This window comes from Notechis scutatus, chromosome 3 (genome assembly GCF_049901735.1).
Source record: "Notechis scutatus isolate UNSWTSFEM ecotype Mainland chromosome 3, rNotScu1.2, whole genome shotgun sequence".
Lineage (NCBI taxonomy): Eukaryota > Metazoa > Chordata > Lepidosauria > Squamata > Elapidae > Notechis > Notechis scutatus.
Genome location: NC_142011.1, coordinates 209,548,065 through 209,666,997, shown reverse-complemented (window position 1 = coordinate 209,666,997; position 118,933 = coordinate 209,548,065). Strand labels below are relative to the sequence as shown.

Sequence of the window (118,933 nt, the reverse complement as noted above, 5' to 3'; positions counted from 1 at the left end):
CTACCCTTCAAAAAGACCTCCACTATGTATCAGAACTGTCAAACAAATGGCAACTTCAAATCTCAACAAATAAATGCTCTGTCTTACATATTGGCAAAAAAAATCAGAAAATAAAATACAAGCTGAATAGTCAAGATCTTGTTGATGATCCAAGCTCTGTCAAGGACCTTGGAATACTCACCTCTAATGATCTAAGTGCTAGAGCCCACTGCAACTACATAGCCAAAAAGGCGTTAAGAGTTGTTAACCTAATCCTACGTAGCTTTTTCTCTGGTAATACCACACTACTAACTAGAGCATACAAAACATTTGCTAGACCAATACTTGAATACAGCTCATCAGTCTGGAACCCACATTACGTATCTGATATTAGCACAGCAGTTGAGAAAGTCCAGAAATATTTCACAAGAAGAGTCCTCCACTCCTCTACTCGTTGCAGAATACCTTATGCCACCAGACTTGAAATTCTAGACCTAGAAAACCTAGAACTATGGCGCCTTTGGTCCGATCAAAGTATGGTATATAAAATCATACATTGCAATGTCCTACCTGTCAATGAATACTTCAACTTCAACCATAACAACACAAGAGCACACAATAGATACAAACTCAAGGTTAACCGCACCAAACTCGATTGCAGGAAATACGACTTCAGCAATAGAGTGGTCAATGTCTGGAATCCTCTTCCTGACTCTGTGGTTTCTTCCCCAAACCCCAAAAACTTTAACCTTCCTAAGAGGTCTGCAGGGGGCGTGCATAAGCGCACCAACGTGCCTACCGTCCCTGTCCTATTGTTTCTTTTATTTTTCTTATATGTAACCATTTCATGTATTCATAACTATGTTTATACTTATACCTATTATCTTGTAAGCAATTGACAAATAAATAAAAATCATCTACTTATCTCCATCCAATCTGTCAATCTATCTTGTCAATCATCTGTTGATCTATCATGTCAATCTAACTTTTGTGCCTTTCTATTGTCAATCTACCTGTCAATCATGTTGAACTATCATCTATGTATCTATATCTATTATCTATGTATCTATTATCTGTGTATCTGTGTATTCTGTCTCGCCTTTCCTCTTTCCCAAAAGATGAAAGAGTACAAACTCGCACAAACACAGGCAGGCAAGCTGGCTCGGACTTCAGAGTTAATTCTTTGGAACTGATAATATTCTTGGCATTCCAACACATCCTGCCTGCCAAGTCCGAACTGATAACAAATAAAGTTTTACTCACAGAAAATCACAAGGCAGTCCACAAAAATAATCATTCACGAAGAAAATCTGAAGTAAGGTTAAACTTTGTCCCGTACAAAGTTCCAGCCGACAACACACCCACTTTTGTCCCCTGTGGGGTGTGGCTCAATGACTCAGCTCACTCTCTGACCCTCCCACGCCGCTGCTCACGTTTCTCCCTACAACGCTGCTTAGGATCTGCTGCTTAGGATCGAGCCAACACTCTTCCTCTTTACTCCCTGTCAGGGGCTGCTTCGACATGCCTTCCTCCTGATTAATCTCAGGCTGTTCCGCTCGGTTGTCTGATGGAACCTGAGGCATTACGAGGGACCAGGGGAGGAAGGTCCTGGGGAGGAAGGCATTCCCAGTTCCTCCTCCTCATCTTCCAGGTCCTCTTCCACCGACAGCATAGGCTCGGGAATCGGGGCCACGACATCTATGTATCTATCTCCTATCTGTCAATCTATCATTGCTCTATCTAGCTATCCATCTATATCGCTGTCAAACTATGTCAATCCCTCCCTTCCGTGGGATCTAGAGACAAGACAAAATTAAATTTTTAAACATTAAAGTTTATTAAAAAATGTTTACAGAGAACATAAAAACAAACACCAAGTAATGCAAAGTGGAAGGAAAGAAATAATCCCAATGTGCGAACAGAAAGAATAATAATAATTTAAACAAATACAAAGAAGAGCTTCCAGTGGCAGATAAGTACAATTACAAAAAGATTTTTCACCAAATGATTATAAAAAAGCTCCACTTTTTTCTATTTTCTATTATTATTATTTTTAATAATCAAAACTCAATTGTGTTTCTAAGTGCAGGACCACCTTACACATTCTAGAGAATTTCTCTGGTAACAAATATCAACAATACATCCTTTTATAAAAAAATATTTTTACGGTTAGAACATAATGTACATTTTAATCCTTTCAACCATGTATTTTCCCATTGTTCCCTTTGTATATTGTAACCAAGTTTTTAGTGCATTTTATCATGCATTCTTTCATTCGTTCTTCTGTTTCAAGTTTTAATAGAAGTTTATACATTTTAAAAATAACATACTCATCATTAGTACATAATTTTGCTTCCAACGTATGTTGCTCAAAACCCTAAAATATGTTATCCACCTTAAGTTTTTCTAACAATTTGACATTAAAAAAAAAAAACTACTGACAAGAATATCCTTCTAGTGTTAAACCTTCTCTACATTTTATTTTACAGCCCACTTGAGAAAATTCAAGTACATCAGGATAAATTAGCCAATATATGTTTACTTATCATTTCTCTCGTCCATAAAATACTTCTCGAATTAAAAGGCGTAAAAGGTGTTTTGGGGCAAGAACCTTTATTTCTATTTATTCTACACTCTTAAAAATAGCCCCATCTCTCATAACCATTTTTAAAATCTACGTTGGCTTTGTCATACTGCAGGTTACAAAAATGACCCACCCAAATCTCCATTCATGACCTTCTAAACCCAGTAACTTTCTATTTCATAACTCAGGGACAAAAATAAATTTGATTTGGTATTTCGGTGCAACTCAAAATGATTATAACCAATATATATAACCTTGTCATCTATTTAGTAGTTTCCTCTTCCTGCCATGTTAAAAAAAAATGACAATTCAGGAGGAACTTTTAGGAGCAACCAGCCAGCCTCTTGGTTTCATTGCAAATCGAATATTGTTGGGACAAAGAAACGTGCAATCACGGGTGCTCCCAATTTTTAAAACAGGAAATGCAACCAATGGAAGTGTTTGCCTTCGGAAGTTGTGGGAGCTTCATCACGTGGAAGACTTTCCAGAAGAGACTGGACTGCCATCTGTCAGAAATGGTGTAGGGTCTCCTGCTTGGGTGGGGAGTTGGACTAGATGACCTTCAAGGTCCCTTCCAACTCTGTAAATCTGTAAAATATGTGCTGTTTTATCAGGTACCCAGGAAACAAAACCCTAATTTATGAACTACCAAGGAGAAAGCCACATCTCCATCAACACTGTCCTGGAAATCTACTATATATATAAAAGGGAGCAACCTAACCCCCCCCTTCCTTCTAGCACTGATGAGGTTCCCTAGCTGGGTTATGAAATGTCCACAAAAAAAAAACCCCGCCAAGCTCAGAGGGCACCAAGGACCCCACAGTCTAACCCTGAGCTACAAATATTCTATTGAACCATGGCTAATTTGTAAGGCGGCATCAACCTTTTGGCACGATTTTACTCAGCTGTAAGACGCCGTTTCGGATCGAAGCGATGCTCATATCGACAGTTGTGTGTGTGTGTCTGTGTGTGTGTGTGTTGAAGGATAGCAGAGGATGCTCCTGGAACCCGACGAGGCGTCCGACGCAAGGCAAAGGGAACCGATGGCGTGACCTAGTTCGGTCATGAAACGTCTAACAGGAAAACTACCAAGCTCAGACAGCACCGAGGGCCCCGCAAGAGAATAATGGCGCTTTCAAATCCCTGGGGCTGCTTCAGACAACTTTTGCCTCTTCCGGGCAGGTGGACAGGTGGGCACCTGTGTAGAAGAGGGAGGAGGGAAGGGGCGTTAGCGAACCAGGCAGGCAACCCGCTTGTATATAGGATGTAAGTAAGGTGAGAAAAGGCAGGCAGCACTTCTGCAGATCCTGGGCAGGTCAGGCCCAATGGCTGACGTCCAACATCATGCGACGCTTGGTGAGGGTTTACACCGAGTGGCAGAGCAGGTGGCGTAGACCTGGGAGTCCCTTTGCCCAGGGCAGCTGGCACACTCCAAGCCTTCGCTTCCCGCTCTGGCATTCAGTCACCGGGTCTCTAGCTAGTTCCCACTGCATCAGGGCACCTTTGCGCTTCTGGAAATGAGCGATCAGCACTTATCGCTTTTTCTCTCTCTTCATCCATCTATCCGTTCATCCATCCATCCATCCTTAACTCTCTCATCCTCTATCAATCCTTCCCTCTTTCCTCTTTTCTCCATCCATCCTTTCTCTCCTCCATTTTTCTCTCTCCATCTTTCCATCCTGTCTTTCTCATCCATTTCTTTATCCATCCATCCATCTACCCATCCATCATTATCTCTCTTACATCTCTATCAATCCTTCCCTCCCTCCCTCTCTCCATTCATCCCTTCTCTCATCCATTTTCTCTCTCCATCCATCCATCCTCTATCTTTTTCATTCTTTTTTTTCCCCTTGAGCCATCCGCTATCTCTTTCTCTTGTCCATTTCTCTTTCTCTCTATTCATCCATCTATTCGTCCATCCATCCTTTCTCTCATCCATTTTTTCTCTCCATCTTTCCATCCTTTCTCTCATCCATTTCTTTATCCATCTGTCTACCCATCCATCATTATCTCTCTCACCATCTCTATCAATCCTTCCCTTCCCTCCCCTCTCCATCCATCCCTTCTCTCATCCATTTTCTCTCTCCATCCATCCATCCATCCTCCACCTTTTTCCTTCATTTTTTCTCTCTCTTGAGCCATCTGCTCTCTTTCTCTCTATTCATCCATCTATTCATCCATCATTTCTCTCATCCTCTATCAATCCTTCCTTCTTTCCTCTTTTCTCCATCCATCCATCCATCCATCCATCCATCCATCCATTCATCCATTTTTCTCTCCATCTTTCCATCCTGTCTTTCTCTCATCCATTATTTTATCCATCTGTCTACCCATCCATCATTATCTCTCTCTCACCATCTCTATCAATCCTTCCCTCCTTCCCTCTCCCTTCTCCTCTATGTCCTTCCTTTTCTCCCTTATTTCTCTATCCATCCATCCTTTTTCTCTCATCCATTTTTTCCTCTCTCCATCCATCCATCCTCCACCTTTTTCCTTCATTTTTTCTCTCTCTTGATCCATCTGCTATCTCTTTCTCTCTCGTCCATTTCTGTTTCTCGCTATTCATCCATCTATTCACCCATCACGATTTCTCTCTCATCATCTCTTATCAATCCTTCCCTCCCTCCCTCCTTTCTCTCTCTTCTTTCTCTATCCGTCCTCTATCTCATCCTGCTTTCCAATCTCTCTCTCTCTCTCTCTTTTTTGTGGGGGAGGGATGGGCGAGTGGGTAGAACACTGTCCCTCTTCGTCTTCCTCACCTTGTTTGGACGTTTCTGGACCGGGAAGAAATCCTTCATGGTCTTGGCTGCCTTCCTTGGTCTGCCCTTGGCCTTGGTGTCGGACTCCCGGAGCTTCTGGCGGGCAGCCCGCCACTTCTCCAGGCGGCCCCGAACACGGCTCTCTCTGCGGAAGTTAGTTTGCTCTACTTTATTGTCACTGCACCTCGTACAGTGAAATCGAACACCATCTTCAGTGCACATCATGACCATGAAAATAAACACAAACCCACATCCTTCACACTCCACACATTGAATTGAAAACCCCTGATACTGCATTAATATTGCACTATACAGCAGAATTCAAAAGAGCTCCTGCCCTGGGATAGAAGCTGTTTTTCAGCCTATTTGTCCTTATTTTTATTATCCTGTACCGGCTGCCAGATGGTAATAGTTCAAAAAAAGGGAGCCCAGGATGAGATGGATCTTTGAGGATGTTTTGAACTTTCTTAAGGCAGCAGGACCTCTAAAGCTCTTCCAAAGAGGGGAGAGGGCAACCCAGGATCCTCTGGGCAATGACATTCACCCTTTGGAGTGCTTTCCTATCTGCCCCTATTCCTAAAACCCCACTCCTTTCCAGCATTGATGACGTTCCCTAGTTGGGTCACGAAACGTCTGCAAGGAAACAGCCCAGCTCGGAGAGCACCCAGGACCCGCTGAGTTCCCATCCTGCTGAGGGTGGGAAGGAGCCTGGCACCCACGGCGTCTTCCTGACCGCCTCCTCGCCCAAATTTCCGACCCCAGAGGACTCCTCCCCAGAGCCACAAAGCAGATGCCGACACGCTAAGACCAGTGGTGGCATTCTACTGGTTCGGCCCGGTGGTTCACTTGAACCGGTAGTAAAAAAAAATAAAAAATGAAAATGCTAGCTGGTCAGCCGAACCAGTATTTCCGATGAGCAACTGGCCGATGATCAGCTGTGCTGCGCGATTTAGACTAGCTGGAAAGCAGGAAATCGTTGGATTTCTTGCTTTCTAGCTTATCTAAATTGCGCGGCACAGCTGATTCCCTCCCCCACTTCAAAATGCTTTTTTTTCTTTCAATGCTTCCCTGAGGCCCACTAGGCCAAAAACAGGGCGCGCAAGGTGTGTGTGTGTGTGTGTGTGTGGGAGAAAGGAAGAGAAAAAGAAAAAAAGGAAAAGAAAGAAAGAAAGGGAGAGAGGGGAGAAAGAAAGAAAGAAAAAGAAAGGAAGGGAAGGGAGAAAGAAAAAGAACGAAAGGGAGGGAGGGGAGAAAGAAAGAAAGAAAAAGAAAAGAAAGGGAAAGAAAAAAGTAAAAGAAAAAGGGAGAGAAGGGAGAAAGAGAAAGAAAAAGAAAAAGAAAGGAAGGGAGAGGAGAAAGAAAAAGAATGAAAGAGAGGGAGGAGAGAAAGAAAGAAAGAAAAAGAAAGAAAGGGAAAGAAAAAGTAAAAGAAAAAGAAAGGGAGAGAGGGGAGAAAGAGAAAGAAAAAGAAAAAGAAAGGAAGGAGAGGAGAAAGAAAAAGAATGAAAGAGAGGGAGGAGAGAAAGAAAGAAAGAAAAAGAAAGAAAGGGAAAGAAAAAGTAAAAGAAAAAGAAAGGGAGAGAGGGGAGAAAGAGAAAGAAAAAGAAAAAGAAAGGAAGGGAGAGAAGAAAGAAAAAGAATGAAAGGGAGGGAGGGGAGAAAGAAAGAAAGAAAGAAAAAGAAAAAGAAAGGGAAAGAAAAAGTAAAAGAAAAAGGGAGAGGGGAGAAAGAGAAAGAAAAAGAAAAAGAAAGGAAGGGAGAGGGAGAGGAGAAAGAAAAAGAATGAAAGGGAGGGAGGGAGGGGAGAAAGAAAGAAAGAAAAAGAAAGAAAGGGAAAGAAAAAAGTAAAAGAAAAAGGGAGAGAAGGGAGAAAGAGAAAGAAAAAAGAAAAAGAAAGGAAGGGAGAGGAGAAAGAAAAAGAATGAAAGGGAGGGAGGAGAGAAAGAAAGAAAGAAAAAGAAAGAAAGGGAAAGAAAAAAGTAAAAGAAAAAGAAAGGGAGAGAGGGGAGAAAGAGGAAAAAAAAAAGAAAAAGGGAGGGAGGGAGGGAGGGAAAAAGGAGAGGAAGGAAGGACCACAAACCTTGGCACTAGATGCAGCTTCAGAGCACAGCAATCCAGGGCTAGAAGGTACCTGGAGGTCATCCAATCCAACCCCGTTCCAGAAAGTGAGTTTCTGTCTTTTGACACCCCCCCCCCAGTCACATGACCATCAAGCCACGCGCACAGAACCGTTAAAAAAATTTTTTTTTGAATCCCACCACTGGCTAAGACCCAGGGCCACACCCTCTTGGGGGGAGGGGAGACGGTGTCTCAAGGGGCCCACTCACTTCATGCACTTCTGGTGCGCCAGGAAGTTCACCAAGCCCTCCTCGTCCAGCTCCTTCCACTCCAGCAACGCCTGGCTCGGATCCGCCACTTCCGGCTGCAGAAAGAGCCGCCGCGTCTCCTCCAGGCACCAGCCGTCCGGCACGGGATGGCTCTGCAAGGAGAGAAGTCCTGAGCACCAGCCGCCATCTCTGCCCCGTTGCTTTAATGGGCCCTGGACCCCTGAGCTTGGAGGGTGCCCCGCCAAGGCCTTGCCCACATTCCTTGCGGGGCCTTTTCCAGGCCACGCCCCCCACCCCCCCATTAGGACCCTTCAACGGGGAAAGTTCCAATAGAGGGAGCCCTCACTTGTTAAGTGACCCTTCAATGTCACGGAAGAAAGGACTGTCAGGATTCCAGCAATCGCCCTAATCAAATCATGATCCTTGAGACAAACTCAAGGGCGACATGCTGGCCCTGACCTGGATGAAGCCAACTCTGGCCTACGTCATTTACAGTCCCCTGACACCCTGTTTCCCCCCTGGCTGTGTCATAAATCAGATTCTCCAACTGAGCCCATTTACATCATTCATGCTCTTCAATTAAATATATTCCCGGGCAAAAGCTCTGGTAGTTTAGTTACAGTCTTTTAAAGAGAAGAGTTGAAATGTACTTTTATTTCCAAACTGCTGCACAGCTCTTCCAGATTTCCTTCCTCTCCCCTCCTCCTGTTTTTATGGCAACTACTAAAACAGGCCCTGGGAACCTTTTATGAGTTGACAGACTGTTTTTCCACACTTCTGACCGCTGCAGCCTTCTCGTGGTCATGGGATCAAAATTCAGATGCTTGGCAACTGGCATGGACTGATGACAGTTGCAGGGGCCTGGGGTCATGTGCTGCAGCACCTCCAGGCACCCAGAAAATATTCCCTTGCTTCTTTAGACTCAACTCCAGAGAGGGCCAAATCCTCTAAGACAGGGGTGGGCAACTATGGCCCTTTTATGAATTATGGACTTCAACTCCCAGAATTCCTGAGCAAGCCATGCTTGCTCAGGAATTCTGGGAGTTGAAGTCCATAATTCATAAAAGGGCCATAGTTGCCCACCCTGCTCTAAGAGGTGTTGCTTGCACCTCTGCCTTGGGCTGGACCTGGTGCTCTCTGAGCTGGGTGGTTTTCTTGCAGACGTTGCATGACCCAACTAGGTAAAGCCATCAGGGCTAGAAGGGGAGGGGGTTTACAGAGAGGAGGAGGAGGAAAAGAAAAGGAGGGAGGAGGAAGGGGGGGTAAGATCCTTGGTGCTCCGAGCTTGGTTGTTTTCTTGCAGATGTTTCATTAAGCAAACTAGGTAACCCCATCCGTGCTAGGTACAACCACCAACTATCCCTGAAAAGGTTACCTAGTTGGGGTAAGGAAACATCTACAAGAAAACCATCCGCCTCAGAGAGGACCGAGGACCAAGAGGAGCCAGGACAAACAAGAGGCGGTCAAGCTATTCTCCAAAGCCCCCGAAGGCAGGACAAGAAGCAACGGATGGAAGCAACTCATCCAGGAGAGAAGCAAGCAACCCGGAATTAAGGAGAAACTTCTCGACAGTGAGAAGAATTAACCGGTGGAACTCCTTGCCACTAGAAGTTGTGGGTGTTCCATCAGTGGAGGTGTTCAAGAAGAGACTGGACAGGCATTTGTCTGAAATGGTGCGTATGATCTTCTGCCTAAGCAGGGGGGCTGGGCTAGAAGACCTCCAAGCCCCCTTCCAGCTCTTATGCTGATTCTGACCTCTCATTTTCAACCCTGAAGCTACCAATATTCTCCTTGGATTTGTTCGTGGTCAGAGTGGCATCACCGGGGTTTGTGGCGAATTCGGAGGAGCAGCTGTAAGGCCCGGCTGGGCATGGAGAGGCATTTGCAGGAGGGGTATTTTGTGTGCATATTGTGTGCAAATAAATCAAAGGAAGGAGAAACCCCAAAAGAGAGACCCTCCCTGCACCCCCTTTCCCCAACCCCCTTATCCTAGACCTCCCCTCTATCCCCTAATCCCATCAGAGCTTGGCATTTTGGGAGGCGTCCAGAGATAAAAACCACATTTACAAGCCATTCAAGAGACTATAAAAACGTGAAGGGAGCCAGACAAAAGCAGAACCACCCACTCCTGCAGCCAACACCCAGATAAGCAAGGGATTAGCACTGATGGTGTTACCTGGTCAGGTAACACAAGGAACTTATCCAAGAGTTCTCCACTCTTCTACTCGTTGTACAATACCTTATGCCACCAGACTTGAAATTCTAGAACTAGAAAACCTTGAATTACGCCGTCTTCGGTCTGACTTAAGCATGGTATATAAAATCATACATTGCAATGTCCTACCTGTCAATGAATACTTCAGCTTCAACCATAACAACACAAGAGCACACAATAGATACAAACTCAAGGTTAACCGCACCAAACTTGATTGCAGGAAATACGACTTCAGCAACAGAGTGGTCAATGTCTGGAATCCTCTACCTGACTCTGTAGTTTCTTCCCCAAACCCCAAAAACTTTAACCTTAGACTGTCTCCTATTGACCTCACCCCTTTCCTAAGAGGTCTGTAGGGACGTGCGTAAGCGCACCAACGTGCCTACCGTCCCTGTCCTATTGTTTCTCTTATTCTTCTTTTATTTTTCTTATATGTACCCATTTCATGTATTCACAACTATGTATACACTTATACTTATTATCTTGTAAACAATTGGCAAATCAAATAAATAAAAATAAAAAATAAATAAACTTTGAAAGTTCCAAGGACTCTCTGCCTTTGGATCACAGAGCCCTAACCAGGCGTTTCCCCCTTCCAGCAAGCTTTGTGGCTTTCCCCAAGGGTCACAAACACTCTATTTACACCTAGGAGGATCTGCTTAGCAGCCCCTCTAAACTGCAAAACAAATAGACCCTGGGTTTTTTTCCCACCCTCCCCTTCCACGTCCAGGTTCCCCCAGCTCTTGGTAGCATCCTTGTTCTTGTAAAAGTGGGGATCCTACCACCACCACCCTTTTGGATCTTTCTCCTCTGAGTCTACGCCAGGGGTCTCCAACCTTGGCAACTTGGAAGACCTGTGGACTTCAACTCCCAGCATAGCTGGCTGAGGAATTCTGGGAGTTGAAGTCCACAAGTCTATTGTTTTTTTAATGGTTAGAGGAAATTTATTCAATGCAGGTTGGGGTGGTAAGCCCAGAATTATTTCTCCAGGGAATCATTCAAGACAAAATACCCCAAAAAGATCCGATATCTGATTATACACAATATCTATGAAATATATGATTGACACTTCTTCTATTATAGAAATTTTTGTAATTTTTTTTTTTAATATTTTGAATTTTGGTAAACTTTTAAATATTTTGAACTTCAATAAAATGTTTTTAAAATTAAAAGAAAAATACAAAGTCCGCAAGTCTTAAAGTGGCCAAGGTTGGAGACCCCCTGGTCTACGCCATCCTTTCAAGACCACCCTTGGCCAGGGGTTTAGGGGGTGTGTGGAAGGCCAGTGGGCAATGCTCGTATTGAGCTGTGGGGCAGCCTTAACATTTCTCCCTAAGGAGAAACTTCCTAACAGTGAGGACAAGGAACCAGTGGAACTGCTTGTCTCCAGAAGTTGTGGATGCTTCATTGCTGGAGGCTTTTGAGACTGGAAGGCCCCTTGTCTGAAATGGTCTAGGGCAGGGGGTCTCCGACCTTGGCAGCTTTAAGACTTGTGGACTTCAACTCCCGGAATTCTTTCTCCAGTCGTGTTAGCTCAGGAATTCTGGGAGTTGAAGTCCACAAGTCTTAAAGCTGCCAAGTTTGAAGACCCTTGGCACAGGGCTTCCTGCCTGAACAGGAGGTTGAACTAGATGCAGGGGTTGCCAACCTTTTGGACCTCAGGGACCCCCCAAACTCATCCTTTTAAATCCCGCGGACCAAAGACCCCAGGAAAATCCCCCAAAAATGTCTTCAGGAAAATCCCCCACCCCATTTTCCTACCGATCAATCGTTCTTTATTTGGGATCGCAGGATGTTGTCTCCAGCTCCGTTCTCAGGGGGAAAGAGAGAGAGAGAGAAGGAGAGACTTTTGGCTTCATGCAAGGAAAGCAGCAGAAGCCGCAGAAGTCTTTCTTTCTCTCCCCAAGCTCTGCCAGAAATGGTTTTTTTGTGCCGGCGCAGCCTCTTGGAGCAGGAGGCCTTGCAGGGTCCCAAAGACTCATTTCTGGCAGAGTTTGGGGGAGAGAAAGAAAGACTTCTGCTGCTTTCTTGTGTGCAGCCAAAAGCAAAAGAAAGAAGCAGAAAGAAGCAGCCTGGTGGCCAGGCCAGGCGCATGGGGGGCGAGTGGAGCAAGTTCCCCCTTCCACCCTTTCCCCCTCTACCCTTTCCCCCTCCCCTCACTCTCGTGTTGTTCACAATGCAAGCGATGCAAGCCTTGTGTTCCCACGCAGCCTGGATTAATTGCTTGGGGGGGGGGGAAACATTTCTCTGCGGACCACCAAAATTTTCTCGCGAACCACCAGTGGTCCCCAGCCCACTGGTTGGTGACCACTGGACTAGATGACCTCCAAGGTCCCTTCCAGCCATATGATTCCAAGATTATGATTGGACACAAATGGCATGGCTGAGATGCACACAAGCCGGACACGCAAGGCAACACACTGCCAGCTTCTCTTGCTGATCACACTGCTCTGCTTTGAACAGGGCCTTCACAGAAACCTAAATCTCTCTGGAGGTTCTCCACCATCCAGGTCAGGGTTGTCCCAAAGGGGCTTTATTTCCCCCAAAGGTCAACCGGACTTTCCTTGAAAACATTTTCGCTTCTCATCCAAGAAGCTTCTTCAGTTCTGGCTGAATGATGGCGGCTGGTGAATGGAAGGAGTATTCATTCTCAGAGAGAGTGCTAACAACCCGAGGACTGCATATGAATCCTTCCACTCACCCACGTCCCATTCAGAACCGAAGAAGCTTCCTGGATGAAAGCAAAACATTTTCAGGAAGAAAACCAAGAAAGTCCAGTTGCCTTTTTTTTTTGGGGGAAAGCACCTTCACAGCTGTTGTCAGGAACAGCTGGCTCTACTGCCTGGCAACAGATTGGTGCCTTCGTTGACAAACAGAGTAGAATAACAGAGTTGGAAGGGACCCTGGAGGTCTTCTAGTCCAACCCCTTGCCTAGGCAGGAAACCCTATACCTTTTTAGACAAATGGTTATCCAATCTCTTCCTAAACAATTCCAGCGATATGAAGCATCCACCACCTCTGGAGGCAAAGCTGTTCCACCGATTAATTGTTCTCACTGTCAGGAAATTTCTCCTTAGTTCTAGGTTGCTTCTCTCCTTGGTTAGTTTCCACCCGTTGCTTCTTCTCCTGCCTTCTGGTGCTTTGGAAAATAGCTTGACTCCCTCTTCTTTGGGGGCAGGCCCTGAGAGATTGGAAGACTGCTGTCATGTCTCCCCTAGTCCTTCTTTTCATCAGACTAGACATACCCAAATCCTGCAACCGTTCTTCGTATGTTTTAGCCTCCAGTCCCCTAATCTTCTTTGTTGCTCTTCTCTGCACTCTTTCTAGAGTCTCCACATCCTTTTTTACATCGTGGCGACCAAAACTGGATGCAGGATTCCAGGTGTGGCCTCACCGAGGCCCTTATAAAGTGGTATTCACACTTCATGTGATCTTGATTCTCTCTCTCTCTGTTAACGCAACCTAGGATTGTGTTGGCTTTTTTGGCAGCTGCAGGACATGGCTGGCTCATATTTAAATGGTCCCTCTCACAGTTACTAATATTGAGCCAGGTACCACCTAAGTTATACCTGTGCATTTGGTTTTCCTTGCCTAAATGCAAAACCTGACTTTTTTTCACCCTTGAATTTCATTTCGTAAGATAGCGCCCGATGTGCAAGTCTGTCCAGATCCTTCTGGATCTTAAGCAGCTGGCGCTGGGTGCAGGGAAGAGCCTGTCTGTCTGCATAGGGCCGAAGGTGGGATGGAGGGCGGGGGCAAGACGCGCCGGTCAGGTACCTTGCGGCTGGTGTTCCTCAGGACTTCCTCGATGCTTCCGTGCAGCTGCAGCAGCTTCAGCGCCTTCTTGGGGCCCAATCCTCGGATTTTGTGGCCGTAGTCGCAGCCCAGCAGAATGCAGAGATCCACAAACTGGATCCGGCCGAGAGAGAGAGAGAGAGAGAGAGAAGAGAGAGAGAGGTGGGGGAAGAGAGAGAAAGAAGGGGAGAGAGAGGAAGCAGAGAGAGAGAGAAGAGAGAGAGAAAGAGAAAGAGAGAGAAAGCAGAGAGAGAGAATGCAGAGGGGAGAGAAAAAGAGAGAGAGAGAAAGAGAGAGGTGGGGGAAGAGAGAGAAAGGGGAGAGAGAGGAAGCAGAGAGAGAGAGAGAGAGAGAGAGAGAAAGAGAGAGAGAAAGCAGAGAGAGAGAAAGAGAAAAAGCAGAGAGAGAGAGAATGCAGAGGGGGAGGGGGAAGAGAGAGAAAAAGAGAAGAGAGAGAGAAGAGAGAGGTGGGGGAAGAGAGAGAAAGGGGAGAGAGACAGAGAAAGAGAGAGAAAGAGACAGAGAAAAAGAGAGAAAGCAGAGAGAGAGAATGAAGAGAGAGGGGGAGGGGGAAGAGAGAGAGAGAAAGAGAGAGGTGGGGGGGAGAGAAAGGGGAGAGAGAGGAAGCAGAGAAAGAGACAGAAAAAGCAGAGAGAGAGAGAAAGAGAGAAAACAGAGAGAGAGAGAGAGAGAGAGAGAGAGAGAGAGAGAGAGGACACACATCACTTGATAAGAGGCAGAGGTCCCTCCATTGAGGTTCCCCTGCATTCCTTCAGAAGGACTTTGGCACCGCCTTCTTCCAGTTTCATAGAACCCTAAGGCTGGAAGGGACCTTGGAGGTCTTCTAGTCCAACCCCCCAGCCCAAGGCAAGAGGCCTTATACTAGCCCAGACAAATTGTTATCCGGTATAGTTTTGAAAACCTCCACTCAGGGAGCATCCACGATTCTGGGAGACAAACTAACCCAGATTAAACCGCAGCCCAGTGTCTGGAGGGTGTGTGTGTGTGTGTGTGTGTGTGTGTGTTTCTGTCCCTAAGGAGCCCCAGTTCTGCTGGGCGTCCAAATCCAGGCAAGGATGGAGGGCAAATGCTGAAATGCTGGAGGCCAAATCAAGGCCAGCTGCCCATACCTGGCACTGCCCCCCTTACCTGCTCCTGTGTCATCCCCAGCTTTTGCAGGACGGTGGGCAAGGAGATCTCTTCCAGATGCCTGGGGGGGAAAGAAGAACCAATGGGGGTCAAATAATTAATCTAACTCATTGATTTAAAAAAAACTAATTAACTTATAAAACTATAAACAGCATTCCATGGGCTTTGGCATATAGCTATGCCAACCACTGTGAATCGGAGTTGAACAGCGCCCCCCCTAGAGTTAGATTTCAGTGGAAATTTCAGGGGAAAATTTACCTTTAAAAAAATAATAATAATAATTTACCTTTAAAAAAATAATTTACCTTTAAAAAAATAATAATAATAATAAACAGATTTAAGCGTCCAGGTAAATTTGAAACAAAATTTTGCAATTAATTATAAAGAATCTCTCTGGTAGGAAAGTTGACCTGCTTGGGGGTGTTTTCCCCTAAAAAGAGAGGAACAGTTTTTAAAAACTAGAGGGAAACGACAGTTTTTAATGAAAAATAGAAAACCCCCAATTTAACAGGTATAGCAGAGGTCTCCAAACTTGGCAACTTTAAGGCTTGTGGACTTCAACTCCCAGCTGGCTGGAGAGTTCTGGGAGTTGAAGTCCACAAGCCTTAAAGTTGCCAAGTTTGGAGACCTCTGATACTATAAGAGTGACACAAGATATTCTAACATTGGAAATATTGAGGGATGCTTTTGAAAAATAGAATCACAAGTTCATATCAACAATGTCAATAGTGATCTTTGCTTCTTTGGATAGATTTATATCCGAAAGATATTTTGGAAGAAATAACAGAAGAGGAACAAGTTTTATCCGGAAAAAAAAAAAACAACCATTGCAGAGCTGACACCACCAAAAGTAGATTTACAAAGGACAGGCTGCAAGAATGACACGTTTCGTTGGACATACACAAGAGATCAGTGAATGCTTTAATAATCAAGAGAATTAAATAATAAACTAAGAGAGTGACGGGACAATTCCTTTATATTAAATTGACAAAAGCAGTTCGTTAAAACTTGGTTTAGTCTCATGAGAAGAAAATAGAAAGAAATCTCTTACTTGATTGGATTAAAAAAAACTACGTTAAGACTTTTTTGGAAGTTAAAAGAAGGAATATAAAGCTGGTTATTTGATCAAGGTTAAAATAGATATATTGTTGTTTCAGGCAACCCTTTTGCTAACACCAGGACTGGTGCTTTATGGATATTGTTTGTACGTAAGAGATGGGACGAAAAGATAATTGGCTATAGACGTAGGTATAAAGTTACTATAATTATTTACGCATATAGTCACCTCTTTATATATTTATTTTCTTTTTATTTACTACATTCTTGCCTTTTTAAAAGCCTTTTCTCTACTGCTTTTTTCCTTTGAATTCCTTTTTTTAGCTTGCATTAATTCTTAGTATTGCCATGATAACCTTTAGTAATACTTTATTTTTAAAGAGGTTTTTTTTTCCCCACATTTTCCCAAAGGGGCAGAGCATCTGTTAGGAACTGCTATTCGGCTCTTGATCAATCCTAGATTGGAGGGCCAAGACAAGGTTAGCACATAGGGTTGGAAGGGGCCTCCGAGGTCATCTAATCCAACCCGTGTTCAAGGTAGATGCCTTTTTTCTTCCTCCAGGGTGTCGGCTGTGATTGTGCAGCAATCAGATTTTCTGGTTGTTGCTTTCAATTTGCCTCTGTCAAGTCAGGTCAGAAAGATACTTTACACAAGGGGTGTGCAACCTTGGCCACTTGAAGAACTGTGGACTTCAACTCCCAGAATTCCTCAGCCTGGCTGAGGAATTCTGGGTGTTGAAGTCCACCAGCAGTTCTACATTTACAGAGACTATATTACCTTATGCTCTAGGGCAGGGGTCTCCAACCTTGGCCGCTTTAAGACTTGTGGACTTCAACTCCCAGAATTCCTCCTCCTCCAGTCATGTTAGCTCAGGAATTCTGGGAGTTGAAGTCCACGAGTCTTAAACTGGCCAAGTTTGAAGACCCTTGTGTTAGAGTAATACAAGAACAGGAAACGCATCACAGGAACAATAGAGATGAAACCTGGAGGGGCAATGCGATACAGGAAACCACTACAATAGAGGGGAATGATAGAGCTGCATATAAGATAGAACAGGAGTCTTCAAGCTTGACAGCTTTAGGACTTGTGGACTTCAACTCCCAGAATTCCTCCTCCTCCGGTCATGTTAGCTCAGGAATTCTGGGAGTTGAAGTCCACGAGTCTTAAACTGGCCAAGTTTGAAGACCCTTGGCCTTAGGGCTAAGCTCACGCCCCTTAACACTCACCTCTTCCTCACGCCAAGATGCCGCAGGAGGCGCACGGCCCCAAAGGGCAGGGCGTCCATGTCTTCCGTGGCTGCACACCAGGCGTGCCCAGATTTCACCAGGGCAGCACAGGTGGCTTCTGCCTCTGCAGGAGCCTAAATCACCCACCCAGGGGAAGAAGGGAAACGTCCTGTCAGGTGGAGGTCGAAACAATGGCCTCAGATCAAGAAAGCAAGCCTGCGGCCGGGGAGGGGGGGCGTTCTGGTTCCAGTGCAGACGTTTCATGACCCAAATAGGTAACATCATCAGGGCTAGAAGGCGGCAGGGAGGGGTATGCTCTCTTTGTATACTGTTGGTGGGAGTGAGTCCTGCAAGCCACCTGTAATCATACCAGAAGGCAAACCACGCCTTTGCAGCCCCGATGATGTTACCTAGCTGGGTCTTGAAACGTCTGCAAGAAAACCCCCAAGCTCAGAGCACCAGGGACCCCATAGTCCTCCCCCCACCTCCTCTTCTTCTTCCTTCTCCTTCCTCCTCCTCCCTTCCAGGACTGATGATGTTACCTAGCTGGGTCTTGAAACGTCTGCAAGAAAACTCCCAAGCTCAGAGCACCAGGGACCCCATAGTCCTCCCCCCCTCCTCCTCTTCTTCTTCCTTCTCCTTCCTCCTCCTCCTCCTCCCTTCCAGGACTGATGATGTTACCTAGCTGGGTCTTGAAACGTCTGCAAGAAAAACCCCAAGCTCAGAGAGCACCAAGGACCCCACAGTCTTCTTCCTCCTCCTCCTCCTCTTTCTCCTCCTGCTGTCCAAAATATAACACTGATTATGTTACCTAGCTGGGTCATGAAATGTCTATCCTCTTCCCTCTCCTCAAATCCCACTCCCCTTCTAGCACTGATGATGTTGCCTAGCTGGGTCTTGAAACACCCGTCCTCCTTCCTGCTCCCAGCTTCAACTGGGGGAGGGGAGGCCAAAACAGCGTCCCACCCCCTCCCCCCAAAGCAAGGCTGTGCTCCCTTCGACGTCTACGAATGAGAGGCCAGCCAGGCTGTTACCTGGATGTAAGGAACTCCCAGGAGGGTCAAGAGCGTCTCCGAGTCTCGTCTTGGGGGCCACGCTGGGACATCAGACTCTGGAAGGAAGGAAGACCCAGGTGAGAGCTGGAATCCTGGAGATCCAACAGCCCCCCCCTCCCCAGCAGGAAGGGAGTCTTGTCTTTACCTGCAGTGCCCCTCCTGGCTCCAGAGAGGGAGGCCCGTTTGGCTAGCTGGAAGGGAAAAGCGGGACCGAGTGATTTCCTAATAAAGGAGGACATTGGAAGCCCAGGATTTGAACTGGGGGGACCCTTCACGCTCTCTGAGCTGGTTTTTCCAGCTCCCCGGCAGATGTTTCATGAGCTAACTATGTAATACCATCAGGGCTAGAAGGGAGGAGGCTTTGGAGAGAGGAGAAAGGAGGAGGAGGAGGAGGACTGTGGGGTCCTTGGTGCTCTCGACTTTGGTTTCCCCCTCTTGCAGATGTTTCACTACCCAACTAGGTAGCATCATCAGTGCTAAAAGGGAGTGGGGTTTGTGGAGAGGAGGAGGAGGAGAAGAAGCAGAAGAAGAGGAGGAGGAGGAGGAGGAGAAGAGGAAGAGGAGGAAGGAGGAGGAGGAGGAGGAGGAGGAGAAGAGGAGGAGGAGGAGGAGGAGGAGAAGAGGAAGAGGAAGAAGGAGAAGAGGAGGAGGAGGAGGAGGAGGAGGAGGAGGAGGAGGAGGAGAAGGAGAAGGAGAAGAAGAAGAAGAAGAAGAAGAAGAAGAAGAAGAAGAAGAAGAAGAAGAAGAAGAAGAAGAAGAAGAAGAAGAAGAAGAAGAAGAAGAAGAAGAAGAAGAAGAAGAAGAAGAAGAAGAAGAAGAAGAAGAAGAAGAAGAAGAAGAAGAAGAAGAAGAAGATGAGGGGTCCTTGGTGTTCTCTGAGCTTGGTGGTTTTTTTGCAGACGTTTCATGACCCAACTAGGGAACCTCATCAGTGCTAGAAGGGTGTTGGGTTTGTGAAGAGGAGGAGGAACAGGAGGAGGGAATGACAGTGGAATCCTGAGCTCCGTTGCTTCCTTGCAGACCCAAACTAGGTAACATCCTCTGTGGGAGCGACTTCCTTTGTCCGGCTTCCTGAACTCGGTCCCTAGGAGGGGGGCTTTGGGGGGCTACCTGGCTTCCACCCAAGGCCAGGAGTTTCCCCAAAGAGCTGGCTCTCTTCCCACAGAGTTTATCTGGGCACCCCCCCCCCAACATCAGAATCCTACACACCACCGGCTGCTTCAGCTCGGGGGGCTTCCCTTCGAAGACGAAGAGCGGCTTCAGGCCGTTTTCCAACAGGTGCAGCGTCCGGAAGAAGAGTCCCTGCAAGGAACTGGGAGGGAAGGGAAGAGGGTGAGTCCTTGACTTACGACCACCACTGAGCCCAACATTGCTAAGTGGAACGTGTGTTAAGTGAGTTTTGTCCCATTTTATGGGCTTTTCTTGCCGTCATAAATATGAGGATTGCACAACCACAGGGTGAGAAAAGGAAAACTTGGGCTTTGAATTATCTAGGCCTCAGAATGACAGCAAATAAAATGCTACATATTAAAGCAAGCCTCCCCCACCCACCCAAAAAAAAACACCTTTGGCATAGCTGGCTGAGGAATTCTGGGAGTTGAAGTCCACAAGTCTTAAAAGTTGCCAAGTTTGGAGACCTCTGTATTAAAGCAGAAGTCAGCTAGAATGATTTTCTAAGGATAACGAAACGTTTTATCATCCTGCGGAGCTGTTGCTATGAAATGTGATTGTGCAAAGTATGCAGACTTGAAAACCGCAAGAAATAAGGAACTGAAAGCAGCAGAGGGAGAGAGGTTTGAGATGTCCAGGGGTGTGTGTGGAGACGGTCTGTCTGAAGGAAAGACAAGGAAGTTTAAGTTGTGAAACTGCATGCAGAAAAGTATCAAAATAATGTCTTGGGCTGAGTTCAGGACCACCAGCTATGTAGCTATTCCTTGCTGGACTCAGCTATGTCACGGACCACCTCGTGGCAATGGGGTATTGATAGACGTTGTGTTACGATGGCTCGTTTATGCTCCAAATTGCTCATGAAATAAAACCTCTGAATCTTAACGTAAGAATTAGCAATAGCAACGGCACTTCTATACCGCTTCACAGTGCTTTTACAGCCCCTCTCTAAGCGGTTTCCAGAGTCAGCCTCCGGCCCCCAACAATCTGGCTCCTCATTACTGTTTTTTTGGGGTGTCTGTGTTCTTCTTTATTGGGGTATTTTTATGACAATGTGGATGCTGCAACTGCCAAAGGTGTGAAAAACGGTCCTAAGTTACCTTTTTCAGGGGTGCTGTAACTTAGGTCACTAAACGAACCATTGCAAGTCGAGGACACCTATCCGTGTGAGCCAGGCCACGAAAGGACCAGGCAGGGTCCCAGGTCAGCCAGCACATCCCAGGCAGAACCCCCCCACTCCCACTGCTCCCAAGCTAGAGGAGGAGGAGGAGCGACGCCTTTCCCCCTCTCGCTCACCTGATGTTTTGCCCGTGGCGGTTGATCATCTGGGGCATCGCTGTGCGGAACTGATAAACGGCCACGGAGGCGTCCAGAGCGACCACCCGGTCTGAGCCACAGAGGAGGAAGAGGAGGAGGAAGGCTGAGCAGGCTGGAGGGGAAGGGATCCTGCTGCCCACCCACCCTCTTCACCCGATCGGGCTCCACTGGCACCAGCGCCCACCAGCCTACTAGCAGAGTCGCCCCTCCCCTCCCAAGCCACCCTGGACTCTTGAGGGGACCCCAAAGCACCCAAAGAGGCTTAGCAGCCCCAGAGTGATGCTAGGGCTCCCCTGGCGCTCTGTGCATGCTCATGGACTGAGGGCAGATGGGCCTTCTTTGCATGCCCGGGGACAGAGCACTTTTGCACTCTCTGCATGCTCGGGGACCCAGGGGAGAGAGAAAGAGAGAGGCCACTTTTGCACTCTGTACAAGCTCAGGAATCAAAGGTGGATGGCCCCTCCCTTTGCACTCTGTGCATGCTCAGGGACTGAGGGCAGACAGGTCATTTTTGCACTCCGTGCATGCTCAGGGATTGAGGGTGGATGACCCCTTTCTTTGCACTCTGTGCATGCTCAGGGACTGAGGGCAGACAGGTCATTTTTGCACTCCGTGCATGCTCAGGGACTGAGGGTGGATGGCCCCTTTCTTTGCACTCTGTGCATGTTCAGGGACTGAGGGGAGACAGGTCATTTTTGCACTCCGTGCATGCTCAGGGATTGAGGGTGGATGGCCCCTTTCTTTGCATTCTGTGCATGTTCTAAGACCCAGGGCACACTCCCCCCTCTTTACACTCTGTGCATGCTCAGAGACCGAGGGAGGACTGGTACTCTTTGCCCTCTGTGCATGCTCAGTGACTGCGGACAGGCAGGTCACTTTTGCACTCCGTGCATGCTCAGAAACCGAGGTCAGGTGGGCCTTTTTGCATGCTCGGGGAACGAGAGCAGATCGGTATTCTTTGCACTCCGTGCATGCTGGGACGGAGAGCAGGTGGGGCTTCTCTGCATGCTCAGGGACCGAGGGCGGATCGGTACTCTTTGCACTCTGTGCATGCTCAGGGACCGGGGGGGGCGGAGCGGTGCTCACCGCGGTACTCCTGGAGGGTGACTGGGCGCACGGCGTCCGGAGCCTCTTCTTTGATCAGCTCGGCCAACTTGACGATCCCCATCGCGGCGGGCGAGGGCGCCTCTGAGCACGTGCAAAGCGCCTCGGCAGATCCGTCCTTGCCGGGCTCTGCCCCGAGAGCCGAGCGGAGGAACCAAGTGCCCCGCAGGAGGTTTGGGGCAACGGGCTCACCTCCCCGTCTGGAGCGGGGCCGCTGGTGGAAATGAGGGGGCAACCACGCTCATCAACCGCGGCCAGCCGTGGAGGAGGCGCGATCCGCCAGCCCGAACACCCGGCATCGGGACAGGCGGAAGGGTTGCAAAACTACGCATGCGCCGATGGGTCGATTTTTTTTTTTTTAACTCGTTCGCGAAACTCTATGGTTCCGCCCTGCCTCTCTGGCCGGATGGCCGAGCTCTTCTCCCTCGATAGTGCCGCTCTAGCCTAGAAGAACTCTATGCGGGGCGCTCGGCGGACTCTTGGCTAGCTGAGGCGCTTCTGCTGGGTAAGGACTACGGGGGGCCGGGGGAGCGGGCGCCGCTTGCCCGGGCGCAGGGGAGGGCCTCTCCGTTGCTCCGGGACCCCGATCGAATCCGGGACGTCAATTGCCTTGCAGGAAGCGGGGCCCTCGAGGAAGGGGTCCACAGAGGCCATCCATCCCACCCCACCCCTGCTTTGCCCCAGCGTTGCAGACAGAGGACTCCTCCGGCTGAGCCCACCCAGGGAAGAGAGAGGCAAGGCGTCTCTTCCACCGTCCGGCCGCGCTCCCACGGAGGAAGGCTTGCCTGCAGGAAGCGGATCCCCCAGGGGTCATCCATCCCACCCCTGCTTCGCGCAGCACTGCGGACAGAGGACTCCGGCTGAGCCCACCCGGTGAAAAGGGGCGGGGGGCGGTCTCTCCCACTGTCCGGCCGTGCTCCCACGGAGGAAGGCTTGCTTGCAGGAAGGGGGTCCTCACCTCGAGGAAGGAGCACCCAGAGACCATCCATCCCACCTCTGCTTTACGGATAGAGGACTCCGGCTGAGCCCACCTGGTAAAGAAGGACACACGGGGGTCTCTTCCATCCTCTGGCCGCTCTCTCACGGAGAAAAGCTTGCTTGTAGGAAGGGTGCCCCCTCAGGCCATCCTTCCCACCCCTGTTTTGCACGGCGTTGCACGCTGAGCCCATGCGGTGAAGAGGGGCAGGGGGGGTCTATTCCACCGTCTGCAGCCCCCAACCTTCTCCCAAGCCTGTCCGCTGGGCCTTCCCTGCAAGCCTGGGGCAGGCTGCATGCCCTCTCCTGCTCCTGCAGCCGCGCCTCCTCCCGGCTTGTCTAGAGGGCAGCTGGAGCATTGAAGTGGGGCCCAAATAACCCCCTTCTCTCTTGCAGAAGCTGCATCCTGATGCCCACCTGGCCAGAGCAGGGCCTGGCCGCCTTCCTTGCCAACCTCCTGCTGCCCGCTGTCTGTCTGTACTCGGCCATTCGGACCTTCCAGGTAGGAAAGGGGCTAGTTGGCTGGGGAGGCAGCCGAGCCCCTGCCAAAGGTTTCCTGGTGGCTGCCAAGACCCCCAGCTGGGGGAGTGGAGCAGGCTCGCTATCATTAGTGGCCAATCTGCCCTCAGTCCACCCTGCAGGTCTGAAGCCCCCTTTGCTCTCTCTATCTGCAGATCAACCGGGGATCTGCCGCCGGGTTTTTCCTCCAAGCCCTCGGGCCTCTCCTGGAAACCATCCCCTTTGGGCCCCGCTGGCAAGGGGCCCGGCCCCCAGACCACAGCTGGCCCTGCACGGTGGTGGGGCTGCCGCTGCTGGCCTTTGGCTTCCACTGGCTGAATGGGGACTGCTTCACGGCCAACGTCCTCCTGGGAGGCGCCCTGATGCTGGCTGGCGGCTGGGGCTACTTCACCGAAGACGGCAAGGCCATGGTGGTCCATTCGGTCATCTCTGTGGTCACCATCACCATCTTCATCGTCTCCGTCTTCACCGGAAGCACCGACGGGGTGGTGGGCAGCCTCCTGCTGGCGGCGGCCGGCCTGCTGCCAGGAAGTGGGCTGTGGCCTCTGCCGGCCCCGAAGGAGACCGATGCCCTCCTCCGCGGTCTCATGGCAGCCGCCAATCTGGCCCTGTGCCGGGCTCTCCAACTGCAGCATCTGGAACTGGGCAACAGCTATAGGGAGTGGTTGCCTATAGTAGCTTCTTGATGGGGAGGCCTGGGTCCTGGGGGGGGTGGGGGGGTGGGGACCAATCTAAGGGGCCCCAAGAGTCCAGTTGGATCAATAGGAAGTGCAGGGCAGAACTCCAAAGACTCCCATTTCCAGAATTGCAAGGGATTAACAGATCAACAGAGTTAGAAGGGACCTTGGAGGTCATCTAGTTCAACCCCCTGCTCTGGCAAAAAACCCTATATACCATTTCTGACAGATGGCAGTCCAGATTCTTCTTGAAAGCCTCCAGGGATGAAGCTCCCACAACTTCCAAAGGCAACTTCTGTTCCAGGGGTTGATGGTTCTCCCTGTCAGAAAGTTTCTCCTTATTTCCAGGTTGAATCTCTCCTTGTTCAGTTTCCATCCATTCTTCCTTGTCTGGCCTTCGGGTGCCTTGGAGAATAGCTTGACTCCCTTCCTCCTATCTGTGGCAGCCCCTCAGATATTGGAAGATGCTCTCCTGCCTCCCCTGGTCCTTCTCTTCCCTAGACTAGCCAGGCCCAGTTCCTGCAACCGTTCATCGTACGTTTTAGCCTCCAGTCCCCTCATCATCCTGGTTGCACTTCTCTGCACTTTTTCTAGAGTCTCAACCTCTTTTTTATAATGTGGTGACCAAAACTGGATGCAGGACTCTAGGTGTGGTCTTACTAAGGCTTTATAGAGCGGTATTAGTACCTCACTTGTTTTTGATTGAATCGCTCTGTTAATGCAGCTTAGGATTGCATTGACTTTTTTGGCTGCCACCACATACTTTTGGCTCATGTTTAGTTGGTTGTCCACTAAGACTCCGAGATCCCTCTCCCAGTTCCTGATATTGAACCTGGTTTCACCCAGTCTATATGTGTAGTTTTGGTTTTTCTTGCCTAAGTGGACGACTTTACTTTTCTCTACGTTGAATTTCTACATTGATTCTTGTAGTCAGCCAGAGGAATCTGCTCTCGCTCCAATGGTTGCCTGAACCATTCCCATGGAGGCACTTCGATGGCGGCAGTTCTGCATGTGACCACATGCCAGGCATAGTGACTAACATGCCAGGCCTGCATTTTCCACCCAGGAGCCCCTTCAAAACAGGAAGTGAGCAGCCCAAGATCTCTCTGTCTCTCCCCCCCCCCAGCTCTGCCCACCAATGAAAAGCTGCCCCCTCACCCTTCCAGGGCGCTTGCCAAGGGAATCCGATATACCTGGAATCTAAAGGCATCTTTTCTCAACTCCAAAATAAGACTGGGATGTGTTGTGGCTCCAGAGTGCAACAAACTATGCTTAAATATGTACCATAATAAATTTGATACCCCAGGTGGTGTGAAGTTCTGGGGGTAGAGTCCTCTGTAGTTGACTTTTTGCTTTCATTGGTGGCCAGGAAGCTGGGCTGGGTAGTGGAAGTGGTTGGCCTACATTTTTCGGTGTTTGTGTCCTGCCTTTATTATTTATAATTGACTCAAGGAGGCTGAGCCTAGCATTTCCTTCCTCCCATTTTCCCCACAACAACCCTTGGAGAGAGAGAGAGAGAAAGAGAGGGGGACTGGCCCACAATCACTCAGCTGGCTTTCATGGCTAGGAACGGGACTAGAATTCACGTCTCCTGGGTTTGTAACCTGGGACCTCCACAACTAGACCTGAATGACTACCTCATACTCAAGTGACTGATTTATTTCCTGAGTTGTAAGCACAGAGTGACCTGATTTCTGCTTTCCATCGTACATGCCAATTATGGAGTTCACTGTCACCAGGTGTGGAGATAACCAGCAATCTGTAAGGAAGCAGCAGCTGTCAAACCAAGGGAAGATTTCAGTACTGGAGTAGAAATAACAAGAAAGAAAAGGACAGGATACTCCTCTGACAACCATAGATTTCAAAGTGGACTCATTTATTTGCTTAACACGTTTCTGTACCACCACAGTCAAGGGTTGTCTTACACATAACAGATAGAAATTAAAACCTCTGTGATGGGAATAAAATAACCACAAATGCAATAAACAACATACTATTAAACTCCCTTTGCTGGTTGGGGAATTCTGGGAGTCGAAATTCACGTGCCTTAGTTGCCACTGTTGGGAAATCCTAACTTTAATTAAAGACCAGATATGGTGGCAAACATTTAGCCATTCCATTACCAGAACCAAGCCTAATAGATGGCCACAGATTATTTTAATTATTCCCCTCTCTCGTGGCTGCTTTTACAACAGATCCCTAATCAGATCTCTTCAGGATATTAAGTTAACCTATCTTCTGTCTTGCCACAATACGCCCATCCTTAAACTCATCCATGCCAAGAGATTGTGCAAGCTGAACATCCTGTGATGTAAATTGTTTTCAAACCTTTTCTGGCCTCCGATGAAGCACGTGGTGTAAACAGAGACCTTGTTTTGGTTTTATAGGAGGCGGTTTCCTTGTTTATTTTTCTGTTTTTAATCAAGCCTGGCTTTGGTCTGGCCTCCCTAAGGAAGAGTATAAAAACAAACACAGAAATAATTTGGCCAGATCGGTCTTTCCAGAATGACTGTCTACATGAAGGAAGATACAAAGCCACCCATTGCTACGCAGTGGGTTTTGCTGATTAGATAAGTTTGTCATTACAGAAATAGCAAGTATGGTCAGCTGGTGCTCCATTCAAAATCCAAGAAAGAAATACTTAGACTCTTTTAATTAGAGAAAAGATATCTTTTACTGGAAGTCAAGTGGTAGCAACAAAAGAATTCTGAATCTGAGAAAATGGGCGCGTAAATCACATATACAAAGTGATGGCAATGTTCCCACCCCCAATAGTTCAAATGGTTCTTCCAATTAAAAGTTCTGAATGTCATCATGTGGACATCTTCAGGTGGTGATGTCTGTTGACCTTGGCAGACTTTGATAAAGGTTTGCAGCTGCGCAGAGAAGAGAAAGCTAAGCAAGAAATAGAAACCTAAGCAAGAATGTACTCTACCCCCTCCTCAGTTTATATAGTAGTAGTTTGCAACACCTCCAGCTCACTTCCCATACGTTTCCCCACTCCTCCCCGTTACTTATGACAGCCGAAAGATGCAAAGCAAAGGAAGAAAATCTTGAAGGCTGACAAAGTATATGACTAAGAACAGATAAATCCTCGATTTAACAACCATTCATTTAGTGAAGTTAACAACGGCACTGAAAAAAAGTTACAGTTTTTTCACATGAGCATTGCAGCCTCCCCATGGTGAAGTGACCAGAATGTGGAGGCCTGGCAACTGGGATCATGTGATCCACTTTTGTACCTTCTGACAAGCCAACTCAATGGAGAAGTAGATTCACATAATAACCATGCTATTAAACAACTAATGATTCACTTAACCACTGTAGCAAAAATGGTTGTCAAATGGGATGAAACTCAACAACTGCCTTGCTTAGCAACTGAGGTTCTGAGCTCAGTCATGGTTGAGGACTACCTAGTTGAGAGGCTGTAATGTTATCCCTTTTATTTTACTCTGCTGAGAAAGAGTTGGAAGTTTAATGCTTTCTTTTTCTTTGTTTACCCTTTCTCCCACATTTTTCTCTTTTCCCTTTTCCCCTTCCCTCCTGCCTTTATTTTCACTTGCATTTTAAGTTGGGTAAGTTTAATTATATACAGAGAGAGACAAAAGGGGCCCTACGGATCAGCAGGTAAAACCAGCTATGCTACTCGAGGTTTACTCACCCTGGCACAGCCGCACCCGCTCGCTCGCTCGGGCCTCTCCTGGGGGTGGGAGGCCAAAGCCCTCAAAACACCTGGCTGTTTGCCTGGTTCCACTGCAATGCTAGGAACTTTTTCGAGGAAACTTGAGAAGCCCGAGAAAAACACCAAACACCCTGGAATAAAAGTAAATAGCTTGTTTTAGGTCAGCGTCCCTTTGAAGTGGAAGCTGCCCTCAAGGCAGGTGTTGTTGCCGAGGGACGCTGACCTCAGCAGTCCCTTTGCAGGGCGTGGTTGAAGGAATATAACTCTGGGCTGCTAAGGCAGCTGCCCCACTTCAGGGCTGGGGGCAAGAGTTTGTTTCCTTGAAACCTTCCGTTGTTTTAATTTTACTATTAAGAGGGAGGGGAATTGGCAAAGGAGAAAACAGCCCTTCCTTCCATGAAAAGAAGGGCTAAAGCCAACCAAAGGGTCAGAAACTTTGGGGGCAAGACTGGCTATGCGTGTCTAGCAGGAGGGAGCAGCTGAAAATCTATCAGTAGTAAGGGAGGCATTCAGCAGACGTATGCCTTGGTCAAAGCCCCTGACTCAGGAACGGCTCAAGAATTGTGAAAGTGAATCAGAATAGAGCTGGAAGGGACCTTGGAGGTCTTCTAGTCCAGCCCCCCCTGCTCAAGCAGGAGATCCTATACAATTTCAGACAAATGACTCTTCTTTAAAAACCTCCAGTGATGGGAGTTGATTAAAAATAGGATCACCAATGTCCGATGATGGATATGGCATAAGTAGTGAAAGAGCACCCACAGCTTCTGGTGGCAGGCTGTTCCACTGGTTCGTTTTCCTCACTGTTAGGAACTTCCTCCTTAATTCCAGGTTGCTTCTCTCCTGGATTAGCTCCCACCCATTGCTTCTTCTCCTGCCTTTCAGGGGCTTTGGGGATCAGGAATTAACCAGTAGAACAGCTTGCCTTTAGAAGTTGTGGGTGCTGGAGAGTTTTCAGAATCAGAATAGAGAGAGAAGGGACCTTGGAGGCCTTCTAGTCCAGCCCCCTGCTAGACAAGGGACTATCCAGTCTCTTCTTAAAAACCTCCAGTGTTGGAGCATCCACAACTTCTGGAGGCAACTTCCGTTCCACTGGTTAATTGTCCTCCCAGTCAGGAAATTTGTCCCTATTTCTAGGTTGCTGCTCTCCTTGGTCAGTTTCCATACGGCGTTTCTTGTCCTGTCCTGCCACAGATCCCAAAATTGCCCAGCTCTGATCTATGCATAGGTAGTCCTCAATTACGACCACCATTGAGCCCAACATTTCCACTGCTAAGCAAGACTGTCGTTAAGTGAATTTAACCCCATGGTACAACTTTTCGTGCCACAGTTGTTAATGCCAGTCACTAACATGGTTAAAGTGAATCTGGCTTTCTCGTTTTGTGTTTCCTTGTCAGAAGGTCGCAAAATGGGACCCCCAGGACAATGCAGACCGGCATAAGTTCATGCCAGTTGTCAAGCGTGTGAATTTTGATCCCGTGATCTTGGAGAATGCTGCAATGGTCTCTAGTGTCCCTAGTCCCATTTTTCAGTGCTGTTGTAACTCGGAACGGTCACTAAATGAAATGGTTGTAAGTCGGGGAAAGACCTGTAATTGCTAAGCAGTTAAACTTAATGGCAGCGCATAATCATTGCTCTCAAATGGCCACCTGTGCTACCTGGCCAGCGGGAACGACTAGGCAGCCTCAATCAGCCCCAGGTGAGGCGCGCTCTCATTCGCCTCGATCCGGCAGGACGGCCGAGAAGAGCGGGCGCCCCAGGGTTGGAATTACCTGGCGGGCGCCCGGTTGGGCATCGCCGCTGGGCGGCCACCTGGCCTCACCTGCGCCCCTCCCTCCGAGGCGGCCTCGCCCCCCGCCGCGGATAGGCTGCCGCTGCTTTGGGCGTGCCCCGCCATTCGTCTCCCTCCTCCTCCTCCTCCTCCCGCCCCGGGCCCCGCCCTCGAAGAGCGCTAATAGGCGGGTCCTTAAAAGGGTAAATGCTGAGCAGCCGCGCGCCCTGTCCGTTTCCGGCTGCGCGTAGCGATTGGAAGAGGAGGCTGTTTGTCTCGCTGGCTCACGCGTTGCCGTGCGTGGTGCTATTGACGGAGTGGGGGCGGGTAGGAGCGTCGGGCGTGAGCGGCCGGCGGGGATTGGCTGAGCGAGGCGGGAGAGGGCGTGGCCCGACGGCACCCGCCCGCCGCCTGCCTGGGGAAAGGAGCCAAACCAAGATGGCGGCGCCTGAGGCGGCCGGACCGGGGCTGACCACCGCGGGCTGAAGCAGCGCCCGAGCCAGAGCATGATGTCGGGGCCGGACGAGCGGGAGCCCGGCAACGGGTGGTGGCGGCGGCCGGCGTGGCGGCAGCCGCGGGGCCGCTGGTGCTGGGGACGCGGTGGCGGCCGCGGCGGGCCCGGGCCCTGAGGGGGGCCCCGCTCGGGGGCGGCGGGGCGGGCGGGGGGGCGGCGGCGGCCGGCAGGGGCCAGCCCGAGCCCGGCGGCGACCGAGACTCCGACGGGCCTCCTAAGAAGCGGCTCAAGCTGCCCGGCGGGGCCGAGGGCGGCGCGAGCGGCGGCGGCGTGAAGCTGGAGGAGCGGCTCTACTCGGTGCTGTGCTGCACGGTGTGCCTCGACCTGCCCAAGGCCTCCGTCTACCAGGTGCGGGCCGCCTCTCCCTGGGGTGGGTCAGAGAGGAGGAGGGTCTTCCCGCTGCAGATTTGGGGGCGGGGGCGGCGGCCCAGTCCCGGAGGGAAGGGAGGGCGAGCTCTTCAACCCCCTCCCCCCAAAAATTGGGACGACCCTCACACACACACACACCCCTCACCTGGGCTGCATGGCTGGGAATGATGGGCAGGTAAGCCTTTTTTGGGGGAGGGGCCTCTGTAAGGAATGGGGGGGGTCTCTGCAAGGAAAGTCTGTCATGCATGTCCCCCCAAAAAATTGTAAGAGCCTGAAGGGATACCTGGAAAAGGTGCTTTCCTGCCCTAGGGTCTCCAACCAAGAACTTTAAGACTTGGGGACTTCAACTCCCAGCATTCCCCCGCCAGCAAAGCTGGCGGGGGAATGCTGGGAGTTGAAGTCCTCAAGTCTTAAAGTTGTCAAGTTTGGAGGCGCCTGCTCTATGAAATAGCATCCTATACATACATGGACCTGTAGATATCCCCAATCTTCCAAATCATGCTTGTCCCAAAGGTGCTTATTTCAAGAGGCAACTGGACTTTCTGGTTTTTTTTTTTTCTTTTCTTGACGTTTCATTTCTCATACAAGAATCTTCTTCAGCTGTGACCTCTTACTGGATAGTGGTAGGGAATGGAAGGATTTATATTCCTTGCAGACAGCTGGTCACTTGCATCCTTTTTTTTTAGAGAGAGTTGAGGCCCCTTGGAGGTTTATCTGGGTCCTCAGAGTCACCTGAGTGGTGCTAATGGTTCCTGTGGTCTGCAATTTTTTTTCTTCTGGAAATCTGTTCCTACTCCCACACCATTCGAAGGCTGTTCATCCCAAATTGCATAGCTGAAACTCCAGAGGGAAAATGGCAGACTACAGGAACCATTTGCACCACTCTGGGGACACCGAGGACACATATAAACCTCCAAGTGGCCTCAACTACTCTCAGAAAGGATGCAAATGACCAGCTGCCTGCAAGGGGTATCAGTCCTTTTGTTCCCCACCATCCAGTCACAGCTGAAGAAGCTTCTGGGACAAGAAGCAAAAGGTCTTCAAAGAGAAAATGAAGTCCAGTTTCTTTCTGAAAAAGCACCTGTGGGATGCCCCATAGATGGCTGTTTTTAGAAATAATGGAGCAATTGCAGGAATGAGTCTCTTACTTTTTTTTTTTTCTTGGGGTGGAGGGTTGCAGTCACTTGTGTGATAAAGGTAAGTTAATGCTGGCTTTTTGAACTGAAAGCAAGGAAAGAGAAGGATAGGGATACCTTTTTTGGGCTGGGAGGGAAGGTTTGCAGTAACCAATGTGATAAAGGTAAGTGAAGAATGGTAGGGTGTGCTGCCTTTTTGAACAAGTAAGCAAGAAAGAGGATAGGGTTGCTGGGAGATGTATTAAAGGTGTCCCTTTCGCCCTAGGGTGACTCACTTATGTTTTTTACAGGTATATGTATACAATATGCTGTCCTTTGCATAAAGGTGAAAAACAAATTTTCTAGGTTGTCTCTTGCCCCTCCCACCTTCTGTTAGTCTTCCCCTTTGTCTGCTCATCAGGTGTGGTTCTTATCTTAACATCTCCCTGTTGGGTCTTTTCCTCAGTTTTTGTAGCACAGCCCTATAAGGTTTTCCTGATGGAGCCTTATTTTGAAAGACTGCTGTGGGGAAAGAAATGATTCTGGGGGTTTCTTTTTCCTTCTATCCATATTTAAAATTGTAAGAAGGCGGCTTTCCATAATAAATAAGAATAAGCTACTGCACGTGTTGGTGTTCTGTAGTGGGATTTAGGCATGTTATTTATTGCTTTTATAAAAATGGGGTTCAAATCCATCCTTTATAATTGGATAGCAGACTTAGACCATCCAGTGCATTTACTGTTCTTAGGAGTCACTGGGGCATTACCTTTTCTGCTTTTTCTTTTTATAATTGTCCATAAGAATGTTTTACATATTGATGTCTCTGCATAAAGATGTAAACTGTAACCAGGCACCTTAATTATTACAGGAAAGTATTGGTTCTGAGGGAAGGATGGAGGTGCAGGAAAGAAAGGAGGAACTTACGTAGCCAGTACATTGATAGGTTGGGTTCACAAAGATTACTTGTTGTTGGCAAACATTTGTTGAACAGGTATGCTTCTCTCCCTGTTAATTAAGGTGTTCTTAATAATACTTTGCTGTTAATTTTTTTAACAACTAAATGTTCAGATAAAACTGGACTGGAACACAGGAGTTTGAACCTTTTGCTCCCAGTCCAATTTATTTCTTTTACTAAATGTAAATGTTAAGACTTTTGGGTTTGGAATTTGCACAATCATTACAAAAATGAACAGGGAGAAGTCTGAAGTTGCTTTCTAGTATGAAACGAAGAGAGGCCACAAAGAAGTACAGACCTCTTTTAACATTCAGAGTCTATGACAGGGCAAGCAAGCATTTTTCCAATTCGTAGTAAATCTCCAGACTTAAAAAAGCATGTTTTAGTTTTTCCAGGCTATCGGATGAATCAAAATGGTTGGCATCCGGTGGATAGTCAGTTTTTGTCTCTGTTCTGGCATGAAAGAGTTCTGCAAGGTGTAGCATAAGGTGGGTCGGTCAAGCTGCGTCCCCTTCTTACTCTTCCAGATTGTTCTTTTGAGCAGTCTTTCTTGCTTTTGTTTTTGGCTTGAGTGGGAGCACTAAGTCCTTGTGTGTCCGATCGCACTTGGCCAATAAAGAATGCTATTCTATTTCTCTTTCCAGTTCCTGTGATCATTTTAGGCCAAAGAAGCCCCCCCCAAAAAGGCTCTTTGGACAAGGCAGCCAAGCAAGCAAGCCAACAGTTAAATGGACTTTTGTCTGGTTATGCTTTAATGATTCCTTTCCTGGGAGAGGGAAGAATGGACATCTGTTTTCTCTTCCTCCTCAGTCCCAGCTTTAAATGTTTGTTTACATTGATATATAAGGGAGGGAGGGGTGCTGAATTCAACCAAGTTGTGTGACCATGTCACAGTGCCACATAATCTGTGCTGGTTAAATCTCTATATGTGAAGGTCATGGCCATGGTTGTGTGGCATCTGAAACCTCCATGTATTTTCTGTCTGTTGCATAGAATTGTGCCATCATCATGAAGCGATAGTGAAGTACACAGATAATTAAACGGTGGGCTAATGAAATTATTTGCAGTAATAAAACCTCTGCCCTTGGAATTTGGTGATGCCTGCCCTCTTGCCTAAGACCACGTAGAAGGACTCCAAAGCAAGGGGGTCCCCAAACGAGGCAACTTTTATGACTTCTGAACTTCAGTTCCCAGAATTCCCCAGCTAGCCATCCTTGAAAGATCTTAAAATTGCCAAGTTTGGAGAGTCCTGCTCTAAAGTAACAGGCTTAACGGTTCCATGGTTGTGCACGCTTCTACCTTCTGTGGTATTTCCAGGTGCAAGGTCCTGTTCATATAGAAGTCAACCAGGATTGGAGTCCCAAACAATAGATCCTGCTTGCCCTTTTCTTTTTCTTTGCCTGGATAGGAGGAGCCTAACAAACCTGGTTAGCGTGGCCAGTAAGGAGATGTGGCATATTTGTGGCATCGAGGCTTGTTAGTTTTCACTTTTTTTTTTCCCTCCTGGGGATTCCAATTATCCTACTGATTAAAAAAAAATGCGTTGAACTGTTTGGAAAAACATAGTATGTCTTCATTATAGAGCAGAGGTCTCCAAACTTGGCAACTTTTAAGACGTGTGGAGTTCAACTCCCAGAATTCTCTAGCCAGCATAGCTATCTACTTGAAGCCTTGAGGACTTCCAGAATTCCTCAGCCAGCTGTGATGGGAGTTGAACTCCACCTGTCCTAAAAGCTGCCAAGTTTGGAGGTTCTCTGGTGCCACAAAGTTCCACAGAGAGGAAGGCCCCATTTGATGGAGCTGCCATACAGGCCCTTAATGGAACACTATGGTTTCCAGGGGGTTGCATGGAGAATTTTTAGAATGGATGGCAAGGCAAAGTTTGCCCCAAAGGCCTTAACCGTCTGCTGAAATAGTAGCTTTGCTTTGGATACAATTGCCGCCTTCGCTGACTTTCCCATCAGAATAATGACCAGCTGAAAGATGCTTTAAGACCCTTCTTGCAAAGATTAAGAGAGGAGGGGGTTCAGTTTTCTGCAGGGCCCCAGAGAACAAAGCAAACGCAAGGGATGCCTAAAGCGCCAGTGGCATAGGATAAACCTGATCAGTAACCGCTAAGACCTCTGCCATGGCAATAAGGCAAAATATCACGATTTCTCCAGATTTTTTCTGTGGATAAATTGCGGTCCAGTGACTCTTTTCAAAATAATCTATACCCCACTGGACAAAGATGGGCAGGAAGACCCTTTAGGGCAGGGGTCTCCAACCTAGTTACACACAACGAGCCCTGGGACACCTACTCATGAGGCCACCAGTGCAAGATATCCGGCTTTACTGGGCAACCGGGCAGCATCGTTTGTGAGTTGCAGTCAGGGCTTGGGGTTTGGAGATCTCTTTTCTGCTATCTCTTCAAGTGAGGGAATTGCCTGTGTGTGTGTGTGTGTGTGTGTGTGTGTGTGCCCCCTCCCCCTTGTCTCCAACCTTGGCCAGCTTTGCTGGCTGGGGAATTGTGGGAGTTGAAGTCCTCCAGGCTTAAAGTTGTCAAGATTGGAGACCCCTGATCGGGGTTTTCCAGACCCCTTGAGCAGAAACACGTAGGGCTTGACACCTGCTGGGCAGGGGATCAGATGGTCCTGGCTCCATCCTGTAACGTTGTTTGGGGTGCCTTGGATCTTGTGGGGCTTGAGGAAGTTTCCTGATTGGTGACGGCCTGGTGGGGGTAGGGAGGCAATGAAAAGAAGTAGATCCAAGCAGTGGCAAATGTGTTTTTTAGGAAGGGTATGTAACCCCTTCTTTGCAAGTGGCGGGTGAGGCACCCTTTTCTCAAGAAGCCATTACTTAACCCAGTTGTACTAGACAATCGTGAACCTGTCTCTAACCTCCCCTTTTGGTTGTGGAGAAAGTTAGTTAGGCTGCAATTGCAGACAACCTTGGAGGAAAAGTTAATCCGTTAAGCCATGCAAGCAGGCCTTTTCAGCCACTTAATCCTCCCCTCCTTCTGCAAAAGCGTACCCCTGGTATGTCATTCACACCTTCCTTTCTGGCTTTTAGGAAGCCGGTGAAAACCTTATTCCCACCAAGCCAAGGGTTGTGAGTTTGGATTCCCTTTTATTATTGTTAACGTTATTATTTAGGACTTCCGATTCCATAGGAGTATTTTCCAGTTGCTGTTTTTAACCGATTGTTTGGTTTTTAATTTCAAATGTACAGGGGGGAGGCGGCGAATTGTACACTGCTTAGAATTGCAGACTGGAGCCGCTTATTTACCCAATAAATAATTGCTTTAATTGTTTAAAGTGCTCACTGCTTTCCTTGTTGGGACTCAGAAGTGATTTTTCAGAACTTTAGTAAAATTAGTTGATCTTGGTTTAAAATCTGTAGAACTGAAGAAGTGAGAGTGATTTTCTCTTCAATGCTTTAGGAATAGAAATTTGAACAGATCAAGGGTTGGTATAAATTGAGCCATTGTTCTACTTGCTGTTTTTGCTACTCAATAAATAGGATAAGTATGATCAGGAAAAGCCTTGGTGGAAAAAGACTTTTGCTGGCTGTTGGTCATGAAGAAGATGGACCTACAGCACAACAGAATGTAAGGTGACTTCTGCTTTTTCTGTGGCCACAAGTTTTCTCAAAACTACAAAAAAGCATAGTGCGTTTTTCTTATCAAGAAATGTGGCTGCCCCTTTGGAAATAATTGTTAAATAAACACGGAAAAGAGACTGTATTCTGTATCCAGGCGGAAAAGACCACACCATAAGTCTGTCTGGATCTTTCTTAACAACTTGCGATATTTCCTTATCTCTGAAAACATCCTGGGGAGAAAACAGAAGCCTGACCTCTTCCTCTTTTTCCCTCCGTAGTATTAAAATACTATGGCTTGATAAAGGCTAGTTTTATGAATTAATAATTCTTAACCTGAAATTTCAGGGATCTAGAAAACGTGATCTGCAGCATCGTTGAAACAGTTTGATTCTGGACTCCCTCTGGAAAATGGCTGATCTCGAGTCCAGCTGTGCTCTGGCTCCTAATAGCAACAGCACTTAGACTTATATATGGCTTTACAGTGTTTTACAGCCTCTCTAAGTCGTTTACAGAGTTGATAAGAATAACATAAGAATTTATTTGTCATTACACTCGCAAGCGGGTGCAACGAAATGAGGTGCTGGATAACCTTTTGTAGGCAGTGACAACCAGTTAATTTGGTGAGTCTGGATGGGTAACGGAATAACAGTTGGAAAGGGGCCTTGGGGTTCCCAACCCCCTGCCCAAGGCAGAAGCCCCAATACCATTTCAGACCAATGGTTGTTTAATCTCTTCTTAAAACCCTCCAGTGCTGGAGCACCCACAACTTCCAGAGGCAAGCCGTTCCCCTGATTAATATGTTCTAGCTGTCGGGAAAATTCCTCCTTATTTCTAGGTTGGCTCTCTCTCCTTGGTAGGTTTCTGTCCACCGTTTCTTGTCCTGCCTTCAGGTGCTTGTAATGCCAGCGACCATTTCATTAGCGACCATTTCATTAATTGGACAAACTCCCCTGAAGTGACAGCTGGGTGAACAAACATTTCATATAACCAGAGGCTGGCAATGATTATACCGAGCCATGCTTTTGAGGCTTGAAAATCTCCCACAAGAAATTTTATCTACTTATTTTTCCCAGGGGGTTTCAACATCTGTTGGCAATAATGAGCAGGACCTTCCCCTGCGGGTGTCCCTCCTATCTTGGGTGGAGGTGAAGTTGTTTGAATTTGAAAGCCACAAAGCAAAGCAGTGTGATAATTGGGTAGAGAAGGGAGTTATCTTACGGATCTGGGAGCTATCAAGAGTACAGATAAGGGGGCGTTTAAAACAGCAGCTGCTTTGATTGTAGAATTGGGGGGAGTTTCAGGGGAAACGGAGGGAGGGGTCTGAGTTTCCTTGGAGTTGCAGTCGGTTATTATTTTTAAACTCTGACCTACAATGAAAGGGATTATATCTTTATTATGCAACCGGGATTTAAAAAAAGCGGTAGTGCAGTACGGCTCATCCTCTGCTTGCAACCACAACTGAGCCCAAAGTTTATGCTGCTAAGTGAGACATTTGTGGAGTGATTTTTGTCCCACTTCGCAGCCTTTCTTGCCACCGTTGTTAAGTGAATCACCGCAGTTTAGTAACATGGTGGTTAAGTGAATCTGGCTTTCCTATTGAGTTTGCTTGCCAGAAGTTCGCTAAAGGGGATCGCGGGACACTGCGGCCGTCATAAGTATGAACCAGTTACCAAGTGTCTGAATTTTGATCATGTGACCGTGGGGTGGGGTGGGGTGCTGCAACAGTCATAAGTATGGAAAATGGCCAGAAGTCACCTTTTTTCGTGCCGGTTTCGACCACTAAATGAACTTTTGTAAATCAAGGACCGCCTGTAATATAAGGAGATGAATGGCAGGCGGGCCAAAAAGTCTGAAATGCCATAAACATCCAGGAAAGGCTGCCCGTTCTAAAGAGCTGGGAATCCTAAATAGCCTTGTTTGCAGCAGATGGAAATCAAGATGGGGATCAAGATGTTCCACTCTGGAAGTTGAAAATCTTTCCGGTGGGGTGAATCTCTTCCACGACACCCCCAAGAACGTGCGTGGATGTTGGCTTTAACTTGAGGGTGACTTTAGAAAAAAAGCAAGGATGGATCGTTTTGGGTAGCCAAAGAAGCACACATTGTACCCTATTCAGCCGGATCAAGCAGAACAGAGCTGGAAGGGACCTTGGAGGTCTTCTAGTCCAGCCCCCCTGCTCAAGCAGGAGACCATTTCAGACAAGTGGCTGTGTCCAATCTCTTCTCAAAAGCCTCCCTGGTGGCAAGCTGTTCCACTGGCTGATTGTCCTCACTGTCATCAAATTCGTTCTCAATTCCAGGTTGCTTCTCCCCTTGATTAGTTTCCATCCATTGTTTCTCTTGTCTTGCGTTCTGGTGCTTTGGAAAATAAGTTGACCCCCCCCCCCCCGCCCCTCCACTTTGTGGCAGCCCCTCAAATACTGGAACACTGCTATCATGTCTCCCTTAATGACTTCTTTTCTCTAGTCTAGCCATCTAGCCATACAGGATCATCTGTAGTTATTCGTATACCTGGGTAGGGAGCATTTACAATATTAGTATAGTCTATAATATTCAGGGTCTCCAACCTTGGCAACTTTAAGCCTGGAGGACTTCAACTCCCAGAATTCCCCAGCCAGCAAAGCTGGCTGGGGCATTCTGGGAGTTGAAGTCCTCCAGGCTTAAAGTTGCCAAGGTTGGAGACCCCTGGTCGATATATCAGGGTGGGCCACAGTGGCCCCTTTACAACCTGTGGACCTCAACTCCCAGAATTCCTGAGCCAGCCATGCATGCCTGGCTGAGAAATTCTGGGAGCTGAAGTCCACAGGTTGTAAACGGGCCACCGTTGCCCACCCCAGGTCTATGCTCGTCTTTCAGCCAAAATGTACAACTCGGACTACACTGTTGGAAGAGCCTTGAAACCCCACTGAAACACAAGTGAGAGAAGGAGAAGCTAAAACCGTGCTTGGATGTGCCTTTATTTTACTCTCCCACGGTGTAATGGGGTGACGTACCTGGGATCCCCACAGGGATCCGTGCAACTCTGACCTGGAAACAAATGCCATGGTGGTGGAGAGTTCTCTTGAGACTAACTGGTCCCCCAAATGTTTCTTTTCAATCTTTTAATTTCTATAGGGCTGCCCCAAATTGCCCAGGACGAGGGACAAAACTGCGTTTGCATGGCCTCCTTTTGTCACAGTAGGTTCTCCTGCTTGAGAGAGGGGGGCTGGACTAGAAGGCCTCGCAAGATCCCTTCCATCTTAGTGATTCCGTTATCCAGTTGGGGGCTAAAAGTTTAAAACAATAAGTTACTGGAGGGTTTTTAGAAGAAATTGGACAACCTTTTGTCTGAAATACAGAGTTTCCTGCTTCAGCAGGGGCTTGGACGAGGATTGATGGATTAATTACTCAAGATCCTACTGTTTGCTGAGATCAATTATGAACTCACTAAAATGAAAACGAGGAACTCCCATTTCTTAGTCCCTCCCCCTGAAGAAAACGACCCATTTAGTCTTTCTGTTTCTTTTTTGTTTTCAACTAGTTAGTTGGCTTTAACTATTGCGTCCGACATTTGGCAACTTTCTAGGCAAGGCCTCCCCGTGCTACCTGTCAATCGCTGCTTCTTTCAGTGGTTGGCTTTGTATCAGATTTGATGGTATGAAGCCAGCGTGTGCGTTGCTTGCACCACCTTCTTCTTTCACTAACCATTCCTAGCATCGTTGCCTTGTCCAGTGAATTTGCACGCATAACGTGGCCAAAGTAAACCAGACGTGGTCTTACGGTGTTAGCTTCTAACGATATGTCTGGTTTTATACCGTTGAACACCTCCCTGTTGGTTGTTTTGGCTGCCCGTGGTATAGGCAGTAATTTACACCAACGCTCCAGTTCAAAGGCATCAATTCATTCTTCTTCAATCAGGCCGACATCATTATAGGGAAGACTGTTGCTCTAACTCAGGGTGTCCAACCTTGGCAACTTTAAGACTTGTGGACTTCAACTCCCAGAATTCCTCAGCCATTCTGGGAGTTGAAGTCCACAAGTCTTAAAGTTGCCAAGGTTGGACACCCCTGCTCTAACTAGTCTGCTTTTGTATTTTTTTTTAAACCAGTTAGTAATCCTTAAAAGTACAGGTCAAACCGTTTGGAAAAATCCATGCATGTTGTGCTGAGGGTGCCAATTCCCTCCATTTGCCGATTTGACACTTTTCTTCTGCCTTGCTACAGGCAGCTCAGTTCGTACCCTATGTAAAGCTGGAAGGTTTCTCCCCCCCACCCCACCCCCAGTGCTCATGACTTTCGTATTTAAACAGCAGGATATAAGTGATTTTGGCTGCTCTTGAAAAACGGATACTTAAATGGAAGACCCAGCAGAGCTATAGGCTAGAAAGGGAGGCTGGAAAAGCATCGTAGAAGAAGACATTAGCAAATCATTTCAATATTGTCCACCAGAAGGCTACCTGGATGTATCCATGAAGCCAGGAGTTGGGCTTGATTCAAAAGATAATAGATCTGTCTTTGAAGCCTTCCCTGGGTAATTTTAATTAATTTTCACCTGTTGAGTCACAGTAACTCAGAGATTGGATGCCTTTCCTTGACATTTCCCTACCTTGAAAGTGACCAGTGTTTTCATCATATAAGGCAGAGGTCTCCATCCGTGGCAACTTTAAGACTTGTGGACTTCAACTCCCAGAGTTCCTCAGCCAGCAAAGCTACAGCAAAACCTGGCTGAGGAACTCTGGGACTTGAAGTCCACAAGTCTTAAAAGTTGCCAAGGTTGGAGGCCCCTGGTATAAGGGCCTCAAAATAATGTTCCATCGTCATCTGTCCTGTGTATGACTTGTAAAAAAAAATCTCTCCCCCTTCTTCAGTTCCTGGAGAGGCTGAGCAAAGGCCTTCAGAGTTGATATAGTGCTGCTCTAGTGCCCGTTTTTTTGGAAACGCCGGATTCTGACCTCTTGAGTTTACATGGGCTCTGGGATTGAAAGCAAGAATGTGGAATGTGATCAGTAAATGCCTAGGCAGAGGTGGGCAGAATTGTCAATTATTTCTCTGTTCGTGCTGTTTCTTACTGGAAGAGGCGCCACCTTCTTTTTGTAACTCTCTTCAGAGGTGTAATAAGGCCATTATCAAACAAATGCAGCTTTAAAATGCCAGCACCTGAGAGGTCTTTGGTGGTCTCTGAGCTTGGGGGCTTTCTTGCAGAAGCTTCATTACCCAAACTAGGGACCATAGTCACCGATGATTGACCTAATTCAGCCACGAAACATCTGCAAGAAAACCACCAAGGACCCCTCATGTCGACCCTGAGCTACAAATCTTCTCCTTCATCAATACCAGCACCTGCCTGAGAATCCTGTGGGGGGGCAGGGATGAACCGTTTGAAGGTAGAGAAAACGCAGGTGTGTTTCCGTGCTGTCTGTTGGAGAAGACCTCTGAGGTTCTGCTTTTCCTCCCCCCCCCCCACAGTGTACAAATGGTCACCTGATGTGTGCGGGATGTTTCATCCACCTGCTGGCCGATGCCCGGCTGAAGGAGGAGCAGGCTACCTGTCCCAACTGCCGCTGCGAGATCAGCAAGAGCCTTTGCTGCCGAAACCTGGCGGTGGAAAAAGCAGTGAGCGAGCTACCCTCGGAGTGTGGCTTCTGCATGAGGCAGTTCCCTCGTTCTCTTCTGGAGAGACACCAGAAAGAAGAATGTCAGGACAGGTAAATGGCACAGGTCGCTTTTTACAATGGTGCAAAAAAAAAAAAAAGAGGGGGAGGGAGGGAGAGAGAGAGAGAGAGAGAACGAGAACTACTCAAGCTGCCTTTGCCATTCTGCTATGGTGGAAGAATGCAGCTCCTGGGATTCCCAGCTGGTCTGGGGGGTGACCCTGCCCCTTGGGATTCTGGGAAAGTGGAGCTCTGCCCTTTTAAGAGAGCCTCTCGCCTTGACTTCCTGGAATAATAGGAAGATCCTGGAGTACTGGTGGAAAGGACATCCATGCCGAGGGAGCTGTTCAGAGGTGAACCGTAGGGCGGGTTGCCGGATGTGGTGTGTTTGATAAAGAAAGAGATCAAGATAGTTAAATTGAGATAGAGCATAATTAAAATTAAAATCTTCCCATATTATACTCGTAATACAGGGGTCTCCAAATATGGCAGAGCCCTGTATTATGGCTGAGGAATTCTGGGAGTTGAAGTCTAAAAATCTTGCCAAGTTTGGGCCCCTGTTCTAATAGAATCTTTCTTGATTATATAAATAAGGGGAGCAGCCATGGGCTAATCAAAGGTTTCCTGCAAGTTTTTCCTAATTACGCTAGTGAATGTGTCAACTGTTACCCTTCACCTCGTTAGAAAAGAATTTGAAAATTCTTCCGTCCCTATGGTCGCACCCCATGAAGGCTCTGAAAAGAGAGGGCAAAGTTGGGCAGCTCTTTTGCTGATGGTTCTTTTAAATGTGGAGCCTAAGAGGTTTCCAACAGCAGTCTTAGTTGATGCTGGAGGCCACCCATCGAAACCGGCAACGGGTTCAGGACAGACGAGAGAGAGAGATTGGCTTTGTGTAACGTATACCAGATTGAAAGGAGAAGGTGCACGTAGGAATGTAGTGGTCCTGGATTTAGAGGCTTCTACGAATAAAATCAGATTCGTTCTATTCCACAGCGACAAATACTCTCTTCCTTTCTTGGTCCCTTCTGTTTAGTTTAAACGAACGTTTGGCTCTTATCCGTGGTAGGATTAGACGGCCATGTCGTTTCTTTCATGGAACAAATTTTCTCCCGGGCAAACGATGGAAGTCTCTGGTGTTTGTGCCTCCGGGCATTGCCCTGTCCCAGTTCTGGCCCCCTGCGTTCTCCATCGTGCGGCCTTTTCTTCCCGCTCATCGTAGGCCTGCCCCGCTTTCCATCTGCAGGGTGACTCAGTGCAAGTACAAGCGGATTGGGTGCCCGTGGCAGGGCCCTTACCACGAACTCACCGTCCACGAAGCGGAGTGCACCCACCCCAGCAAGACAGGGAACGAGCTAATGGAGATCCTGGATGAAATGGACCAAACACATAAAAGGGAAATGCAGCTCTACAACAGCATCTTCGGCCTGCTCAGCTTCGAGAAGATCGGTTACACAGGTAATGACTGGGGACGCAAGCCCTGATGGGGGTGACTCTTGTGCTTTCGGTTTTTCTCCTCCCGCCTCATTTCGGTGGTATCTGTGGATTAACTTATTTCTCTTACCTAACATGCAGCAACTGTGGTTCAGAAGCTGGTCAGACAGGGCTGCTACCCCAAATGTTGATTCCTGGAGATTTCCCTCTGGTTGGCTTGAGAATCCCAATTTTTAGGGGTTGCACATATTTAACTGCACATATTACACCAAGAGGCCAGGAGGGAGTTGTGGAGGTGGGGGGAGGGAATAGCAAATTCTGTGTGTGTCCGATTGAGGCCACTCAAGGAGAACCAGGCGGACCTTGGGTGTTTTTCCTTCTGCTGATCACGCCCCTGCAGCACCGGTGAGACGGGGAGGAAGGATCGTTCCTAAATGCAGGTAAGATGTGGCAGTCAGAGATGGCCGACAGAAGAAGAAGAAGAAAAACCACAGACTTAACGATGAAAATCAACGTGGGTTCTGCTCCTTTCTCTCTTTCTGTGCCTACTAAATAACTGAGTTTTCTCTCGTTTGGAATTCTGCCGTTTTTAATAGTGTGCATCCGATAGCTTTGTGCAAAAAGCATTTTTCTTTTGGGGTGAAAATATTTTAGCATTCCTAGCTTCATTCAGTCGGTTGTGTGTTCTGTAGGCATTCTGAAAGTTTGCAGTGGCCTGTCTCATTTCCTGGTATGAAAAAAAAATGTTTCTGGTTCTCATGACCCAGCCCACAAAGCTCTGCATGCGTTTCGTGTCAGAAATGTACATGCACCACCAGGTGGGGAAGGAGGAAGCCATGTCGGTTTAATTTGCCTCCACAGGTAAGCTTGGGACTCTCCTCCTCCGAATCTCCAAGGAGGCTCAACGCAGGTTCCGGAGACTTGCATGGAAAAGGCTCTGTAAATGGCTGCGGGGTTTCTTGAGGAAAATAGATGCTGAAATCTCCTTCCCTTTCCCTGTAAATAGTCACGTTTTCTACAGAAAGAGTCTCCTCGGATATAATCCGCTCTCGGACCCAAGCAAGGCTGGAGCCTCAGAGACCCCCCCGAGGGTGTTTCTTAGCCAAGTTAAAGGTGCTTAGAGCTTAGAAAAGAAACAAAATGGAGTCCAGGGGAAACGGGAAGAAAGGTGACCAGCTCTCTCTCTCTCTCTCTCTCTCTCTCTCTCTCTTTCTGCTGAAACCTACTTGATCCTAGAGCTGGAACTGGTTTTTTGGGGTGGGTGGGTGGGTGTGGGGGTAGGTGGGAAGCGATCCAAGGAGGACATCCTGGTGCTGACCAGATTTGGACTCCCCGAGGACCTGGCTCTCCTGCAGCGCCCAGCAGCGCCCATGGGGTAGCGCTGAGGGGCCGGGGAGGGTTGGTGGAGCAGGGTGCAGCCTGCCCAGGTTGAAAGTCGGAAGCAGGGGGTTGGCAATCCCACCCCCCGGGGGGATGTCCCCAAACCCTGCGGCCCCTCTGCCTGTGAGAGAAGAGAGAGGCGCAGACCCTCCTCTGCTTAGCAAAGAGACAGCCTCTAGCTGGCCAGGTGGTGCTGCTGCTGCTGCTGCTGCTTTAACACGGAGAGAACAAAAGTGCTGATTGTGTGGCTTGAATAACTCCCATCGCCTCCTTTGTCCAGGTTTCGCTGCCGTGCCCTCCTAACGGTCCTCTGGAAACACCGACGAAGCCAAAGTTGCCCACAGAGGTGCCCCCCCCGTCCCTGAGTTTGTGTGGCTGGGAGAGAACTCCATTGGTTTGGGACGCCAAAGACTTTTAAAAATTACCGGGCCAACAATCTTGATTATAAACTCGAATCGCGCAAAACGCTCGGTGGACTCTCGGGGGGTTTTAAGAGACTGACTTGACACTGGACTTGGGCTAAACCGATTTTTTTTTATTTATTTTTTACTTTTGGGGAGGGGGGGGGCGGGCGGGGGGGGTCTAAAACTTGAGTCTTCGAAATGATTTGGTGTACTGTTCTTTGTCTTCCTGTATCCCACCCCAGGCTGTTCTGCCCTCCTGTTTAAAATACACACACACACACACAAAGACCACAAAAACCCACCTAGTTTGGTTTTGCCTGTTGACGATGCCTAACTCTGCCTTCTCAACTGTGTATTGTGAATAGCATAATAAAATAAAGGTGCCACCTTCCCTGACTTGTCTGATTTGGTTTTTCTGCATCACCTCACTTGGTCTGGGATATCCATTAAGGGCTCCAGAGCCGTCCGCCCTGTTCCCTCGAGGGAGCCATCCCCTCGGCTGCCCTTGGCTCTCCCAAGAAACCTCGCATGGACGCTGGAAGAGGCATCCGAGCGGCTCTCCCGGAAGGCCTGGCCCTGGCTGTGGCGTCACGGGCCGTGGCAAACCTGCTGGCGGCTGGTGGCTGTGGAGGCCGGCCACCTAGGTAACCCCAAGGCTGCAGCCCCTTGGATGCAAAGAGCCGGATGAGGCCGGAAGACCGAAGAGAGCTTCTGCCCGTCTGCACTTGGACCTCACCTGTCCCCCGAGTCTCGGGTTGGCTTCTTGTCACGTGGCCAAGGGCGTTCTTCTGTGGCGGAGGCCCCGTGGCTGCTTTCCTCTGCCGTGGTTGGATTGACCATCTCCGAGCTTCCCTGTGGCTCCTCTCTTCCCCCCAGTCTTGAGCCACGATGAAACTTGTTGTTGCTGTTGTTGTTGTGGGTTTTGCCGTGATAAGACCTATTGATTTTTATCTGCTTTTCTCCTCCTCCTCCTCCTCCTCCCCCCACCAGCCAAATTGCTCCTGCCCCTCACTAGCTCTGAATGGCCACCCTCACCCTTGTCTCCTGCCCAAGAAGGCCACGCGCGCAGTAGCCACACAGGTAACTTGAGCTTTGTTTCTTCCTGCTTCCAGTTCCTCTGGTGTAATTGTGCTTCTCCTTTTTGTTTTTTTCTGTCTCTCTTCCCTCCCACCTCCTCCCCAAATGCCCCCCCCCCTTTCTCGCTGTCTTGCAGAAGTCCAGTTTCGTCCGTACCGGACCGACGACTTCATCACTCGCCTTTACTACGAAACGCCGAGGTTTACGGTGCTGAACCAGACGTGGGTCTTGAAGGCCCGGGTGAACGACTCGGAGCGCAACCCCAACCTGTCGTGCAAGCGCACCCTCTCCTTCCAGCTCATCCTGAAGAGCAAAGTCAGCGCGCCCATGGAGTGCTCCTTCCTGCTGCTCAAGGGTCCCTACGACGACGTGAAGATCAACCCCGTCATCTATCACTTCGCCTTCTCCAACGAGAACAACGAGACGGAGTACATGCCGCTCCCCATCATAGACTCTGTGGAGTGTAACAAACTCCTGGCCGCCAAGAACATCAACCTGCGTCTGTTTATATTCCAGATACAGAAGTAAGCATGTAAGCTAACCTGGGAGAGTGACCGAGAGAGAGAGAGAGAAAGAGAAAGCGAGAGAGAAAGAGAGAGAGAGAGAAAGAGAGAGGAAAGGGGAGGCAGAGATGCACGCACCACTGAACCAGAGTTACCTCGCACGGCTGCCTCGGCCGCGTTCCACTTCCACGATTATCCGATTATTTTAGCAAAAAGAGGACGTTTTTGCATGTGGGGCAGGCGACAGTAGTCGCTGCCTTCTTTGACGCTCCCCGTTTGTGCCCCCTCCCCCCCCCCAAAAAAGGCAACCGGGGAGTTAGCTTGATGCAGGGTACATAGGAGGCCTGGTTGGGGGGGGGGGTGTCTCAAGGGGATCTACTAGTCAATACATTGTGAAAAGGCCACATCTGTCTCATGGTTGTGTGTGATCTCCATGATGGGGTGTCCCTGTTTGGGGAGGGGGTGGGGGCGAAGGAGGCCTCCTGTCCTTCCCCTATCCTTCCATCCTGGTTGGGTGTCCTTCGACCCAAGTATTACGTAGTGTCTGGAAATGCTGGTCAGGTCTCGTTGCATCTGGAGTGCGTGGGGAGGGGGAATTCTCCAGTTAGATAGCTTCAGGGACCCCCCCTAAGAACAGGGAGGAGAGGGGTGTGTGTGTGTGTGTTGCCAGCCAGGCTCTTAACTCGGAGTGCATGCCACTTGCCATGGAATGCCAGGCTCTGCCCAAGCGGCGGGGAGAACAAGCAGAGCAAAGCACCCCAAATGTCCACGAATGTATCAGTCTCCCCCTCGCCCCCTCCCCAGCTTTTCCCCCTGTGGCTGAGCTGCTGACTGCTTCACATAAAGTCTGGTTTCTGGGAGGCCGGCGAGCGAGTGAGAGAGAGACGGGGAGGGGGGCTGCTCAACGGTTGGTCCCTTCTGGCAGGAAGCAGCCCCCTCCCAGTGGCTTGAATTGCACTTCACAAAAGCCCCCAGAGACCCCTTTCCGGGGGTGTTTCCGGACACTGTCCTCTTTCGCTTAGCTCCCAAGCCCCCCCAGCCCAGCGACACCCCCTCCTCCTCCCCCCCAGGCGAAGAAGTGGCATCTTTAACCGACCCAAATCATTTCTTCTCGGAATGCAGGGTGATGATTTCTTTTGTCCGTTTTTGGGGAGCTTTCCCAGTATTTTGAAACAACCCGTGTGCAAAATGAGTTCACAGGCTCTTCTAGTAATTATGCAATTTTACAGTGTGATTTTATGTACCTTTAAAGAAAAAAACTATATATAAATATATAAATATATATATATATATATTGCAAGTTTATGGATGAGGACAGTGGGAGACATTCACCAAATTTCAGTGAGATCTACAGGGATGTTTGCTTCTTGCTCTTAAAAGCCCATTTTGACATGGGAACCGGTGGTGGATGACCGTCTAAGTAGTTAATGTATCATGAGAAATACGTTGATCGTGCTATCAATCTTCTTTCTTTTTCCTTCCGAACCCTTAACCCGGCATACCCACCTCACGTTTTTGTTTTGTTTTAAAGGAAGCTTGTGACCGCAGTTAACACTTTGTATGAAACTAATTGGATCAGGTATGTTGTACGCACACGTGAAACGTGTGCGTGTGCGGGGGCTGTCCTCCCTGCAACTAGCAGAGAATAAGGACGCACGGTTTTTCTCTTCTCATCCGTTCCTCTTCCTCCTTTCTCCTCCTACCTCCTGGCCGCCATCTGATTTTATTTAGAAAAGCCCACAACAGCCTTCGAATCCTGGGCAACTCCCGGTTGTGTAACCGGCCCTGCCCACTTCTAGGCTGGCTCTTTTTGTTTGTTTGTTTTTGCGAAAGCTGGTTTGGCTGACCTACACAACTTCTGAATTCATCATGGCTAGTCAGACATCCTGCCCTGGTGTGGGGCTCGCTTGATTTGGTTGGGCTGGAGACAAGCGTGAATCCAGTGGTAATACGACAAGAATAAGCATGTTTTATGGCTTCTGGACTTCAACTCCCAGAATTCCTGAGCCAGCCGGCACGGCTGACTCAGGAATTCTGGGAATTGAAGCCCAGAGGTTGTAAAAAGGGCGATCGCTACCCTACCCTGTGATGGAAAGTTGGGGAGGTCTTCACCAGAATGCCTCTGGGGGGATGTTCCAGTTAATAGTTCTGCCCACAGCTGGGCTTGGGGGTAAAAATCCTTGTTTTGAAAAGTGGGTGAATAAGCCCAGCTGGAATCGGCAGAGGAAGAACTGTCAGTTGTAAGACATTATTGTTCCCGTTTGTGAAGGTTCCCAGGCAGGAATTCCCAAAGCCCCCCCAGATCTATTGGCCTCAGGCCGCTCTCGCTCTTAAGGTGCGGTGGTGACCTTTGACCAGGAACCACCTCTTGACCTCTGCAGGAGGTTTCTGAAGGACTTCCCCCTTCCTCCAGCTGGCACGTCCAGGGTTCCTTAGCCTCTTGGCCAAGATCGAGGGGAAATACCTATTCTGCCTCGGGACCGGCACTTCTTGACTGCCCGCAGGCTGCAGGATCACTCTTCGAAGAGCAGCGCGCTTAAGTTATCTCGATGGCACACCTGTGGGCTCTGTGGCAGCCGGGGAAGCCTTCTTCTTCCCTCAAACCTTTCTGTGTTGGAGCCAAGATAAGGGCGGTGGGTTTTTTGCCCCTGCACGCCTAGTTGTGAGGGCAGGCAGCTGCAATCCTGGAGGAGGTTCTTCGAGGAGCAGAGCCCCCCCAATTCCCAGACTTTATTTCATTAGCTCCCAGGATTAGCATCTCCCTCACCTTTGAAGGTAGGGCAAGGAAGAGCTGTCCTCTCCACGCTGGTACAATCTGAAGCAGGGGTGTCCAACCTTGGCAACTTTAAGCCTGGAGGACTTCAACTCCCAGAATTCCCCAGCCAGCAAAGCTGGCTGGGGAATTCTGGGAGTTGAAGTCCTCCAGGCTTAAAGTTGCCAAGGTTGGACACCCCTGATCTAAAGGCTCCCCACCCACAAAAAGCCCATTTGACACTTGGGGGGTGTGTGTGTAAAAGAAAGTTCCAGAGCCCGCCTTCCAGGGCCCAATCTGCCTTGTTTTTTGCAGCCAGTCCAAGGGATTTAAAAAAAAAGAGGAATTCATTTAAGACAAGGAGCTGGCTGTGTTTTTCCCAGGAACAAAAGAGTTCTCTCGAAGTTTCCCCTATGGGAGCCGAAGTTAAGATTCCTGTCCAGCAACCTGTCGGATCTTGCTGGGTCTGCACATCCCTCCTTCCCGTTGAGAAAGTACAGGGCGGAGGAGGAGGAAGAGGAGGAAGAAGAAGCTACCTCGAGGAAATGCTAGTGGGATGCAGCCGTCTCCAAGGCCAGACCTAGGTTTAGAAAGGACATAATCCAGAGTTGGACTTAAGTGGCAGACTTTCCAGAGGAAAAAAGGAGCGGGACTTTAAATTTAGAGCAGGGGTATGCAGTTATGGCAACTTTTAAGACTTGGGGACTTCAACTCCCAGAATTCCTGAGCCAGCCAAGCCAAAGTTGCCATAAGTGCATTCTGGAAGTCCCCAGGTCGTAAAGTTGTCACAGTTAGCCACAGCCCTGGCTAAGAGCATGTGAGAAGAAGGTGCTGTTGGTATCTTTGGAAGTAAGCAACGTTTCAACTTGCATTCTAGGAGTCATTTGCAGGAATCCAGCCTGCAACGGTCATCTTATTTTATTTTCCTTCTTCTTTTTGCCTTTCCCGACTTTCTGAATACATCAGGGAGTCTGAAAGTGTTTCAGCCACTGATCCCTTTCGTGGTCCAGGCCCACATGTGTTTTAGACCGTGTCAGCCCTCCTTGGAAATGGCTTAGTCCAAGGGCCTTCAAACTTGGCAGTTTTTAAGACTGGTGGACTTCAACTCCCAGAATTCCTGAGCTAACATGACTGGAGGAGGAGGAATTCTGGGAGTTGGAAGTCCACAGATCCTAAACCTTGCCTAGTTTGAAGACCCCTGGCTTAGTCTGTATTCCCAAGTAGTCGGGCGTAGGCTTTATCCTGGCCCATTCAACCTTCTTGGCCCCAGCCTGGTGAGAATGGCAGTCCAGTGTCTTCGGCAGGTGCCAGGTTGGAGCAAAGTATTAGCAGAGGTTTGTGAGTGTGTAGCCCCCTGGATGGGAGTTAGGTGTGTGCATCTCACCTCACTACTGTCACCTCTGTTGTCTTTCCCATCCTGCTGTGTGCAGGGCTACAAGACTTCTGGCTTTAAAAATGTCCTTTAATCCCTAGCAGATTTTTGGCAGCAGGGATGGGGGGGGTTGTAATTATTTCAGTGCAGCCAGTCCTGTTTTTTTGGGGGGAAAACCTAGCACTGATGTGCTTTCCTTTTCTGCAGTGTCGCGTCATTGTTGGGGGCGTACAGGTGTGTGTGGGGGTTTACAGGTGACTCTTATCCTTTGCAGCTTCTCTTTCATTATCACTTTTTGTTCTTCTCAAGATCAGTGCTAGCTAAAGCCCTCGGCCCAACTCCCAAAGACCTGAAGAATCCTTGCTTGGGCTCTAGACCAAGGAGTTTTCCAACTTGGCAACTTTTAAGACTGGTGGACTTCCAACTCCCAGAATTCCTGAGCTAACCTGACTGGAGGAGGAGGAATTCCGGGAGTTGAAGTCCATAAAGTCTTAAAGCCACCAAGGTTGGCCGCCCTGGCTTAGAAAGAGAAGAACAAGCCACTTTAAAGGCACAATAGACACCTCGGAGGAACCAGAACTCACAAAGCCTTGTCGGAAGTGGGCGCCCGGGGAATCCCCGTCCAGCTAAAGGTTATCACTGCCAACATTTTTGTTTTGTTTTAAAACCTTCATTCTCATCCCTCTCTCCTTCCGACGTCTCCCTTCTCTGGGACTCTGTCCGACTTCTGCTTTTGGTAGCTGAGCCTTACCTGTCTAGTTCTGGCTAGACGTCGAAAAGATTGTAGCCTGCTTCTCCCCCCCACCCCACCCCCCGCCGGGCACCAAGACGTCCGTGGAGGGCCACACAAAAAGAAAAGGAAAAAAAAACGGGGGAAAAAACCCCCCACACACATCCTCCTTTACAGTATTCACTGTGGGTAATTTATTTAACTAGTGAATGTAGCGTTTGAACTAATTTAAAACTAACGGCTTGTTTGCAAGGTTGTCTGTCCTTCGTGCTCGGCTCAGATTCCACAATTTGTGTTCCTGGTTTGGGGGTGTGCAAGGCAGGGGGGGGAATCTTCGGGGTTCAGAACCCAGCTAGGGGCTCCATGCTTGGAGAAGGAGAGAAGTCGTTTTTTTCTATCGTAGGGCTGGCTGTCGGCCCCCCACCCCCCACCTCCAGGACGCTAAGGAGAGATGGGGCCAGAATAGCAGAGGGAGGGGCGCAGCCTTCACCCCCCCCTTCCCCTTGGGAGCCTCACCATCACTTCTCCTGCTTCCTTCTGTCTGCCATGTGTCCTATCCCCCCCCTCCCCGCCCCCCAAATCCTTGTGAGCACTATACCTAAATGGCTCTTTAAAAATGAGGAATGGTTTTAATGTCGTTTGGGAATGAGTTCTTTTGTTCTTTTGTGGTCTGCGTTTCAAGTTTCTGTATGTAATGTAGTTAAAGAAAATAATAATTGCCAAACCACACTGTCTCTGTGTGTGTGTGAGAGAGAGAAAGAGAGAGAGAGAGAGAGTGACTGGTCAACAACATGCAGGGCCTTTCCAAGGTGGGCTGTCGGAGAACCATCTCCTCAAGAGGGAAAAGCCCCTTTCCTTTTTTTTTAATAAAATAAAAATCCCCTTCCTGTTTACCCCTGGTGACGTCCCCTAGTTGGGTCACGAAACGTCTGCAGGGAAGACAACCAAGATCAGAGAGCGCCCAGGACCCCACAGTGCTCCTCCTCTCCCTTCTAGCACGGATGACGTTCCCTAGTTGGGTCATGAAGCGTTTGCAAGAAAACCACCAAGCTCAGAGAGCACCAAGGACCCCACAGTCTGTTCTGACCCCCGCCCTTTTCCAATCAATCAAACACAATCCAAAAGGAACAGAAACCTTGCAATGCTTTTACAAAAGAATTAGCTGTGATAAGCACAAGCCTTGCCAAACTGAGCGAGGCTTGCCAAAAGATAACAGACAAGAAATAATTTGCAATACAAGAATCTTCAGGATACTGGAATGTCCACGAGGCTGGAGTTTCAAAACGTCTTTGCCTTCTGCAAAGAAGGTTAGTTTCACAGCTGGCTTTTATCTTCTTGAAGGAGGGGCCATTACACTTCCATGCTGCTGCAGCTGCTCTTTCCTACAAGCAGCCCTGCCCACACGCACAGGCTCCTCGGGAAGCTCCTCATCGCTGCTGCCAGCCCCCACTGTCTCTGAAGGCAGCAGTCCACTCCCTGATGGTCCTGGCCCCTCATCTGAGTCCTCGCTCTCCTCAGCCGTCCGCACCTGCTGCCGGCTAACCACAACACAGTCCTCCTCTTCCTCTCCCTTCTAGAACAGATGATGTTCCCTAGTTGGGTCACAAAACATCTGTCAGAACAACCCCCAAGAGCACCAAGGACCCCACATTCCTTCCTCCTCCTCTGCAAACCCCTCCTCCTTTCTACCACTGAGGATGTTACTTACCTGGGTCACGAAACGTCTGCAAGGAAGCAACCAAGCACTGAAAGCATCCACAGTGGAAGATGGTGCTCCCAGAGTCTTGTGTGGCTCCTTCGCTCCCCGTTTCAGGAAAGCGCTTAAAACTGGATGCCCGGTTGGGGTGTTTTCCAATCGTGTCCAGTTTGGCAACTTTAAGACTTGTGGACTTCAGCTCCCAGAATTCTGGGAGTTGAAGTCCACAGGTTTTAAAGTCAGATTGGATACCCCTGACCCAAACAGCCCAATACAAAACCTGTGCCCCAGTGTTTCCCTGACCCCCATCCATTTTCCTCAATCCTCCCCCACAAGACATGCTTTTAAGACCTTCAGCATTTTGCCCCAATATTTCTACTGCTCTGCCTGGGGTTTTCCGGGAGGGGAAGGACCCACCTGGAAAGCGACCCCCTTCATTGGGATATGAAGCCCACCTGGCCATCCCCTCTTCATCCCATCCTGCCTTTTGCTTGAAGAAGTCCCTCGCAGAGCCTGGGAAAGGAAGGCTTTGGCTCTGCCATTTCCATGCAGCCGACCTTCTCTTCAGAGCCATGGGTTATCATCTGCCTAAAAGGGGTTTTTTTTGGGGGCAATGCAGTAACCCCTAAACTTGGTTCAGGCTGCTGCTGGCCCCAAGGACCCCATTGGTGGGGGGCCCACCTGACAGGCCCCCGCTTAGTGGCCGGGCACGCCACCAAGGAGACTTTATCAGAAGCCCCTGCCATTGCTTGAAATGGTGCCTTGCCAGGAGGTTTGTGGGCATTGAAATGAGTCTGGGGGGAATCCAACAAAAGAGAAATGTCTTCACAGGCAGTCCTCGACTTAACAACGGCTGTTTTAGTGACCGTCCAAAGTTACAATGTCCCTGAAAAAAAAGGGAATTATCATTTTTCACACTTACAACCATAGCAACCTCCCTGTGGTCACCTGATCAAAATCCAAAGGCTTGGCAGCTGGCATGTACTGACAACAGTTGCAGATCCCGTTTTGCGACCTTCCAACAAGCAAAGTCAACGGGGAAGCCAGATTCACTTTAACGACCGGGTTACTCGCTTAGCAGCTGCAAGGACTCACTTAAACAACTGTGGCGAGAAAAGTCATCAAAGGGGGCAAAACTCACATAACCAACATCTCGCTTAACAACAGACATTTGGGGCGTAAGTTGAGGACTATCTGTACCTTGGGATTTTTTCCTTCTCTTTTTTCCATAATTTTTATTTTGTTCAACAGATTAAAATCCAAAACGAGACAAAACCCAAACAAAACTTTAAAATGGGGATTTAAAAGAAAGACCCCATTTTATCCCCCCCCCAAGTTGAACACTGGCAAATCTACTGCAACAATAGCTCCATCCCCGCCTTGCAAAACAGGTCCAAAATGTATAAGCCTCTTTCTACTTTGAGATTCTGACTCTGGTTTAGAGAGCAGCCCTATAAGTAAAAAAACAACAACCAAACAATCTTCCTTAAATAAATTTGAAATGAAAGAAATGCCACCAGGTGGAAACAACCCCTAACCCCAGTGTGGATCTTTCTCTCTCTCTGAAGAAAACCTGTGATGATCCTTCCTCTCCACCCCCCCACCCCATATGCCTACCTTCCCAATGAGGATTCTGGCAGGGAGACAGATCACCTGAGGTTTTTGATCCCCCTGGGAAGAGGGTACCTATGAGAAAAGGTCCCCAGAGTTCCTTCTGCAGCCGTTTCCAACCTGGATTAGTTTCACACAACATCGGGTGCTGGCTTAAAGCAGGGGTCTCCAAACTTGGAGTTGAAGTCCACCACTTAAAAGTGGCCAAGTTTGGAGACCTCTGGCTTAAAGGAAACGGCAGGCGATGGGTGAACATCAGCCCCATGGAGCCTCCAGGGTTAATAACAGAATAATAGAGTTGGAAGGGACTTTGTAGGTCATCTAGTCCAACCCCCTGCTCAAGCTGGTGACCTTATATCATTCTGGACAAGTGGCTATCCAGTCTCCTCTTGAAAGCTTCCCCTGTTGAAATGTTCACAACTTCTATCCACCTGTCTATCGTTTATATCATCTCTCATCTTTCTACCATCTACCTATCTTGGAGAGCACACTATAAACAACTGGTTGCAACCAGGCGGGCCACTGGATATGCTCAGAAAGGGTTGTAAAGCAACACCGTGCGTATAAATCCTGCAAACTGGGATTCCTCCATGTCGCGTGGAAAAAAACCCACCTTTTGTTGCCAATGAGATGCGCTTGTACATTTGGCTCCCTTTTTCATGGCAAGCGTGTGCCTCGTTCTTTCTCCCTTACTGAAATAAAGGGGTCCAGGGTGGTTGGAAGAGAAGGGGGTGGGGGAAGAGCAGGAACTTTATGACCTGAGCTCCTGGGAATTCTGGGAGTTGGAGTCCAAAAGATTGTAAAGCTGCCCACCCGTGGCCTAGAAACCGGTTGGACTAGGAAATAAATGGCTTGTTTATAGAATTCCTATTTCTGGAACGGAAAATGAAATTTCTAAATATTTCTCGGTTCAAACCTCTCCCGTGCCCTGATGATCACACTTGCATTGCGGCAAACCTTGAACAGCAAAATGTACTGGATAGACAATTGGAACAGAGCTGGAAGGGACCTCGGAGGTCTTCTAGTCCAACCCCCTGCTCAAGCAGGAGACCCTAAGCCATTTCAGACAAGTTTTTTTTTTCTTTAAAAAAACCTTTCACTGGAGGCTTTTAAGAAGAGGCCAGAGAGCCATTTTTCTGAAATGGTACAGGGTGTCCTGCTTGAGCAACGGGTTGGGCTAGAAGACCTCTGAGGTCCCTTCCAACTCTGGAGGTATTCTAGATTGCATAAAGAGGAGCCAAGCTTAATTGGAGATGGACTGCCTAAGACTTTCCCGCTCTCATCTGAACCACAGCACTGGGCTGCTCTACCCATTTCTCTGCAGGGTTGGGATGCCCACACAACCCCTGTGGCCGAAGCATCGAGACCTCCAATCAGAATAGAGCTGGAAGAGACCACATACACACAACTACACAACCCCAAACAATTTGAGACAAATGGCTGTCCCAGTCTATTCTTGAAAGTTGTGGAGCACCCACAACTTTCTGGAGGCAAGATGTTCTGTCAGGAAATTTCTCTTAAATCCCAGGTTGGATTGAGTCATAGAATAACAGGGTTGGAAGGGGCCTTGGAGGTCATCTAGTTCATCCCCCTGCTCGAGAAGGAAAGTCTAGACCAAATATTACCCTCTACCTAGGATCAAACTCACAGCCTCCTGATTGTGAGGAGAGAGCTCCAACTCTAGGCCACCGGAGCTGATCTCTATAATGATACTCCACCCTACTGCTCTAGAATAAAATAACAGAACAGAGTTGGAAGGGACCTTGAAGGTCCTCTAGTCCAACCCCCTGCTCTGGCAGGAGATGCTATATTATTTCAGAGAAATGGCTCTCCAGTCTCTTCTTAAAAAAAACCCCCAGTGATGAAGAAGCACCCACAACTTCTGGTGGCAAGCTGTTCCACTGGTTAATTGTCCTCACTGTTTGCAAGGTTGCTTCTCTCCTTGATGACTTTCCATCAGCTGCTTTGAGTCCTGCCTTCTGGGGCTTAGGAGAATAAGTTGACTCCCCTCTTCTTTGGGGCAGCCCCTCAAATCTTGGAAGACTGCTGTCATGTCACCCCTGGCCCTTCTTTTCATTAGACTAGGCCCAGTTCCTCCACGCCAGATGCTCCTCTGTGGGGGGAGATATAGCTGGGAGGGGGTTTAAAGAAGCGGCGTGCCTCCCCAGATTTGGAACGGGGTTGGCAAGACCCTCTGGTGCAATGCAGAGCCCCTCCCCTCTGAAATAGTATATGGGTGTTCCTGCTTGAGCAGGGGGCTGGACTAGAGGACCTCCAGAGGTCCCTTCTAGCTCAGTCATTCTATTCTATTCCCTCCCACGTCCTGCCCACAGGGGCATTTGCAGGAGAAAGGGGCACCAGAGCAGGCGGACTTCCCCGGGGAGTTAGCCAAATGTTTGTCAATCTGGCCACTTTTTAAGATGGGTGGACTTCAACTCCCAGAATCCCCCAGCCAGCAAAGCTGGCTGGGGAATTCTGGGAATTGAAGTCCACGCCACTGGCCGACTCTGCCGCGCTCTCTTTTCACTCCTACGGCCCTCCCCTCCGGGAGAGGGGCGTGACCCCCGTCGAGGCGGAGTCCTCTCGCGATTGGGCGACCTCCAGCCAATGATGAACGGACGCCCTCTTCCGGGCGGCCAATCGGGGGGCGAGCGGGAATTTGGCGCGCGGCGGGCGACGCAAGAGCGCCGGAATGGGCGACCGGGAAGTGAGGCGTGAGTAGTTCTTGGGGGGTGGGTGGGGAGGGGGGGTTTACTACAAATCCCATCCTCCGCGGCCGTCACCCACCCCGATTCCCTCACTTCTCCCGGCCGCGCGGGACCCATCCTCCACGGCCAGCGGGGCGCCCCGGATGATGGGAGCTGGAGTCCCTGGCCGCTGCAGGGTCGGGTGAGAAGCGGGGGACCAACCCTCGCAAAAGGGCGCCCCCCCTTTTTTTTGGTCCTTGGGAAGGAGGAAGGTTCCACGGGGGGGATCCTTCCCCCCAGAGGTCCTCTAGTCGGGTCCCCGCAGGTAGATTTCACCCCCCGCCCCTTTTCCCGGGAGGCTGGGGTCGCCTTCGAGGGCGGAGCGGGGACGGGGTGGTGAAGAAAGGAGCCAGAAAAGAGCTGCGGATGGCGGGGCTGTTGCAGGGATCAAAGCGGGTGGGGGCACCAGTGGGGGGAGCGGCTGGACTGGGGAAGGCTGGACGGGGGGGCAGGGGCGGGGGCCTGGACTGGGGTGCTGGACGGGGGCCCAAACTGGAGGGGCTGGACTGGGAAGGGCGGGTAGACTGGGAGGCTGGACTGGGGCGGCGGGGGCTGGTTGGACTGGGGGGCTGGACAGAGGCCCAAACTGGGGGGCTGTACTGTGGGGAGCGGGGTGGTGGTTGGACTGGGGGGCTGGACGGGGGTCCAAACTGGAGGGGCTGGACTGGGGAAGGCAGCTGGACTGGGAGGCTGGACTGGGGCGGCTGGGGGCTGGTTGGACTGGGGGGCTGGACAGGGGCCCAAACTGGGACGGCTGTACTGTGGGGGAGCGGGGGTGGTTGGACTGGGGGGCTGGACGGGGGTCCAAACTGGGGGGCTGTACTGTGGGGGAGCGGGGGTGGTGGTTGGACTGGGGGGCTGGACGGGGTCCAAACTGGAGGGGCTGGACTGGGGAAGGCAGCTGGACTGGGAGGCTGGACTGGGGCGGCTGGGGGCTGGTTGGACTGGGGGGCTGGACAGGGGCCCAAACTGGGACGGCTGTACTGTGGGGAGCGGGGGTGGTTGGACTGGGGGGCTGGACAGGGGCCCAAACTGGGACGGCTGTACTGTGGGGGAGCGGGGGTGGTTGGACTGGGGGCTGGACGGGGGTCCAAACTGGGGGGCTGGACTGGGGAGGAGGGGCTGGACGGTGGGGTGGTGGATCTTGGGAGGGCTGGCCTCGGTGGGGACTGGACTGAGGGGGCTGGACTGCTGGTGGACTGCAGCCCCTGGACACCCCTCAGCCCCTGGGGGTGGGTCTCGGTGGCAGCCCCCAGTCTTTTCTGCCTTCTTCCCAGGAGGTTGGGTGGCTAATAGATCCGCCCAGTGCTTGAATGTAAAACGTGCCCCAGATTAAAACATTTATTTAGCCGATACATGGATAGCAGTAGTCAAATACAAAAGATATAATAAAATATAAAAGAGCCGTCATTCTATAACTGAAGGCCACAAACATATCCGCCTCCTATTTTCCTCACAACAACAACCCTGTGAGGGGGTTTGAGCTGAGAGAAAGTGCTTGGCTTTCATGCCTAGGCTGGGTTTTGGCTCATAGTAATCCTTGCAATTGGCCCAAAGTCACCTAGCTTTCATTGCTAAGGCGGGACTAGAACTCACTGTCTCCTGGTGATTGGCCCAAAGTCACCTAGCTTTCATTGTTAAGGTGGGACTAGCACTCCCCATCTCCTGGTGATTGGCCCAAAGTCACCTAGCTTTCATGGCTAAGGCAGGACTAGAACTCCCTGTCTCCTGATGATTGGCCCAAAGTCACCCAGTAAGCTTTTGTGCCTAAGGCAGGACTAGAACTCACTGTCTCCTGGTGATTGGCCCAAAGTCACCCAGTCCACTTTCCTGACTAAGGCGGGATTTGATCTCGGGATCTCCTGCTTTCTTGCCTGCCTCATCCTTTAAATCCCGTGCTGAGATTCACGCTTCTCCTCTCCGTATCCTTCAGAGATCCAGAAGAGCAAGGAGAAGGCGCAGCGGAAGGGGGATCAGAAGGAAGAAGCCGCTCTCTGCAACCAGCTTGGAGAGATTTTAGCCCGTCATGGTGAGCGTCCCAGGGGGGGGGGGGGGAGTCCGCAGCTCAAGTGCGCCATGGAAGCCACAAAAAGTGGTTACAGATAGTCCTCAACTTACAACCGTTCACTTAGAGACCGTTCAAAGTTACAACGGCACTGAAAATAGTCATTTCTGACCGTTTTTTACACTTATGACCATTCCAGCATCCCCATGGTCACATTGCTACATTCAGATGCTTGACAACTGACTCACATTTATGACGATTCCAGTGTCCCCAGGTGGTGCGAGCCCCTTCTTTGGTCTCCTGACAAGTCAATAGAGAAACATGATCCACTTAATAACCTCGTTACTAATCACTGCTGTGGTTCCCTTGACAACTATAGCAAGGAAGGTTGTTAAATGGGGCAAAGCTCAACTGTCTCACTTAGTGGACTCCATTGTGGTCGTCAGTTGAGGATTGCCTGTACTTTGAACAGCATCACTGGTACAGGAGGAAGTGGGAGAACAGTTGTGATGACCCAGGGTGGGATACAAAATAAACAGAGTCACAAAAACAGGTGAAGCCCCTTTTATTTCTTCACTTTGCTTCCAAACTCCAAATATCCTTGACTGGAGACAAAAAACTCCCCCACAAACAGTTATGAGGAAATGCCGTTTAAACTAAAAATGCCTATAAACGATAAAGAGTAAAAACAACACAAACCACACTGAAGCAATTAAGGGAACCAGGCAAGATAAGGGCTTGAAGACATCCACAGATATCGGAACACACACTGGGAAGGACGCCAAACTCAGAGAGGAACGACAGACTATTTCCATGCTTTGTTTCCAGCACTGGCCCATACGCATGTCCATCCTTTTAACCAGTCCTCACAGTTGCAGCCCATGAAGGGGATCAGGACCCCTTCCTCCCCCCGTAGATCATGCCATTCACATTTCCCTTATCCTCTCCTCCCTGTAGTGCCCTAGGATGGAGAGGGGATGGGCCTGGGTCTTCCTCTGACTGCCCAGCCAGCCTCTGCCCTTCCCCAACCTTTCCCCAACCTCCGGAGCCACACTCCCAGTCGGCTGTTCCTCCTCTCCCTCAGAGTCAGTCTCAACCAGGGGCATGACACCACCTAAGGTGGTTAGGCCAAAGGAGCCATTTACAGGAAGTCCTCAGAGTTATGACCACGATTGAGCCCAAACTTGATGTTGTTAAGTGAGACATTTGTAAAGTCAGTTTTGCCCCACTTTGTGACCTTGCCCCAGTTGTTAACTGAATAACTTCAGTTGTTAAATTATTAACTCATTTGTTAAGTGAATCTGGCTTCCCTCCTTGGTTTTGCTTGCTGGAAGGTCGCAAAAGGGGATCATGGGACACTGCAACCGTCATAAATATGAGACAATGGCCAAGCACCCGAGTTTTGATTACATGAGCATGGGGATGTTGCAAAGGTCGTGAAAAAAAAATGAAGTACACTCATTTCTGGCAGAGTTTGGGGGAGAGAAAGAAAGACTTCTGCTGCTTTCCTTGCATGAAGCCAAAAGTCTCTCTCTCTTTCTCCCCCTAAGAACGGAGCTGGAGACGGGATCCTGCGATCCCAAATAAAGAACGATCGATCGGTAGGAAAACAGGGATTTTCCTGCAGACTTTTTTTGGAGATTTTCCCAGGGTCTCTGCTCCGCGGGGTTTAAAATTATGAGTTTGGTGGTCCCTGAGGTCCAAAGAATGATGGATCGGTAGGAAAACTGGGTGGGGGATTTTCCTGCAGACTTTTTGCGGGATTTTCCCAGGGTCTCTGCTGCTTTCTGCGGAGACCCTGGGAAAACGTCAGCAAGCCACCGTCAGTCAAAATTCATATTAGTGGTCCGTGGGATTTAAAATTATAAGTTGGGTGGTCCCTGAGGTCCAAAAGGTTGGCGACCCCTAGTCCAACCCCCCATTTCAGACAAGTGGCTGTCCAACCTCTTCTTAAAAGCCTCCAGTGATGAAGCACCCACTATTTCTTTCTTTTTTTAAAAAAAATAAACTTTATTAGTCCTTTGCATATTTTAAAAATAAATCAAAAATATCACGACGTTAACAAGTTTTGTGACATCCATCTCATCCATTTCTACCTTTTGTGCCTATTTACAAATATATCCAATTGTGTGCGAATATATACATTTAATCTATAAGTTGCTTATCTTTAATTCTTTCATTTTCTGTCTGTCTTCATTCGATCCAATTATACCATTTTCCCCAAATTCTACAGTATTCAGGCTCCTCTTTCTCTTGTACCATTAAAGTCAATTTGTCCATTTCAGCACGTGCCATTATTTTTTGAATAATCAGTCCATCCGAGGGTATACAGTTGTGCTTCCAGCATTGAGCATAAGCTATTCTAGCAGCCATTAAGATGTGTAATACAATATATTTGACTTCCGGTTTGAAGGGCTTCGGCGACAGACAGGAATCCGCGATCGTGCGTGGTTTTCTGCGTGGGCTCGCCGCTGGAGCGCCCCCAGCCGGCTGGCTTCGGGGCTAAGCCACCCCGTAGAGGTGGTGAAGAAGGGGGAGACTGCCAGCAGGGTCGAGGAGAGCCGCATCTCTCCTCCTCAGCTGGCCATTACTCCCTTTCCCGAAGGCGGTAGGAGCGGTGGTCAGAAATGGCCGCCTCAAAGAAGATCTCAACCGGAAAAGAACGTGCAGGAGGAAGATAAGAAGTGAAAGTTTTGGCTGACCGGGCTAAGTTGAAAAAGCAATAACTAAGGTATCCTGGAATTTAAATTTTATAAGAAACAACATCGTTCCCAAAGAAGAGTCAGAAGCAGCGAAAGAGAGTGAAAAGGGAAAGGTTTGACTTTTTTTTCTTCTCTCTCCTTCCTTATATTGACAATTAAGAATAAGAAATTGGAAAAATCCGCTTTGGCATCAGTAGGCAATTAAGCTGAAAATATAACTAAATGCCAAAGGGACAATAAAGATTTCTGGACATTAAAACCTTTTTCTTCTATAAGCAGGAAGGGAGAGAAAAAGAATAAGGGCGGGATCTGGAAGAGGGAGGAGACTGCCTGGACTTTAAAGGAATCTAAAGTAAAATTTCAATAAGACTTCTAAATGATACATTTTAACTGAAACTTTGCAACTAAATAGTAACCCTAGGAAGAGAAAGTGGGGAAAAAAGAAAGAGCAAAAAGAAACAGCTTGTGACTTTTGGATTTTTGGCTATTATATTTGAATGACTAAAATCAATCGGGTGGTTGTTTAAAAATTTCTACAATGGCATTACTTTTGGATGAATTGAAAATGAAACTTAAAAAGTACAAAGAAGATGCACAAGAAGGGAAGGGTTCCTTTGGCTTCGTTTTTCAATTTCTAGAAATGGAGATTTGGAACTATGAGAAACAACAAGAAAAGACTGCAAAACAAGAAGACTGGGACAAAGAAGAAACCATCTTTAATGAACAAGTAACTCTATGTGGGGAAGAAAAAGGAAAGCGGGGAAAGAGGATGGAGAATTTAAGACTTAAAAAAACAACCAAAGAAAAGAAAAATAATTCAAAAAATAAGTATAATACTGGAAAGCAACAGAAAAGGGGAATACAGAAGAGGGAAATAGAGGTAGAGAGACAAAGGGGTAAAAAGGGGAGAGAGAAGAAGAGAGAGAAGGAAAGGAAAAGAAGTTACAAAGGTCCGGAGCAAGATATAAAGAAACGACCTATTTAGAGATAATGGGTGAAAATCTAACTGAAAAAGGGATTCTGTAAAGGTACATGAGATTGTGTTATATTTGAAATAGAAATAACTTTAGAAAGTTGGAAACAACATATGATTAGAATGAGGGATAGAATGGTTAGTGTAACTTAGTGAAATGTTTGTGAATAAAGTAAATGAAATAAAATAAATGAGAAAATTGAATCAGGAAGGAATGGGAACACTAATTAGTCAATGTTTTATAAAATATAAGTGAAGAGGGGGGAATTGATTATGGAAAGTTTATAATTGTTCCCATAGAAGTATGATATTTAATTGAAAAGTAACGTGAAAAATGTTAAGACTGCAATGAATATTAATATTAATGATAGAATTGAATTGGAATGGAATGTTGTTTTAATTATATACATTTATAAAAAAAAAAATTAAGAATACTGTGTGTAGTTTAAGAATGTACCAAGCAGAATCCGAATGGAAGTTATGTATTATATTGAGTGTTATAACTTTAGGGGAAAGATATAAAGGCGTCATACTCCAATCAGTAACTACAGGAGAAATTTTGTTTAATGAGAAAAGGTAATAGACAATTGAAACAGGACAGATAAAAAATATAATGATTTGAATTGAGATGAAATAAATACAATAAAATTGAGGAAATTAAAAGAGGGGAGAAGCCATGTAGAAAATGTAAAATTGTAAATAAGATATGGAATAGAATATAAAAATGAGCATGAACCTGAATTTGTGTCTGTACGAAGAAATGTAACCCGGGATTATGCTGCTTTCAAAAAAGATGTTTTAATTGTATTTCTTTTCTTTTTTGTGAAAACTCAAATGAAATTTACCAAAAAAAAAAAAAAAAGATGTGTAATACAATATATTTTATATTTTTTCCCCACATTTCTTTTGAAAGCACCCACGATTTCCGAAGGCAAGCTGTTCGACCAATTAATTGTCTTCACTGGGGGGAAGTTTCTCCTTAATTTCAGGTTGTTTCTCTCCTTGGTTACTTTCCATCCATTGCTTTTTGTCCTGCCTTCAGGTGTTTTGGAGAATAAATTTATCCCCTCTTCTTCATGTCAGCCCCTCAAATACTGGGACACAGCTTTCATGTCATCCCTAGTCCTCCTCTTCTGAACTTTTACAGAATACAGAATGACAAGAGTTGGAAGGGACCCTGGAGGTCTTCTAGTCCAACCCCAGGGAGCAGACCGTATACTGTTTCAGGCAAATGGCTGTCCAGTCTCCCCTGGAAAACCTCCAGTGATGGGACTCCCATGGCATCCTGATAACATTTAGCAGGGTTCCTTCCTCTGCCCCGCAGGACGCTTCCAGGAGGCCCTTGAGGAGCACAGGCTGGAGCTGCAGCTCCTGGAGAGCGTGGAGGATGTCATCGGCTGTGCGGTTGCCCACCGGAAAATTGGGGAGTGCTTGGCTGAGCTGGAGAGCTACGAAGCTGCCCTGAAGGTAGGAAAGCCGGGAGGTGGGAGTGAGCATCGAGTGGAAGGGCCCTCCAGGCGTTGCAGGTCCTCGACTTACGTTCAGAGCTACGACAGACCTTCCAAAAGATGCTTGTGACCAGTTGCAAAGTCCCGTTCCCCCCGGTCACATGACCTCCCACAAGATCATGTGACTGCATTTCAGGCACTGGGCGTCCAGCCTGCAGTTACATTTATTCATCAATTCATTTACTTATTCATTAATCTGATTTCTGTTGCCTCCTATCTCAGCAAATGATGCTGGATGGCTATAGAATAGAACAGAAGGATAGGATAGGATAGGATAGAATAAATTTAAAAATATGGAATGGAATAGAATAGGAATAGAATTCTTGATTGGCCAAGTGTGATTGGACACACAAGGAATTTGTCTTGCTGCAAATGTACATAAAAGAAAAGATACATTCGTCAAGAATCATAAGGTACAACACTTAATAATAGTCACAGGGTACAATAAGCAATCAGATAGATAGATAGATAGATAGATAGATAGATAGATAGATAGATAGATAGATAGATAGATAGATGATAGATAGATGGATAGGAAAGGAAAGGAAAGGAAAGGAAAGGAAAGGAAAGGAAAGAAGGAAAGGAAAGGAAAGGAAAAGAGAAAGAAAGAGAAAGAAAGAAAGAAAGAAAGAAAGAAAAAGAAAGAAAGAAAGAAAAAGAAAGAAAGAAAGAAAGAAAGAAAGAAATACAATTCTTTATTCGCCAAGTGTGATTGGACACACAAGGAATTTGTCTTGGTGCAAATGCTCTCAGTGTACATAGAAGAAAAGATTCATTTGTCCAGAGTCAAGAATCATCAGGTGCAAGAGTGATAGGATACAATAAGCAATCAAATCATACTAGGAAACAGTCAATATAAATCATAAGGATACAAGCGACAAAGTTACAGTCATACATTCACAAGTGGGAGGGGATGGGAGATAAGGATTAATGAGAAGATTAATAGTAATAGTAGTGCAGGCTTTGTAAATAGTTGGACAGTGTTGAGGGAATTACTTGTTTAGCAGAGTGATGGCTTTTGGGGAAAAAACTGTTCTTGTGTCTAGTTCTGGTGTGCAGTGCTCTATAGCGTCGTTTTGAGGGAAGGAGTTGAATACAATACAATGCAGAGGAGAAGAGAATGCAGAATAGAATAGAAATAGAATAGAGAAGATAAGAGAAGAGAAGAGAATGCAGAAGGGAATAGGATAGGATAGGAATAGGAATAGAATAAGGAGAAGGAGAAAATAATATTCTTTATTGGCCATGTGTGATTGGAGACACAAGGAATTTGTCTCCGGTGCATAGGCTCTCAGTGTACATAAAAGCAGCTAATGATAAATTATGATCATAATCATAAAATACAATCATTGTAAATCATAAGATACAACCCTGGATACTTAAAAGGGTAATAAATAAAAGCAACAGAATCATAAAAGGATACTAAATAATCCACACAAATCATAAGATATACTGTAAACAATAAAGCTACTGTCATAAGATGCTAAAGGAATAGATAATAGGAAAGGTGAAAAAGGATAAAGAAGTAATACAGCCTTACTAGGTGGTCTGACATCCCAGGGCATAAGGCAGTGTCGTGGGAATTAGTTGCTTAGCAGAGGAATGGCGTGGGGGGGGGACACTAGAAATCAAAGCATCCCACAGACACATGAGGACAATTTACAGTTTTGCCGAAAACCCAATGTTTATGGTTTTTGGCAAAATAATAATAATCCCCATAGCGAAGAACGACTGCTTAATGACCGCCACTAAAAAAAGTCATAAAATCGTGTCAGTCATCACACAATGACTTGCTTTACAATCATTACGAGTCTGTATTGTGGTTGCAAGTCGAGGACTTGCCTGTACTCAGAGCCAGTGGAAGTTTGAGGTGGACTAGCACCAGGCCACAGTTGATGGACTGTGATTTTAGTATAGTTAGACCATGTGTCATTGACAGACTGGATTTCATCCTAGGTCTGACCTGTTATTTATGATTTCATTCTGGAATTTTTAATGGTATACTGTGTTTCCCCCAAAATAAGACCCTGTCTTATTTTTATTTATTTTTTTGCCACCCAAAAAGGCACCAGGTCTTATTTTGGGGGGATGCCATCCACTGACTAACCTCACTTGCGCGCGTTGCCCCTGGCCTCCTTTTCGCTGTCAGAGGCCCTCAGGAACTTCTGTGGCCGGGAAGGTTTTCCTGAAGGCCTCTGTGGCCGATAACAGAGCTCTGGATCGATCCTGAGCTTTGTTATCCGCCCCAGGGGCCTTCAGGAAAGCCTGACCAGCCTTGCCGGCTGCAGAAGAAATGGGCCGGCCAGGCAGGTGTCGGGGTGTGCGAGGCCTGGCTACACCTGTCCACAGGTAAGTAGTAGGGCAGCTCCACACTGCCCCCATCCCCACCCTAGCTTAATTTTACCCATCCACTCTGGAGTGGGCGGGATCTTAATTAGGGCTTATTTTGGGGGGTAGGGCTTATATTGGGCATATGTGTAAAAATCAAGCTAGGTGTTCTGACCAAGGCTTCCTGAGGCTGTCATTAAGCACACGCTTATTTCAAACAACTCTTTTTTTATTTCAACGGCTAGGAAATGTGTTCATTCCCAGCCCGTAATGAGTCCCAAATAGTCCCTCGAGATAAGCACCCACCTTTCTCTCCTTTGAATTGCTGCCAACAACTCAAGTGCCAAATGAACTGTAAAAAGCCAGCCGAAGTACAAAGTCCACACAGAGCTTCAAGGTTTAATCTGAACAGAGCGAACGACTTCGCTTCCTGCAAGGGCTCCTGTCCCTTTGCTCCTCCTTGATGTCTTATGGGAGGGGCCAATCACCTCCAAGCCTTACTCCCAAGTTGCCCCTTTTGTCTCAGCTGCTCTTGCCTTCCGGCAGCTCTGTGCAAGCGCTCACTGGGAACAGGCTCCCTCTGCTCCTCTGTCTTGCTGCTGTCGGATTCTGGGGACTCCGGAGTTGGCACATAACTCCCAGGTGGCCCTGGTCCCATCTCTGTGTCAGACACAGATCCCTCCTCCGAGCCCTCCCCAAACTCCAGGACTGGCCCATGTTCCTCCCCACTGTCCGACTGTGCTGCCAGCTCCACAGGCTGCCGATGGACACGAGGACTTAACTTTCAGGGTAGGTCCTATTTTCAGGGAAACAATGTTTACTGGGTGTTTTTAATTCGTTGCGGTCTCTGGTCCCTGACTTGTCATCAACTGAATGGAATGGGCTGGGCTAGGGCCGTGGGTTGTGTTGAGTGCAGCCTCCCCTCCTCTGTCTCTCTCCCCAGCACCAGCGCCGCCACCTGGAACTGGCCTGCACCGTCTCCAACGCGGTGGAGCAGCAGAGGGCTTGGGCCACCATCGGCCGCACCTACATGTTCATGGCCGAGAGCGGCCAGCTGGGGGAGGCCCTGCAGGAGGCCGAGAAAGCCTTCATGAAGAGCTTGGCTATTCTGGAAGAGAAGCTGGAAGGTACCCTGGGTGGAGAGAGGTGGGGGAGGCCTCCCGGGGCACCGTGGGTTGGTATCCCCCCCCTGCTGAAGGGGGAAGGAGGTCTTGGGGGCTGAAGGCTTTCCTACTTCCTTGGGGGCTTCCTGAGTTGGGGTATAAATGAAAGGAACCAAGCGTGTCCCAGGGAGAATGATGCAAGGTCCAGTTGGAGTCCATCACTGGGGCCAAAAGTTTATTCTTCCAAGGCTTTGGGGTCATGACTGGAAACTTCTTTTTCTCCCCAGAATGAGGGCCCTGGGCTACTCTACACATTGTACGGACAGAGAAGAACATTCGTAGCTCAGGGTTGTAGTGAGGGATCCTTGGGGATCTCTCTGAGCTGGGTGGTTTCCTTGCAGACGTTTCATGACCCGACTAGGGAACCTCATCAGTGCTATAAGGGAGGGGGATTTGCAGAGAGGAGGGGGAGGGGAAGAAGAAGAAGATCAAGAAGAAGAAGATCAAGAAGAAGATCAAGAAGAAGAAGAAGATCAAGAAGAAGAAGAAGAAGAAGAAGAAGAAGAAGAAGAAGAAGAAGAAGAAGATGATGATCAAGAAGAAGATCAAGAAGAAGAAGAAGATCAAGAAGAAGAAGAAGATCAAGAAGAAGAAGAAGATCAAGAAGAAGAAGTCCTTGGTGCTCTGAGCTTGGTGGTTTTCTTGCAGACGCGTTTCATGACCCAACTAGGGAACCTCATCAGTGCTAGAAGGGAGTGGGGTTTGCAGGAAGAGGAGGGGGAGGGAAGAAGAAGAAGAAGAGGAGGAAGAAGAGGAGGAGGAGGAGGTCCTTGGTGCTCTGAGCTTGGTGGTTTTCTTGCAGACGTTTTATGACCCAACTAGGGAACCTCATCAGTGCTAGAAGGGGGTGCTGTGTATGGGGAGGAGGAGGAAGAGGAGGAGGACTGTGGAGTCCTTAGGACTCTCTCTGAGCTGGGTGGTTTCCTTGCAGACGTTTCATGACCCGACTAGGGAACATCATCAGTGCTGGAAGGGTGGGGGGGTCGCGGGTGGAGAAGGAGAATAGGAAGGAAGGGAGGAAGGAGAGAAAACGAGAGTCCTTTAGCACTGATGATGTTCCCTAGTTGGGTCATGAAACACCTGCAAGAAAACAACAGAGAGAGAGAGAAGAGAGAGAGAGAGAGGGAGGGAGGGAGGGAGGGAGAGGATCCTGCAAGCTCTTTTCTCCTCCTCCTTGCAGGGCAGGTGCCGCAGCGGGAGGAGAGCGAGATGAGGTCCCGGCTCTACCTGAACCTTGGCTTGATCTATGACAGCCTGAAGAACCCAGCCATGCGCACCTCCTACATCAAGAAGAGCATCTACATCTCGGAGTAAGGGGGCCCTGGGGGGGAGGTGTCCCTCTTCTCCCTGCCTCCACCGGGGTCACCTGGGGTTTGGGGTGGCCAGGAGGCGGCAGGGCTGTGCTGGCTAAGGAATTCTGGGAGTTGAAGTCCACAAGTCTTAAAGGGGCCAAGGTTGGAGACCCCTGGACTAGAAGGCCTCCAAGCTCCCTTCCAACTCCATTACAGGTAGTCCTTCCTTCCTTCCTTCCTTCCTTCCTTCCTTCCTTCCTTCCTTCCTTCCTTCCTTCCTTCTTTCTTTTTCTTTCTTTCTTTCTTTCTTTCTTTCTTTCTTTCTTTCTTTCTTTCTTTCTTTCTTTCTTTCTTTCTTTCTTTCTTCCTTCCTTCCTTCCTTCCTTCCTTCCTTCCTTCCTTCCTTCCTTCCTTCCTTCCTTCCTTCCTTTTTCTCTCTTTTCTTTCTCTCATTCTCTTTCTTTTTCTCCCTTTCTTTCTTCCTCATTGTCCCTCTCTTTCCTTCCTTCCCTCTCTTTTCTTTCTTTCTTCCTTTCTTATTCTCTTTTCTTTCTTTTCTTTCTCCCTCATTCTCTCTTTCTTTTTCTCTTATTTTTCTTTCTCATTCTCTTTTTCTCATTTTTTTCTTTCTCATTCCCTCTTTTTTTCTTCTTTCTTTCTTTCTTTCCTTCCTGGCTTCCTTTCTTTTTCTCTGTCTTCTTTCTTTCTTCCTTACTTTCTTTACGTCTCTCCCTCCTTTTCTCTTTCTTTCCTTTTTTCCTTTTTCTCTCTTTTTTCTCGTTCTTTCCTTCTTTTTCTCTCTCTCTTCCTCTGTCTCTTTTCTCCTTTCTTTCTCTCTCCTTTCCTTTTCTCTCTCTCTTTCTTTTTCTCTCACTTTTTCTTTCTTTCTTTCTCTCTCATTTATATTTCACACATTTCTGAACTGCCCATCTCCTTTGAAGTGGGTTTCTGGACAGTTTACAATAAAACATCGAAATACATAACAGCGTATAAATAATAAAACGTTAGCGTTGACATTTCAGTTCCAATCCTTGGACTCTGGAGATAAGCTGGGGTGTGTGTGTGAAGGGGCTCCTTGCGGGCAGCCACCCTTGACCCCTCCGGCAGGGCCTTGCCAAGGTGCCCACTGTCGTCCCTTCCGCCTCCTAGGCAGGCCCACCTGTCGGAAGACCTCTTCCGAGCCTACTTCAACCTGGGCAACATCCACCTGCGGGAGAAGGAGCATTCGCAGGCCATGCGCTGCCTGGAGCGCGCTCGGGAGTGCGCCTGCAAGATGAAGGAGAAGTACATGGAGAGCGAGTGTTACGCCAGCATTGCCCAGGTAAGAGAGTCGCCTTGAGAAGGGCAGGGTGGGGCTCACCTGCACCCCAATAATGCCAAGATCCTCTGTCGTCTTGCTTTGCACAAGCCTGGCTGAATCCCTAAACTTTGGCCACTTCTAGACTCGTGGACTTCAACTCCCAGACTTCCCCAGCCAGCGAATGCTGGCTGGGGAAGTCTGGGAATTGAAGTCCACAGATCAGAATAGAACTAGAAGGGACCCTGGAGGTCTCCTAGTCCAGCCCCCTGCCCAAGTGGGAGACCCTACACCATTTCTGACCAATGGCCGTCCAGTCTCTTCTGTCATCCACAACCAATTTTCCATCCCAAGCAAGAAGCACCAAAAAGGGTTTGATCATTTTCTCCATTCTGCATCAAAAAATATTAGGCCGGGGTTGTAGCGAGAAGTCAATCCAAGGCTATTGTAACATTTCAGCGCAAGCCCTCCAACCTTGGCCACTTTTAAGATGGGTGGATTTCGACTCCCAGAATTCCCCCAAGCGGCCTATGCTGGCCTGGGGAATTCTGGGAGTTGAAGTCCACAAGTCTCAAAGTGGACTCCTGTTTTAAAAAGTATTTGCAAAGCATTGTTATTGGGGAACAACGGCTTTGTGGGGCAGTATTTCCCCCCCTCTAATTTTGGGGGAGGACAGGCTGGTGGTGGGGAGACTGGATTTCGTGGTACCCCTAGGGGCTGAATGGGCTTCCTCTAGTTCCTTAGGGAAAGTGATCAATGTTTGAGGGTGAACTGGGGGTCTCTCCTCCTTCCCCAGGCCCCTCCCTTTGCTCTCCCATCTCCCCCGGTCTTCTCCCCTCACTGGGCTAGAAGCCAACTCAAGCCCCCTCCTGCCCCTGCCTTGCTTATGGCCCCCCCGAAGGGCTGGGATGGAGTTGCTGAGCGACAACAAGAAGTAACAGTTGGAGATTTATCAAAGAGGCCCGACCTAGAATTAAGGAGAGAAATTTCCCCACAGTTAGAACAATCAGTGGAACTTCCTGACAATCAGTCAGTGGAATACCTTGCCTTGGGAATCATAATTAACTTTATTGTCACTTTGAATGTACGCTGATTGGCATGCATTAAAATGAAATTTCATTGCATAACAGCGCTTCAAAGGGTCACTACCTTCAACATACACATGAACATGATACGGTAGAAAGATAGAGAGAGGCTAGAGATGATTGATAAATAGATGAGAGAGAGATGATAGAGATGATAGATGGGAGACAGATGATTTATTGATGAGAGAGATGATTGATAAATAGATGAGAGAGAGAGAGAGATGATAGAGATGATAGATGGGAGACAGATGATTTATTGATGAGAGAGATGATTGATAAATAGATGAGAGAAAGATAATAGATGACAGATTAGATAGATACCTAGATGAGAGAGATATGATTGATAGATGAGATACGATTTATTGATAGATGATAGACAGATGAGAGAGATAATAGATGACAGATTAGATAGATACATAGATGAGAGAGAGAGATGATAATAGATGAGAGAGAGATGATTGATAGATGAGATACGATTTATTGATAGATGATAGACAGATGAGAGAGATAATAGATGACAGATTAGATAGATAGATAGATGAGAGAGAGAGATGATAATAAATGAGAGATATGATTGATAGATGAGATACGATTTATTGATAGATGATAGACAGATGAGAGAGATAATAGATGACAGATTAGATAGATACATAGATGAGAGAGAGAGATGATAATAGATGAGAGAGAGATGATTGATAGATGAGATACGATTTATTGATAGATGATAGACAGATGAGAGAGATAATAGATGACAGATTAGATAGATAGATAGATGAGAGAGAGAGATGATAATAGATGAGAGAGATATGTGATAGATGAGATACGATTTATTGATAGATGACAGATTAGATAGATAGATACATAGATGAGAGAGAGAGATGATAATAGATGAGAGAGATATGTGATAGATGAGATATGATTTATTGATAGATGATAGATGAGAGAGATAATAGATGACAGATTAGATAGATAGATACATAGATGAGAGAGATAGATGATTGATAGATGAGAGAGATATGATTTATAGATGAGACGATTTATTGATAGATGATAGACAGATGAGAGAGATAATAGATGACAGATTAGATAGATACATAGATGAGAGAGATATGATTGATAGATGAGATACGATTTATTGATAGATGATAGACAGATGAGAGAGATAATAGATGACAGATTAGATAGATACATAGATGAGAGAGAGAGATGATAATAGATGAGAGAGAGATGATTGATAGATGAGATACGATTTATTGATAGATGATAGACAGATGAGAGAGATAATAGATGACAGATTAGATAGATAGATACATAGAGAGAGATGATAATAGATGAGAGTGATATGGTTGATAGATGAGATACGATTTATTGATAGATGATAGACAGATGAGAGAGATAATAGATGACAGATTAGATAGATAGATACATAGATGAGAGAGAGAGATGATAATAGATGAGAGAGATATGTGATAGATGAGATACGATTTATTGATAGATGACAGATTAGATAGATAGATACATAGATGAGAGAGAGAGATGATAATAGATGAGAGAGATATGTGATAGATGAGATATGATTTATTGATAGATGATAGATGAGAGAGATAATAGATGACAGATTAGATAGATAGATACATAGATGAGAGAGATAGATGATTGATAGATGAGAGAGATATGATTTATAGATGAGACGATTTATTGATAGATGATAGACAGATGAGAGAGATAATAGATGACAGATTAGATAGATACATGAGATGAGAGAGATGATAATAGATGAGAGAGATGGATGATTGATAGATGATAAAGAGAAGATAAATAGATGAGAGAGAGAGAGATAATGGATGACAGATTAGATACATAGATGATAGAGAGATGATAAATGACAAGATAGAAAGATAAGAAATAATAAAATTACTCACATATAATACTCACATATACGACACGGAGAAACGACACAGTGTAGTTCGGATGTCTACATGTACACGGCCATAAAAATGAATCTTGCCAGTTGTGGATGCTGCATCACTGGAGGTTTCCTTTCCTTTCCTTTTATAAAGTTTTTATTTTTAAAACATACATCAATATCCTTTCATGGACACTGGAAGTTTTCAAGAAGCAATTGGACATCCATCCGTTATGAATGATGTAGGGGCTCCTGCTTGGGAAAAGGGGTTGGACTAGAAGTCCTCCAAGGTCCCTTCCCACTCTGTTATTCTGTTAATTAACCAGCGGAACCTCTTGCCTGCAGAAGTTCTGGGTTCTCCATGACGAGGGATTTTCCAGAAGAGATTGGACCACGATTTGACAGGGATGGTATAAGGTCTCCAGCCTTGGGCAGGAGACCTTGGCGTAGAAGACCCCTTTCAGAGCTAGGATTCTGTCTTCTTTTGAGTACAAGGGTCGCCATATCCCGAGTGGTGCTCCTGGCCTGCCCTGGGTGGGGGGACGAGAGGGCAGTCTCTGACCTTTGCCCTTGATCGCCCGCAGGTGCTGCTGGGTCTGGGGGATTTCGTAGCCGCCAAACGGTCCCTGAAGAAGGCCTACCGCCTGGGCTCCTGGCAGCCCCAGCAGCGGGACAGCGTTGGCCGCAACCTGCGCTACGGTGAGTGCTGGTGTCTGTGGGTCTGGCCTCTGCTATTGGTGGTGTGGCCTGTTGGCCTCCAGCCCCTCCAGCAGCCGAATCAGGAGGAGGAGGAGGAGGAAGAGGAGGCGTGGGAGTCAGGATCAGCATCAAGGCAACCTGAGAGCTCCGAGGGGGAAAGAGGGAATGGAGCTGGCAGAGAGAGAGAGAGAGAACGGAGAGAGAAAGAAGCAGAAAGAGAAAGGAGAGAGAGAGAGAGAGCCCTGGGCCATTTGTCAGCCCTCAAATGTCAACAGTCCCTAGGTCTGGAGGTGGCTGATGAGGAAGAGAAGGAACAGCCGGGTCCAGTGCCTGATGTGCGGATGTGCAGAGGAGAGGAGAGCAGTGGAAATCAATGGGCTGGTCCTTGGGATGGAAGAGCCACTGCTGCTAGCAAAGCCCCATTCTTGCTCTGGGCATACAAGGCAGGGGGTGGAGATGAATAGATGTGGCAGACAACTACTCATCTCCCGGATGGACAGACTTGTTAGCCTGCATGAGAGAGAAACTTTTTGCCAAGGAGAGGAGAGCAGTGGAAATCTATGGGCCGGTCCTTGGGACGGAAGAGCCACTGCTGCTAGCAAAGCCCCATCCTAGCTCTGGGGATAAAAGGCAGGGGGTGGAGATGAATAGATGTGGCAGGCAACTACTCATCTTCCGGATGGACAGACTTGTTAGCCTGCGTTGAGAGAGAAACCTTTTTGCCAGGGCTCCTAATTAAAGGAATCTTTTAAGTTCACGTCAGAGGGTTTGCCGTGTTTGGGGAGCTGGGTCAGAACCATGGGGTTAGAGGCTGGCCCCTGCCCCTCACCACTCTGGTGTGATTCTTCCTGCCTGGCAGCCACGAAGGTGAGTCGCTTGCAAGAAGCCCTGGAGGAGGCAGAGGCCACCAGCGACCTGGGGGCAGCCCTGGGACTCTCGGAGCAACTGGGGGACCTTTTCTGCAAGATGGGCGAGTATCGGCGGGCTGCGGAGGCCTACGAGAAGCAGGTAGGGCCCAGGTGTTCAGGGGGCAAGGCGGTGGAGGAATGGGGGGATGCCCATTCCAGCTGCCCCCGATTCTGACCCTCAGCTGCTTCTCTCTTGATGGTTTGTGGGGGGGAGGTCAGCCTCAGACTTGCCCCTGAGCTGCCCAGTCACCCCCAGTCTTCCCAGTTGGGGCCAGCTGGTCCCTTCCTCCTTAGAATCGGGCAGTTCAAGGCAGCAGCCAGTGCTGGTATATTGGTCATCTGATTGTCAACTCATAAAACATTCCTAGGCCTGTTTTAGTCGTTGGCATTAAAAAGGGGGGTGGGGGAAGGAAATCTGGAAGAGGAGTTCAAAGCGAAAGTACATTCCAACTCTTCTCTTTAAAAGATTGTAACTAAACTACCAGAGCTTTTGCCCGTGAATAGATTTAATTGGAGAACGTGATTGATGACACCCAGCCTGTGAATGGGCCCAGTTGGAGAATCTGATTTATGACACACCCGGGAGGGGGAAGGGAGGAAACAGGGTCCCAGGGGGTTGTAAATGATGTAGGCCAGAATTGGCTTCATACAGGGCAGGGCCAGTGGGTCGCCTCTAAGGAATCCTTTGAAGGTTTTTGAAGTTTGTCTTGAGAATCGTGATTTAATTAGGGCGATTGCTGGAATCCTGACACTGATCTAGAACCAAGTGCCTTGATTGCCAAAGCTGGAGAGAAGCAGGAAGTCCGATCAAAATCAGAAGAGGCCCCTGCTCAGCAATAAAGGACCCCCCTCCCCCCGGTCTCCCAGATGCCAGACTGGAGCCACCCTGGGGCTGAGGGTCCCCCTCCACTCACAGCCCCTTCTCCGCAGCCTCTTGTAGCCAATGTGGGGAGGGGGGAGGGAAAGAAAGAGAGACAGGAGGAGCCATGTTGGAATCATTGCTTGTGGATTGATTGTCCTTCTGTCATGTCATCTATATGTGTCTCTCTTCCCCCCCCAAGATAGGTAGGTAGGTAGGTAGGTAGATACAGATGGATCTTCTCACACCGAATTCCCCCCCAGGCCTCCCCTTTTTTTACGTGAACTTTTTGTAATTCAGAGGAAACCCCTTGGGGAAAAAATATCTATCTTATCTCTATCATCTATCTCTACCTACCTACCACCTATATTTATCATCAATCACTCTACCTCTTCCTCTCTCCATCTCTATCTATCTATCTATCTATCTATCTATCTATCTATCTATCTATCTATCTATCTATCTATATCATGTCTATCTATCTATCTATCTATCTATCTATCTATCTATCTATCTATCTATCTATCTATCTATCATCTATCTATCTATCTATCTATCTATCTATCTCTCTCTATCTATCTATCTATCTATCTATCTATCTATCTATCTATCTATCTATCTATCTATCTATCTATCTATCTATCATCTATCTATCTATCTATCTATCTATCTATCTATCTATCTATCTATCTATCTATCTATCTATCTATCATCTATCTATCTATCTATCTATCTATCTATCTATCTATCATCTCACTCTATCTGTCTATCTATCTATCTATCTATCTATCTATCTATCTATCTATCTATCTATCTATCTATCTATCTATCTATCTATCTATCTATCTGTCTATCTATCTATCTATCTATCTATCTATCTATCTATCTATCTATCTCTACCATCTATCTATCTCTATCATCTATCTATCTATCTATCTATCTATCTATCTATCTATCTATCTATCTATCTATCTATCTATCTATCATCTATCTATCTATCTATCTATCTATCTATCTATCTATCTATCTATCTATCTATCTATCTATATCTATCTGTCTATCTATCTATCATCTATCTATCTATCTATCTATCTCTATCTATCTATCTATCTATCTATCTATCTATCTATCTATCTATCTATCTATCTATCTATCTATCTATCTATCTATCTATCTCTATCTATCTATCTATCTATCTATCTATCTATCTATCTATCTATCTATCTATCTATCTATCTATCTATCTATCTATCTCTCTATCTATCTATCTATCTATCTATCTATCTATCTATCTATCTATCTATCTATCTATCTATCTATCTATCTATCTATCTATCCATCTATCTATCTATCTCATCTATCTATCTATCTATCTATCTATCTATCTATCTATCTATCTTTCAACTAATTATCTATCTATCTATCTATCTATCTATCTATCTATCTATCTATCTATCTATGTCTGTCTGTCTGTCTGTCTGTCTGTCTGTCTCTATATCTTATCTCTATCTTATCACTGTCATCTATCTCTACCTACCTACCATCTATCTATCTACCTCTCTTTCGATCTATTGATCTATATCATCTACCTACCTACCTATCAATCTATCATCTATCTACCTACCCACCCACCTACCCACGGAGCGTTTCACGGAATTTTAAATTATATCATTTTAAAATTATAAAAATAATAAAATAAAATTCAGAAGAGGTTGGGTCAATGACGACACCTTGGCCACTTGGTTGGGCAGAGGGATGGGAGCGTGGCTGATGGAAAGACTCGGGTCTCTTTTTTGGAAGATATCCAGGACCCAACATGGTGGGGTACTTTTTCAGCTTGGCCATGCGCAGGCCCTGGGGCGGACGGAGCAGGAACTGGCTGTGATTCACGTCTCTTTGGCCGCCACCTACGGGGACCTCAAGGACCACGCCCGAGCAGTGCAGCATTACCAGGCAGAACTGGCCCTGCGGCGTGGGAACCCCCTGGAGGTAATGGGGGAGAGGGCCGAGGGGAGGAGGAGGGGAGCGTCTGCAGGATATTTTCCACCCCAGGCAGTCCCCGTTGCTGAGACAATAGCATCACCGAGGGAGAATTTGAGCTAGATTACAGGGGTCTCTGACCTGGGCTACTTTAAGACGTGTGGATTTCAACTCTCAGAATTCAATTCAATTCTGAGAGTTGAAGTCCACAAGTCTTAAAGTGGCCAACGTTGGATACCCCTGAGTTAAAAGACCATTTAAAGTTGTGCAGTGGTAAGAATGCAATATTGCAGGCAGACTCTGCCAGCTGCCAACAGTTCGATCCTCACCGGCTCATGGTTGACTTTCATCGTTTCACGGTGGGTAAAATGAGAACTCAGATTGTTGGGGTCCAGAGGCCGACTCTGTAAACTGCTTAGAGTGGGCTGTGAACACTGTAAAGTGATATATAAGTCTTAAGTGCTGTTCCTAAGTGGGAAGGAAGGAAGGAAGGAGGGAGGGAAGGAAGGAAGGAAGGAAGGAATGAAGGAAGGAAGGAAGGAAGGGCCATGATGGTGCAGTGGCTAGAATACAGTATTGCAGGCTGACTCTGTCCACTGCCAGCAGTTTGATTCTCAGTGGCTCAAGGTTGACTCAGACTTCCATCCTTCCGAAGTGGAGCTTGCTTCCTTCCCTCCCCCCTTTCTTCCTCCCTCTTTCCTTCCTTGCTTGCTTCTAAAGGTCGACTCAGCCTCCCGTCCTTCCGAGGTCATAAAATGAGGACCCAGATGGTTGGGGGCCAGAGGCTGACTCCAAACCACTTAGAGAGGGCTGGAAAGCACCGTTAACCAGTATATAAGTCTAGGTGCTGTTGCTATTAAGCCTGGTCTGTTCTGCCCATGCCAGGAGGGCAAGACCTGGCTGAACATCGCCCTGGCCAAGGAAGAGGCTGGCAAGACCTACCCAGAGTTGGAGCCCTGTTTTCAAGCTGCTCTGGAGGCTGCACAAAAGGCCGGTGACCACAAACTGGAGGTGAGCGGGGTTGTTTGTTGTTTGCAAAAGGCAGTTTTGGTCTTGGCGATATTTTGCAAAAGAAAAGGGGCCCAAAAAAACAGAAAAGGATCGTGCTTCCAAAGGGCCACTGGACATGCTTCAGGGTTGGGATTCTACGGTTCGAAGCGGTTCCATAGAACCGGTTGTTACGATTCTGTGCAGTTTGGAGAACCGGCAAATCGTGTTCCTGGCTGGGCCCCTCCCCTCCCACCCAGTCAGTCCTTATCGACGTCGCTGACTGCATTCTCCCCCGCCCAGTCACTGCTTAAGGTTTTTCTTTTCCCCCCTCCTCCCGACGATCAGCTGTTCCGACGATCAGCTGTGTCCAGATCCCTCTCGCTGTCTTACGGCTTCGCCCAGGAGGCTTCCCTGAGGCCCAGGAGCCTCCCCCCCAAAATGGGGGGTTTGCTGCAAAAAGAAGAAGCCACACCCATCCAGTCACATGGCCACACCAACCTAGCCACGCCCACAGGACTAATTGTTAACAAAATTTGAATCCCAGCCCTGACATGCTTGAAAACGTTTTGCTTCTCATCCAAGAAGCATCCAGTTTTGGTCACCACACTATAAAAAAAGAGGTTGAGACTCTAGAAAAAGTGCAGAGAAGAGCAACCAGGATGATGAGGGGACTGGAGGCTAAAGCGTACGATGAGCGGTTGCAGGCACTGGGCCTGGCTAGTCTAGGGAAGAGAAGGACCAGGGGAGGCAGGAGAGCAGCCTTCCAATAGTTGAGGGCTGCCCCAGAGAGGAGGAAGGGGTCAAACTTTTATCCAAGGCACCTGAAGGCCAGACAAGGAATAATGGATGGAAACTGAACAAGGAGAGATTCAACCTGGAAATAAGGAGAAGCTTCCTTCAGAAGTTGTGGGAGCTTCATCCCTGGAAGCTTTCAAGAAGAGACTGGACTGCCCTCTGTCAGAAAAGGTGTAGTGTAGGATCTCCTGCTTAGGCGGAGGGTTGCACTAAATGACCTACAAGGTCCCTTCCAACTCTGTTAACCTGATAGATAGGTAGGTAGGTAGAACAAAGAGATGGCCGAACTTGGGGCGGAGTCAAACGAGGATTCAGCCTAGAATCCTGACATGGTCACCACCTCCCTTGAATTCCGTTCACTCCGATCTATCGCTGAGCAGGTGCTGCTAAAATTCCTGCGCAGAGGCCAGTGAGGGCGAAGCCTTTTTGCTGAGGTGTGCCGAGCGCGTGCATGCCGGCACCACAATGCAATGCGCCCTGCCTCCCCTGCGCATGCAACACCCTCGCCCGCCCCTTACCTGCACTGCACATATGTGCGCCTCGCAGCTGATTTTCGGTCCATTTTGAGCCCGTTTTCGCTCTCCCAGAGGCTCGGGGCTGAGCCTGGGAGGCAGGCCTTCGGAACCGGAAGTGCGCGGGCCTTCGGCCTCCTGGGCTGCAGGCTTCCCTCGAGCCTCCAGGAGGGCGAAAGCGGCTTCAAACGGGCCGAAAACTAAGCCCGTTTTGTCACTTCCTGTTTTTGGGGAAATACCGGAAGTGATAAAACGGGCCTAGTTTTTGGCCTGCAAAGCCTGCAGAAGCCTTCCTCAAGCCTCTGGGAGGCCGAAAAAATCAGCTGTGAGGCGGAGTGCAGGTAAGGGGGCGGAGCGGGAGGGTTGGGGATTGCAAGCACATGCGTAGGGGGCATGGAGGGGCACATTGCTTTCTGGGCACTGGCACGCAAGCATGAGTGTACAAGCGCATGCACAATTTTAGGCATAGGAGCCCAAAAAGGTTTGCCAAGATTGCCCTATGGCAACTCGAGAGCAGGTCAGAGGACGCTTCGTGAGAGTTGACGTTAAGTTTGGAGAACGCTGCTCTATGCTTCGTTCTCCGCTTGACCTGGCCCAGTATTGACAGCTGCCCTTCAAAACCATCACACCGACTGTGTTTTTTGCCAGCTTCAGACCCTGCGGCATCTCCAAGCCTCCCAGCAGAGATGTGGCTGCCCCGCGGTGGCCACGGCGGAGACGTCGGCCCGTCTGCAGGCGCTCTGCGCCTCCCATGACCGTCAGTCGGATGGGGAGAGCAGCGAGGAAGAGGAGCTGCACAACAGCCAGGCCTTGGAGGCCAGCGACCCGGAGCTCTCCGAGAGTGGTGAGAGCCTCGTGGGTGGCGTGCGGGGAGACGGTTCTTTTGGCCCTGGGCAAGCAGCTCAGTCTTCTATGTATGGCCACCCTTGAGCCCAGCGTTTCTTAAGTAAGTTTTGCCTAGCTTTTTACGACCTTCCTTGCCACGGTTGTTAAGTGAACCACTGTAGATGTTAAGTGAGTCGCACGGCCGTTAAGCGAATCCGGCGTCCCTCTTGACTTTGCTTGGCAGAAGGTCGCAAAAGGGGATCTCGTGACTCTGGGACCATCATAAATAGGAGTCAGTTGTGCCAAACGCCTGAATTACGATCGTGGGGATGCTGCAACAGTCATAAGTGTGAATTTTTTCCCCCCCAGTGCCATTGGTAACTTCAAACGGTCACTAAATGAATTATTGTAAGTTGAAGACTTCTCTGTAAGGAGTCCAGTTTTTAATGTCTCGCCATTCCGGGTGGGAGTTGGTCAAAGGGCAGGCTGCGATTTTTGTGGCTTGTCCAAACGGTCACAATTAGAATTCTTTAGAATTAGAATAATTCTTTATTGGCCAGGTGTGATTGGGCACACAAGGAGTTTGTCTTTGATGCTCTCCGTGTACATCAAAAAATAAATTCATCAAGAATGTAATTAACGTGTCAGGATTCCAGCAATCGCTCTAATTAAATCATGATTCTTCAAAAAACTTCGAAGGATTCATTAGAGGAGACATACTGGCCCTGCCCTGGATGAAGCCAATTCTGGCCTACGTCATTTACAGTCCCCCTGGGACCCTGTTTCTCTCCCCCCCCCCCGGGTGTGTCATAAATCAGATTCTCCAACTGAGACCATTCATGGGCTGGGTGTCATCAATCACGTTCTCCAATTAAATATATTCGCTGGCAAAAGCTCTGGTAGTTTAGTTACAATCTTTTAAAGAGAAGAGTTGGAATGTATTTTTGCTTTGCTGCACTGCTCTTCCAGAATGCCTTCCCCCCCCCACTTTTTTATGGCAACTACTAAAACAGGCCTAGGAATGTTTTATGAGTTGACATTCGGCTCCTCTCACTTCTTAACGGTATAAAGCCAAAACGAATTGAGTGCAGATATACAATTTAGGGTTGCAAACATCCCCCTAGACTTGGCTGGATTTTCTGTATGGAATCTTGCTATAAGGCGATCGGCCTGGATGTTTCCTCCTCTTTACCCAAGAGGCCTCTGATCATGGGTAGCCCTTCCCCTTGATTAAGTATTGGAGTTGTCTCCTGTGCCATCTCGAATCGGGGATTTGTGAGTTCCAGCGGAAGGAGGAAGGGCAGGAAGGAGGATGCCACCTTAATCCAGGTTAGCCCGAGGCTCTCCCTGGTCAGTCTAAAGGCAACCAGGCAACGGTCTGTGCCAGGGAAAAGCTTATCCCTTTCCAATGGCAGCTCTGTAGTCCTGGCTGTGTTCCTGGAGTCAGTCCTTGACTGAGGAAGCCAGGAAGACGTTCCCACACAACCACCCTTGGAAATGCCAGGATGGGGAGCCACCAAACAAGACTTGGTTTCATCCCCGTGGCATTTCCTGCATCCATCCTCTCTTGGTGTCTACGGAGATTCTCTGTCATCCAAATCCTGGTTGTCCCAAAGGTGCTTTTTTTTTTTCCCCCTCAAGAGGCAACTGGGCTTTTCTGGGTTTCCTTTGAAGATGTTTTGCTTCTCATCCAGGAAGCTTCTTCAGCTCTGATTGGATGGTGGGGAATGGAAGGATTTATACTTGCAGAAAGCTGGTCATTTGCATCCTTTTTAGAGAGTCGTTGAGGCCACTTGGAGATTTATCTATGCCCTCATAGTTACCTGAGTGGTGCAAATGGGTGTGGAGCCTTCTTGGAACTGTGGAAAGGGGCTGTTGTAGACTGGAGATAGATGACGTCATATCCCTCCCCCTCTGTTGAGGGGGGGGGCTGTTCAGTTTGGACATAGTGTAGATCAGGGGTCCTCTAACCATCGGTCCGCGGACCGCACCGGTCCGTGGAACAAAGTCCTAGCACCGGCCGCGGCGCCCAGCTGATGCCGGGTACCGGGCCGCTGCATAAAAAAAAGGTTGGGGATCACTGGTGTAGATGGCCTCTTGGACCTCTTTTTCAAACCAGAGGACACAGATAAGCCTCCAAGTGGCCTCAACGACCCTCTAAAAGGATGCAAATGACCAGCTCTGTCTGCAAGGAATATCAATCCTTCCATTCCCCACCGTCCAGTCAGAGCTGAAGAAGCTTCTTGGATGAGAAGTGAAACATCTTCAAAAGAAAAAAACTAGAGAGTCCAGTTATCACTTGGCGGGGGGGGAGCACCTCTGGGGCAACCCTCTCTTGGGTTTGTCTGGAAAACAGCCCCCAAACACAACCACTAGCGGAGAGCAGGGCGACATGAGAAGATGTCGTATAAGAGAGAGACACGGAGATTGTGTGGAGCAGAATTTGCAGGGGCTTGAGAGGGTCTCTGCCTTGGAGCCTTCTGGGGGGGGGGGGAGATCCACCCAGGAGGATGTTGGAGCCCCGAGGCTTCCCCTGACCCCCTTGTTTCTCTTCCAGATGAGGAGGAGGACATGGAAGGCTACAGCAAAACAGTCCCTGGACGGCGCAGAGTCAGCAAGGTGAACCCAGAAACTTTGATTAGGTGGGGTGGGCTTCAGGTGTGAAAGATCTCCCCCCTTCATGTGAAGGTCCAATTAAGCTGACTTATCCCTCGACCGCCTATGCCTGTGATGGTGAAGCTATGGCACGCATGCCACAGGTGACACGCAGAGCCATTTGTACAGGCACGTGAGCTTCAGCCTAACTTACCTGCACTGCACATGCGTGCACCTCTCAGCTGATTTCGGCCTGTTTGAAGCCGCTTTCGCCCTCCTGGAGGTTCGAGGAAAGCCTCTGCAGCCTCGGGAGGCCGAAAAACGGGCCCGTTTCGGCACTTCCGGTATTTCCGGAAGGCCCGTTTGTCGGCCTCCCGAGGTTGCAGAGGCTTTCCTCGAGCCTCTGGGAGAGCGAAAACGGGCTCAAAATGGACCGAAAATCAGCTGCGAGGCCACACATATGTGCAGTGCAGGTAAGGGGGCGGGGCGAGGGTGTTGCATGCGCAGGGGGGGGCAGGGCGCATTGCATTGTGGTGCCGGCATGCACGCGCTTTCGGCACACCGCAGCAAAAAGGCTTCTCCCTCACTGGCCTCTGCGCAGGAATTTTAGCAGCAGCCGCTCAGCGATAGATCGGAGTGAACGGAATTCAAGGGAGGTGGTGACCATGTCAGGATTCTAGGCTGAATCCCGTTTGACTCCGCCCCAAGTTCGGCCATCCCTTCTCCTCCTACAGTGGGCTGCTCCTTTGACCCCTGGGCTTTGGGCTGGCGTGGCAGGTGGGTGCTTGTTATTCCCACGGAAGGGATAACACGTGGCATTGGCGGGGTGGGGACTCTTTTTCCCCCCAGTGGAACCAGCGCAACGACAAGGGCGAGACTCTGCTGCACCGCGCCTGCATCGAAGGGAATCTGCGCCAGGTCCAGTATTTCCTGGAGAAGGTCGGTCTGCGGTGGGCGGGAGTGGACCACTCATTTTCCCGAGGGGGGGGGGGTCACACGAGAAACTGGGACGGTTGTGGACGGCCGAACCAATGAGCCGAACTTAATTCTGCCACCAGTTTATTTAGATTTTATGTATGTGTGTTATGTATGGGCACACTTTTGAGAGCAGGCAACATTTTCTTTTTTAATGTGTGCCAGTGTGCCCACAGTAAAAAATGACAATGAAGGTTTGTTTATCTATCTATCTATCTATCTATCTATCTATCTATCTATCTATCTATCTATCTATCTATCCATCCATCCATCCATCCATCTTATCTATCTTTATGTATCTGTCTATAATTTATCTATCTTATCTCTATATCTATCTTTGTCTATCATCTATCACCTATCTCTGTTTATCATTTATCTATTTTATCTATCTATACCTACCTACCTACCTTATCTATCAATCTTATCTCTCTATCATCTATATATATCTAATCTATACCTTATCTCTATATCATCTATCATCTGTCTATCATCTACCTACCTACCTATTATATATCTACCTTATCTCTATCTCTATATCTATCACCTCTCTGTCTATCTGTTTATCATTTATCTATTTTATCTACCTACGTATTATCTATCTAATATCTGTATCTTTATCTATCTACCTATTATCCATCTATATTACCTACCTACCTATTATCAATGTATCTTATCTATCTCTTATCTCTATATCTATCTCTATCTATTTTATCTATATCTACCTACCTATCATCTATCTTATTTCTATCATCTATATCTATATATCTAATTTATCTTATCTCTATATCATCTATCATCTGTCTATCATCTAACTACCTACTTATTATCTATCTATCTATCTTATCTCTATATCTTTATCATCTATCTCTGTCTATTTGTTTATCATTTATCTATATCTATCTTATCTCTGTAGCTATCATTTATCTACCTATATATCTAGCTACCTATCTATATCTTATCTCTGTATCTGTCATTTATTTATCTACCTATCTTTATCTGTCTGTCTATCTGTCTATCTATCATCTATCTCTATCTTTCTATCTATCTATCTATCTATCTATCTATCTATCTAATCTCAGTATCTATCATTTATCTACCTACCTACCTATCTACAGTATCTCTATCTATCTATCTAATCTAATCTAATCTAATTTAATCTAATCTATTTTATCTCTATTATATCTATTTTATTTTCTAAGTCCCAGTTGGACCTCAGGCAGGCTGGGCCAGGGCAGCCAAAGGGCCTGATGTGTCCCGAGGTCCATAAAATACCCAGGTCCGGTTTTGGGCTTGCAGGAAAGAGGGCCGAGGGAGGGGAGGGGAGCCCCATGCTTGACGTCAGGTGGGAGGGGCCTGTTTCCCTTCTGGGCCACCCCAGCTTCATGTCCAGTTCGAGCCAAAATCTTTTGCCTTCACCTCGACTAGAGAAGCGTGAGAGTTGGCGGGAGGACACGTGCCAGCGTGAAGGAACCCCCCGTTTTCCCCTAAGCTCACACTTCACAGTTGACCAAAACAATTGTTCAAATGACAAACCTGTAGAGCAGAGTTGTCCAACCTTGGCCACTTTTAAGACCTGTGGACTTCAACTCCCAGAATTCCCCAGGCGGCCAGCCTTCTAACAAAATGCATTTTAAGTCTTTGAGGGTGTTTTCCGATTAGGGCAGGGGTGTGCAACCTTGCAACTTTAAAAAAAAAACATTTTTGTTGTACATTTTTCATCATCGTTCATCATATTTTACAACTTCAGTGCACTGGTTCTATCAGGTCCTTTTTTTTTTTTACATCATGGTTTACATCCTGATTGTAACTATCATACAGTATAATCTCTTTTGACTACATAATGTCGTACATCGTGATTATAACTATCATTTTCTTATTTATGCCATGATACACTATTACATTTATCATTGTGTGCATTTTTAATTATATTCACATACAATCCAATAGTGATATTGCTTACATCGTGTATTCTTATCATATTTCATTATTACTGTATTTATTTCTATTTTGTTAATCTTGTTTTCATTGTTAAACACTAATCTCTGTACTTATTGTTTAACCAATTATGCAATACACCCCACCTTGCAACTTTTAAGAGGTGGACTTCCAACTCCCAGAATTCCCCAGCCAGCTTAGCTGGCTGGGGAATTCTGGGAGTTGGAAGTCCACAGATCGTTAAGTTCCCAAAGTTGGACCTCTCTGATTTAGAATTAATATTCAGAAGGGAGGCTGTGAAATTCCTGCAGAGGGAACCATTTCCCTTCCTGCTTCCAAGTTAGTCAGAACTGGGCCTCCCGCCCTGGAAGGAGAAATGAAATTAAAACCTACGAGAAGAGTTTCCAACATTGCAATAAAAAACAGTTCCAATAGTGCAAACTCAAATTGAATTTTTTAAGAAGGTCCTTTTTTTTTTTCCCAAACCTTCAGACTTCCTTTCCTCTTTCTGTGCCAGGAGCATCCAGTAAATCCCCGGGATTATTGCGGATGGACCCCTCTTCACGAGGCCTGCAACCATGGGCACCTGGGTAAGCGGAGGCTGAAAACTGGGGAGTGGGTTCTGGCCATAAGCAAAGAGCAGGGCGGGGGGGCAGTTTATTTTCCAAAGCCCCTGAGGGCAGGACGAGAAGCAACCGATGGAAACTCATCAAGGAGAGAAGCAAGATTGAATTAAGGAGGAAATTCCTGACAGGGAGGACCATTAACCAGTGGAACACCTTGCCACCAGGAGTTGTGGCTGCTCCAACACTGAAGGCGTTTAAGACTGGACGACCGTTTGTCTGAAATGGTCTAGCGCAGGGGGCCTTCAAACTTGACAGCTTTTAAGACGTGTGGACTTCAACTCCCAGAATTCCTCCTCCTCCAGTCATGTTAGCTCAGGAATTCTGGGGGCTGAAGTCCACACGCCTTAAACTTGCCAAGTTTGAAGAGCCTTGGTGTAGGGCCGTGAGGTGGCACACAGAGCCATTGGTGCCGGCACGCCAGCTGCAGGCAAACTTACCTCACTGCGCATGTGTGTGCGCCTCACAGCTGATTTTCGGCGGGTTTTTCGGCCTTCCGGAGGCTTGAGGAAGGCTTCTGCAGGCCGAAAACTAGCCTCATTTCATCACTTCTGGTATTTTCGTAAAAACAGGAAGTGACGAAACAGGCCTAGTTTTCGGCCTGCAGAAGCCTGCAGAAGCCTTCCTTTGGGAGCCCGAAAAAGGCCTCAAACCAGCTGAAAATCAGCTGTGAGGCACAGTGCAGGTAATGGGGTGGGGTGGGGGTTGCAAGCGCATGCGTAGGGGGTGGGGGTGGGGGGCGCGCATTGCCTTCAGGGTGGTGGCACATGAGCGTGCAAGCGCGTGCACAATTTTTGGCATAGGAGCCCCAAAAGGTTAACCACCACTGGTATAGGGTCTCCTGCTTGAGCAGGAGGTTGGACTAGAAGACCTCCAAGGTCCCTTCCAATTCTTTTATTCTGTCCTTCTGATGGAAACTAACCAAGAAGAGAAGCAACCTGGAATTAAGGAGGAATTTCACAACAGTGAGGACAATTAACCAGCGGAACAGCTGGCCACCAGCATTTTGGGTGCCCCAACAATGCAGGTTATTAAGAAGAGGTTGGACAGCCATTGGTCTGAAATGCTGTAGGGGTTTCCTGCTTGAGCAGGGGTTGGACTAGAAGATCTCCAAGGTCCCCCTTCCAATTCTTTAATATTGTCATTTTGACGGAAACCCAATCAAGGAGAGAAGCCACTGAAAATTAAGGGGAAGCTTCCTAACAGTGAGGACAGTTAACCAGTGGAACAGCTTGCCTCCAGAAATTGTGGGTGCTTCATCACAAGAGACTGGGCAGCCACTAGTATGAAATGGTATATAAGATTCCCTGGCTGGACTAGAAGACCTCTGAGGTCCCCTCCAACTCTTGTTATTCCGTACGGAGGATAATGTTGGGACGCGAACTTCCTTGCCTCCTCCAGAGACCGTCCGCTTGCTGTTGGACCACGGCGCCAGCATCGATGACCCCGGGGGTCCGGGCTGCGAGGGCATCACCCCCCTGCACGACGCCCTCAACTGCGGCCACTTCGAGGTGGCCGAGCTCCTCATCCAGAGAGGCGCCTCGGTGCTGTTGCGCAATGCCAAGGTGAGGAGGCCCCGGGGGGAGGGGTGGGTTGCTGAGGGGGGAGGGCACGGGTGGGCAAGCGTGAGTGAGTGGCGCGGCTTTATTTGAGAGCGATGACCAGCCAGGCATATGGAGAAGATGGGGACTTCAATACCCAGAGTTCCTCAGCCAGCAAAGCTCTTAAAGGGGCCAAGATTGGAGAGGCTGAAGAACTCTGGGAGTTGAAGTCCACAAGCCTTAAAGGGGCCAAGCTTGGAGATCCCTGGTCTAGGCCAGCGGGGCCAGGAGATTCTTCTTCATCATATGGCCGTCCTCGACCTTGCTAATCTGTCTCTGCCCCTTTGCTGTTTTACTTGTTTTATTTTATTTATTTATTTTATTTTAATTTATTAGATGATTTCAATGTAATTTATTTCGATGTGTGCATGTAGATGTACACTTTCTGGAGAACAGGCAACAGAACCTCATTTAGTGTTGGCCAGAGCGGTCACAGTAAAAAACAAAAAAGCCAATAAAAGTAATCTAATGTTTATCCTACATTGATTATTTTTATAAAACAACTCTTCCTTCCTATTTTCTCCACAACCACAACAACCCTGTGAGGTAGGCAGGGAGGGCTGAGAAAGAATAATTGTCCCAAAGTCACCCACCTACTTTCATGGCTTAGGTGGGACTAGAACTCCTTGTCTCCTGGTGATTGGTCAAAAGTCACCCACCTACTTTCATGGCTTAGGTGGGACTAGAACTCCTTGTCTCCTGGTGATTGGTCAAAAGTCACCCACCTACTTTCATGGCTTAGGTGGGACTAGAACTCCTTGTCTCCTGGTGATTGGTCAAAAGTCACCCACCTACTTTCATGGCTAAGGTGGGACTAGAACTCCTTGTCTCCTGGTGATTGGTCAAAAGACACCCACCTACTTTCATGGCTAAGGCGGGACTAGAACTCCTTGTCTCCTGGTGATTGGTCAAAAGACACCACCTACTTTTATGGCTTAGGTGGGACTAGAACTCACTGTCTCCTGGTGATTGGCCCAAAGTCTCCCAGTCAGGTTTCATCCGAAAGGCGGGACTAGAACTCCTTGTCTCCTGGTGATTGGTTCTAAGTCACCCAGCTGTCTTTCATGCCTAAAGCGGGACTAGAACTCCCCGTCTCCTGGTGATTGGTCAAAAGTCACCCGCCTACTTTCATGGCTAAGGCGGGACTAGAACTCCTTGTCTCCTGGTGATTGGTTCTAAGTCACCCAGCTGTCTTTCATGCCTAAAGCGGGACTAGAACTCACTGATTCCTGGTGATTGGCCGAAAGTCACCCAGCTTTCATGCCTAACACAGGTCTAGAACTCACCACTTCCTGCTTTCAAGCCTGGCGCCTTCCCCACGCGACCATACTGGCTCTCTTTGACGTTCCTTGAAGTCCCCTCAACTCTAAAGTCCCTTGCGAAGTGATGGGTGGAGACCCTTTCCTTCTCCCCCCCCCCCACAGCCAATGGATACACAGCCATCTTGGGGGGGGGAGGGTCTCCTCCTTTGGGCCGGTCAGTCCCCTCCTCCGAAGCCCTGTTCTCTCTGCAGCCTGGTGGAGAAGGAATTTCCCGGGCTGAAGCCCCCCGTGTGTTTTCTGCTCCTTCAGGGCCTGAGCCCCCTGGGGACCCTCCAAGCTTGGGTGCAGCTCTACGGGAAGGATCTTGACCTGGAGACCTGCCAGCAATGCAGAGCCATGGAGAGCTTGCTACGGAAGACCATGGCAGAGCAAGGTGAGGCTGCACCCAGGAGGGTGGTGGGAGGGGCAGGGGGTTGCAGCAGGCCAGGAGCCAGCCATGCTTGTGGGGTGGGTGGGACACGATCCAAGGAGAAGGAGAAGACCATCCTTGCTGTGAGAACTCGTAGAGAGCTGGCATCTCAGCCTGTTTGCCTGCTTCCTTTTACACCGGGGCTCTCCCTAACCTTGGCCAACTTGTGGACGTTCAAGTCCCAGAATTCACCAGCCAGCCATGGGGAATTCTGGGAGTTGAAGTCCATCTGTCTTACAAGTTGCCAAAGTTTAGGGACCCCTGTTTTAGCAAATCAGATGTTGTGGCCTACCAGAGCTACCAGCAGACTCAGACAGTGAGGAGGTTGGGGAGGAGCATGGGTCAATCCTGGAGTTTGGGGAAGGCTCTGACGAGGACTCTGCATCAGAGGCAGGGCCATCGGACAGTTATCAGCTGCCTTCAGAGTCGGAGATCAGTGGGGAAGAAGAACAGCTGGAGCCTGTTCCCAGTGTGTGCATGCACAGAGCTGCCAGAAGAAGGGAACAGCTGAGGAACAAGGGCCAACTCTGGAGTAAAGCCACAGGTGGATGGTGAATGGCCCCTCCCAGAGGGAATAAAAGAGGACCAAATGGGGAGTGGGGTTTTTCAGGAGACAGTTAGTTCATCCCTGCATGCTTGCCAAGTATTGTGGCGTCTGAAAGATATCGGCCTGGCAGCTCTCCAAGGCTGATAAAGGTCTGTAATTGGGAGCTTTCTTGAAAGACGGTTGGCCGGGACTTTGCTGGAGAGGAAACTCATTGTAGATAGATAGATGTTGGCGCGTTGTGCAACAAGGTCACCTTAGTGTAAAAAGATTGGGACTGGGTTAGGGACTTCTGTCCCTACTCTGAGTTGTGTTGGAGGGCGGTGCACGAAGGGAGGCTCAGCCAACCTCATTGTACACGTGTTGTACTCTGACAAATAAAGGAAATAATAATGTAAATCAAATAAAAGGGGTTTATCCGCATGAGGACTCCGCTTCGTTCTGTTGGTGGGGGGGGAGAAAGCCTAGGTCAGAACATCAGAGGAGGATGGCTGGGTCACCAAGAGAGCCAGGCTGCTATCCTTCAGGCCCTGGCTGCCCCCTAAATCAGGGGGTCGCCAATCTCTTGGACCTCAGGGACCACCAAACTCATCATTTTAAATCCCACAGACCGGAGACCCTGGGAAAATCCCCCCAAAAAGTCTTCAGGAAAATCCCCCACCCTGTTTTCCTACCGATCGATCGTTCTTTACTTGGGGTCGCAGGAGACCGTCTCCAGCTCCGTTCTCAGTGAGAGAGAGAGAGAGGGAGAGACTTTTGGCTTCATGCAAGGAAAGCAGCAGAAGCTGCAGAAGTCTTTCTTTCTCTCCCCCAAACTCCGCCAGAAATGAGTCTTTGTGAGACTTCTCACGCCTGCGCAGCCTCTTGGAGCAGGAGGACTTGCAGGGTCCCAAAGACTCATTTCTAGTGGAATTTGGGGGAGAGAAAGAAAGACTTCTGCTGCTTTCCTTGCGTGCAGCCAAAAGCAGAAGAAGAAAGAAGCGGAGAGAAGCAGTCCAGTGGCCAGGCCAGGCGCATGAGGTGCATGGGGCAAGTTTCCCCCTCCGTCCTTTCCCCCTCCCCTCACTACCTCGTGTTGTTCGCAATGCAAGCGACACAAGCTTTGTGTTCCCACGGGCCATGTGCGCGGAGCAGCCTTGTGTTCCTACGCAGCCTGGATTATTTGCTTTGGGGGGGGGGGGACATTTCTCTGCAGACCACCCAAATTTTCTCGCGGACCACCCATGGTCCCCAACCCGCTGGTTGGGGACCACTGCCCTAAATGATCACCCCAAAAGAGCAGCTGCTGTGGAAAGAGGCAGCTGACCTCCCTTCCCTGTCCTGGAGCTTCTCAGGAACCCTCGGACTGTGTGGGCCCCTTTGTCTTGACCCCAACTCCCTTGCAGGTTCCCGGCCCCCGCCTCCCCGAGGAGAGACCCCCAGCCAGCTCTTCGACGCAGAGCTCTCCGAGCCCCAAGCACCCTGCTCTCTGAGCCCCCCTCCGAAGCCCCCAGGCGCCCGGCAGCACCGACAAGAGGCGGACGAGGACTACATGGCCCCTCTGCGGCCGGTCAAGAAGAAGCAGCGGCTGCTGGGCCAGACCCTGGTGGGGGAGGCAAGGCCAGCCCCCTGCAGACTACCAGGCCGCCATGCTTGGGCTGGGCAGTGCCCCCTCCGCCTCCCTCCCAGCCCCCAGCGGCAAAGGGGGCCCCCAGACCGGCTCTGATCCCAGCCGACGAGTACGTGGGAGACGACTGGCTGGAGGACGACCTGGCGCCTGGCATGGGGTCTCGCAAAAGGTCCCGCCGGAGCCCAGCCGGAGCTTGGGGGTCCGGGTCGGAGGACAGCGAAGGGGGGGCTCCTTGCCAGCCCCCTGAGACCACCAAGTGGAGGAGGAGGAGACCGGCCCGCCAGACTCGCCTCACTCTGGACCGGGCCTTGCTGGGGAGGAGCCGAGGGCCGGCCCACCACCCAGAGCGGAGCCGGCCGGGAGCCCAGCGGCCTTCTGGAAGGAGCCGGCGGCAGCCCCACTTGGCGGGGAGACAGCCCACCCTCGGGTGCCGTGCAGGTGAGATTTGGGGCTGAGCACCCAGGGGTGGGTTTCAGGGTGTTTTACCACCGGTTCTGTGGGCGTGGCTTGGTGGGGTGCACTTTGCACGCCCGCAGAGGGTTTGCTACTAGCCTTCTCCAATCCTGCAGTCTCCCTGTGTCTGTCGGGATTCTGGCAGTCCCCCATTTAAATCTTGAGTCTCGAGCCAAACTTCCAAAACTTCCAAAGGATTTATTGAGAGTTAACGTGCCGGCACTGCCTGGGTGCAGCCGACTCTGAGGCACCTGATTCATTGTCACCCTTGACCCTGTTTTTCCCCCCACCCCCTGGCTGTATCATAATTCATACTCTCCAATGGGACACACCCATAGCCCAGAGTCGTCAATCGTGCTCTCCAGATGCAGCAGAAACTTCAGTCACCTAGTTACTATCTCTGAAAACTATCGATGGAATGCACTTTCGATTTCCAAGCTGCCGCACTGCTCTTTCAATCCCCCTTTCCCCCCCTCCCTTTCTGTTGGCAACTCTAAAAGGACCATAGAAATATTTTATGAGTTGACAAGGGGTGGCTTTCATATTTTTTTTTTACCCCCGGGTTCTGTGGGCGTGGCTGGTTGGGTGTGTTTTCTCCTGCAATCCTGCACTCTCCAATGTGTCTTCAACAACCGTTGTGTGGCAATCCAGCTGTGCCGCGCGAAGCAGGTGAGGTCGAAAAGCAAGTAATAAAGGTCAGAATAGAACCGGGGCGGTTGGCAGGGCCCAGCAGCCGATCGTGGGAGCGAACCGGTTCTCTCACGGATGATTGTCGGAACTACCAGTTCAGCCGAATCGGGCCAAGCTGGTAGAATACCGTCACTGCTGAGCACCCCCGCCCCCACACACACACACACATCCTCCCCATCCTGACCTGGGCAGCTTCCTCAGATTGTATTTGCACAATATTGGGGAAAGGAGAACCCTCCCATTAGACGAGGAGGGAATTCGGAACGAGAACTAGACTGTGCAGAGATGGATAGATTGGTATTAAAAATACCAATTAAAAATAAAGGAGAAAGAAGACACGGAATATTACCTAACCTAGAAAAGATTTTAGGAGTGGGTAGAGCAGGGGTCTCCAACCTTGGTCACTTTAAGACGTGTGGACTTCAACTCCCAGAATTCAATTCAATTCTGAGAGTTGGAAGTCCACAAGTGTTAAAAGTGGCCAAGGTTGGAGACGGACCCCTGAGTTAAAAAAAAAAATCATTTAAAGTTGTGCAGTGGTTAGAATGCAGTATTGCAGGCAGACTCTGCCAGCTGCCAACAGTTCGATCCTAACCGGCTCATGGTTGACTTTCATCGTTTCAGGGTGGGTAAAATGAGAACTCAGATTGTTGGGGTCCAGAGGCTGACTTTGTAAACTGCTTAGAGGGGGCTGTGAAGCACTACGAAGCGATATATAAGTCTTAAGTGCTGTTGCTAAGTGGGAAGGAAGGAAGGAGGGAGGAAGGAAGGAAGGAAGGAAGGAAGGAAGGAAGGAAGGAAGGAAGGAAGGAAGGGGCATGGTGGAACGCAGAATGCAGTATTGCAGGCTGACTCTGCCCACTGCCAGCAGTTCGATTCTCACTAGCTCAAGGTTGACTCAGGCTTCCATGATGAGAATGAGAATTCTGGGAGTTGAAGTCCACAAGACTTAAAGTTGCCAAGGTTGGAGACCTAGAGATAAGAGGTAGAAATTAGGTGAAGAAAGATTATTGTTTATGTAAGAATTAGATATAAAGAGGGTTTATAATTATAAACATGTCGGATACAATTAACAGAATTAGAAATGAGAGAAATCTAGTTAAAATTATTCTGTTACATCATTACTATTAGTGTTATTCGTATAAACATTAATATCTCTGATTGTTTGCTTTTTACCTTATCGTAAACGATATGCCCTGACAATACACAGTATTCAAAATGTTTAGGAATAAAAATAAAACATACACTGGGGGTGAGGGGGAAAAAGCTTCCTTAACCTCTGCTCTCCCCTCCCTATGCAGTTGCCATCGCCGCCTGTCCGGGTGCGAGTGCGAGTTCAGGACAGCGTCTTCCTGATTCCAGTGCCACAAAGGTAACGGGGGGAGCAGGGAACATCTGGCCAGCCGACTCGGGCTGGGTCAGTCGGCAGTCCAGCCAGTCCCAGCCAGTCTTCCCACTGGCCTCCCACCAGCCGGAATGGGACAACTGGCTATGGCCAACTTGCCGTGGGACAATTCAGTTTAATTGTTTAAAATAATATAGAATAGAAGAAAAGACAAAAGAGTTGAGTCGAGTCGAGTCGAGTAGAATATAGGAATAGGAATAAGAATAAAAATAGAGTAGAGTAGAATAGAATAGAATAGAATAGAATACAATAGAATACAATAGAGTACAATAGACAATAGACAATAGAAACAGAATAGAAATAGACAATAGAAACAGAATAGAAATAGAATAGAACATAGGGATAGGAATAGGAATAAGAATAAAAATAGAGTAGAATAGGAATAAGAATAAAAATAGAATAGAGTAGAATAGAATAGACAATAGAAACAGAATAGAAATAGACAATAGAAACAGAATAGAAATAGAATAGAATATAGGGATAGGGATAAGAATGGAATGGAATGGAATAGAATATAGGAATAAGAATAGGAGAGAATAGAATAGAATAGAGAATAGAAATAGAATAGAATAGAAAGAATAGAATAGAAATAGAGAATAGAATAGAAAGAGAATAGAAATAGAATAGAATATAGGGATAGGAATAAGAATTAGAATGGAATGGAATAGAATATAGGAATAAAAATAGGAGAGAATAGAATAGAAATAGAATATAGGGATAGGAATAGAATTAGAATGGAATGGAATATAATATAGAAATAAAAATAGAGAATAGAATAGAATAGAACAGAATAGAATAGAAATAGAATATAGGGATAGGAATAAGAATTAGAATGGAATGGAATGGAATAGAATATAGGAATAAGAATAGGAGAGAATAGAATAGGAGAGAATAGAATAGAGAATAGAAATAGAATAGAATAGAAAGAATAGAATAGAAATAGAGAATAGAATAGAAAGAGAATAGAAATAGAATAGAATATAGGGATAGGAATAAGAATTAGAATGGAATGGAATAGAATATAGGAATAAAAATAGGAGAGAATAGAATAGAAATAGAATATAGGGATAGGAATAAGAATTAGAATGGAATGGAATATAATATAGAAATAAAAAGAGAGAATAGAATAGAATAGAACAGAATAGAATAGAAATAGAATATAGGGATAGGAATAAGAATTAGAATGGAATGGAATGGAATAGAATATAGGAATAAGAATAGAATAGAATAGAATAGAATAGAATAGAATAGAAACAGAAACAGAACAGAATAGAATAGAATAGAATAGAATAGAATAGAATAGAATATAGGAATAGGAATTAGAATAAGAATAAGAATAAGAAATAGAATAGAATAAGGGATAGGACAGGATAGTTCGGTAGTTCGAATCTCACCAGACTCCAGGTCGACTCAGCCGTCCGTCCTTCCAAGGTGGGTAAAATGAGGACCCAGAGTGTTGGGGGCCAGAGGCTGACTCTGTAAACCGCTTAGGGCTGTAAAGCCCTGGTAAGCAATATATAAGTCTAAGTGCTATTGCTATTGCTAAGTGGGAAGGAAAGAAGGAAAGGAAAGGGGAGGGGAGGGGAGGACGGGAAAGAAGGAAAGGAGAGAAGAAGAAAGAAGGAAAGGAGAGCGGAGGAGAGAGGAAAGAAGGGAAGGAAAGAAGGAAGGAAAGAAGGAGAGGAGAGGAAGGAAAAGAGGAAAGGAAAGGAGAGGGAAGGAGAGGAATGGAAAGGAAAGAAGGAAAGAGGAAAGGAAAAGAAAGAAAAAAGGAAAGGAAAGGAAAAAGGACCATGCTGGTGCAGTGGTTAGAGTGTAGTATTGCCGGCTGACTCTGCTCACTGCCAGCAGTTTGATCCTGACCGGCTCCAGGTTGACTCAGACATCCGTCCTTCAAGGGTCGATGAAACGAGGACCCCGATGGTTGGGGGGCTGACTCTGTAAACCGCTTTAAGAGTTGGCTGCGAAGCGGGATATCAATCTAGGTGCTGTTGCTAAGTGCTATAAGTCTTGAATGAGGGGGGCGCCATCTCAGATTCCCCAGGCAGGGAGGGAGGGTCTCTAACACCCCCACACCTTTTCTCTTGGCATAGCTGGTTATTAGATGGGGCTGGGAAGCCCAGTGGCTGACCCCAGGTGAGAAGCCTGGGTGTGCGTGGGTGTGTGGGTGTCTTTCTCCGAGGGCCTCTGCTTTACCGGCCTCCTTCCTCTTCCTCGCAGCGAGGGCGAGAGCCGGCCGGTTGCGTGGCTGGCCAAGCAGGCCTCTCAGCGCTACTACCAGACCTGTGGCCTCCTGCCCCACCTGACCCTTCAGAAGGAGGGGGCCCTGCTGGCTCCGCAGGACAGCATCCTGGATGTCCTGCAAAGCAACGAGGAGGTGAGTGGCGGCCGCTGGGGGGAGGCGTGTAAAGGACTGGGGGGTCCTCCCACAGGTTGTAAGGACATAGCAGGGGGCTGGTGGGTCAGGAGTCACCACCCCCATTTAAATCCTGAGTCTTGAGCCAAACTTCCAAAACTTCAAATGGATTTATTAGTAGTAAACATGTCCGGCATTGCCTGGGTGTAGCTGACTCTTGAGACCCATCGTTCATTGTCACCCTTGACCCTGGTTTTCCCCCTGGGTGTATCCTCATTCCTATCCTCCAATGGGACACCTCCATAGCCCAGAGTCATCCGTCATGCTCTCCAGTTAGAATTTTGCCAAGGCAGAAACTTTCAGTCACCTAGTGGACTATCTTTGAAATCATGTATGGAATGCGCTTTCGGTTTGCAAACGGCCGCACTGCTCCCCCCCCCCCCACCCTCCCTTTCTGTTGGCAACTCTCAAAAAAGACCAGAGAAATATTTTTATGAGTTGACACCAGGAAGCCAGAACAAACTCCCTGGAATTTGGTTGGTAGGAAGACTTTTGTGTGTTTTTGGCCTGCTCTCGACGGAAGCCCCTGGCCGAAGGAGGGGAGGAGGGGGGCGCCCTTGGGACGAGCCACGCCACGTGGCGGCAGAGGTTCGGGGCTTCTGAACGGGGGGGGGGGGGGGGTCCTATGGAAGGGAAGAAGGGGAGGGGGGGTGTCCCAGGGGAACCCAGCTCCTGGGGAGGGGGCTGTTCCTTCCCCTTCCAAGCCAGCTGACCCCCACCGTCTCTCCTTGTCTGTCTCAGGTCTTGGCTGAAGTCCAGTCCTGGGACTTGCCGCCCCTCCTGGAGCGATACCGCAAGGCCTGCCGGACCCTGGCGGTGGGTAAGCAGCCAGCCTGCCCCTGCATGGCGCTCTCTCTCTTCCTCCTCCTCGTCACCATCCTCTTTTAACCACCCCATCATCCCTTGCATTGGGCAGCTGAACGGAGCGGAGTGTTTTACTGGCCGGATGCCCTTCCTGTTACCAGGGCGGAGTTTTGTTCAGCTGACATATATTCTCATTGTGCCCAGAGAGAGAAATGTCTGCCTCTAACTAGGATTGAACTCACAGCCTCCAGATTGTGAGGCCAGACCTCCAACCTCTAGGCCAACGCACCACTCCGCATGGCGCGCTCTCTTGATATATTTATTCCTGCCAGGAGCATCCTTATGAAAACTAGAACACTGGGCTGTATATAGCAAAATGAAATTCAAGGGAGAGACAAGGAAAGTCCTCCACTTAGGCAAGAAAAACCAAAATGTGCACATATAAACTGGGTGAAACCAGGCTCAATAGCAGGAACTGGGAGAGGGACCTTGGACTCTTAGTGGACAAGCAGCTAAATAGGAGCCAATGTTGTGCAGCAGCAGACAAAAAAGCCAACACAATCCTAATTTGCATTAACAGAGGGATATAATCAAGATCAAGGGAGGTACTAATACCACTTTGTAAAGCCTTAGTAAGGCCACACCTAGAGTCCTGCATCCAGTTTTGGTCACCACATTATAAAAAAGAGTTTGAGACTCCAGAAAAAGTGCAGAGAAGAGCAACCAGGATGATTTTAGGGGACTGGAGGCTAAAACCTACGATGGACGGTTGCAGGAACTGGACCTGGCTGGTCTGGTGAAGAGGAGGACCAGGGGAGGCAGGATAGCATTTTCCAATATTTGAGGGAGGGGCTGTCCCAGAGAGAAGGAAGGGGTCAAGCTATTCTCCAAGGCACCTGTAGGCCAGACAAGGAATAATGGATGGAAACTGATCCAGGAGAGATTCAACCTGGAAATAAGGAGGAATTTTCTGACAGGGAGAACAATCCACCCATGGAACAGAAGTTGTGGGAGCTTCATCCCTGGAGGCTTTCAAGAAGAGACTGGACTGCCCTCTGTCAGAAATGGTGTAGGGTCTCCTGCTTGAGCAGGGGGTTGGACTAGATGACCTACAGGGTCCCTTCCAACTCTGATTATCTGTTATCTGTTGAAACCTTATGCGCAGCTGTGAGTACAAACCTAGGAACACAACATTTGTAAGAGCCTAGTTTCAGCGGCAGATGCCCCGAAGGATGGTGAGGCCATGTTTGAACAGCCACAAAGCGGATGGTTTTAAGTCAAGGACTCCCTGCACGGAGTGCAAACCAAACGTTGATTTCCTCACCTCTAACTATGGCCTATCTCGTGTTCCTTCTGGGGTCCAGGATTAAGCCAAGTGACCCTTCTAGGCTAGAGAAAATGGGCCCACAGACCAGCTGTGAGTGCATTCTGCTCGGAGGGACCTTTTCAAAGGCTTCTGTTGGAAGTCAGAGCCTCGGCGGCTTTCGGAGCGCAGTTGTTTTCTCGCAGGCATTTCATGACCGAACTAGGTAACATCATCAGTGCTGGAAGGTTTGTGTTGGAAGGCTTCCAAGCGCTGGCACTGGGATCTAGTTTGGTAGTGAAACACTTGCAAGAAAACAGCCAAGTTCAGAGAGCACCAAAGGATCCTGCAGTCGTCTCCTCCTCCTCCTCCTCCTCTTCCTCCTCCTCCTCTTCTTCTTCTCCACAACCCTCCCTCCCTTCGAGCCCTGATGATGTTCCCTAGTTGGCTCACGAAACGTCTGCATAAAAGCTAGCCCGCTTAGAGAGCACCAGGGACTCCTCAGTCCAACCTTGAGCTGCAAATATTCTCCTTTATCGGTACTACCAAAAGCAGCCTTTTGCAAGACCCACCGCAAAGACCTCCGCCACACTTCCAAACCCCTCCCTGTTCTGTGAAACTCCTCCGCGATCAGACCATGGCCTGGTTTGCAAGCCACATTGAGCTGTAGTTTAATTAAAAGAAATGGAATGGAATGGAATGGAATGGAATAGAATAGAATAGAATAGAATAGAATAGAATAGAATAGAATAGAATAGAATAGAATAGAATAGAATAGAATAGAATAGCTATATTGGAATGAATAATGGAATGAATAGAATAGAATAGAATAGAATAGAATAGAATAGAATAGAATAGAATAGAATAGATATTGGAGAAATAGAGTAGAGTAGACTAGAATATTGAATATAGAATAAGAAGAATAGAATATGGAATATAGAATAAATAATAGAATAGAATATGGAATATAGAATAAATAATAGAATAGAATATGGAATATAGAATAAAGAATAGAATAGAATAGAATATGGAATATAGAATAATAAGAATAGAATATGGAATATAGAATAGAATAGAATATGGAATATAGAATAAAGAATAGAATAGAATATGGAATATAGAATAAAGAATAGAATGGAATATGGAATATAGAATATAGAATAGAATATGAATATGAATATAGATATAGAATAAAAGAATAGAATGGAATATGGAATATAGAATATGGAATATAGAATAAATAATAGAATAGAATATGGAATATGGAATATAGAATAAATAATAGAATAGAATATGGAATATAGAATATAGAATATAGAATAGAATAGAATATGGAATATAGAATAAAGAATAGAATAAAGAATAGAATAGAATAGAATAGAGAATATAATATAATATGGAATATAGAATAAATAATAGAATAGAACATAGAATATAGAATAGAACAGAATACAGAATAGAACAGAATAGGAATAGAAAATATGGAATGAAATGGAGTAAAGTAGAGTAGAGTAGAACTAAACACAACACAAGAGAACAGAACAAAACGGAACAGACAGAATAGGATAGGATAGGATAGAATAGATTGGAATGGAATGGAATTCAATTGAATTTTATTGGCCAACTGGGAGTGGACCCACAAGGAACCTGTCTTGGTGCAGAGGCTCTCTGTGTCCATCGAAAGAAAAGAGACCTTCGTCAAACTCCCAATGAAGCCGGCGTGGGCTCCCGCTCCTCCTTCCTGCCAGCGGCCCCTCTAACCCAGGCCCTTTCCTCCCCCCTCTGGCCTGCAGGAGAACTCCCGCTGCTGGGGAAGCTCTTGGAGCGCCAGGCGTCGGCCTCGTCCTTCAGCGCCTCCGGCACAGCCCTGCGCCAGCGCCAGCTGCTCCCTCTCCTGCGGGCCCTCAAACTGCAGGCTTCCCTCCGCCAGCTGTGCCTCTCTGGGACCGGGCTGGGGGATGACTCGGCCGAGGAGCTCCAGGCCACGCTGGGCACCATCCCTGGGCTGAAGGGCCTGGATCTCTCGGCCAACCGGCTGGGCCCCGATGGGCTGCAGAAGTTGGTGGTGGGCCTCCCCGGCTCCTTTGCCTTCCAGGTAGGAGAGGAGCGATGGGCGGGAAGCAAAGCCGAGCCTGCATTTCATTTAAAGCTTTCTGTTCCTCAACAGTCAGCTGGACTAGCTCAGGGGTCACCAACCTCTTGGACCTCAGGGACCACCAAACTCATCATTTTAAATCCCGCGGACCAGAGACCCCCTGGGAAAATCCCCCAAAAAGTCTGCAGGAAAAGCCCCCACTCCGTTTTCCTACCGACCAATCGTTCTTTATTTGGGATCGCAGGATACCGTCTCCAGCTCTGTTCTCAGGGGGGGAGAGAGAGAGAGAGACTTTTGGCTTCATGCAAGGAAAGCAGCAGAAGCCGCAGAAGTCTCTCTTTCTCTCCCCCAAACTCTGCCAGAAATGAGTCTTTGCCGGCGCAGCCTCTTGGAGCAGGAGGCCTTGCAGGGTCCCAAAGACTCATTTCTGGCAGAGTTTGGGGGAGAAAAAGAAAGACTTTGCCTGCTTTCCTTGCATGCAGCCAAAAGCAGAAGAAGGAAGAAGCGGAGAAAAGCAGCCCGGTGGGCAGGCCAGGTGTGGGGCAAGTTCCCCCCCCCCGCCCTTTCCCCCCTCCCCTCACTACCTCATGTTGTGCGCAATGCAAGCGGCGCAAGCCTTGTGTTCCCGCGGGCCATGTGGGCGGTGCAGCCTTGCGTTCCTGCGCAGCCTGGATTAATTGCTTTGGGGGTGGGGGGACATTTCTCTGCGGACCACCAAAATTTTCTCACGGACCAACAGTGGTCCCCAGCCCACTGGTTGGCGACCCCTTGGGCTCAGTGCTAAAGAGGGAAGGGAAGGAACCAAGGAAAAGGAAGTTGAAGGAAAAGGTCCCTGGAGATTATCCCCCCCTCCAGATTGTCCCAAAGGTGTGTTTTTTTTCCCCAAAAGAGCAACTGGATTTTCTTGGGTTTTGCCTTGAAGGCGTTTGGCTTCTCCTCCAGGAAGACGAAGAACTGAACCGAACTGGAGAACCGCAGAAGGTTCTTGGGTCAGAAGCCAGATAAACAAGGGAGTCCAGTTGCCTTTTTGGGAAAAGCAACATTGGGGAGTCAGTGCCCTGTTTCCTTCGCACCTTTGAGAAGATGGATGAATGAGGAGGGAGGGAAGGGAGAAAAGGCATGGGGAGGATGGGAAGGAAGGGAGGGAGGGAGGAAAGGGAAGGAAGAAGGAAGGAAGGAAGGAAAGGAAGGAAGGAAGGAAGGAAGGAAGGAAGGAAGGAAGGAAGGAAGGAAGGAAGGAAGGAAGGAAGGAAGGAAAGGAAGGAAGGAAGGAAAGGAAAGGAAGGAAGAAGGAAGGAAGGAGGAAGGAAGGAAGGAAAGGAAGGAAGGAGAGGGAGGGAGGGAAGGATGGAAAGGGAGGAAGGGAAGGAAGGAAAGGAAGGAGGAAAGGAAGGAAGGAAGGAAAGGAAGGAAGGAAGGAGAGGGAGGGAGGGAAGGATGGAAAGGAAGGAAGGAAGGAAAGGGAGGAAGGAAGGAAGGGAAGGAAGGAAGGAAGGAAAGGAAGGAAGGAAGGAGAGGGAGGAAAGGAAGGAAGGGAGGAAGGAAGGAAGGAAGGAAGGAAGAAAGGAAGGGAAGGAAGGAAGGAAAGGGAGGAAGGAAGGAAGGGAAGGAAGGAAGGAAAGGAAGGAAGGAAGGAAGGAAGGAAGGAAGGAAGGAAGGAAGGAAGGAAAGGAAGGAAGGAAAGGAAGGAAGGAAAGGAAGGAAGGAAGGAAGGAAGGAAGGAAGGAAAGGAAGGAAGGAAGGAAAAGAAGGAAGGAAGGAAGAAAGGAAAGGAAGGAAGGAAAGGAAGGAAGGAAGGAAGGAAAGGAAGGAAGAAAGGAAAAGAAGGAAGGAAAGGAAGGAAGGAAGGAAGGAAGGAAAGGAAGGAAGGAAAGGAAGGAAGAAAGGAAAAGAAGGAAGGAAGGAAGGAAGAAAGGAAAGGAAGGAAGGAAGGAAAGGAGGAAAGGAAGGAAGGAAGGAAAGGAAGGAAGAAAGGAAAGGAAGGAAGAAAGGAAAAGAAGGAAGGAAGGAAGGAAGGAAAGGAAGGAAGAAAGGAAAGGAAGGAAGGGAAGGGAGGAAGACACCACTGATGATAATGAAACGCCTGCAAGAAAACAACCAAGCTCAGAGAGCACCAAAGACCAGGAAGGGAGGGAAGGAGGGACATCACTGATGATGTTACCTAGTTGGGTCATGAAACGCCTGCAACGCCTCAGAGAGCACCCGGGACTCCCCAGTTCAACCCCGACCTTCAAAAGACCCCATCGGTGATGATTTGGGGGGCCTCCGCGTTTCCTGACCCCCCTCCAGTTCCTTGTGCTTGGCTGCCCCTTCACCCCCTTTTCCCTCCTTCCAGAACTTGGAAGAGCTGGACCTCAGCTTGAACCCCTTGGGTGACGGCAGCGCCCAATCTCTGGCCTCGCTGCTCCGGGCTTGCCCCCTCTTGGGCACCCTCCGATTGCAAGCCTGCCGCCTTGGCGCCACTTTCCCGGAGCCTCACTCTCTGCTGCTGGCCGAGGCCTTGAAAGGTAGGAAGAAGTGGGTGGGTGGGTGGGTGGGACCCTTCTGGCTACCCAAAGACAAGGCAGGGGGAGAAAGCGAGGCCTTCAGGGGGTTTCAACCTTGGCCACTTAGACTTGTGGACTTCAACTCCCAGAATCCCCCAGCCAGCTTTGCTCTAATGCACGGGGTCTCGTACCTCGGCCACTTTAAGCCCCGGGGGGATTCTGGGAGTTGAAGTTCTGCAGGCTGAAAGTAGCCAAGGTAGGAGACCCCCTGATTTAGACTTAAAAGTAAGAAAGATTTCTGTTTAGGGATACTGCCAAAAAAGGATAAAAGAGAACATACACTTAATATATGACACGTTTTCGACAGCCGCGAGGGTTACATTTGCACAACCCTGGAAAAATGAGGCAACTCCCACCGATGAAAATATAATTTAAAAAAAATAATTGGATTGTGTGAAAATGGATGGGTTAACATTGAAGGTAAAGGACAAAAAGATACAGAATAGTTTTTAACTTGGGATTTGTTTTACCAGTGGCTAAATAAAAAAAGGTAGAAATTAGAAGTGGGAAGAATACCATTACATTCAAGTAAAGAATATTATTATTACTATTATCTTCTATCTCTGTAAAAGCGAAATGCCCCTCACGCATCATCACAAAATCTCCAGAACCGTAAAGCCTGCAAATGTGAAATTTGGCCCGTATTTTCCTCTTGGCTTCTAGGGGCTCAGTAAGAAAGGATTTTTCGAAATGACCATCAGAGCATTCAGAGTATTTCCTATATTATTATTATTATTAACATGCTCTGATGCTAAGGAGGTCAACTCCCCCTCCCCACTTGAAAAAAAAGAAATCTCTTCCAAATGCAAAACACGAGCAGAGGAGAGGAGGTTCAGTTTCAGTTTCACAGCCCCAAGCAGCTTTAGGGCAGAACAGTTGAGCTAAGCCACGCCCAGGCTCCTTGCTGTCTCCTCCTTGCTCACACAGCAAATACTGTTTCAGTTTCCAAATAGCCCTCCACTCTCAGGACACTAGCCGGATGAACACCGATGGATGCTGGTAGGCAGAGGCAGAATTTTTTCCCTCCTTTATTTTCCTCCCTACAAAAACTAAGCCTGACCACATATTTTCGTAGTGAAGCACTTGGGTATCCACCGAGTTATGTGTATGTAAATGGACTCAGACAATACACCGTTTATTAAGCACTCATATATGTTAAAGAAAAATGGATAAATTAAAAAAAAAAAAACCACAACTCCAGGGGTTTTGCTTGAGGGCCAGAGGACAACGAGCCCCTCCCGAAGCTAAAAAAATCCAGCGATGGTGCGGCCCTCGCTACTCCACTCTCCTCCCTTCTTCTTCTCCCTCACGTTCTCCCCCTCAAACATCTGGAGATGTTTGCCAAGGCTGTGTAGTGGCCCAGAGGGGGAGCCTCTCGCCTCACCATGGGGAGGCCATGAGTTCGATCCTGGGTAGAGGCTGGTACTTGGAATAGACCCGGGATGGTGAACCCTGTGGCATGCAGTGCCAGAAACGGCACGCCGAGCCATCTCTCCGGGCACGACAGCTTGTCGCCTGTTGGCTCTTCCAAGGTCCGGCACACTCCGTGCCAGCCAGCTGGTTTTCGCACACGCACGTGGGCGCCAGCAACCGGAAGTTGATGCGTGCTGGGGAGCTGCTCTTCCCGGTTGGCTGGCGCTCCCCCGCGCACACCTGCATTCTTATTATTTCGGCACTCAGTGCCCAAAAGGTTTCGCCCACATTGGGATAGACTCTCCTGCTCATGCGAGGGGAGGGCTGGACTAGATGACCTCCCAAGGCCCCCCTCCCCAACTCTTTCTTATCCCTACGTTTCCCCCCTCGCAGGAGCTGTGCACCTCAAGAGGCTCGCTCTGTCCCACAACGCCCTGGGCTCCCGGGGGCTCGGGGTGGTGCTGGAAAGCCTGCCCTTCGAATCGCTGACCCACCTGGAGGTGGGCTCCCTGGAACCCAGGCCGGGGGACCGGCCACAGCTGAGGGACACCCTGGTCAGATACCTGAGGCAGGTGGGTGGTCTCCGGTGGCCAAGATGGGGCGGGGGGTGGTGGCCTGGGGCTGTGGGTTTTTTAGGGGGTCGGGAGAAGATCAAAGGCACGGGGACCCTCCCCTCCCTCCCAGACTCCAATTCTGACCCTTGGTGCTTCTCGGGACAGGAAGGCTGCGCCTTGACCCACCTGGGACTCTCTGGGAACCACCTGGACGACAACGACGTATCCGAGCTCGCCAGGTAAGGAGGCGGAAGAAGGACGTCTAGAGAAACAAGCCCTGGTCTCCTTGGCTTGGAGATCTTGGGTGGGGTCGCAGGGACCCTCCCCCTGAGGATGTCTGGAGGAGAAGCTGGACTCCTGGCCGGTTCTGTTGGTCCTCCTCGTGGCCATCCAGCAGGGGATGATGGACTCTGCACTGTTGGGCCTCTGAGAACTGGGGTGGGGGGCAAAAAGGGTTCTCCAATGGATGGAAACTCATCAGGGGGAGAAGCGAGCTGGAATTAAGGAGGAGGGAGCTTCCTGACAGTGAGGAGAATGAACCAGGGGAACGACTTGCCACCAGAAGTTGTGGGTGCTTCTTCATCACTGGAGGTTTCTAAGAAGAGCCTGGACAGTCACTTGGCTGAAATGGTGTAGGGTCTCCTGCTTGAGCAGCGGGCTGGACTAGAAGACCTCTGAGGTCCCTTCCAGCTTCTGTTCTGTTCTATACTAAACTATTCCAATATTTATTCCGTTCCGTTCTATTCTATATTCTATTCTATTTTCTATTCTATTCTCTATTCTATTCTATTTTCTATTCTATTCTATTTTCTATTCTATTTTCTATTCTATTCTCTATTCTATTCTATTTTCTATTCTATTCTATTTTCTATTCTATTGTGTTTTCTATTCCATTCTTCATTCCATTACTCTATCCTATTCTTTTCTATTTTCTATTTTCTATTCTATTTCTATTCTTCTATTCTATTCTATATTAATTTCCTACTTCTATTATTCCTATTATTCCTATTGTTTCTATTTCTACTCTATTCTCAACAGACTGGAACCCAAAGCAAGCAAGTCCTCCTAGGTGGGAGGAGTGGGGTCTCCCAGTTGTGGATGGAGGTTGGTGGGACTGGAATTGTGGGTTCGGGGAGCTCTGCGGACCCCTCCCCCCTCCTGCGCCAGGCCCTTGTCTGGAATGGTATATAGGGGAGTGTTTAGCAGGCTGGGGAATTCTGGGAATTGAAGCCCACCCAGTTGGGAAACCCAGGTATAGGACTTCCTTCCTGAGCAGGCGGTTGGACTAGAAGACCTCCGAGGTCCCTTCCGATTCTGGCCTTCTGTTACTCACATCCACCACTCAAGAGGTTGTTACTCTCCACAGGAGCCTCCTCGCTTGCCCGTCCTTAGCCTCGCTGGACCTGTCCGCAAACCCGGCCATCAGCATCCTCGGTCTCCGGACGCTCTTGGTCACCCTGGAGGAGCGGAAGCGGGGACTCCAGTCCCTTAACCTGGCCGGTGAGCTCGCCGGGGTTTTCTGCGGCTGCTTGTCCCCTGAACCAGGGCGTTGTGTGACTTTTGCTCTGGAGTTTAGTGCATGTCATAGGATGGGTAACTCCGGCCTCTATCTACTCTGAGGGGTCCTTGGTGCTGTCTGAACTGGGTTGTTTTCTTGCAGATGTTTTCATTACTGTCAGAGTGTCTACAGCGTGACTATGATTGTGAGAGACTCCAGCAAGGGTGGGATCCGACAGGGTTAACTACCAGTTCGGTCATTTACGAGGTTCGGTGATTTACGAGGTGCTTCCCTGCGCCTGTAAATCGTCATCAGCATGCTCCTGTAAATCGTCATCAGCATGCTCCTGTAAATCGTCATCAGCATGCTCCTGTAAATCGTCATCAGCATGCTCCTGTAAATCGTCATCAGCACGCTGCATGCAGAGAAGCAGCCTTTCAAAAAGCCCTTTTTTCCTGCTTTTTAAATTGCAGCTGTGCCTCGCACGGCAGCTGAAGTTGAAAAAAATCAGGAAATAAAGGTCAGGTAAAAGCCCAGGTGGGCAAAAACATCAGCAGACATAGAACCGGTTCTATGTCTGCTGCTCTTCAGAGCTACCGGTTCTACAGAGGTGGGACAGAACCGGTAGAAACCCACCCCTGGACTCCAGGAGCATGGTTTATATACATGATTACTATATACACAGATACATGTGTTAGGTAAATACCAGGCAATCAATCAACCTTCAACTCTACACAGAGAACTACAATGGAGATAGAACAGGAGGAGAGAGAGAGATGTCCTCACATGGCCTCCCTTATATAGACAGCTTCTTAAAGCGGCAGTACCCTGCTGGCTCATCCTCAGTTCATCATCTTGGCCTACAGCCTTACAGCAGCTGGTCAGCTATGAAATCTTCATTCCCTTAACAATTACCATATTAGCCGACACCATCAGCGCTGGTAAGGAATGGGGTTTGCTCAAATCCCGTTCCTTACAAGCACTGATGGCGTTACCTAGTTTGGTAATGAAACGTCTGCAACGAAACAACCAAGCTCAGAGAATACCAAGGATCCATTTCAACCCCGAGCTACAAATATTCTCTTTTATTTGTGTCCTTCACAAAAACGAAGGAAACTGCTCGACCTGCTCTTCTTTCACAGCCCAAGTCTTTCGTCCTGCCCAACTTGGCTTCCTTCTCGGAACGATATGCAGGGAAAGCATAACACATTGAATGAACAAATTGATTTTTTTCCAGATCGATTTTTCTCCATTGCCAGTTGGCTTCTGGAGTTACTTCTCCGTGGAGTATAAGGATGCCATTGAAAGAAATAAGTTTCCCATTTCTGTCTGCAAGGCTGTTCATCTGAACGTTTTTATTTATGTGTCAAACATTTTAACCGCTCATCTCTCTCCCAGAGGGGCTGTGTGTTTTAACTTGCAACACTCGGATGTTTTTACTTTTTTGTAGCTATTTTATTGTGTTACTAACTCTATAACCATGCTTCACTAAGGAATTAGGTGGTCAGACTTAGTTTTTGGGAGAAGAAAATAAGGAAGAAATTCTGCCTCTGCCAACCAGCATCTGTCAGAATTCATCCGGCTAGCGTCCTGTCAAGTTGTGAGAGTGTTGAAGGCTGTTTGGAAACGGAAAGAGTATTTGCTGTGTGAGCAAGGCGGGGACAGCAAGGAGGCTGGGCGTGGCTTAGCTCAACTATTCTGTGCTAAAGCTGCTTGGTGCTGGGAAACTCAAACGGAAACTCCTCTGCTTGTGTTTTGTACTTGGTGGGGAGGGGGAGTAGAACTCCTTAGCATCAGAGCGTGTTAATAATAAATAAATAAATAAATAAATAAATAATAATATAGGAAATACTCTAAATGCTCTGAGGGTCATTTAAAAACAAACCTTTCTTAGTGAGCCCCTAGAAGCCAAGAGGAACCTACAGGCCAAATTTCAAGTTTGTAGGCTTTACGGGTTCTGGAGATTTTGGGATGATGCGTGAGGGGTAATTTCGCTTTGATATATATATAGATTTATGACAAGTTGCACGTTGCTCAGAGTCACTCAATAGTGAGCTAGGTGATAACTTAATACAGATAAATGAATGGAAGCCCCTTGGCTGCCTAACAGGGAGAGACAGGAAGTTCCCAGGAGATGCCACTAACAGGCTGCCTCTTCCCCCCCCATCCTCCATTTTCCCTAGGCTGTGCTGTCCGTGGCCCCTTGGAGACCGCCACGTGGGCGAAACTCTCCTCCCTGGTGGGTCAGCTGCAACTCTGCAGCCGGCAGCTAAGCAGGAGCGACCAGCGGGACGTGGCCCAGCTCTGGCGCACCCCGGCCGACGCCTCCCTTCGTTCCGTCGCCCGCCACCACAAACTCTTCTGCCAGAGCCTGTAGCCCAGGCGGCCCCCCGAAGAGGATGGGAGGACCGAGGGGGGTCCGGGGAGACCCCGGCTGCCTTGCCACTCGACGCCATCCCACGACGGAGGGATCCCGGTGGAAAAGAATAGGAAGAGCGCAGCCGACGCGAGAGGAGATTCCCCACCCGTCGAAAACGGGCTGTGGGTGGCCGCCAATCCAAGACTCGTACCGTGGAGGATTTTTGTGCCTGCAGAGGATTTGGGTGGGGTGGGGGTGGGGGGACAAAAGCCCCCTCACCCCTCCCGTGGACAAAGCTGCTCTTTTTAACTAAACCGTTCTCATCGTTGAACTGTCCTCCCGCGTTGAACTGTCCCGTATTTATTGAATGCCACTGTGTCTGGCAGGGGCTGTCAGTAGCGCCGGGGAGGGCTGGAGGCCCCCTTTTAACCTGGGGGGGGGAGGGGGGGTGGAGGAAGGTAAAACTATATTTGCAACCTGGAGAAGAGGAAGAGGGATAGTAAACAATCTCTTGAATAAATCCGGTATCGTCCTCCTCTTTTAATGACCCCGTAATCCCTTGCATCGGGGTGGAGTCTGGGCAACTGAATGGAGCGGAGTGTTTTACTGGCCAGATGCCCTTCTTATCGCCAGGGAGGAGTCTTATATTTGGCAGATATATTCCCATGGTGTCCAGAGAGAGAAATATCTGCCCTCCACCTGGGAATCCAACTCGCAGCTTCCTGACGGTGAGGCCAGAGCTCCAACCTCTGGGCCACCGCTTGGAATAAATCGGATATATGCCCGTTTTAATTGTAGAAAGGTTTTTATTTGCTTCAGACCCACAAAAAATTTTTGCCTCTCCGAGGCTGAAAGCAAAACCCAAATAAATACACATAACACCCCCACCCCAAATCTACTACTGCTCCCCAATTCCAGGCTGCAAAAGGAGGGGCTTGTCCAATGCCCCCCACCCCGTAGTGAAAATACCTGCAACGTGACCCACGCAACGAGGGCTTCTCCGATGGAAGGGAAACGCGAGCCTTTGCGTTTGACTCTTCCCCACCCCCAGCGGCCTTTGAAACCCGGGTGCAAACGCGTGGCGGAGACCCCCCCCCTGTTGCATTTCCCCCTCTGGAGGGACGGGCCCCCCGGGGCTCTCGGCCGCGCTTGGCGGCCTCACGAGTGTAGGAAGCGGTTGAAGGCGTTGTAGGCCGACTCCAAGTCGAAGAGCATCTGGCGCACCTGGGAATCGTCCAGCTCGTCCGAAGCCGACATGCCGCTCAGGGTCTGCAGCCTGGAGGGGGAAGCGGATCTTGGTCACCAGAGGGGGAGGGGCCCCCCCTGCTCAGCCCACCCCAGGAGGAATTGGCTTTCCTTTCTGCACCCCCCCCCCAGGGCTGTGGCCAGTCCCACCAATCTGTCCCCACCAACAGGACACAAGGGCAGAAGCTGGCAAGGGTCTCCTTGGCACAAGCCTTTCTACCCCCGACCCCCCCGGGAAGAGCTCACCATTGGCTCACTTTCTGCCGCCCCTCGAAGTCGGGGGGTAAATGGCTCATGCGGTTCATGGTTTCCATCAACTCCCGAAGGTCTGGCTGGATCTGGAGGGGGCAGAAGAAAAGAGGGGGTGGTTTCCTTGCTCGGTTTCTGGGTTATTTCTGGGAGGGAGGGAGGGAGGGAGGAGGGGGAGAGGAAAAGAAAAATGGGAGGGGAAAGGAAGGGAAATGATGGGGTGAGAGGAAGGAAGTGGAGGGAAAGGAAAAAGGGAGAGGAAGGAAGGAGGGAGGGAGGGAGGGAAGATATGGGAGGGAGGAGTGGGAAGAGAGAAAGGGAGGGAGGAGGGAGAGGAAAAGGAAAAAAGGGAGAGGGAGGGGGAAAGGATGGGAAGGGAAAGGGAGGGAGGTTGGGGGAAACAAGGAAGGGAGGAGAAGGAAGGAGAGAGGGCAAGAGGAAAAGAGGGGAGAGGAAGATGATGGATATGGAGGGGAGGAGTGAGAAGAGAGAAAGGGAGGGAGGAGGGGAGAGCAAAAGGAAAAAGGAGAGAGGGAGGGTGAGGGGGAAATTGATAGGGGAGGGAGGGGTGGGGAAAAACGGGGAAGGATGGGCAAAAGGAAGGAAGTGGAGGGAAAGGGAAAAAGGGAGAGAAAGGAGGGAGGGAGGGGAGGAAGATGATGGATATGGGAGGGAGGAGTGGGAAGAGAGAAAGGGAGGGAGGAGGGAGAGGAAAAGGAAAAGGAGAGAAAAGGAGGGTGAGAGGGAGGGAGGGCAAGAGGAAAAGGGAGGGAGCGGAGGGGAAAGGAAGGAAGATGATATGGGAGGGAGGATGGAAAGGGAGGGAGAGGGGAAACAAGGAAGGGAGAAGGAAGGAAAAGAGAGGGGAGAGGAAGATGATGGATATGGGAGGGAGGAGTGGGGAGAAAAAGGGAGGGAGGGAGGAGGGAGAGAGGAAAAGGAAAATACAAAGAGAAAGGGAGGGTGAGGGAGGGAGGGCAAGAGGAAAAGGGAGGGAGGTGGGAAGGAAGGAAGATGATATGGGAGGGATGGGAAGAGAGAGAGGAAGTTATTGGATCGGAGCAAAGGTACAGACCTTCCTTGAACACGTGCAGAGGTGTAACCCTTTGCCAGCCGTCACCTGTGGTTCACAGGTGTGCTCTCCCCCTCCCCAAAGAGGCCACCTGTGTGGCCAAGAACGCCCCTCCTCCGTTTGCTCACCTCATCCATCGCCCGGATCTCCAAGCGCAGCTTGTCCATCACGGTGATAAAGAGCTGGGAGGGAGGGAGAGAGAGGGGGCGAGGCCCGGTCAGCCAGCCAGGCCAGAGGCCCCTTGTGGACTGTGACCCCCCCTCCTCAGGTAGGTCTCTCCACCCACCCCCCACCCGCCCCCAAACCTACCGACACGATGTCCGCGATGCAACGGTTCAGGTTGCCCTTGTCGTCTTTGATGGTGATTGGCCGGTCTTCCTTGATCCGCTCCATGGCCAGCGGGCAGTCCAGCTGGGAAGGTGGGGGGAGGGCAAGAGGGCCAATTCTTACACAAATCCCTCCCCCCCTCCCTCCCAAAAGGGGGCCTGCGATTGGCCCTCCTTCCTCCGTCGCTCCCCGTGCAACCCCTTCATTTCCAAATTTGCTTTCTTACCCGGAACCGGCGGCAAAAGTCGTCGATGGAGTTGATCTCCAGCCCCTGCACCTGCTTGAAGGCGGCCTTGTACTGCACCAGGAGGCGGGAGCAGGCGGCCGTGTACCTGGGCGGAAGGAAGGAGCCGCCGTTGTCCGAGGCCAAAGGGGGCCGGCGTGGCTAAAACACTGGAGAGGCGCACAAAACGCCCGGTTTCCCTTCCCGGCAAAAGGGGGGGGCGCCTATTGATCTACTCGCGGCGGACATGCTTTTGAACTGCCTGAGGGGGCAGGAGGCTGAGGCGAGGGTGGGAGCTCGACCATTGGACGGTGCTGGGGGTCTCGAACCCAGGCCCTGGCAGCTTTAACGGCAGCTTTTATTCATTTAAAACAGAGGTCTCCAAACTTGGCCACTTTTAAGACTTGGGGGGACTTCAACTCCCAGAATTCTCCAGCCAGCAAAGCTGGCTGGAGAATTCTGGGAGTTGAAGTCCCCCCAAGTCTTAAAAGTGGCCAAGTTTTTCAGAGTTTTTGCGTTAAATCAGCGCCAGCAAAAAATAAACAGAGGTGGATGATGCTTCATTTAACATCTTTATAAACATAATAAGTAGATTTTTACAAACCCGTTGTAGATTTCTCCAACATGGAGCAAACTCAAGACAGAAACACGTTGCAACTTCAGAGCAGAGTTCCAGTCTTCAGCAAGCTAGTTTCTCTTTTACTTTCATTCAGCGGGCAAGCAAGAGAAGCAGTTTCATTTTCAACAGACTCAAGAGCTCCACAGAGCTTGACCGAGCCACGCCTAAGCTCTTTCTAGTTTCAGTTTCCAAACAGCCCTCATTGGCTGACTTAGCTGCTATGCCTATTCCTTGGCTGACTTTGTTACCAAGCTCTATTCCAGGTCATGAATAAGACTCTGACAAAGTTTGGGGATTTAAAAAAACGTTGATTTTGGCCGCCCATCTTTCAGCCGTGTCAGCCTCCAAGAATCCTCCTCCTGCTTATTTTTCCAGCTGCCATAGAAACAGGGGAAGGGAAGAATAATTGGACTTGGGGTGGGGGAGAAGAGTTTGAGGTTTGAGGTGGAGAAATGTAAAACTTTTGGGTGTTTTATTGCCTATGCTTGCTTGCTTACTGCGCAGATTATATGTGCTTTTTGCACCTATAGCTTCAGATCTAGTATTCCTTCCGATGCTACCGCTTTAATTTCCAGTAAAAGTCCTTTTTCTCTATAACCATGGAGTCTTAAGGTTTTCTTTCTTGAATTTTGAACAGAGCCTCACCTCACATTCTACAAGATCTGAAGCAACAGGCACGAAAATATAGGAAAGTTACCCTGGGCAGCTTCCAATTCTATGTTTCAAAAGCATAAAATCACTTTTAAAAACTTTAAAAGACGACCAAACAAAAACATGTATCTATTTGTATGTAGAGTCTTGGGCCTCCTCAGCAGTGCCTGGTGATCAACTAAGTTTGCACAGATAGTCCTTGACTTACAATCGTTCCGTTTAGTGGCCGTTTGAAATTACAACCCTCTGAGAAAAAAACACACGACTTATCGTTCTTCATTCTCAGGGCATTCATAGCACCCTCCCCGGTCATAAGATCAGCACGTACAGGTTGTCAACTCATAAAATATTTCTCTGGTCTTTTTAGAGTGGCCAAGAGAAAGGGAAGAGGGGGAGCAGTGTGGCAGCTTGCAAACCGAACGTGCATTCCATAAATGTTTTCAAAGATAGTCACTAGGTGACTGAAGTTTCTGCCTTGCAAATATCTAATTGGAGAGCCTGATTGATGACTCTTGGCTATGGATTCTTCCCATTGGAGAATACGAATTAGGATACACCCAGGGAGTGGTGTATCCAGGTAACCAGGGTCAAGGGTGACAATGAATGACGTGTCTCAGACTCAGCTACACCCAGGCAGTGCCGGACATGTTAACTCCCAATAAATCCTTTGGAAGTTTTGGAAGTTTGGCTCGAGACTCAGGATTTAAATGGAGTTAAGTGCCAGAATCCTGACACAGGTAGCCTTCCACTTACAAGTCCATTTAGCGACTGTCCATAGTTATACCGTCACTGAAAAAAAGCGACTTACGACCATTTTTCACACTTACGACTGTTGCATGGTCACCTGATCAAAATTCAGGGCCTTGGCAACGGACTCGTAGTCGTAACGGTCGGTGTCCCGGGGTCGTGCGATCGATCCCATTTTGTGACCTCCTGATGGAAAGGCCAGACTCTCTTAACGACCGTGTTACGAACTTAACAAATGCAACAAATTCTCTTTAACGACTGTGGCAAGGTAGGTTGTAAAAGGGGGAAAAAACTCACTTAAGCAACAGAAACATTGGGTCGTAAGTTGAGGACTACCTATATTGCTGCAGATGGAGCAGGCTGACAAGAATACATCCGGCTACCTGGAAGTATAAATGGTCCGTCACAGATCATGGTCTAGGACAAGGGTCTTCAAACGTGGCCCCTTTAAGGCTTGTGGACTTCAACACCCAGAATCCCTGAGCTAACATGACTGGAAGAGGAATCCTGGGATTTGAAGCCCACAAGCCTTAAAGTGGCCACGTTTGGGGACCCCTGCCTTAAAGAGAAAAACCAAGGGTCTCCAAACACGGCCACTTTAAGGCTTGTGGACTTCAACTACATGACTGGAGGAGGAATCCTGGGAGTTGAAGTCCACTAGTCTTAAAAGTTCTCAAGTTTGAAGACCCCCAGGTCTAGGGTCTTCTGCTTGAGCAGGGGTGGGGTTGGGCTAGGAGACCTCCAAGGTCCCACCTGCCCCTGCCATTCCCACTTACTCGTTGGGGTTGACGCAGTCCTTGATGTAAGCCTTCTCCAGGGCCTGCATGGTCTTCACCACAGCAAACAGCTCGGCCATGTTGTCATACCTGAAACCCAGAGGGGCAAATTGGGACCGCTTTGGCTATGCAAAGTTTGGCCTTCCAAAGTGGGACAGATGCCCCCCACCTCCCTTCCTTGGCTGCTCCGCCCACTGGGAGGCTGCCCCTCCCCCAGTTGCAAACATTAATTGCCAAATTAATTGCAGGGAGCCCTCTGACCTCCAGCGGCTCCCCGTGAGGAGATGCCTGCCAATCTGAATAGGCCGCAGGAGTCTCCAAACTTCGCCACTTTAAGACTTGTGGGCTTCAACTCCCAGAATTCCCCAGCCAGCAGGTGCTGGCTGGGGAATTCTGGGAGTTGAAGTCCACAAGTCTTAAAGTGGTCATGGTTGGAGACCTCTGGCACAGGGGATCATTTCGGGGGGGACACGGAGTTATGGATGGCAGGATGGGTGGCATCTGAAGTGAATAAGTAATAAAAAAAATAGCAATGGCACTTAAAGACGTATATAAATGCTTCACAGTTCTGTCTAAGAGCTTTAGAGAGTCAGCCTATGGCCTCCAACAATCTGGGCCCTCATTTTACTGAGGAAGGAAGAAAGAAAATGCAAATGAATGAACAAAAGAAAATATATAAGAAAGAAAGAAAGACACAGATAATGAAAAAGAAAAGGACAGAAAGAGAGACAGAGAGAGAAACAGAAAGAGAGAGAGAGGGAAAGAAAGAAAGAAAGAAAGAAAGAAAGAAAGAAAGAAAGAAAGAAAGAAAGAAAGAAAGAAAGAAAGAAAGAAAGAAAGAAAGAAAGAAAGAAACAGAGAGGCTAAGAAAGAAAGAAACTGGAAGAAAGAGAAACAGAAAGAAAGAAAGAAAGAAAGAAAGAAAGAAAGAAAGAAAGAAAGAAAGAAAGAGAGAGAGAGAGAGAGAAACAGAGAGGCTAAGAAAGAAAGAAACTGGAAGAAAGAGAAACAGAAAGAGAGGGAAAGAAAGGGAAGAAAGAAAGAGAAAGAAAGAGAAAGAAAGGGAAAGAGAGAGAAACAGAGAGGCTAAGAAAGAAAGAAACAGGAAGAAAGAGAGAGGAAAGAAAGAAAGAAAGAAAGAAAGAGAGAAAGGGAGAAACAGAAAGAGAGGAAAAGACAAAGAAAGAAAAAGAAAAAGGGAAAGAGAAACAAAGAGAAACAAACAAAGAAAAAGAAAGAAAGGGACAGAAAAGAGAGAGAGAACCGAAAGAAAGAGGGGAAGAAAGGGAAAGAAATAAAGAGAAAAAGAAAAAGGGAGAGGAAGAGAGAGTTAGAAAGAAGGAAACAGGAAGAAAGAGGAAAGAAAAAGGGAAAGGAAAGAAAGAAAAAGGAAAGAAAGACAAAGAAAGGAAAGAGAAACAAAGAAAGAGAAAGAAAGAAGGAAAGGGGGAAAGAGAAAGAGAGAAAAGAGAGGGGAAGGAAGGAAAGAGAGAAAGGGAGAGAGAGAAAGGGAGAGAAAGAAAGAGAGAAAGAAAGAAAGAAAGAAAGAAAGAAAGAAAGAAAGAAAGAAAGAAAGAAAGAAAGAAAGAAAGAAAGAAAGAAAGGGAGAAACAGAAAGAGAGGAAAAGACAAAGAAAGAAAAAGAAAAAGGGAAAGAGAAACAAAGAGAAACAAACAAAGAAAAAGAAAGAAAGGGACAGAAAAAGAGAGAGAGAAACCGAAAGAAAGAGGGGAAGAGAAAGGGAAAGAAATAAAGAGAAAAGAAAAAGAAAGAGGAGAGGAAGAGAGAGTTAAGAAAGAAGGAAACAGGAAGAAAGAGGGAAAGAAAAAGGAAAGGGAAAGAAAGAAAAAGGAAAGAAAGACAAAGAAAGAGAAAGAAAGGGGGAAAGGAAGAGAGAAAAAGAGGGAAGGAAGGAAAGAGGGAAAGGGAAAGAGGGAAAGGGAGAGAAAGAAAGAAAGAACAAGGAAAGGAAGGAAGGAAGAGAAAGGCAAAAGACAAAAGAGGAGCCACTCACTTCTCCCGTTCTCGGGCGTTCTTGTACAGCTTGACTTCCTGCAAGGAAAAGAAGCTCAGGACCCTCGGCAGGGGTGGGGAGAGAGGGGGGCACTATGGGGGGCTACAGAGGACCCACACAGACCCCCTCCCCCTTCCCCGACTTGCCTCGTAGAGTTCCTGCTTGTTCCCGGGGGCTGGAAGCGAGAGAGGAGACAGGAGAGGTGAGGGTCGCCCCCGAGCCTCGCGCCCCCCCCCCCTCCCCCCCTCCCCCGAGCCTCACCTCCCAGGGCGGCGTTGGCGGGGATCCCGTGGAACATCCTCCCTCCCGGAAGAGCGGCGCCTCTCCCTCCTCGGCCGGTCGGCTGGCCGGGTCTGCCCGCTTCCCCTCCCTCCGCTCGGCGCTCGATTGGACAGGCCGGGGCGGGAGCTGCGCGCGCACCTCGGCCCGCCCCCAGACAGCTGCGGAAGGGAAGAGGGAGGCGTCGCGCGAGAGCTTCCGGGTTCCTCTCGGGGCGGGGCTGCGTGGAATGAGGAGCCCCTCCCCTCACGCCGCGAATACGTTTCGCCCGCCCAAGAAGGCGTCGACTTTGATTGGGGGACCTGTGGGAACCCTTGAGACCGGGCGGGGGCGCTCGCAAGGCCGGGGAGGGAGAAAAGCGAGAGGAGGCGCGGAGGGCGAAGTCAAAGCGGAGCCGCGTTTTCACCTCCCGGAGGAGAAAAGCGGGGCCGGCGGTAACGGGATACCGGGGCGTGGGGTGGGCGTGGGGAAGCGGCGGGTCTCGTACCCGTCCGTGTATCTCCGGCAAGTAGGCACGCCCACTTCCGGTCCTG

The 118,933-nt window shown here is 48.5% G+C and overlaps 5 protein-coding genes and 1 long non-coding RNA gene across 13 annotated transcripts; 3 read left to right on the top strand and 3 right to left on the bottom strand.

Annotated features, from left to right (window-relative positions):
• Positions 1-1,792: 1,792 nt before the first annotated feature.
• LOC148131588 (flap endonuclease 1-like) lies at positions 1,793-21,852 on the bottom strand. Of its 4 annotated transcripts, XM_087962293.1 has the most exons (11): positions 21,717-21,852; positions 20,610-20,700; positions 19,356-19,458; positions 18,292-18,337; positions 18,126-18,202; positions 17,092-17,225; positions 14,809-14,869; positions 13,642-13,773; positions 7,650-7,801; positions 5,323-5,467; positions 1,793-3,761 (listed from the first exon to the last, which is right to left on the bottom strand). In XM_087962293.1, the coding sequence occupies exons 1-11, from the start codon at positions 21,796-21,798 to the stop codon at positions 3,699-3,701; spliced, it is 1,086 nt and encodes a 361-aa protein (XP_087818419.1). In that variant the 5' UTR covers positions 21,799-21,852; the 3' UTR covers positions 1,793-3,698. The 4 variants fall into 4 exon arrangements, with proteins under 4 accessions (XP_087818419.1, XP_087818423.1, XP_087818420.1 ...); XM_087962297.1 differs by lacking the exon at positions 7,650-7,801; XM_087962294.1 differs by lacking the exon at positions 18,126-18,202.
• A 215-nt stretch (positions 21,853-22,067) lies between these two features.
• On the top strand, positions 22,068-25,221 carry TMEM276 (transmembrane protein 276). Of its 5 annotated transcripts, none has more exons than XM_087962298.1 (4): positions 22,068-22,239; positions 22,351-22,607; positions 23,106-23,211; positions 23,384-25,221. In XM_087962298.1, the coding sequence occupies exons 3-4, from the start codon at positions 23,119-23,121 to the stop codon at positions 23,912-23,914; spliced, it is 624 nt and encodes a 207-aa protein (XP_087818424.1). In that variant the 5' UTR covers positions 22,068-22,239; positions 22,351-22,607; positions 23,106-23,118; the 3' UTR covers positions 23,915-25,221. The 5 variants fall into 5 exon arrangements, with proteins under 5 accessions (XP_087818424.1, XP_087818425.1, XP_087818426.1 ...); XM_087962299.1 differs by having other exon boundaries at positions 22,112-22,239; positions 22,419-22,607; XM_087962300.1 differs by lacking the exon at positions 22,351-22,607 and having other exon boundaries at positions 22,117-22,239.
• Positions 25,222-25,764: 543 nt separating this feature from the next.
• On the bottom strand, positions 25,765-29,390 carry LOC148131587 (uncharacterized). Its single transcript, XR_015749076.1, has 3 exons — positions 29,243-29,390; positions 27,567-27,718; positions 25,765-26,352 (listed from the first exon to the last, which is right to left on the bottom strand). It is a non-coding gene; the product is annotated as an uncharacterized LOC148131587 (long non-coding RNA).
• Positions 29,391-29,579: 189 nt separating this feature from the next.
• On the top strand, positions 29,580-46,717 carry ZFTRAF1 (zinc finger TRAF-type and ring finger containing 1). The gene is made up of 4 exons (XM_087962292.1): positions 29,580-30,217; positions 41,334-41,572; positions 42,762-42,973; positions 45,947-46,717. Exons 2-4 carry the CDS (start codon positions 41,352-41,354, stop codon positions 46,336-46,338), a joined length of 825 nt encoding a protein of 274 aa, XP_087818418.1. The 5' UTR covers positions 29,580-30,217; positions 41,334-41,351; the 3' UTR covers positions 46,339-46,717.
• A 10,427-nt stretch (positions 46,718-57,144) lies between these two features.
• On the top strand, positions 57,145-110,985 carry TONSL (tonsoku like, DNA repair protein). The gene is given in 29 exon segments (XM_087958913.1): positions 57,145-57,188; positions 59,155-59,250; positions 64,226-64,368; positions 67,681-67,864; positions 69,081-69,210; positions 70,342-70,513; positions 74,065-74,179; positions 75,039-75,187; positions 77,783-77,935; positions 78,812-78,937; positions 80,872-81,067; positions 83,606-83,667; positions 84,493-84,582; positions 87,071-87,143; positions 88,578-88,741; positions 90,349-90,472; positions 92,438-92,654; positions 92,656-92,700; positions 92,702-93,028; positions 93,030-93,099; positions 95,106-95,176; positions 97,430-97,586; positions 98,367-98,445; positions 101,526-101,827; positions 104,163-104,334; positions 106,180-106,358; positions 106,506-106,579; positions 107,707-107,840; positions 110,022-110,985. Coding segments are annotated over 29 exon segments (4,020 nt in total). The 5' UTR covers positions 57,145-57,166; the 3' UTR covers positions 110,216-110,985.
• Positions 110,984-118,544, bottom strand: VPS28 (VPS28 subunit of ESCRT-I). The gene is made up of 9 exons (XM_087958931.1): positions 118,383-118,544; positions 118,264-118,296; positions 118,122-118,155; positions 116,107-116,196; positions 113,317-113,422; positions 113,073-113,174; positions 112,892-112,945; positions 111,689-111,780; positions 110,984-111,473 (listed from the first exon to the last, which is right to left on the bottom strand). Exons 1-9 carry the CDS (start codon positions 118,417-118,419, stop codon positions 111,356-111,358), a joined length of 666 nt encoding a protein of 221 aa, XP_087815057.1. The 5' UTR covers positions 118,420-118,544; the 3' UTR covers positions 110,984-111,355.
• Positions 118,545-118,933: the final 389 nt, after the last annotated feature.

Bases quoted from the DNA above. Each gene is read 5' to 3' on its own strand.
- VPS28 (XM_087958931.1), bottom strand. From the start codon at position 118,419: ATGTTCCACGGGATCCCCGCCAACGCCGCCCTGGGAG. The intron at 113,423-116,106 runs GTAAGTGGGAAT...CCTTCCGCCCAG, and splicing joins GACTGCGTCAACCCCAACGA to GTACACGGCCGCCTGCTCCC. The intron at 111,474-111,688 runs GTGAGCTCTTCC...TTCCCCCTCCAG, and splicing joins CGGCAGAAAGTGAGCCAATG to GCTGCAGACCCTGAGCGGCA.
- ZFTRAF1 (XM_087962292.1), top strand. From the start codon at position 41,352: ATGTGTGCGGGATGTTTCATCCACCTGCTGGCCGATGCCCGGCTGAAG. The intron at 41,573-42,761 runs GTAAATGGCACA...TTCCATCTGCAG, and splicing joins AAAGAAGAATGTCAGGACAG to GGTGACTCAGTGCAAGTACA. The intron at 42,974-45,946 runs GTAATGACTGGG...GCTGTCTTGCAG, and splicing joins CGAGAAGATCGGTTACACAG to AAGTCCAGTTTCGTCCGTAC.
- TMEM276 (XM_087962298.1), top strand. From the start codon at position 23,119: ATGCCCACCTGGCCAGAGCAGGGCCTGGCCGCCTTCCTTGCCAACCTC. The intron at 23,212-23,383 runs GTAGGAAAGGGG...CTCTATCTGCAG, and splicing joins CGGCCATTCGGACCTTCCAG to ATCAACCGGGGATCTGCCGC.
- LOC148131588 (XM_087962293.1), bottom strand. From the start codon at position 21,798: ATGGGGATCGTCAAGTTGGCCGAGCTGATCAAAGAAGAGGCTCCGGAC. The intron at 19,459-20,609 runs GTGAGCGAGAGG...CTTCCCTCCCAG, and splicing joins CGCCACGGGCAAAACATCAG to TTCCTTGCAGGGACTCTTCT. The intron at 18,338-19,355 runs GTGTGTAGGATT...TTTCCCTTCCAG, and splicing joins CCGAGCTGAAGCAGCCGGTG to CTAGCCAAACGGGCCTCCCT.